At 41.2% G+C, this 143,575-nt stretch overlaps 2 protein-coding genes and 2 non-coding genes across 10 annotated transcripts; 2 read left to right on the forward strand and 2 right to left on the reverse strand.

The window, feature by feature from the left end:
- Window positions 1-16,893: 16,893 nt before the first annotated feature.
- Window positions 16,894-113,908, reverse strand: kcnc2 (potassium voltage-gated channel, Shaw-related subfamily, member 2). Of its 6 annotated transcripts, none has more exons than XM_073480827.1 (4): window positions 113,354-113,908; window positions 28,559-29,492; window positions 24,171-24,341; window positions 16,894-16,955 (listed from the first exon to the last, which is right to left on the reverse strand). In XM_073480827.1, exons 1-4 carry the CDS (start codon window positions 113,906-113,908, stop codon window positions 16,894-16,896), a joined length of 1,722 nt encoding a protein of 573 aa, XP_073336928.1. The 6 variants fall into 6 exon arrangements, with proteins under 6 accessions (XP_073336928.1, XP_073336927.1, XP_073336926.1 ...); XM_073480826.1 differs by lacking the exon at window positions 16,894-16,955 and adding an exon at window positions 18,002-18,138 and having other exon boundaries at window positions 24,171-24,293; XM_073480825.1 differs by lacking the exon at window positions 16,894-16,955 and adding an exon at window positions 18,002-18,138 and having other exon boundaries at window positions 24,213-24,341.
- Window positions 113,909-117,035: 3,127 nt separating this feature from the next.
- On the forward strand, window positions 117,036-117,107 carry trnae-uuc (transfer RNA glutamic acid (anticodon UUC)). Its single transcript has one exon. It is a non-coding gene; the product is annotated as a tRNA-Glu (tRNA).
- A 4,454-nt stretch (window positions 117,108-121,561) lies between these two features.
- On the forward strand, window positions 121,562-121,633 carry trnae-uuc (transfer RNA glutamic acid (anticodon UUC)). The gene has a single exon. It is a non-coding gene; the product is annotated as a tRNA-Glu (tRNA).
- A 2,684-nt stretch (window positions 121,634-124,317) lies between these two features.
- LOC141008651 (uncharacterized) lies at window positions 124,318-135,650 on the reverse strand. Of its 2 annotated transcripts, none has more exons than XM_073481098.1 (6): window positions 135,362-135,650; window positions 133,585-133,802; window positions 133,419-133,488; window positions 133,169-133,259; window positions 129,537-129,646; window positions 124,318-127,459 (listed from the first exon to the last, which is right to left on the reverse strand). In XM_073481098.1, the coding sequence occupies exons 1-6, from the start codon at window positions 135,501-135,503 to the stop codon at window positions 127,056-127,058; spliced, it is 1,035 nt and encodes a 344-aa protein (XP_073337199.1). In that variant the 5' UTR covers window positions 135,504-135,650; the 3' UTR covers window positions 124,318-127,055. The 2 variants fall into 2 exon arrangements, with proteins under 2 accessions (XP_073337199.1, XP_073337198.1); XM_073481097.1 differs by having other exon boundaries at window positions 133,585-133,805.
- Window positions 135,651-143,575: the final 7,925 nt, after the last annotated feature.

The raw sequence follows: 143,575 nt of genomic DNA on the forward strand, positions 1-143,575 counted from the left end.
TGCAGTGGATGTATGACTGATGCTATGCCAGCAAGCATGGCCATGTCAGATGTCAATCTGCTGCGCACTAGGATATCATGTCAAACATGATTGAGACACCGGAACAATTTGAAGAAGTGACACCAGAGATGACCCACTCAGAATCTCCCCCCTCATGCGTAATCCCCTGTTTATCTGTTCTTAAATTGATACCGCAAAAAGATGGTCCATCTCCAGCAAGCATCTAAACCTTGCAGAAGACCATCCTTGAAGCCTGACAAGGCGATTTTCTAAGGCAGAGGACACAAAGTGTTTGGTTTTGGCAACTGTCCTTGATCCCCATTACAAGGGAAAGGCCTTTACTTCAGCAGAGACACTAGAAAAAGCAAAATAATGGCTGAAAAAGGAGCTGCACATGACAGGGCAAAAAACAGTAGAAGAGATTGGTGAGTAGAGGATCCAGCAGGAAGTCCAGACCAATCCTCCTCCAATTCGTTTATACAGTCTGGATGCAAAACGTCTTGGAGCAGCTCACCGCACAGTTAAAGCTCTGAAACTAAGCTGGAGCATTACATGAAAAAGCCAGTGACTGAGAGGAGTACCCAGCCTGTCAAGTGGTGAAAGAATGAGGAGTGACATCAGTTACTTGCAGCACAGGCCAGAAAATCGCTGTCCACCACAAAGATTATGTTAAGATTACTGTAAAATTAAGATTTTGCTTCAAAAAGTTATTCATCTTCTCCCATGATCCTCTTGATGTAGCAAGAGGAGAAAGGTCCAGTGATGGTGAATGAAGCGTAACATTAGACCAGCATTGCCGGGCTAAAAGACAATGTATTCGGGCAAAAAATGACCAGCGTCAGCTAGCAGCATTAAAGTTTGCATGGGCAGCAATGACAACATGAACAAACAAGATGACACCAGAAGAGGAAGTCGGAGGAAAAGGATGGAAGAGGCCAAAAAATTAGACTTGGACAGTGGAGCAGAAATTGACGGTAAACAATGAAAAAGTAGTGTAGTGTGTTTTGCCCTTTGTAATGAGGTATACGGAAATGGTTTGAAAAATCCAGTGGCAACACATGGAAAAACCTCTTACAAAGTGTGTAAGTTTATAAAAAGCTCCAGGTACAGGATAGGTTCCTTTTAAAGGGCTGTAAGGAATTGAACAAGTAACCACTAAATCCCATTCACATTGTCCTTGTTCAGACACTGGTTCCCCTTCACCCTACGTGTTGTGTTGGGGATAGTGCAAAGAAAATTCTATACTTCATAAATCTTCCTGAAAAGACACCAAACTTAAATGACCCAGGATTAAATAAATGCCATCACGCCTGCAGAGTCAATGAACACAAGCCACATATTAGTGATTTCTCTAAATTTCATCACACACTCAATTACAATTGTTGACTTTGAGGGGGAACGCCTATGCTGGGTTGCATTAACATTCATATGTGGTCCATTACAGGAGCCTCTGTGACAGCTGACAGCTTAATTGCCTGTCACGGCTGAAACGGCAAGGGGAGACGAAAACCAACATGAAATGAATGAACCTGATAATTCAAAAATAATTCAATCCCTTCAGTATTCATGCACGGTGAAATAAGTGCCATAAATCAATTTATTTACGATTGTTATATAGGCAACCACCCATAGCTTTGTCTCGGCCACTCTGCTCCCTCCTCTCCATACAGATGAAGACTCAAGCAGCAATTGTATTTATTTATAATGAAGAACAGGCCATTCTAGGTATTGCCTCCTCATTTATTTTGAGTGTGGTGGATTTTAAATGTCTTCTGTTAATTAGACGTCAGCTGAGAGTCAGTGACTGCAAGGAGACATGCTGAGAATAGACGCTATCAGACACTTTCAGTGTTCTCTCAGTAATTTGGCGCCTGAATGCACCGCAGCACAAATAAACAACAAGAACCGGAGAGTCTCGCGGTGTTTAATGTTTTAGGCCAAATCCATTAAGGGGATGTGTGGCTACATTAGGACATTACTTAAGCTGCAGCACAACAGTATTGAAACGCACAGTGGCTGTTAAATTGCCACATCTGTATGATGCTGAGGATTTCTTGTTTTAGAAGATAAATAAACGTTTGTTGGTTTTGAACCCTTGGTGACAGTTTTTAATGTCAGATTTACTAATTTTACTACATTTTTTAATGCAAACAAACATTCGAAGGGAAGTCTATACAACACCACATACAAAACTTTAATAATTAAAATTCCTAATGAAATCATTTATGTTTGAGTACCAATGATGGTCAGAGGTTAGATGGAACAATGTGTGATTCTCGTGAAAATGTTGGGTCATTGAAAGATAAAGTAGCAAAAATAAATACTCAAATCATTAGGATTGGGTACCGAACTTGGTATTTTCAAGGGTACAGGGCGGCATTCCGAAGGGCCGACATTCCGAACGTTCACTTTCATGTTTCGGAATGCCGGCCCTTAATTATTTTTGAAAAAAGGTCGCCATTCCGAACCTGAAGCCCTAACCTTAACCATAACCCGGTCGGAATGGCGGTCCTTCGGAACGGGTGTCGCCCCCCACCTGAGAGTAACGTCACAGACAGAGAGAGAGACATCACCTTGCAACAATTCACAGTGAGTGGCAACACTGCTGCAATATTTGTAATATTTGTAACACGTCTAACCTGAGGAAACACCTGGTCGGACATAAAATATATCCAAAAGCCAAAGAGTGTACCATGTTAGCCTGGAGGCCAGGTCCCCTGCAGCAGCAGCAGCTGATGTCAGCACGCCTGAAGCCAGCGCTGCACTCGCTCACAAAGAGTTCAACCTTCGCATATGTTTTACAAGAGGCATCGACATCTCTGCGTAATTAACTAGCTAGTTGGAGAAGTTGTTTTTGGAGATAACTTTGCATTGACGTTCACTTTGTATTTTTGCTAGCGTTAGCCAAAACTCAGCCACTGGCTGTTTAGCCACGTGTTGTTTAGTACGCTGAAACAGTATATGAGGTTTTTTGGTATGTCTGAAACTTGAGTATGAATTGCCTACTATTTGCAAGAAAATTCCACAAAATGGAAGCATAGGTGTAGTAACAACAATACAGACCATGCTGGCGTTTCTTCTTCTTCCCTGGATCAGGCAGACTAGCCACTGCAATGGCGTATTGTTGCCCCGTGCTGCTGCCCCTGCTAGTTTCTACATTTTACTCCTGTTATTCAGGTGTCCTTTGAAGATTTCCTTATCGTTACTGAAAGAGTAAAGTACCGAAGAAAGGTACTGTTGGCTACTGGAACTAAATTCCAGGTACCCAACCCAAGTATCAGTTGAATTGAGGAATGGAAGATGTTCAGTGTTAGATGCAAACATGTATCGTAAATGATTCAGATAGGGATTAAATGTGCTTCCAAGCACAGTCATGTGAATTTCTAACTAACCACATTATCATGCAATAGACCTGTTTCACAGCAACATTTTGACATGTCAAAGCAGGAAAAACACAAGTTTAATTGACAACGTTAAGGATGGCTCAGTCTCAGCAAGTGTCCCAGTAATTTCAATGAGCAAGCACGCACAGTGTCCACAAATGACACTCTTCACACATGTTCATACCACACCTCCTATTTCTCACAATGTCAAAGAGAAAAATGACATATCCTTTGACCTAGCAACATAGTTTCAAATACGTTATTGGTTTTCTTGCTTTAACTTTTTGTGTTGCCTCCGGTTATGTGTAATGGCTTTGAGCCGGTCCTGACAACAGGAAAACTGAGGTGTGATAGACAACACTAATAACGATGGTATCCAATTTAGTTTAGACTATTCCTGGTGCTGTGCATTATAGCTCACTGGTTGGGTTTCTGGAAAACTTATATAGGACTTCCACCTGGGCTTTCCTGCTATGAAAAGTCAGTTGTCTACCTTGTAAAATGTCTGTGATGGGCAATATGTAGGCTGCATGAAGATGGAACCAAGCCATTTTTAATGTAATCACTTACACCTGGGCTGTTCCACCTCTGGCTAAATGTCTGTTGAGAAAAAAGGCCCATAGTATCTAAAATGTACATAATAATCAGATATACAGTGATGAAGTGATTATTTACAAGTCAGAAACTGCATCAAAGTGAAGCAGCTCTATTCAGTTCTTATGAGAAGGTCAAGCATCACATTTACAAGTTAGTGCAATCCAATTAACAACAATGGACCTGCATCTGTTGCTGCCAGATGTTGAATGATGTCACCCTGATTCTATTAAAGAGGGCCGAGTCGTTTTGCTGACAGTTTGTCCCAGTGACTAACCACAGTACTTCATGCAGCCTGAAAAGCACTCACCATAGACAGCCAGTAGACAAGAGACATCAGTCAAACTAACTTTCTCTTCTGCTGTTTATTTTTTTTAATCATTTTTGGAAGCCAAGGAACAGGTTTCCAGTTTTTCACATGAAACAAACAAAGATAAAGGAATAGTCATACATTACTTTGTGTAGCAGAAGTAGGTCTTATGTTCTTTCCTATAATATTCCTATGATCTTTAACATAACTACCCCCAGGCTTGAAAGCAGTGGAGAGACACAAATGTGCAGGAGCAGTTCATCCACAACACAGAAACAAAGCAGAAAGACAGCAATAACTTTATTCGAGTTTAGTACGTGCTGGACAAGCAGCTTCAATTGGAATAAGCGGGGGCCATCTTGAACAGCAGTATCCAGTTCTTGTAATAACTGATAATATCAGATTCATGATTGTGACCTGAAAGCTCTCTACAGATTTACATGCTCAACTTTCCCTGTCAAAATGTGAAGTGAGCATAAATGCCTTTTTTGGCTCAAATTTTCAAGACCTGCAACCGTTTTTGAACAACATTAAAATATGAGAGGGTGAGGAGCTTCAGAGAGGTCACAGGTTTGCCGGCTGCCGTGCGGGAGCTTCACTGTAACAACGAGGGAAGAGCTCGTCAACCCGAGATCACAAATCCACTGTGCTAAATTTAGTTTGCTGATACAAGTGTTGCCCGCAACTCCTGATGCAACGGTGTGCACAGGCTTACCTTAGCTCCACTGGCTCATTAACACGCTGCTGGGTGCATGCAGCCTATGATCTCTCTCTGTGTAATGACATGAAGGCAGCTGAGCTGGATAAGAGGCTTCAGCTGATCAATGGGAATGTCTGATGTGAAATATTTAATACCCCCCCTTTCCCCGCTTATCATCCGGACTTTATGGCTCAGCACGCAAGGTGTTTCACTTCTTCAGTACATTGGATAACTCTGGGTACCTGATGTTGGAAATCGTCCAGTCTTTGTCCTCAATAAGCTGTAAATCTTTTACCCTTTGGCCAGTCAGTGACATCACTTGCTGTTTAGTTGAGGCATTGAAAGTGATTTTGGCAGCGGTACAGTATGCAAGTACACTGAAAGTGAGAGGAGGGTCACATTTGAATTACAGAGAGAGGTAATCATCTGACAGCTGACACGCCCATCTTCATTGAACAGACATTTCCCTGATCATTATGGTCTCATTCTGTCTCCGTCTATTTATTTCTCCTCTGTGTTCATAGTCACAGTGACACTTTGACTCCTGGAAGGTTCCGCACATTTATTTTATAGAATATAAAATGTGTTTACTCCTTGGGAAACATGCACGTGTCAGAAATATTTTTAGGTGTTGTACAGTAACATGAAAAGGTCGTTCAACAGATGTTTGAAATAGCACATTTTCCCATTGGAGACAGTTGCTATGGCGCGTAATGGCAGTGGCTTCATTGAGGACTCAAAAATGTCCTACTCCATTAGAAAAAATGCCAACTTCTCTCCTGAAATACAAAGTCAGAGCAATTTTTCCAAGAGACAATAAGGTCAGCGGATGTTCCCGCTCATTTAAACCTCACATTGGGGGCCAGCTGTTCGTTTGGAGGGGACAATTAAATGGACTAAGCAAAGTCAGACAGGTCATTAAAAAAATCTGAGATTAATGAAGGACACTGTGGTATTTGTGGGATTAAACAATTAACCACATGGCAAACACAGGGCGACATTAAAGCAACAGATTTGCATTGACATCAGAAAGAAACATGTGAGCACCAACTGGGATTTCAACTTTGATTTCTAGTTGAAAATTGGTGATATTCTAATGGTGCAAAGAGAATATTCTCCTTGTGTTAAACACTCAACTTTGATTGCCGGATATTAATATTAATTTGCGTTACTCATGTGGCTCCCAGCTTGGTGAATTTCAATGTCTGCCTGACTGTAGCTTCCAGCACTACCTGAGGCAGACCAGTGTCCAGTTCTCAGCTGTGGAGCACCTGTCCATCAGTCTCCAGTGAGTAGCAGTTTCTTAATAGGTGTGTTAAGTTCAATAAATAGTATTGTGACCAGCAAGCAGATGTAAACTGAATTAATCTGTTTTACCACATCAACACATTGTAAAAAGCCTGAATTTATGCTTCGTCAGGTCTGTTGGCATAATGACAAGCAAACAACTTTTAAAATGCTTGTTCCCTGAATGGAGTTCGGATCGATCAGGTCTATGCTGTGCTGAGACATATTTCCAGGACTTACCAGGTAGCCTGACTTCCTCGCTCACTTTCCTCCAGACGAGCTCCTTTTATGTCCTGTCTCGGTACGAGCATATGTGTCATCATACAGCTCTGGTTGTCTGCAAATGGCCACGATTAGTGATTATTATCCTCTCCTCCTGCGACGTTAACGTCATCACGTCAGTGTGAATGTCAATGCCGATAGGCTTTCGTGACACAGCGTCACTCGAAATCTTCGCTTGAGATCAATATTTTCAACTCACATGAATGCGCAAATGACATGAATTTGTGTGTGTTAGCGCCATTCGCATAAAGTCATTTGCCTCAATCGGTGCAAATAAACGTAAATTTCCGTCTATGTGCGTCTTTTCATTGACTTTATATGTAATCTAGATTAGATAAACTAATTAACTAACTAACTTACTAGATTTAGTTTGGTCTGAATGCCCCATAAGACATCTTTTTGCTCTCTTTGCATCCAGCTAAGATGCGGTTGGTTTGATCCCTGACCCTGACTTTACTAATGCAGGACTTGTTATAAATACACCTTTTATCTTCTACAATGTTCAAATAAGAGCCTTCATCATTTTGGAGCCTGACTAAGAGACCACATTAAAATGAATCAGTTTTCATCAGCGTTAATGTCATTATTGCAAATCCCAGTGAAATACGGTCTAAATGTGTACTTGTAATCAACGTCTGCAGATAATCAGTTCTGACAGTTTTGAATGTCTTTTCATGAGTACCCATAGATGTTTTTTAAATGTCTTCTCAGCAGAAAAAGCTCACTGGGAGTACTCATGAGCCACACAAATGTACACTATAACACAGCTTTTTACTGTATTTGGAATAGAAAACTTCTAAGCAAAGCATATACCGTAGTATTAAATGTACTTATTTAAACTAAGTATAGCACAGACTAAACATAAGGGAAATGATGGTTTTTCATCATTGCCCTCATGTTTAGTCTGTGCTATAATTAGTCAAATTCTCCTGCACCAGACCTTTGACACCAGACACCAAACATTCACAAATAAAGTAACATTAGCAACACTGGAAAACAAGCTACCAATTTTTATATCATGTTCTATGTGAGGCCAGGTCTCATATTATGCTCATTTTCAGGTTAATATTTTTTTATTTTATACATCTACTAGAAAATGTTTACATGATTTAAAAATGCACAGCAAATTTCCGTTATACAACTGTGTACAGTGACAATAAAGGCATTCTATTCCATACTGTCCATGCTACTGCTGCAGCACCTCTATTCGCCCTCTGTGTGAACGCTCTGTTTTAGTGCCTGTCTCTTTAAGGCCCTCCCACCAAAAAGCTCAGTCTGCTCTGATTGGTCAGCTCTCATAGGCGTGATCAGCTCTGCCCGTGTTTTACTGCAGCTGTGCTGGAGGCGTGGCTGAGGTTGGGGACCGTATAGTTGTGACATCACAATCTCACAGTATTTACAGTATATATCACCTAGATGTGCGTCACAATAATAATAAAAAAAAAATCTAATATGGGACCTTTAACAGTTTCCACAGTATTGTCCATTCATTCACCAGTTTCACAATGAGTTGTAGTGACTGCGTGTGATACTGTAGTATGCCAACTGTCTTCCTTTAGGTTGACTCACAACCTAGAGGGTTGCTGTTTCACTTATATTATGAAATCTGAGTTGCCCAACTGGCTCAGTTGGTAGAGTGTGCACCCCCATGTACAGAGACTGTATCCTCGCTGCAGCGGCCCAGGGTTTGAGTCTGACCTGTGGCCCTTTGCTGCATGTCACCCCACCCCCCCAATCCCATTTTCCTGTCATCTCTCTAAGCTCTCCTGTCAAATAAAGCCAAAAAGGGCCAACAAATAATGAAAAAAAAGAAAAGAAAAATGTGTTCTTGACAAAGAAAATTCATTAATATTTATTTTAAGGTGACACTGATAGCTAGTATGAATACTAAAGGAGTCTCAAATGCTATTTTTAATTACTGCTAATTTGACTGTCAAATTTAAAACATAGTTTGAGGCCATGTTTGCTTTAAGCCTCTCACAGTTTGTTGCAGTTGGAACCCGCCTGCTGTCTGATGCGACCTTGAGTAATTGCAGCTCTGCTCTGTAGCTGACCTCTGACCCCCCTGTGTGGGCTGATAAAAAGAGCCTGTCCTTTTTCTTTTGGAGATCAATAATGCATTTGTCTTGATACGAAACTAGTAGACCGGGCAAGCAATTCCCATGTCATTACCAGAGCTGCTGTGAAAAACACAAACACCCAAAGTAATGTTATTTTCTTTTCATTTTTTGAGCTGCTCTTAGATTTTTTTTGACAAGTCATCATAGGTCACTGAAATCTTACAAACCTCCAGGAACCAGTAAACAAATATTATGAAACATCTTAAATGCAGTTGAAGAGAACATTTGCATAGCAGTGCCTGCCTCCATCCCTCTTCCTGGAGCTAAAAAAAGACTGAAAACTCAAAACTATGGAGGAGTACACATCAGTATCCCACATACTTACAGTAGTGAAGTGGTGGACAGGATGGCTGAAGGGCCAGTTTCCTGTGCTGCCGATGTGTGGACTCACTTCCTGCCGCAGTTGGAGTGTCTTCACAGAACAATCCTCGTCTCATATCTGCTGTTTTGTTTTTTAATGATGGTGTTTTTGTTGTCTCCCGGAGGTGATGCTTGTATTTACACCCCCTTGTGTGTCCTAGCACTTAGCACACGCTACTACAAGCTGCCCTTGTGGTTGTCAATAAGGGGCTCCATGTCAGCGTGTGAGTAATTTAGAGCGTTCTCGTGGCTTTTTGAGTGCGCACCTGGAACAAAGCCTGTAAACGGAGCCCCCACTCCAGCGCCTGACTCACTCTGCCCTCGTCAACGACGCCAGTCTCATTACATGGCACTTATCAGGATTTAAATGCCACACCGCAGTATGACAGCTTCATAGCTCAGCATCTTGCTTACACTTATACAGTGTGTAAAAATATACAAAGGCTGGTTATCATCAGTGTCAGGTGTGATTTTATCAAAACATCTAGAGGGGGCATCACTGTGCAAGTATAGATTATCACCTCCACCAAGGAGGTTATGTTTTCTGTTGTCTGTTTGTTGGTTTGTAGGCAGGATTACACAAAAACTGCTTAACGGATTTCCACTGAACTTGGTTAAAGGATGGGTCTTGGCCCAGAATAGACCCCATTAACATTTTTCAGGAATTTGCTCTCACTTTCTTTAATATTGTCATGTTATAGTGTCTCATATTAATAATCGCTGTAATTTTTTGTAAAATGTTCAGTGCCATGGATTTTTTTGAGTATTTATGTTTTTGGTAGCACTGGTATTTCGTAAAGCTATAAAAAAAAGTACAAGTGCAGTACCAGCAGGGAGTGATAGTGAGGAGAGCAAAGGAGCAACATAGTAAAGAGAGCCAGAAAGTCTATGTCAGTTTTGGTGCCTTTAATTTGACAGAGTAACGAACATTACATGTTTGTTAGTGCTAACTTGAACACGGAAATAGGCCATATTGCTTTCACTGGAAGGTGAGGCCAAACGTGACAGTGACACTGGACCTGCAGGTCTGTTACACAGTTTGGCGTGATACCAGGTTATCGGATGATGTGGCCATTTAATTTGTTCTGACTACAGAGAGCCAAAGTCACGCCCCTTCCGGTGGACCTCATGCGACTGTATTTCAGAAAAAAATTGGACAGAAGTCACTGTGGAGAGACAAATACATTTTTATCCTGTATGAGTTGTGCCATAAATCACACATATGATGTTTGTCAATTCAAAAATTAATTTTTTCAAGCCAAGAAAGTCGTAGTTACATATTTTACATAATACATTGTTACATATTTTTTCCCAAATAAGGTCCCACGGGGTCCATCAGAAGGGGCAGGACTTCAGCTCTCTATAACAGTCATTGGCCATTCGTATTTATGCAGCCACAACAGCTAACTAATGAGGTGTTTGTTGATTTTGAACATTTTCTAGTACATTTTTTTTTCTGTGACTGAAACTACATCTGTCCACTCCAGTGGATGTTAAGCACCAGAGGGTATATTCTGCATATTTAGAGTTTGTTTATTTTGAAACGTGTGTGTTGTTTATCAAAAATATATTTAAAAATTATTATATCGATCAATTTATTGACTGATATATATAGTTTTATGAAACAGCAGTGTACAGATGGAGTGGACAGATGTATTTTCAGTCACAGAAAAAAGATGTATGAGAAAAATGTTGTTAAAATTGCTTTAAAAGTATTTCAAACATCTCTTATTTGGTTGAAAAATATTGTTTTTCTGAGAATAAAAGGATTAAACAGTTATTTCTGAATCACTTTTGTTACCGTGATGCATGGTCTCCACTACAGTGGACTGACACATAAAAAACATTGGTGACCTCCTGAACTTTTCACAGCGAATCACTGGGCACTTTCTTGCTCTTGCTAGGATGAAACTTAATCATTTTAATGACCCCATGAGTTTTTCTCGACCATCAACCTGAATAGCAGACTCAGCCATCACTGTGTTCTTTGATGCACCTGATATTCTTGAAATTGGGGAGAGCAGTTTTTACTACACAGCAGTGAATCTACAATATGTGGATAAAGCTGTCTTTCTTTTAAAAGCACCGATATAGATAAAAAAATGAAATGAATTAAAACATAAAAATATTGGAGCTACTTTATACCCACACCTGTTATCTTGGTGAAATATGTGTTTCAAGGAGTAAGAAGTTTCAAACAGCCTCTGATGCAATATTCATATCACGAATTTGATATTTTGGATCTTCAGCAGCTGGTACCGTATTACCCGCCCCCTCCCCAAGCAGGGAGGTGGAAGGTTTGGTGGGTGGAGGAGAGGAAGAAAAGGAGAGGAGGGGTGGGTGGGGGGTCCTGTCCTGAAAAACACACTCCCAGCTCTGGCTGTTTACATCTCTTTGGCACGTCTGTGGCTGTTTCCATGGCGACGGGAGTAAAGATAGTTGGGATGTGTCAGAGATACAGTGCGCCGAGTGGTGCTGATTGCTGGACGTGAGTTGAAGAATGAACAGGGTACACAGGAAGTGGGAGAGGATGGCGCCGGCTCTCCATTATCTCAGCCTGAGCCGGTGGGAGAAATCAACACCGGTCGTCAGACAAATCTTCTGTTTTTAGGCACCGGCTGCTTTGTTTGCCTTTTACTCTCTCTGGGAAATGACATCTACAGCTGCACCAGGCATGACGCTCAGGTTAAAGCACACCTGTGTTATCGAAGGAAACGATAAAGTGCTGAGACTGAGGTGATGAACATTTTACTGAATGACATTCTGGTGTTAGTCATAGCAGAGGTCACATACATATGTATGCGTATGGTCTTATACTTGGATATATACATTTTAACATTTGAATTTCTCATCCTGATCTATAAACAATGAGACAATCTCTGATGGTCTGAGGCCTGATGTTGCAGCATCTGGTTAGTATGCTACGGGTTACAACACCAACCACGACTGTATAACACATCCAGTACTGGAATTTGCACTTTCTCTAAATAAATTATAATAATGAAAAAACAATAATGGCTCCATGTGTCTTGTTTCCCCTGCAGGATGAGCAGGCATGATTTTCAAAAGAACACAGAGAGTGATGAGAATCAGAAGAGGAGCAGGTAATGGTCAGAAATCCTGCAGGAGGCTGGTGGGGAGCTGCAGGATTGAACAAAGAAGCCCCACAGACCTGCTCATGTCTCATTACAGGAAGTAATGACTAATCCAAATTTTGCCCGGATAGTGATGAATCAACCAAAGATACGACTTCTCTGCTTTCAAGCCTTTTGGTTTCATTTGGAAGAAAACATAACAAATGGCGTGGTTTCATTACCTTGATTATAGGACAGTTCCAGGGAAAATAGCAGCTGTGCCCAACTAGACCGGACTGATGGACACTTATTTCTATTAATTGCTAGCATAACATTTGTTTCCCTATATTTGATCATTCAGTTTCCAATAAGAAATGGGTACATTTTATTTGAAGGGGTGTGTACAACACCACTGACATGACACATGTCATGACCATGGAGAAGTCTTTATTAATGTCCTGCTGTCATTAAGTGTCATTCAGTCAATTATGTCACTTTGGTTGTTTGATTTTGTGTCATCAAAATTCAGTCATTATTTACTCACCCTCATGCGAATGGAAAGTCAGGTGAAGTTTCATAGTCCACTATATATTTCTGGAGCTTCACAGCAAAAGAGGCTTGTGGTATTATCCTAAACAACTGAAGTACTTGTTTTAAAAAGTAAGAAACTGAAAAAACTGCAACTGAAAAATAAAAAATAAAATGGCCCCTTGCGGCTCATCAAAGTCTAAACCAAGTCTCGAAAGCCCAAATATCCTAATTGATTTGAAAAGAAGTTATTTACAACCTTTTTTAAGCTTTTCTAAGCTAAAAGTGTTAGCGCACACCCGTCTGATGTAGACCGTGAGTCGGGGTGTACCTAACATCTCTTCAAATATTTTTGGGATCTCAGGGCTTCAGGAGACTTGGATTACACCAGACACGTTGTAGAGAGCCATTTTATACACACATATATATTTTCAAGTTTCAAACAAGTCCCCATCTACTTCAATGCTGCAACGCTGTTTTGCTGTGAAGCTCCAGAAATGTTTTGTTGACTACAAAACTTAATCCAACTTTCCAACAGCATAGGGGTGAGTAGATAACAACTGAATTTTCCTTTTTCGGTGAACTTGTCCTTTAACCTATGAAGTGAGACTAGAGGTTATGTGTGACAGTTCACTCTGTAATAGTAGACACTTATTCAAGAGCTTTCAGCCACATCTCCTGGCCCTCATCAGCAAATGGAGTTTGGTCAGTGGTCATTGGGTGGTTGAACTTCAGTCACATAATTATATCATATTCCGTCCACTGTGAGACTGAGATAGAGTTAAGTAAGTGAGCCTTGTGTGAAGATATTTTCTGTGAAGCTGGGCATGATTTACTACAGTCTGGTATTTGTATTTGGTAAAACAGAAGTGCAAATAGCTCATCAGTGAACGACAGCTAGATATGTTGGAATAAATGATCACTTTGAAGATGAACCCGTATCTTGTCTGTGAGTCATCAAGTGTTTTTCAGTAAACCTCACATCACTGTCAGGAAGAAAAGAGATCAGACGAAGCAAAGAAAAGAAGCCATCAGTTAAAAGATAAATAGTTTATGTGAATCTCTCACATAGCATTTACCTTTACTCTATACACATTGTTTTGAACGTGATATACAGTATGTCATCTTCTTCATCTTCTTCTTCTTCTTCTTTTTTTTTTTTTTTTACAATTTGACATAATGGTTTTTTTTTTTCAGCATGCACTTTAGAATGCCAACAAAAGGCTCCACAAATACAGACTTCAAACTAGAATTTTTCCTCACAGTAAAACATACAAAACATGAACTTCGGATCAAAAGCCTGACAGTTTGAGGACAACGATGGAGAAGCACAGCATCAGACTACCATGACTTTTACAGGTAAAGAGCAATGTACTCAACAGTAAGACACAAAAATACATGTTCTGGATTCAAAAAAATAAACACCTTTTTTTTTTTTTTCAAGTTACAACGTCATCCTAAAAATACACAAAGAACGGTACCCCTTTGTCAATTCAAAGAGTAAAGCAGCGTGTGTACTACACGAGGAGGATTGTGGGTACAGGGTGACACTTGACAGCTAGCCAACGACTGTGCAGGTCGCAACCAACATGTCACAGACGTTGTGCCACCTGCCAGTCCTTACTAACAGCTTTTAAGAGCTGCATTTTTCCATCTCTTTTCCTTGTCTTGTTTTAACGGGCTGCTGAAATCACAGTGTGGATCGGCGCTTTTTGTTTTCGGGTGCTTATTGCAAATCCGATCTGATTGTTTGGGTACATGGGGTTGCTACTGTGCAGACGTAGCCATTCTAGAAGTCCCGCTTTATAACTTGGTAAACTTCTGCTACACTTTTGCTCCACCCCCCACAAGGGGAAAAGTTTGGAAGAATCAAGTTATGCAGTTTTTTTTTCTTCTTTTTAGCCACCAGGAGTTATGAGGATTAGTGTGGTAAGAATAATTTTGGTTTGTGAAGAGACACACATCTGCAGCATTGATGCAGGGTAGTTGCATGTTACAATGTGCGGCGGGCAGGGGGACTTCTACAACGGCGGCTGCATCATGGGGGGAGCTCTGTCTCCTTCATGTTTGTGCTAAAACTAACTGGAAGAGTGACAGCATGAAGTCCACTCATTGGTATCCGCTGACCGGGCCTTTCAAACTGCACATCTTACCCTGGAGTTTTAAGATACACACACACACACACACACACGCACACACACACACACATTAACACACACAGCAGAGCAATTAACCTACTGAAAATTACCAAGGGAAACAAAAGCAGAGATGACCATAATGTCACATTTATTCAACTTAGCACGTTTGTCTCTCTATACTGTATACTGCTTATACTGTATGTAGAATTTCATATAGGAATACACTCCATTTTTAGAACAAAAAGTGCCTCAACTGATACATCTTAATACACTTATTGCGAGGAGGGATACCACAGCAAGAAAAGTGATTGATGTTGAGTGTCACGGCACAACTTAGCGACCAACCACCGTGTTACCTGACTCGCCATCAAAAGACAGATGTGTGGATGGAGCCGCTTGGCCCAGATGTGCTGTGTTGTTTTATTTACAGGAGCAATATCTATACAAGATAGTCTCTTTTACGGACATGTCCAGTTTTCTCTGCTCTCCTTTTTTTTTTTCTCCACAGTTCCAAAGCAAAAAGAGAAATCAGGGAAAGATAAATGCTTATCAAAGTCCTCCAAGGATTTCCTTTTGATCGTTGAGTTCCTGTCCTGCTCACTGAGCCACTGGCTGGGCAGCTGACAGTCAATGGTTTTTGCGTGCCTCCTTGTCCATATTGTCCTGCAGGAGTGGCCTTATGGCTCCAAATGGGGTCCTCCCACTGCAATAGGTCCTCATACTGATGACTTTTCCCACCGTCATTCAAATAGGAAATGACTTGTCTAAATAAAATATAAACACATCTCTAAATATCAGAAATGCATAATCTGTCTCAGTTGAGCATCATTTCAGAAGAACTTGCCAAGCACAGACTGGCTATTTTCAATATATGCACAGAAAATGACAACATAGTACAAATCTATGGTGCTCTTTCAGCATATATCCAGAATTCAGAAAGAAAGCTCTACTGTATATTGCAGTGCTTTAAGTGGGGGGTGATTCAATAATTTGGTGCACAGACAACAGAAATGTTTGCAAGAGCTCTTCTTTTTAATTGTTTGACTTTTTGCCGAGCTATGTGCAAGATGCATCTAGCTGCGAGCCAGTTGCTAAGCAACCATCTGCTACTGGTATAGACATACTGGGTGAGGTACATCGCTGCATGGTAATGTCTGCTGTCCCACACCTGTTGGTGCACGGAGGCAAGTTATGTCTGTCATAAAAAAAAGGGAATGAATAAATGACAAAGAAACGACTTGTTCCGTTTAAAGGTGCAATATGTAAGAATATGATTCACTCGTGACGGCATATCACTAGATTAACCACTAACTGCTGCTAACTGTAGCTGCCGTTAGCTTATTAGCTCGGTTAGCCATGCAGCTAGTGCTCCAGACTGGGAGCTCAGGGCACCAGGGGAGTGTTGTCATTACATCACTAGCAAAGGAGCTTTGGATTGACATGGACTGGAGCTAGCTGGTTAGCATGCTAACTTCAGTAGATCTCTGGCACACAATACATAGACGTCATTCATTCAAAATTGTAATTTCCACATTCTGTGGATCATTTAAGTTTATTTTAAATTTAAAATTCTTACATATTGCACCTTTAATATGAGACTTGATATGAGAACTGTTCTAAGGGGATTCAGGTTAGTCTGTCTGGTTTGGGGATTTGGGAGCAGTTAGTAGCCCTTGGTGGTGGCTCATATCAAGTGTGAACTGTGCAGTTAAGCAGAGCAGAAGTGGAGAAAGTTATGTATCAGTTGCAAACAAACAAACAGATCTGCTCTTGGGGTGTGAATCATGCTAATTTCAAACCAAACCTGGTGGCACATGATGCAAAATACAGACAGTGTCATTTGCTTACATTAATTATACTTAAGTCTCACCATTAACGTGGTAATTATCCACTGATTAAAATGCTACAAGCAGCGTCTTTAATGGTGCCATCAAGAGTGCATGCTTGTCTGCGCTTGTCTCAGCAGGTATCTCTTCTTAGGATTATTGGATAACCCCCGTTTGAGTACACACACACGATGAATACATTCATGACCAAAAGGTGAGAGGGTTATGCACTGCAACGTGTCCTCAGAAGGTTACCTTTTCCGCCATGGCGGTGCTTTTCCCCTCAAGCCATTAAGATAGAACACTGCTCTCTGCTTGTGTGAAACCAGTAAAGACAACCTCTTTGCAGTTATCTGTGAGTAAACAACCAGAGACACAACAGCACTTTGGTGGCACTCCATCAAAGGAAGAAAAAACATAAAGGAAGTGGGGGAGAAAGTTAATCGGAAATAGCAGCATACATGCAGAGAGAAATGAACACCCAGATGGCATTCTGTGTTTCGAGTCTCCTATAGGTGGATTGTTGGTGAAGCCAATGGCAAAATGAGACACAATACATGTCGAGTGTAGCCCCCTAAACCCCAACATAATAACATTAAATAAAAAAAAAATACTCTTTCACATATATATTTAGATATATATGCATATATCTCTATATATATTTCCTCAAGTTCTCCTCACTGTCTGCCTCGTCCCTTCTCCCCTCTCCACATTGCTTGCAGACGATGGTTACAAGATGATCCATGCAAGAAAATGAGCAGGCCCAGCAGCAGGTGAAGAGTGACTGACTGTACGTGTGTGCTTGTGTGAGTCGGAAAAAAAAAAAAAAAACAGTCCTGAAAGACAGATCCTCCGTCCCAACGCCCATCCCTTCCATCTCCATCCCAAAAATAAAGTAGCAAAACAAAGACAAAGTCACAGTCGTATGAGGTTAAAATGAAGTGACATCTCTCTTTCTTTTTTTCTTTTTTTTCTTTTTTGTTGGAAGCACGTCTTTTTTTTAAGGTATCTAAATATAGCAACATCTAATATCCCTGATTAATTATTTGTCCTTTATTAAATGTTATGGCTGCTACTTCTGAAGCCATTGGTCAAGAGTTCTTTTATTGCAAGTCTCAAAGAATGATAATATCCAACTGAAGGAAAGTGACACAGGAGAACTGACTAGTTACTTAAGGATGTAAGCTAAGCACATGTACCTTCAAGGAAAAGGGGGAAGCGAGGAGTTGCTTAGGTTGCCCAAGCCACTAACATTAGTCTTAGCTACAAAGTTAAGTACTTATCCACTAGTCACAATATCTAGAACAAAGTTCAGATATAATACCAAAGGGAGGTGGTTTGTTTGGGGGGGTAGGATGTGGGGTGGTTTGGGCCAAAAGTGGCCCGGGGGCTGGACATCTCACAGGATGGAGGGGATAGGGGAGCGAGAGCGCCGCAGCGGGCAGGGCGATCCGTAGGGCGAGGTCACAGGAGACAACCTCAGGGCATTACCAGCCAAGCCCGCTATGTTGTTTAAGCTCCGGGATTTCTCATAGCCTTCAGATGAGGGGGCGACAGAGAGGTGGTGGTGGAGGTGGTGGTGGTTGTGGTTGTGCAGGAACAGGACATGAACACACACAGGCAGGCAGGCAGGCAGGCAGGCAGGCAGGCAACGATCCGAGTCCGAGCCAGCCGAGTGAACCGAGACAAGACAGGAGACAGGAGTGAGACAGAGCAACAGTAACATACTGTATGGTGAGTGCATGCACAGCACATTTCCTGACAATGACAGTAAGGCAGACTAGAATCTTTATAGGCAAACGTAATGAGCTTCTCCAGAAGGAGAAATAACCTCATTGGCTGAGTTAATCCTCAGTGGGTAGAGCCAAAGATCCACATTTTTTCTGGTGTAAGAAGCTTTCCATCTACATTGGAAACCCTATCTGACCAGAAAAGATGCACCATCCCATTAATACTTATATTTAAGTATTTATGTTACAAGACACAACTTGTTTAAAATAGCAAAAATAGTATAAAAAGGTATCTGTTTTATTCTTTGTTCTCGAAGTCCTCTTTTTAATCTGCAAACAAGATATTCACATCACATCAGTCAGACTGTGATTATGAGCAGTCGTGTCGGAAAAATGGTCTGAATCAGCCTTCTAGTTGTAAGTGTGAGTCAAGATATGACTCACACATCATTCAGCAAAAATGTCAAATCCAATATCAATTCTAATTCACTTAATAAAAAAGGAGGTAATTACCAATAACTTGTATCTGGCTTCACCCATTAACAAATAATGTGCTCACCAACGCACCTGAAGAGTTTCCCTACGGGGATGATAAAGTACCTAACCTAACTTAACCTGTTGCTATCATATGGGTAGTAGGCTAACATTTCCCACTGTTATTTTAACATCAGAACGAGTGGCTACTGGCTTTATGCTCTTTGCATGCTATGTGGCAGACTAGGGAAAAAAACTTTCATTAAAAAATGTTATTCCATTTTGAGCTTATGTAATTCAAAGATAGCGCCATTGCTAGTAACAGCAGAAATGGGGGACTATTCTTGCTGTGTTACATAGGCCTATAGCTCATTTAGAATAACCAGATACAAACAAACACATTAGCTTCTTTTAGCTGATTTTATTGTTTATTTTATAGTTTGCCAATACATAACTCCACAATGCAAATCAACTGCCAAGTGTCAACCTGGAAGAGACCGTTGTTGTTGTTAGCAAGACATCCCATAGACCCATAGGTCTACAGCTCTTTTCATTAAGTGACTTAGAATCTAAACTAGGAGGCTGACATGTACGTTCTTCTGACTCGACTCGATCTTGCAATAACGATATGATATTGGCCACAATATATTATATTTCCAAAGCTAGACTTCAAGATAGCTACGGTAGCCTAAAGCTATCTCGGTAAGCCAGTTAGCCAACGTGCTAATGTTAGGACAATGAATGGTTATGAGTGAAGGAAATAATGAAACAATTCAATTACTGTTTTTGATCAATTCTACTATTTTAAGTCGCCATTTTGCAGAAAATGGTTCTTTGGCTCCACCCATTCACGCAACCCATCAGATTACTTTACCCTCCTCCGCCTTTGAGAAATGCCTGTATGTTTAAAATTCCAGTCTGCCTGAGTTAAGTGTGCAAAACTACTTGTCAAATGAGAGATACTGTTATTCTTAAAGTAGTATGGTTGAAAAATAGAATCATACATTTGCAGCCATTCATCTCATGCCATCATCATTAGTATTTTCTCTCACAAAGAAAAGTTTAGAGACTATACATAGAGTCTTACTAATGTCTAATGAATGGTAATAAATTGAGGAATACTTGTGTAAACTAGTTATTCACGTTGTGGCACAAATTTCAAATATATATATGCATAACAGTAAGCCTACCAACATGTACATTGTGTTATATATCCCAGTGTTTAAGTGTGCATAAATCCAAGTTGTTGCCTTATACACATACTGATGATGATGAGGATGATTAAAAAGACCCTAATTATTAATACTTTTAATATTTGGACGGATTCACACTTCACAACAGCTCAAACTTGTAAAAATGCAGCATGTGATGCACGCTGGCAAATTTGCGTTCTGTCACCTGACGCAAAAAAAACAAGCAAGCCAAAGCAGCCGGATCATCAATGGAGCATGCCGATCAGCTGGCGTAAACACTGATGAAGAGCAGCTAATGGAAACGTGGCCTCATTACCATACTGCATACAGCACTGTTTGTTTCACTGAGGAGAAGGGTGTAAATTAAACCAGGGCTGTTTCAGAACCAGCAGAACAAAGGGCAGCCTGGGTCTACGCCAACAGGTAGAAGGGACTAGAAAGGACTCGATGTTTTATGCATTGGCGTCAGCGTGGCGGCAAATGCAACCGCTGAGGCAGCAGAGACGAAGGCACAGCTGGCCGGCCGCCTACGTCGAAAAAACATGACTGCTGAGGTGCCCTGCTGTGAGAGAGACCACAGTGATGGGCTCCCTCGAGGATCTGGACCACATGAACAGTGGTTGAACCTGCTAGTCTATCTCATTACCCATCAACAAATGGTCTATTTGTGAATAACAAATAAACCTGAATGATGTTTTATCTCATTAGAATTCTTACGAAATAGGAGCTAAAATTCAATTGGACAAAATCTTGAGTTTACAGAGTGGCACTGTAATGGTATGATAGCATTGATTTGCCTGCTATGGAGTGAGTACAGTAGAGCTATGAGGCTATAGAGCAATAACACTGAGAGCAGGACATTTGGATAGCCTCCTCGGGAGGCAGTTAACTTCGGATAGAAGGCAATTAGCCAAGGCTTAACGCTTCCACATTACAGTGCAGATTAGCACAACGTTAATGCCTCCAGATGCTTGAGATAAAATGGAGGAATTAGTCTAACAAACATGCTTTAGGCCTCACTTGGAGGAATATTATTTTAGCGTGGACAGAAAGGGGCTGTAACAGAAAGTAATTTACGGAAATGTTTTCTTTTAGGACTTTGCTGCAGGGAACACCTAAGAAATCAGCTGCACTGTGACCTCATTTCCACTGTGTGAACTGCTCACTTTATACATTTTGGTTCATGACCTTTTCTGCCTTTGAAATCTCACGAAACAGCAACAGGGCTCTCTGGAATTCAGCAGATGTGAACTTCATGATAACCTTTAGCTTGGGTCAAAGTGTTTGGAAGGTTAAGCCCTATGTGAGTCTGACCTTTCCGACGATGCACTGCTACAAGACTGAGGGTGATGACTGATGAATTATCTGGAAAATCTGACAGCATGATGATGTTTCTCATTGGAAAACAATGTATATTGTTTCAATATCTAGTCAAGCTTTATGGTCAGTAAACTTCGCTGACAAAGTTTCAACATTGTCCAATCAGAAACAAGACTCAGGCCATTCTGGTAGCACTACCAGAGCCATGGTCAAATCATAATGTTCGACTCGGGAAAATTGACTTCTTCATTCATGATTTAGCTTCACAGTAACAATATAAAGGGCCTGGAATTGACTGCAATTGGTAAATTATAGTTTAGCAACTGTAGTCATGGCTGACCCGTCAAGCTTTGCATTTCTCTGCCTGCTGAAGTGGTGTGATAGTGATACTCAGTATCTAAGTAGCAGTATCTAAAGCGGTTAGTGTAAGGAAGTGTAAGGAATGAATTAACCTACATTTGTCTGCTCTAATGTAATCTGTTAACGTTAGCATGCCTGGCTAACTAGTTACCTACAGAAGTCTACAGAGGGTTACTTCCAAGGCCAGGACTTTTTTACTAGCCAACAAATGTACAATGTTAGAAAAACTCACTGCTTGGGAGCTGATGTAACAAAGATATGGAGACGTTTACCTGAGATGACTTGGCCAAATTTAGCTGTAAGTCTTCAAAACCTTTCCTTATGTAAAAGTGAAACACATCTTACCTAACTTATTGTGTATTTCTTTAGTAGGCATCTGAAAACTGCACTACCAAGGTTAAATTCTATCTTGCAATAGAGAGCCGCAGAGTCCTACAATCCGGAAATAATTTTTGCACTTCAGATTCACTCGTCCTGAAGTCAATGGGTTTTTTGATTGGGTTTTTGGTAAAATACCTGTAATAGGGTCTGTGGCACACTTTTTGTTTTACTACCTAAAATTATAAAGAATTTACATCTAGAAAAACATGGTTGCTAACAAGTGTCTAAATGAGACTACAGAGGTTGCCCGGGACATTAAACTCATCACACCAAACACGGAGACTAGTCCGTCTTTACAGGCCGACTTTAGTTGCAAACTTTTCTTACTTTAACTTTACAACTTGTAGATTAATTGGTTTATAGTAAAGCATGTATAGTACAGTGTAGGAAGACGCTTAGCGGTGGTGATGCTGAAGTCATCTGACCATGATGTAGTTCGTTTCTACGCTAACGTTAGCTTTTTACTTCTCGCTTTTTTATTTGTGCTTGAAAAACCATAAATGTGGTGTTCATATGTGAAGATTATCTTGCTGAACAAAATATGTTAAGTATCACAAATTTATGTTCATCACAGAGCTGATTTTCTGCAATAATCCAAAATCCCATTGGCTTTTTGTCAAGGGAACCAGGGTGATGCTAACTTCCAGGTTAGCCTACATAAATAGGTCATCCCTGCAGCACTCTATAGGGCAAGCGGACAATGCTACTCTTTTAATTCCATTTGCTTTACATATTTTAAGGCTAGCATCATATCATCATCATATTTAAGCCTTTTGTCTCTAGCTTATATGCGAGTCAACTGGAAACATTAAAAAGTTAACCAGAAAAGGAGTTTTCAATCAATTCATGATTTAATGTGAGTTAGCTAGCTACAGGTAAGAAACTCTGCCAGTTATATTGATCTCTTCAGTCAACAAATTCTATTCATTTCTCGCTTTTGTGTGGAATAAGACACTGTTTGAAAAATTGTTAATGGAAAATTTGCCATCATTATCATTTTAAAGTATGTGCCATACGAGACTGGAAAGATTGACAGGTAGCAACAGCGGGGCTCAGCAAAGGGTCAGTTAAAGCTTTGAATTTTGTTCTGAGGAAAACCCAATGTTTCCACTTACGCATGATTTTGCGTGTTTTGTGTTGTTATGAAACTACTAGAGTTAAATACTGTAAAAGATAGTATAGACATATAATGGTCAGTGTGTTATAATTATTTTCATTTGAATGTAATGCATATTAACTGGTGATTTGCTCAGCTAGTTTTTATTCCAAGTATCCAGTTGCAATTTTACAAATGAAGAAGTCAAAATGTTATGAGTGGATGGGATTCATATCTATTACTTGAACCACTTCAATTCCTCTATTTGGAACATCTTTTAAATATTTGCTGGTGTATCGTGACCTTAGGGGCAGATGATACACTGGGCAATTTATTTGGGAGCTGTAGATGGGCAATGAACCTGTCAACAGCCAAAAAAGTGAGACACGGGGTCAGAAATTTATTCAAGTGTTTCCAGGCAACAAGAAAACATGAATAAATTGTGAAGAAGCAACAGTTCTGAGTCAGCTGCATGGACACTGTCGATCCTCAGAATTGCCAAAAAAGTAGTGCTGCGTGTCACTGCTGAGAGCCACAACAGCAGATCCACAGGTTTACGTTACCTGAGCTGACTAGGGCTGAACAAACAGCCTTCCCCCCTCCAGGGATGTTGGTGTCCCAGTAACTAGGGATACGGATCAGCTGATGAGGATTTTGGCTGATGTCTGTGTTTTTAAGACCTTTTTTAAAGACATGTCGTGCTATGACATCTCTGTTTTTATGGTATAATATATCTGAAATATGAACTGCTATGTATGTTACTGCTATATCTTACACATTTTGAAAAATATAACTAGTGGTCACAGGAAATCCCTCTGAGATGAAACCCAACCCAGACTTATAGGTGATGACTAATGAATCAGTACTGATGCACAATAGCAAGCATGGAAAATAGAAAATACTGTATAGTTTTTAAGAGACTCTAACATAATGAATTCACCTATACTTTAAAATAGTTCTGTAAAGTTCAATTAAATCATATAGAAAAGCAAATGAGTTTCCACATGCAGTTACCTGTTTTTCTTAGCCCACCATCTGTAGGGCAGCTGTAGTCACTAGCAGCGAGCAGGAAGCACGTCCCCCCGCTCCGGCGGTCCTGTTCCCGGGTGCTGGACCTTCGCATGGGGACCCTCTCCTCTGGAGACATGGTCAGGTCACTGCCCCCGCTGCAGTCTGCTGACAGCACTGTGAGCAGAAAAACAGGCCAGGTTAGAGGTCTGATATATTTTTTACTGCTTTTCTTCAATTTATATAGCTGATAATAAGCTTTGAAACGGTAGATTCAGTAATACAAAGACAGTCTGAAGTAGTTAACTTACCAAACCATTGAAGCTTCAGACATGGCATTCAATAATTCCCTGATTTTCACCAGAGATACTAAATAATAAGATAATATGATAGTTATAAATTGTTTTAATCATATCCCTCCCTTCTCAGATACAAGTTGCTGGGCAACTAAAAGTACTTCTCTCCGTCTGGCTTTTAACCTTGTGAAACTTTAATGTCAGTAACATTTCTCTGCAGCAACCTTTCTCTGGTGGGAGTTTGCTTAAGCTTAATATTTCCACAGTGAATTCTTGATTTCTTCAGTTCAAGTCAGACGGATGGCTCTAACTGTGCTATAAAAACTGAGCTGACATGGTTGTTATTACAGTGGTAGTTACAAACTCTAAGTTAAAGGGGCTTTGTGGGATTTCTTCTGTAAGCTGATCATTAGTTTATGCTAGCAGACTCATTTCAAACTCACTCAAGACTGTCTTTGAAAATCTGACCCCAGTCCTTCACAAAGAAATCCACAGTCTTGCAGCATTAAACAACTTAAACAAAGTAACATCCACATGATTGTACAGGCATCTGAGAGAGACTCATTTTTCCTGTTACAATCTGCTCACATATGGCCATTGAAGAAGTGATTAAAACATGTAAATTGCTACAATTTGTTACATAGAGCCCCTTTAAAACAACTCTTTAAAATGAAATGTCTTTCTTATTGTGAAGAAATCATCAAATACAGAATTTAAATATTAAATCTACTAAATTGAAAAGACAGATTCTGATTTAAAATGAAAAGTAATTTAAAAAAGACGGCTAATAAACAGTGTTATTATCAAGGAGGAACTGATTAAACTGATAATTAACTGTAATTTTAACACCATCATTAGCATTAGCTAAAAATAAAAGTAGAAGTAAATAAATTCAAAATGTATTCAGTAATTTGTTTTTTACGTAAAATAAGAATACCATAAATGATTTATTATCACAAAATTTGAACACAAAAAGTATTTCTTCACAATATCTTCTTCTAACAGCCTGACAGTTTATGTTAAATCTGTTACAGCTGAAGTGTTAAATATACTGCGGTTGTATTGACTCTTGGGAACAATAGATGGGAAATGTACTTCCCAGTGGTATATTCTCAGTGGTATACAGAGTAAGCAGAGAAAGGGGGTTTGTGCGTCTGGGAATACGGAGTTTTAAGGCTGGGGGGATGGGGGTGACAGGGGAATAACAGTGACCGCAAACATCAAACAGCTGCCAACATAAAAAGCCTGCGCCAAATGTCACGAGCACCACCGTGCAGGTCAAAGGTCAGACAGTGTGTGGAGCTCCGGTGGACAGAAAAGACAGATTGTTTTCTTATGAGCCGATGAGAGATTTTGTGACAGTAAAAATCTATCTCTACCTGCCTGCCTGTTGCATTTGGAAGACATATTCAGTCATGCAATGAAGGAGGCCAGTGTAATATATTCTGCTCAGAGCGTAAATGTGGATCTGCATCCCCAAGCATTCCCCACAACGTCTCCCAGACAGGAAGTTACTCTCCAGAGATAGAAAATGCAGTGGCAGTTAACAACTGGCAATGTCCATTGTAATGATGGAATATGTCATGAATCACATCAGTGTGTCTCCTTTATGTGTTTTTAATAGTTTTTGGATGACAGTGGACGTCTATGGCACAGAGGGATAATGGCAGGCTTTGGCTGCAGAGACAAAACTGGTTAGTACTGTAGGATTAATTATTTTTTCTTTTTTATTAACAATCAAAAGCCTAAAATTAATTCATTTATGCAACAGTATATATATATATATATATATATATATATATATATATATATATATATAGATATATATATATATATATTTTCATTCATATATTTAACATTCTAGATTTTTTCTACTTTTTGTGTCAATTAAACAGTTATGACAATATTTTCATCTTGGAATGACATATTACACTAATATAAAGAGATGACACAGGCTTACGTGGGAAACGAGTGTAATCTTCATACACTGCGTATTGAAATATATATTTAATAATGTACTAGCAGTGCATTATTGAATATATCAAATGATATATTCTCTGTATATCAACAAATATACCAGTTATTGCTATTAGCATTAATTGTAAAAATAATGACATATTTTTCAAAATATACAAAATTTGTTTAAAGTAATGGATTTTCAAACACATATCAGTATCTATTACAAATGTATTGTCAAAATGAACATTTATTATAATTTGTAATATATTCTTGAGGCAATATTTTGGCTATTTTGGTATTTGGACTATTTCCATACATTCAAATGTATTTTTAATATAGTAACTTACATTTTTCAGTATGTGTCAATATGTGCTTCTTGCGTAACCTTTATATAAAGACGTTTTGAATTAAAGCTTTCATGTTAGTCTTATTTATTATTTAATTCCGGAGTAAATCCACATATACCTGAAGCTGGAATGCCCTCTTATATGTGACATACAGTAACAAAAATTAAAATTAAATGGGACCTTACACAGTGAAACATAAAGCAAGATGCAATCTAAAGAACATTGAAAAGGAATGTGACCTTGCAGACTGTATATTTTAAATAACCTCATAGGAAATCACACAGGCGACTAAACCAGATTGATTCTGTTTGCGCATCCAGTTGAGGCATGAATTATTCTATACTTATTAAATATAAGATTCTGAGACCTAATAAACAAATACACTGTGTAAAGCCCAGAGCATGCACCTGCCCTCAGGAACGCCTGCTCTAGAATTCAAAGAAAGTCAGTATACGGGGGTCGAGACTAATTTCCATCAATATCAGATGTAAGAGTAAATTACTGACACGCGCCCAGAGGGAAAAACAGCCACCTATGGTCTTAACAACAAATGAACAGTCTCTACTGGAAGAAAGACTTGGGCACGAGTACTCTGAATTCTTATCAGCATGGGTTATTTCACACAACCGTCTCCTACTCTCAATACCTTTTGCATTGCCTTCCTCATCACTGTGGCAACCAGAGATGGAGACTGCAGGACAAAAGAGTTCAGTCTTCTGCGAGGGAGCTGCTGTGGTGCTCCTGAGTCTCCAGGGGAAAAACATTTGTGGTCTCAGGGGGGAATCTGTCAAATGGCCGCTGCTTTCTACCTGGGATGAAGTCCCTCGCGAATTGTTGCTGTCACTTCATTCATAACACCATTTGGTGCAACCAGAACTTTACTACGGAAGCCCTAAAGGGCCATGCATTCATACATTTTATTTCCTCCGTTTTCCCGTGATAACGAGTTAATTTCATTTGTTTTCTGGAGATCTCGAGTTATTATCTCGAAATAACAACTTTCCAGAGATAACGGGATAATTTTCTCGAGATCTCGAGATAACGAAACTTTGTTTTCCCGAGATAACGATATAATTAAATCGAGATCTTGAGATAATGACTCTGGTATGATAGGCCTGAGATTATGGAGACGCCCGGGACCTTGTAGCTGGTCGGCTATGTAGTTAACGACGACATCAGGCTCACTTAGATTGCGCCGTCGATATAGCTGAAGCCTTGCTAACCGTCTTTTTAGATTACGCACACTAATGTGTATATTATCTGTAATAGCAAGGCATAATGCTATTTCAGCCTGTGTCAGGCCTTGATTGAAAAGATATGTGACGTGGGGATCGATATGATCCTGCTCCTCTGACATTGCTACACTGAATGATGTTTCTTGCAATGATTTAATATACTACACTATCATTTTGTTTTCTCAAGATCTCGAATTAATTATATCGTAACAAATGAAATTAACTCGTTATCACGGGAAAATGGAGGAAATAAAATGTATGAATGCATGGCCCTTTAGCCCTTCCGTACTTTACTACTGAGGTGTGGTTGCTGTGGTTGCAGAAGGTGACACTGTTGGGAATTAAAGCAAGCTGTTGTGGCTGAATTGGTTGAGAATAGGACTCTTAACTGGAGGACTGGAGTGGAACATATTATTACAGTATACATATGTTACTTATATTTAACTTCACTTCTTATTTTGCGTTTTTTTTTTTTTTCTGTTTTCTGTTTTCTGTTTGGTGAGGTTCAGGCATCAAAAATACTTGCACATAACCTTGGTGTGAACATATGATCTTACCTGAGCGGTTGCGTTCTAGTACCCTGCTCCCTTTGTGGTGGCACAGGTCACCTTGAGTGCTGTTGCAGGTAGTGTTGAGATCAGCTTTGCAGTAGGTGGGGGACCCTCCCTGCACCATCTGAGGGATGTGTTTCTTCCTCTTCTTGGGCAGCTTCTGCTTGGCCATGGCCAGGGAGTAGTACATCCCAAAGTTATTGACAATAACAGGCACAGGCATGGCTATCGTCAGCACACCAGCCAAGGCGCACAATGCGCCCACGACCATGCCTGACCAGGTCTCTGGATACATGTCGCCATAGCCCAATGTTGTCATGGTTACCACAGCCCACCAGAAGCCAATGGGGATGTTCTTGAACTTGGTGTGGACACTAGCAGTGGGGTCATTGGGCCTAGCGCCGATTCGTTCGGCGTAGTAGATCATGGTTGCAAAAATTAACACTCCCAATGCCAGGAAGATGATGAGCAGCAGGAATTCATTGGTGCTAGCCCGTAATGTGTGGCCCAGCACCCTTAGCCCCACAAAATGACGTGTTAGCTTGAAGATACGCAGGATACGAACAAAGCGCACCACCCTGAGGAAACCCAACACATCCTTGGCAGCCTTTGAAGAAAGGCCACTGAGCCCTACCTCCAAGTAGAAAGGCAGGATAGCCACGAAGTCGATGATGTTGAGAACACTCTTAACAAACTCCAACTTGACCGGGCAGAAGGTCACACGCACCAGGAACTCGATGGTGAACCAGAAGACACAAACGCCCTCCACGTAGGTGAGCGCAGGGTCAGTTTCAATCTCATACTGTGGGCCTGAGTCCGGCACGCTGCTATTCCGCACGAGCTCAGTCTTGTTGATGATGGTGTTGAAAGCCTCATGAGTCTCCAAGCAGAAGGTGGTGATGGAGACAAGGATGAAGAACAATGACGCAAAGGCAATAAACTACAAGAGAGGAAAAGAGAAAAACAGAAAAACATATGTTACATTTCTTATTGTTTGAACCTTGACGTTCTATACACTGGCTCAGGATACATCCACCGAGATCAATCCCTTCATTTACTCTTGTGGAAGAGAGTGAACTCAGACAAGTTTAATTAACTTGCATCAATTTGAATGGACTCCAGAGAGAGGAGCAATCTATTAGCAAGAGCAACAAATAAACACACACTCCCCCCTTGCTCCTGGTGGGAATGTAGCATGGGAAAGCAGCTGCAGTCAGATTTAATTTAATGCTGCTGGTATGTTGGGCAGTTGGCAGTAAAGCAAGTAGGAAAATGGTCAATCCAACCAAGCGAACATAAGACATCAGTGGGGAATTGGGAGAATTATTTTTGTGCTTTAGCATTTTGTGCATTTGTGTAAATCTCTTATGACATATCAAGTTATGTCAATATTTATTATTTTTACCTTCAATCTTAAATATTCTATGTATACATATTTCCCATATTTATTACTTTGTTACCTTCAAAGTTGCTGAATCAGACAGTGTCAAGTGTCAATGGAGGAATGAATGAGGCTGACGTTTGCCTTAATGTTTATCTGGCTAATAGTGCAACCCTTTGCTTTCCAATGTTGGCTAAACAGCTAGCTTGCTGTGCCTATGGCGTGGCATGTCATTATGAACTTAAAATGTAATATCATCTAATGTTAGCTAACACTGGCATTTTGACACCAATGTGGAGTTTATTATTGAACTTTAATAATTGAATAGTCTTTTGCGTGGCTGTGGTGGTTTACCATATTTTCTCAAATAGTGGCAGAGGCAAACAGGCTTTAACATCTTCCTTCCTCTTTGGCACATTGATCCTGTCTTTCTTGTATTCTGTTACAGTATTGTGTGGGTCTGTGGTAGAGAGGAAATGATGGTCTGCTGTTGTTGTTGAGTGTGTGTGGGTCTGACTTGCTGGCTGTTTCTTCTGTAGAATGTTTTTGTCAATCTATAATGGTTTCTTAACCATTCCTCACAAATGATAAAGTTCTTATAAAGGATATTGTGAGAAGTGATAACCCACTCTCAGTAAACTCTTCACTCATTATTCCCTTACTAGCTTTTTCTTATGTGGGAGGAGATGGTAAGCCCTGTCGCTCTGTCTATCAAGGATAGTCTTTGGCAGCAGATGTAAATGGCCTTTTTTATTTTTTTTATCTGTGACTACTCCCTCCATTAATGAATCTCATGAAAAAATGTGATTCCCAAGGTCAAGAATGGACTCTCTCTACTCTACTTCTTAGGTATTTGGCAATAAGGAGAATTGTGTTTGACCAAAATTTGATTATTGACAGTATTGTTTCGTTATTGACTACAACTCTCCCGTTATTGAGATGACCCCTGGCACATTTGGTAGTTAATTTCTGGCAAAGCCTACTAAACCTTTTTAACTACTGTGCTGATCCTCTTCTGCGGGACACAGATAGCTTTCACCACTACTAGCAACATTCTGTCATCTCCAACACTGCCTGTGATCATTTTTTTTCTGTGTCTCAATATAGAACACAACACAGGTGCTACACTGGTGGATTGGCTCCAAATGAAAGCTGTCTTTTCTCACTCGTTCCCCTTGTGTCTGGGCAGCAGTGTCCAAAGGCAAAGTCAGACGGAGATAGGGACATCTAAATAGCCCTCTTGAGTGCTGTTTGGTAACCCCTTCATTCATATTTACTGCCAACATGAAGGGATGGGTGGAAATAAGGACTTTTTATTAGGGCCCAGTATTCTCACCAGCTTCAGGCGAGGTGATAGGGAAGAGACAAGGTGAGGTCATGAAATAATCAATCCCATTTTCAGTTTTTACCCCATCACTCATTATCAGGTTCCTCCTTGCACCTCAGAACAGAGTTGCAAGGAGTAAAGGTTAAAATCTCCCTTATGAAATGGGACGATCCTTCAAGATCCTTCTTTGATGCCGTTTACAGAAACAGACATGAATGGACGTTTGCTATATGCCATCTTTTGCTGCGGTGATTTCTCTTTCATTACTGTGGCAATCCTTGCGTCACAATGTCATTTGCAATGATCTGATGGAGATAAAAAAAAAGGATGGATGCCCACAATTTGTTCACAGCTTCACACCATCAATCAAATGAAAAAGAACACTGCTTCATTACTTGGTCTAGCAGTGGCCAACATTAGCAACCCGTGCTCCTACCCTGCCAGTCTGCACTGATATTAGAGGTGCAGTACCAACTGCAGCAACTTTGCAGCTGGACTTTTGTTAAAATTTCGGGCAACACTGAAATCTGTCAAAATAAGAGACTGTCATGCACAAATCAGCAGAAACTATGTTACGTTAGCAAGTTAGCTACACAGACATTAGCAAAGCAAAAGCGTTTTTTATGCTTGTTATAAACAAAAGCACCATAATACATTGATATGACAAAAGAGTTGTCATCACCCGGAGTTTGAAGTGTGCCTTTGATAAACCTTCATGTAGACCTCCGATTCGCTCTACCTCTCTCTCCCAACAAGAATCGGGACTAGCTCTTAGCCTGAATGTGCAAAATGGAGGGATACAGCTAACCAAGTACCAACTGGATGTTACTGGTCACACTGTTTTGGAGCAATCTCTGGCACAATAAATCCCTTTGAGATTAATAAAGTTCTATCTTAAGCGGTGTACTGGGATTGGCCCAAAGTGTTATTGGCAACAAGGAATGTGGACATGAGAAGGGCAGTGAGCTGAGAGAAAACAATTTCCAATTTTATCACTATGACACTGATAATACGACATGAAGTACAGAATGCAGTACTATGAAGCACTATCACGCAAGTATGTTCTTAATTAAAAGGTCTGTAAAGAAAATCCCCATAATTATAAGTAACTTTGATCTTTGGTTGGTTAAATGATAGTGTGTTGATGCACTGCAGCTGAATCTGTATTCTAACAGTATTAGCTGATGAGTCATAAACAGATCTTGTTTTGTTTTGGTCTCGGTTTGCAGAGTGTTTATGGAACCACCTGTCAGATGCGGAGCTCACATCCAGCTTTTCCGCTGCCCTGGAAGAGGCACACGCTCAATCTGCAAACATCCACGTCTTTTTTCCGAGAGCTAGACGGAGCAGATTTCCACACATGCAGCCTACTATGCTCCTTCTTCCACCTTCCTCCCACAATCTCTCCTCTGGTGCGCTCTGCCTACTGAGCTCTGAAGAAGTCGTTTCACACCCTGCCTTGTTTTCGGATTGCATGACTCACACACTCTCAAAATATCATTGCCACTATTTGGGTCGCCCTGCTCCTGAACTGTGTGCGTGCGTTCACTCGACTGCTTTTAGCATGCGCTCTCTTCATGTATTATAAATATAAATGCATTTATCATTTTATAAGTGTGTGTGTTTGTCCTGCTCATTCACTGGCATGGTTTCAAGCCACAGCATGTTGCAATATGACAGTTGATATGGTTACTCAGCATCATTCAGCAGTTAATATACAATACAAGATACCACTGAATCTCTCTTCATAACTATGAGCCATTTTCATATTCACAAAATGTTCACACTTCAACACCTCTACTTTCGGCAAACGTTTTGTATTACTGTACTTTGCAGGTCTTTTATAAACACTGAACTTATTATTGCTGATAATATAGAAATTAGACTCTCTGTTTTTCCTTTTCTATGGATGATATTTTGTAGGCGGCAGCAAACAGGACACTATTTGTTGATCTCACTTGTAAATCTGTGCAGTAACACTATGCAGTGCAGTGTACTCTATGTAAAGGATTTCACTTTTTTTGACCACTTGAGAATCTGAACCTTTTACATAATGAAAATAATTATAGTCCCACTGAAATACAGGCCTTTTCACCTGCACGTCACCAAAACCACAGGCTGCTCTGTGCTGTTATCTTCTTGCTAAATGTAAAGTCTACGGGGCTATCGGACTTTATAAGTAGAAAGTTGTAGCTTGTTAGCATGCTAACTTCAGTAGATACTCTACTACATCTACATATAACCTAAATACTGTTGTTTCTTCACACTCAGTTGATGAAGTTCAGTCCATTTTTTGAATAGTTTTAAGTACAATTATTTTACATATTGTACCTTTTTATTTTCTACTTTAGAAGTTCCTTGTGTTTCAGAAGAAGTCATGGATGGTAAATTTCCAGATTTATAATCATAAAAAAATAAATTATTAACTCTGTAGCACTTTCACACCCAAACTGTGGAGGTAAGTAAAAAGTTTTATTTCTTCACAAACCATAACACTTTATCTCACCTTCGAAGGGGTGCCAAGCAGAATCAGCCAAAACATCTCTACTCTCACAAACAGTAAAAAATACGCTCACTTGAACTGTGCCACTGCAGTAATAGTGACATCGCTTGAGAACACAACTCATCTGTGTCGGTTGTTGGTGCTTACTATTATAAGACTGCCTCAAAAGTTAAACAAATATAGATGCCTCAGATTTAATCTATGGAGTGCTGTATTTTGAATGCAAATTTCTTAACACTCACACAGCCAGCTCTGTAAAACCATCCTGAATTGTCAGATGATGTGAATGCTCAGAAGCTGTTAACATGGGGCTGTTTCCTGTCTCTACTATCCATTCCAAAAAATGTTCATGCAGCATAAAAATAAAATTTGGCACTAGTTTGTCTCGTTATTGGTTAGAAATAGAAAAACCTTGCAACACATAACAACAAAACAATCCAAGAAATCGAGGTATAAGGTTGAGAGTTGTGATTAAAGTATTAGAGATGTTTTTGGGTGGATTTTGCGATTACTGCTCCTACTGCTCAACTCAACTTTCTGTCTATCTCAGCCCTCTCAGTGTCCTTATCTCTGCCTCCTTCACATCATGACACTGGCTGAAACTAACAGCTGGACTGCCTGAGCCTTTGGATGCTCGGATGCTGCGCCGACTAATGACAACTGCTGCCTCGTGCTGGGCTGTAATTTTGTCGCGTTCATGTCTGCAGAGTGAGGATATATCATGTTCCCTGTGCACGCCGGCCTGTAACAGCTGAATCATGTCACATTAAGCGGCAAATGCACATGCATGCAGGTGCACACACTGATACTCCTGTTTATACGCACACACACACACACACACACACACACACACACACGGCCTCACAAGGTTATTTATGACAGACATTAAAAATGCAAAGGTGCTACTCTACCATGTGATTGCAACAGGCACATGCTTCTCCACATCCTGATTTCCAGCACACACACCCCGCATGCTAAATACGTACTGGTCTTCTATAAATCGCTCTTTGAAGGCGGCGCGGGGCGGATGTAGCACAGACGGTCCATCTCTGAACAATGCAGATCTAATTTAGCCCGAGGACTCGTCTAACTGCTCAGCCATCCTTTTCATTACATTTAAGGCTTTTAGCTTCAGAGTTTCTCGCTCATTGCCGCAGCTGATAATGGCCAAGGTGGCTGTTGCAGAGGTCAAACCTGTGACCTTCATATCCGGCTCTCTCTCTCTCTATAGATATACATATATTGGATTGAGCATTCGCATCCATATGACTTCAATGACACCATCACCTTTGCTAAGGGCAAAGTGGATTTGTAGCACATTGCTGATAAGATAGGAGCAGGTTTGTTCTGTCCAATTAAGGGTGGGTGGTTTCCATCACTGGTGTCACATTCTGCCATGACACAGTCATAGCATATTAGAAGAAGAAACATTTTTATTTATGTCACATATCATACAATTACGACTTGTACTCTGCATTTCACCCATCCCGAAGGAGCAGGACCAATTCCAGATCTTAGCCAGTGCCTCGGTCAAGGGCACTGACTGGAGGATCAACCTAATTTACATGTTTTGATGGTGGAGGAAACCGGAGTGGCCAGATGAAACCCACGCAAACTCCACAAAGAAAGGCAAGGCCCTTACAGGATTCGAACCCAGGACCTTCTTGCTACTGTGGGGCCAACCAGTGCGCCACCATGCTGTACAAAATAAAATAGTGTGCTCTGCTGTGGCTGCGATAACATTAAATTGGCTAAAAAGATACTCATAGAACTAAAAATACATCCAGTAACTACTGTTTCCCTTGCTAACTCCAGCTTTGGTGACACAGACATTTTTTTGTGAGGGAAATGTCCCCACAACAACTGGAAATCTCTAATAGGCTGTGTGCACGCTAAACATTTGACGTTGGAGTGCTGAACGTGGGCCAGCAACGTAAAAATCAGGATTCGCTTCAAAACCTAAGCTCATGGATGGATTGTTGTAAGTTTTGCCATTTTCCATCCATTAGTAATAAGTATTAAATATTAATGGACAGTAAAGAGGAATTGTGTGAACGTTAAGCCGAGTTTGAAGCCAATTAAATAACCAGAGTAGTAGGTTAGATGTGGGAAACTGTTGTGTCACGTTGCTCTTTGTGTGAATCTACTTAACACTGCATTGCAAGCTCAGCTGGCTCTGTTGTTAAAGGGGTGCTATGCAACAGTTTGTAGCAATGTGCAATTACATGTATTAATCAGTTTTTTATTGGCCATATGTGAGCAGGTTGCTACATGACATGACATAAGACCTTCCTTGTCTCTAGTTGCCTATACAAGCTGGTGGACGATTTCTTTTAAGTCATTTAATGCAGCTGGACTCGAGTCAGATCTTACCCGACAGTCAAAAGGATGTGACCTAATGCACTGCTTCATCTCAGTGCCTCTCTCTGCTCCGCTAAGAGAGCAACACTAGCTAACATTAGTTTAGAAAAGGAGTCCGCTAACATAAATTAATAACCAGCTTCCAGCACAACACAGAAGTTTCACAGAGCCCCTTAAACGTAACACAAAAGCTCTCTTTGCTTCGTGTTCCTCCTTCAATATGTTTGTCTGTTGGTGCTGTGTGTAACTGATAGACAAGCCCTGTGGTACACTGACTTTGCACTTACTTAAATATACTTTGGGTTTTCTACGAATAAATGCTGCTGAGGCCTATACCTTATCTTGTATTGCTATTTGAAGTTAAAGGGGCACTAAGTGGTTTTGTAGAAGAAATTCAAACTCAGTATTTACCTCATTCATATTTACAATATTAATGAGGTAATGATACAAACTCAGAAATATTTATTTTTTCAATTAAATAAGCTGTTCTCGGAGGGAAATAAGGTCCACAGAACACTGTTTGAAGCTGGAAAGGTGGCAGGGTCCGCCTAATATAAACTTGTGTTTATTTACTTTATTCCATCCTGAAAACAAGGAGATTTTGTTTATTTAGTTTGTTTAGGCATAAGTCAATCAATATAGATCTTTCTCTTCTGATTAAAATTGGTTTCCAAAAACTACATATTTCTACATTTTCTTTCTTAAGATTACATTGAAAAAAGGTAGAATCATGTTTAAGTGGAGTGTCCCTTTAATTTTTCTATTACTGCGACATAACACCGTCATCATAAAAACAAACAAACAATAGTGTGACATAAAGTTTAGGTCATATCTCCCATCCTTATGTCCAACACGTTTGTATTACAGATTGTCATGAACAGTCAGTCTCCATGGGCAACTAGCAAGGCATTATATTTTGTATTGCTCTCAGTGTGACTGAGATACCGAGGCTCTTTTTTTCTCCCTTTACAAGATTTGCCGTTCATTCTTATTCACTATCCACGACAATAGGCTAGATGATTCACAGTAAACACAGCTAACATAAAACCTTCATTTTGTTTCTCCAGTTTTCTCTCTCAGCATTATTCCATTGTGCTCCAGTTGAATGTTTTCATATCAGTGCTGCATCACATTAAGCTCAGTTTCCTATCAGTCACTCGACACCCACAGGAAGAGCAGGAAGTCTCCTCGAGGAAAGAATCAATCATAAACATGTTTCTTTACACACGCTGTTATCACATCCCCGCTGCGTTAGTCCTCGTTAGCGAGGGAGAGCTGGGCGGGATGATAGCACATGGCACGCATTTCAAAATAACCGGGGCTGTAAAGTAGATGTAGACAGCTATAAAGAAGACATACTGTTACTCTGACTGACAGCCATATTCTTTAGATGCTTCTTTTCGTAACTTTTTTTTGGACGTACTATACACACAGAGCAAGTACTTAACAGAGTCAGTCAGCAGCCCTATCACCACCCCGAACACTGATGGGATATGATCGCTGTCACAGTCCTGAAGCAGGGAGGCCTTCCTCATAATCACATCATTTTTCACAAGACACGTCTGCCACTCCCTGGAACTCTGCCTGTCGCTGGCTGAGGGAAGAGACATGAGGAAAATGCCAGATCAAACAGCTTCGATCGCACGATCCCCCGGCGGATTACATCTGCCACTCGGCCCCGGAGCGAACCAGAGCTGACGGGCCAGGACGCTGACACTGGAGCTGTGCAGCCTCAGGTTGGAGACAGTAAGTGATACACCGGTATGGAATAGCTTGGTGGTCTGCAGGTTACAGTGGATGAATGGGCCTGTCAATTTATACTGATAATGTGACTAAACTGCAGCCTCTGGTCAGTTTATATATGTTATGCCATATATTTCTAGAACCTACAACAGATTTTAGATGGATTAAACTGGAGTAGATCAATTGAGCCATTAAAATAGGTGAAGACCGAGATTTGGACCTTGTGAAGCTCTGCTCTAAAATGCTCTAGCACTACTTTTGATAATCCAAAAAGTCTACTGGCTGTTTTTTTCGTATAAAAACGCCAAAACACACGAACGCTTTGTGATTTTGATCAATCGATTCAAAGATAAGTGATAAGAGGGAGGTGATTCATTAGCCTCAAAGCTTAACACGTCCGAACTGGACAAAAAGGATGGATCCAGCTGTCAGAACCAAACCCTACTAGAGCCACAAGTCCAATTGGTTAAAAATGTATCTAACCTTGAGCCAACTTTACCTTGAGAGGCTGTTGGGTAAATCGTGTGTCCAGCTAGTGATAATCAAACTAACTAAAACTTGGTGTTTTACCAGCAGCGTTCACTTCTGTCACATCCCCACCTGACTGTGACTGACGGAGCTGTTTGTGCCTCTTTTTCCCACTTGTGTTCTTTAATCCCTTACACTGCGATGTGCTGCTCTAAATAATTATTGCAAATCGAATGTACAATGTGATCCAATCAGTGTCACCTGCTGAGCTAAATCAGGCACATCTTGAAGCACCTTGTCTCATTATCAATTTACTTACAAGATGATGGTCTAAAGAGCCCACTCACTCCTTAAATATGTGTTCTTGTGTAAATTAGTGCATCTGCTTCTTTAAATTCTTAAAAGTTGAATGAATTATTTCGCTAGCAAAGGTTTGTTTGTTTCAGGAGAGATGGGTCGCCTTAATTTTCATGCGCTCATCACAAAAACAACCATATACAGTAGTTTGACTGTGAAAGAGGCTTATCACAACCAACAGTTACGTTAATTGTCAGGCAGCGACCTCTAGTGGCCATTGTAATTGTTAAGGCAGCAAAGGAGGAAGTCAGGTGTCATGGTGTAAAGAGTGACCATTCTGCTTGAGAATGAGGTCCTGACTTTCATTCAGGAGGCGGCTGTTTGTGTGCCATGTGAAGCCAAAAGTACATCTCGTACGTGACGTCACCCCCTAATATCATGTAATTTATGCATGTAGCATACTTAAGTTCAGAACTGAAGTAACATGGCTATTTTAGCCCAAACCACAATGTTTTCCTAAACCTAACCAAGTAGCTTTCGATGAAGGTCCATTTGCACACAAGTCAACCCCAGTCCTACTACATCTAGCTAGCTAGCATACAAACACAATCAAATGGATGACTCACATTGATGGACTATTAGCGAGACAAAGCCTCTATCCCTGTAGAATCTACTTGCAGGCCACTTACAGCAGTAGTTGCACTTAGACGGAATCAATATTGCATATTAATTATACGTGCCTCTTGTGGAGATAAATGCATCTTCAAACATGTGGCTAGAAGGTGCCTCCTGAGGTGTTTTCTCTGGTGCATTCAGCAGATTTTGCAGAATTCGTCTTTAAAGTGTCATTTCGCTCAAACCCACAAGAAGCACTGTTACCGGAGGACCTGACCGTTCAGCCACCTATTGCATCTTTCTGACACGTAGCGTTCATTTCTGAGAATGTGCACAAATTGACAGAGGATACGCGAGTCAGCCATCATTCATATGTGAATGCGTTGTTAAAAGCAAGTATATGCTTCCCCAATACAATGTAGGTCAATGGAATTTTAATTGCTGAAAATGTTATTCAAACAGTGTAATAACAAAACGTCTTTCTAGACACAGTTTATTTACTTTTGGTATTTTAAACCAGTAATTGAGAATAGAAATATTGAGTTTGCAAATTGTTTGGCGGCGTATATTACAGTAAGAGAAATTTGCTGCCAAGCTTGAATCTGATTGTTCATGTTTTCATGCTGCAATGAATCTTAAATGAACCCTTCCAGTATCTGAAATATTCTGTGGTGAATCCTGGTAGCTCCAGCACTCGCTCAGAAAGCTAAAAATAAGAATGACTCTCATGGGTCTCACATTTTTTCCGTGCATCCCTTCATCTGTTGGCACAGCAACACGTTGGATGGGCAAACCTTGGCATCCTCCCACTGAAAGATCCCCCCCCACACACAACCAGGCAGCCCATCACTCTGCTCAGGCTCTGTTTCAGAAACCGCCCTGCTGGCTTGGCCAATCAGAACACTCGCTGCCCCCACCTCCTTGGGACTGCCACCATCTGTTTGACACCATGATTTGAGGCTGTGTGCTCCGATCCTGGCCTGAGACCACCATCCACCACCATGCTGCCTCACTCCTCTGCAAGTCGCCGTGACATCATCAAGCTAAGGGGACCCCGGAGGTGCTAACAGAGTCCAAGAGGATCTCAAACACACACACACACACACACACTTTCTCTCTCACACACGTCTACACACTGACATAATTAAACCTGTGGGGTTTGGGGGTTTGAGCTCGTATGTGGTTTGCCTTCTGTTTCCGCATGATTGCCCAGTTATAATTTCAATCTGGATTTAGGGCTTTTCCACAGTGTACACACATGAAGTCTGCAGACGTGTTAAACTGCACGTCCACATGGATGCATCCATCAATATTCAGGAGGGCAGCACACATGTAATACTGCGGAGGGTAAACCCACCTTGAGCCTGTTCACTCACATTTCTAGCTCATGAAGATAGCAGGGTGCCACTTTCAAATACGGTTTATAGTCGTAACTAATTACAACTAATTAATGGTTATTAAATCATTTACTCAGGCTTTATGGACCAGTTAAAAGACAGCAGCACGTCAGGTGCTTTGTCTTTTTACGTGCTCTTTAATTCATCATCAAATGCAGGGGTCTTCAATGTGTTTCAGGCCATGGACCCCTTAGCTGATAGAGAGATGGAGCAGTTGTTGCATATTAGTTAGCGACTAGCTGGTGAAGCTAGAGGAGAATTAAGCTGCTAATGGGACAGATTTTTGTCTTCGGAAATCTGAGCAAAATGTAGAGCAAATATTGGACTTGTGGACATTTGTTGGTTGGTGGTTGCTAAACATGACTCGAACATTACTGAACGGTAATGTTGCTCTGTGTCTTCTGGATGTGAAACACTGACATAAATAAAGATGGACAACATGAACGCTCCCCTAAAGTGTGGCCAGAACATTTCAATCGCCCCCTGGTGGCTGGTTGCAAAATAGGTCATAAATCCCGTCGCCTCCATGTAAGCAGGTAGAACACGGGCCAAACTTAAAACTCAAAGTAAACTTTAAATATGTTTTATGTAAAAATGGTTTCTGTGAAGTGTTCATGCTATAAAAAGGGGGTAAAACGTTGTGATTGACAGCTGAGCTCTGCTCATGATTGAGTGGACAGGTGTTTGCTCGTATTCGGTATTACTCGATATTACGGCTTCATTTGTGTGTCGTCCATTTTCATATGTCAATGCAAATAATCTTAGTAATATGAGGGAACAGCTTGTTGTGCAGCGCTACACATATTCCTAATCTCAATCTTTGTCAGTTTCATATTTATGTAAATATGAAGATAAAACCTTTTTTAAGGGGAATGAGACACAAACAAAATCACTGTTTACTATAAAGATGAATTTCTTCATCTTATTTTACAGCAAATGACCACAGCATCACTGGATATATGTGCTGAAATGAGGATGCACACAGCCAGAGCCGTCCTCTCCACCTCTGTCTGTGTCCCTCTCTCCCACAGACACGGCGCTGAGCTCCAGCTGGAAGCAGAGACCCCCGGCTAGAGACATCCCTCCGTCTGTTGCTCTGTGTCTGTCACTCAGTGGTGTTGTGTCTCTTCAAAGCGACCCCCCCCCCCCCCCACACACACACACACACACACACACACACACCGACCTCCTCATCACCAGCAACCCACGTTACTGACAACACACCGGGGGCTGCACTGATAACCTACAGTACCTAATGACGGGACCACTCTCTCTCTCTCTCTCTCTCTCTCTCTCTCTCTCTCTCTCTCTCTCTCTCTCTTCAAAAATCCACCCCTCCTCTCCCTTCCTCCCTCTCTTCATCTTGCCTAGTAACCAGTGGACCACGGCTTGTAAACAAAAGTCAAATAGAGCCCAGCTGATTGTTTGGTAGTTTTGGCAACCTGTGATCCCAACAGGTCAGAGGTTCTGGCAGCTTGGTGGAGTCGGGACAGATGGACTCCAGCCAGCTTCGCTAACTTTAGCTGAGTATTTTACCGTGAACTTATGCTGTTACGCTCAGCTTCTCAAGCTGCTGGATCAACAGCCTTCTCCATATCAATAGAACCTTCAAAGCAACATAGTGGTATATGAATGTAAGTTTTAATAAACTGCTTCAGAGTTGAACGCACCCCCCCTCCTACTCACCAACACAGAGAAAACAAGCTGATATCTGTGGTCACATGAATACACGCAGCTCCGTCTGTTGTCTTTGTCACCTGCACGCCTCGTAGACTCAGGAGGAGAGGTGATGGAGGCCGCACACACACACGCACACACATTCTATTAATAGGTTTAAATCCCCGGGGAGACCGCTACATACAGTATTTACGCACCACTGTCAGTCACTCACACTCACTCAACAGTCTCCCAGGAAAACAACATTTTCTCCGCAGACAGTGGCATCAATGTACCAGAATGCAACGCAGCACGACGTGTGAATCTGGAGATCACGACTGTAAATGTCGCTCTCTTCAGCTGCTACTGCTGAAATGTAAATGATTATAGCACAATGAAGGAGTCAATAGCAGCTTCTTTTTTTCTGTTTCACTTCTTTGACCTTTAGAGTGTGAATGGAGGGGAAAGTGGCCAACAGGTTCTCATGTTTATTTATGCTGTTTTCTCCCACCGCACTCATTGCAATTCACTCTGGACAGGACAGTCTGCTAAATATAGACAATACAAATGAAGGTAAATGAGGAGGCAAGTATAGAAAATTCTCTTAGAGCATAATCAAATCATGAAAGCTAACATACAGCATGCGGTGTCTTGATCAATCCAGACTCCACAATTCAAGTTTTACTTTGAGAAATCTCGTCTGCCGAGCGCATGTTGGAAACGATGGACCCCCTAACAGGTCCTGTGGGGTTACACAACCTTCTGATGACTGTCTTCTGAAGAGTCCGGGTCATTAGCTCCACACACATCCAGTGTTTCTGCTCAGACATGCTGTGTGATAAGTGAGCCAGCCTGTAGGAGGAGAACAGTGAAGGCTGGGAAACAGACATGATGTCTGTATTTGCAAGTTCTGTCACATCCAGCTCCCCATTCTAAAATTAAACAGTGGTTAAATCAACATTATGCAGTGTAGTTAGCTGAATGGCTCATTTAAAGACCATCGTAGCGCATGCATAATTAAACTGCCAAGTAATTGATTTCCATCTCGGCCTTATTCTATAGAGACAAGGCTGAATGATATTTCTTTTATTAAATAAAGTGGGATAAAAATAAAGCGAGTGCCTGGGAGGACAGTGATGAGTCCCAGGGAATATCAGAGACAGCGAAGAAGAGGAGGCTAGTAATGAAATGCCCCACATTACAATGAAGTCCCCAAACAAAAGCATGTTTTTGTCATACACGGGGCTGCACTTTTTCCCTTGATCAGCTGCCGCCATGGTAACGGCACCTTTTTCCTTTCCCTTTTTTTTTGACAGCTCAAGATGGTGAATCGCAAAAGGGGAAGAAAAATGGGAGGCGGAGGAGGCAGCGGAGGAGAAAATGAACGGTTGTGCTCTCTGGCAGGGAAAAGGGTTTCCCCTCTCTCTCACTCCCCGAATCCCTCTCCCTGAACACGATATAAGAAGTTATTTGTTGTTTTTTTAGTACAGACACATGACAAAACAAGAGAGGAGTACTGCTGTCACTCACTCAGCTCAAAGGATGGGTTTCAATAAATTGTTTTCGCTGCTAATTTAGAATCAACAAGCTGACAAGAGGACTGAGGAGCGGGCACCGCCGAAAACAGATGCCCGACTCCCAACCAAAGACAGAACAAAAACACAGAAGCGTTTCCACATGACAGGAGGATTTGCTGTTCCCCGCGTTCTCTCCGTCACCGTCTCCCCCGCTCACGCAGAAACACACACACACACACACACACACACACACACACACACACACACACACACACACACACACACTTCCTCCCTGTCCTCATTATACAGCTTGCTGTGACATGACAGCCAGCTCACTCGGGGAAACCTTCTAAACCCATAGCTTTTGGCAACCAACCAGATTTCCGGGGCTAAAAATAGCCTATCAAAAATTTCCAGGCGTCCTAATTTGAATAATTCATCGTCACTTTAAGTCGGTGAAGTCAGCGTCGGAGGGGAGGGCGGGGGAGCGGAGGTACAGACAAATGAATCCCTGCTAGCCGCCTTCATTTACACAGAGGCTCAAAGGGTCAAGAGAAAGCCAGATTTTAAAATCACAGCGGAGATGTGACTGATATGAAACAATGTGGTAACCTTTGGCATTTTAAACAACCTAGTTGAATTTTTACCAAAGCAACTGCATAAGTAGTCATTGAGTACTCATACACTGTGCATGTGAAACACACAAATATCCTACAAACAATGAGTATGTAATACGTATTATGGAGGATACAAAATAAATGGCGATGAAGCATAAAATAGGGTTGTTCTGATACTGATACCATATATCGTATCATAATTGCCTTAGATACAGCCTAAAATGTTGGAAAGGGTTTCAGCGAGTAATAAAAATTCTATGCACTGATCCATTTCCACACAATTTAATTATTAGAAATGCTACTTCCCAGCAGTCCAGTTCACTTGCATGCAACGTTATAGATTTTTTACTGCAAAAGTAGCCAATATTCCGGTTCATCCTCATTAAAAAAATAACAACGATCGTACAGGCTGACTGTGAAAGCAGCTTATTACGACATAGGGAAGGACAAAATGGTACATCTTAGGATATGATCATTTGCTGAAGCAATGCATACCATTCTTTGCTTTATCAAGCTAATAACTTGTTGCTATTTGTTAGGTTGTTGGTACTGTAGGTTTGGCAAACAAGATCTATCTAATCTGAGTGGCTAGTAAAACATGAACATTTTGCCAGTAAATCTCAAAAATGTCTGGTATGGTAAGGTACAGGCTTGTCTTATTGTCTTTGGTGGACATTTTTTTGGCAGTAAGCGACCTGAGAGGAGACCCCCAGACATAACTCAGGGCTGATTGAACAGCTCAGTTGCCAGGATAAAATGTTGGCAGTTAACATTTCTGTAAACCCCTGATTCGCTCACATTTGTACGTGTCATAGGCGAAGTACCATACTGACATTTCTACAAAACAATTTCCAGCCAAAAGTGTTTTTTGTGCCTAACCTCACATAAGAACAGCATTGCAACAAAATAAAATTGAAAATTGAACCACAAGAAACGTAAAGTGCAACATAAAGACAAGTAAAGTTTCAACATATCCGAGGTTTTGTGTAAATGAACTCTACATTGCCAACATTTATTCTGGCAATTGCATTTCCTAGCGCCACCATTGCCCTGTACGCCTTCATTAAATTCAAAGTATTCCTCTGCTGCTGTTGCCTGTCAAAGTTGCCCCCAAAACATGCCTGATGGAAAACAAAGAATTTAAGACAAAGATTAAAGTGAGCAGCGGGCAGACAGCATGTGAGTGCTTATCGTAACATCACTCAAAATAAAACAAAGGCTGTATTCAAGCTCTCCAGTCAGACAAAAATACACCCGCTTGAAGATCCCGGGGAGACTGTGATACTAAATATAACCAATACGCCTCTGTCTCTCCCACCGCCTCTCTCTTTCATCTGTTCGTCTGCCCATCAATATTTCAGTACTTTGCCTATAGCTCAAGCGTGCCGTTGACTCATGAAAGCTGATGTTTATGTGGGAGCATCTACAGTATAGCAGCATAAACATTAGCGACGACTGCGCTGACGTGTTCACTGAGTCTCCGTCATAAACACTGAATGACCAGGACGTGACAGGACTGAGTGCAGGGCTGGTGATGATCTGAGAGGGGGTTATGATTAGCAGGCATTTAGTGTGGAGCTCTGACACTGACCAAATGTAGTGAACGTTTATGGACCATGAAAAAATATAACTGACAACATCAATAATTTAAATGGGGTTCAAAAAGAAATAAAAAGCTTTACACTCTTCTTTTGAATGTTCAATCAATGGCAAAAATAAATAAATAATAATAATAATGAGGCTTTTAATATACAGTATATATTCATTAAATGCTTAAGCTACTATTACATGAGTTCACAGTATTGATGCTACAGCAGCAGCCTATACAGTGCACATACATACTGTACTAGGTCAGTGGCCATGAGCCTCAAACTATGATGCTAGCGAGCAGTTTTGCAATGGAACAAGTTACCATTAATGTCTAATATGCAACGTCTGGTTGGACTGAAAAATAAAGCTTCCTGTCGAACATAAAGAAATACTTGGTTACCTTAGGAACCTTGGGTTAAAATAGCTACATTCAGTGTTGTAACTTACATAACGCAGTCTAAGTGATGTAAGTATGTCACTTAAGTAATGCAATGCAGGTCAAAAACAGGATGCAAACCTCAGTCTCAGGGTAAAGTCCAGTGTATGACCCATCCAACCAACCCAACCAGCCCCTGACTCGGACATGTCTCACTCTTTATACAACTGCATTAGAGGGGCGCTTGAAGAAGTCTTGCTCCAGGGGTTCCTACAGCTTCAAACTTAGAAGCACCGGGGCACTGACCATGCTGCTGTATTTGACAAGTTGGGAGCGAGTAGAGGTTTCTGGCACAACTTCACCTACCTCCAAGGTGCATGGAGAAGAGAGAAAGTGTAATATACCTGTGGCCACAAGCTGAAATAATGAATCTAATAAAGCTGTTCTATATTCTACAAGTGCTGCTGGAGCTTCTTTCCCTTTCCTGTTTTTCTGCTTGATTACCTGAATGCACACATGGCATTAACATTGTAAAACACTGCTAGATTTAATTTGTTATTAGCTCTATGGGGAAGCCCACAGCTTCATATTGTGGAAGGATAATAAAAGGATATATTTAGACGTCTGGACCATTGTTTACTGAAGCAATACAACGCTCAAACTTCCTGGCACCAACACACACAAACACACACACAGACCCTAGACTAATCACTGCTCTGGACATACATGCACATCTCATTATTTATGCATGAGGGAAATTGTAAATGAGGAGAGGAAAATGGGAAATGTTGCACAGGAAAACTGGGGAACTAATAAATCATGATTACATGAAGGAAGGGAAATGAAGATTGAATGAGCAGTTCAGAGATAAACAGAGGAGTGAAATTAATTAAGTTTTAATTTATTTTATCAAAGCCTTAGATTTTAATTATTTATTGACTTACTTTTTGAATAACTGATAACTGTTGTTCAATTTTGCTTAGTTTTGAAGCTTAGTGGTTGATTTATTTGAGAGGTTTCACACCTCATTTAGGAAGAAAAACTCTTGTAGAAAAGAATTAAATGCTGTAAATGTTTATTTACATATAAATAAACATTTATATATTTTCTGTTGGAAACAGTTGAAACTTTGACACCAGCAGACAGACAGCTTTTATCTCTTCCTTTTCTAAACGTTACCGTAGGATTGTAGGATCCCTTCCTTACCCCAGAGCCACCCCAGCCTCTAAAGAACTTGCCACTATTCAATCCGACGCTAATCTTAATAGCCCAAAAGATGCCATTACTTACACCCATATCCCACTGGGGACACACACTGCCCATATTACTGATAAAAGACGCCGTGCCTTTGATTCGCCATTCAAATCCCGCTCCCAAATCCGCAGAGACTAAATGTGACATTAATCACATTTCAAGGCTCGGACACATCTGAGAGTCCAACATGATAATCTGAACCAAAGGGAGGATCAGAAAGACAAAGCTCCGACGGAAGACGAGTTGCCTCATTTGACTTAACAGCCTTGATTTTCAGTGGCCCGTGACGTGTTTGATTCGGCGTGGCACAAAGCGCTCAGGGCACGGCTGTCTCTTAAGCTGAGGAAGCACGGGTCTGACAACAGGATCAGGAGCTGTTGTGTCGGTGGAGGTGGAGGAAGGCGGACATGCAAGATGGTTTTGGCTGGAAGCGTGCGAAGCAGAATGGTTTCATATTTGTGTGAAGTGTGTTATTCTAGGTTGATTCAACATGGACTGCTTCTGACAGGAAAATATTGACAAGTTGAACATCCAGGTGGCTCAGACACACACTGCGAAAATCAGACATCCAAGGGGAATGCTTCTGGCATGAAGTCTCATCTCTTACTACTTTGGCTGCCGCATAAAAGCAAAACAAACAGAAATAGCACTGACGGATCACAGCAAGTGTCTCAGTAAATTATGTGAAACGTGTAGTATGTCTTAAAATGCAGAAAACTAAAATAGAGTTTGATTTTTAATGTGTGTGAAGCTAACCTGTAACACTTAACTGATCAACTGATTCATAGATAAAGTGGCTTGGTCAGTGACCACTGCATTCATGAAGTTGGTCATGAGACTTGACTTGAGAGAAGTTTCATACCTATTCTAGTGAGATGCTGACTGACAGGTAGATGTATAACCTTAGTGCTATCTTTTTCTAAAGTCTTTTCAGCATATCTTGCCTTCTTTAGGATCATAAACCAACATATGGAACAAAATAAGACAGGCAAACTTATTTTATATTCTGTTCTTAGGCTTATCCCTTCAAACTTCTTGCTCTCAGATATGTAAAAAAGTATCAGTATTAGAAGAGTTTTTATATTTTACTGTCACTTTAATGGTTAGTTTGTAGCATATTAAAAGACTTGCAATGTTGTTATAAAGACCTGAGTGTGACTTAAGTCTTCTTTAGAGTAGAGAACAGTCTCTCTTTCTCCCTCTGCCATCTGCATCCATACGTGGCCAGTGAAAACGAGGTATTGCAGGATAACATGATGCACACAATAATTACAAATGGTACGGTAATGCAATGAATTCATTTAAATGACTCTTTGTAAGATTAGAATTTAAAGCAATGCAACCTCACTTCTAGATGCCATTAACACATCCACACACTGGACTTTTCATCCATATCCATAATTATTACATGACAGTGATTTGTGTGGGGAGACAGCAGGAAGTCACTTGGCTCAGCCAGAATAAGTCTCTAACCTCTATCTGGTTGCCCTGAAGCCCACCGACAACTGAAAAACCGACATACGTATCTATTAAAGCAACATAATGTACGGAATTGGCATTTTGTGAGATTGTGAGATGCCTCCATTAATTTTTGAGTGCAGCACCACTGTTATAAATACAAACCCCTGCATGGGTCGCCATCTCAGACATTGTATTCAGTGCTCTTAATACATCAATGAATGTAGCCAATGCCTTGCATTAGTTTAGGGAACTGGGGGGTCGGGATCAGGAATAACATCTGGCAGTACCAATGCAGCTCAGTCAGGTCAGGTCTTAAAGACACAGGTATGAACTGGGTTGGGCTGGAATGAGGGCCTGCATAGAAGACTTGCTTAACGGCCAAAATACATGGGGCACGGATACCTTGCAACACATTTGCCACAGCACACGCACACCAGAGTGCGTCCATTATACTTTAGAAGAGGACGAAGACGACGTACTTATTTATCACCTTTGAAAAATTCCAACGAAGTTTAACTGAATCAACTGAAGCTGCTCCACTGATCTCGGAAGCTGTGAACACCCATGCAGGGATCAAGTTACTCATCTCTTTTTTCATGTGGCTGGTCTCTTCATTTATTTATTTATTTTTTTCACGAAACGCCAACAAGTAAAAACAACCGAGAACTAGAACAAGTACCCAATCGTACCAGAAGCAATGCTGCGCAACAGAGCAATCTTGCAGGCATACATTATAGCTGGGCAAAAGCTCCGCTCTGCCCTGCCTATTGGTGCCATGTCGCCTCCGTGCCCCATGTATTTCATCCAAGGATTTTGACATTTTAAGTCAAGGCTTGACTTTGACTTGTCTTCACTTTGTTGAGACAAGACTGGAATTGGTCAACTGAGCGTTCACAGACTAAAACATGTAAAAACACCAGTAAATCTCTTCACGTGCCAACATTTGCACAAACATGGATGATTACCACTTTTGCCATGTGTTGGGCGTTTGGAAAAGAACACACAAAGCAAAGTAGCACATCCAGCTTGGTAAAACACAGACCAGAGTGTTCCTTCCTCCTGTCATCAATTTGCAGTTAAGAGGAGAGAAACATATGATTTGTGTGCGTGAATGTGTGTGTGTGTGTGTGTGTGTGTGTCAGCCTCTGTGCTACAGTGTAGAAACTGATGTCAGTATCCGGCCTTTTTTTCTGTTGTGATTAAAAGCCTAGTTGGCAGGCATTTGCTCAGCCCTCCCAAGCTTTCCTGAATACATGAATACATTATTGTCATTTAAAAGAAACAAACATGCAATTATATGGAGAGTAGGAATAAAAGAGAGAAACAAGCCTAGTCAAACCGCTATACATATCCCCTTTGTGTGTGACCGAGTCCACACGCGAACGCTCTGAACACACACACACCACCTCCCGCTGACTTCCGCAGCCATTCCCCTCAATCACAACCAGCTAGAAACAACATGTGCTGTCTGCGATTAATGAGCCTGTTATCTGTCACTTTGCTATTATTTGTGTTCTGACGAGCTTCCTGCTCCAGATTTCATCGGCTTAATTTAGCCAAAAGCCAAAAGCAAAGTGGGTCACACACAAATAGCTGGGCTGGCAGGGTCCGAGGCGGAGCAGTCTGGGTAAAACGTTCTCCTCCCCCTCGTCGCGGCACAGGTGTGCCCATGTGATGATGTGAATGATATGAATTATACCAGTTTGCCGTTTATCAGGTCAACAGGGGAGAAGGTACCTCCAGGCTCTGATTAATAAACTATGCGGTGACATCTCACACGTTGGTTCAAGGTCAAAGCTGATAGCTCTGGAATGGGGCTACAGTTTTATGCAATTTTGCACTGGACTCATGAATTTTTGTGAAATACAGCAGAGTTAGATAGCCTTCACTGTGCAGGGAATGTGAGACAGGTGCATTAACCCTAAGTGAGGATTTACCTTAAGCGGTGGGCGGAGGAAGCATTTAAAATGCAGCTAGGACAATTTTAACGGTGGGTTGGGTTCTCCCCTAGAAAATGTTTGAATAGAATAGATGTCGTTTAATGTACTCTGGTGCCTTTTAACAGGTAGTTTGATACTTTATCTGGCTATAGTAGCATAAGAAAAAATATTGGTAGGCCTACATGACTAACCTTAAGGGGATCATCCCTATGTTCCCCGGGTCCTATGTTCCCCGCTTTGTATGTGACCGGGGAACATAAGACCCTTTTTTAGAAAAAGGGTCCTATGTTCCCCGCTTTCCCCCAAAAGGGTTAGGGTTAGGGTTAGTTACTTAGGACCCTTTCTTAGAAAAAAAGGTCCTATGTTCCCCGGCAACAGTGGGGAACATAGGACCTTTTTTTTCAAAAAGAGTCCTATGTTCCCCGCTGTTGCCGGTTGATGAACAAACCGGGGAACATAGGACCTTTTTTGGGAAAAACGGGGAAATTGGGGAACATAGGACCCGGGGAACATAGGTACGCCCCAGCCTGTCCAGGTCCAAAGCTTCTGTGCTCGTGGCATATACACTTTCCTGGTGCTCAGAGCTGGACTACTAGCTGCACGGCTAACTGAACTAACTAGCTTACGCATAGTGGTTAGCCTGCTCTAGTGATACACTGCCCCTATTTGGGCCAACTCTTACATATTGCATCTCTAAACTGGCAATAGACAACTTTTGCTTCAACTTATCATTCTGATGTAAATAGTGATTGCACGGTGTAACGACTGTAGAAAAATGACACCATTCGCTTATAAATTGATTCTGTATAAGACTCGCTTTCACTATGGTATTCGGTCTGCCCGCAGAGGCATTGTTTTCCCTGGTCACTATCCCCAGATAACGATGGAACAACTGGACTAATTGTGGAAACTACACTGCAAAAAACAAACGACCCCACTGATGCAGGAGGCAAAGAAGATGGAGAGGGAGAGTGATAGAAGCCGAGGTAAAACAAGAGTGAACGGACGGCATTCAATTCAATTCATTCAAAGTCTGTTCCCTCACTGATAGGCTATGTGTTTCCCCTTATCACCGGGCGGTTCAAAACCAGCATTCTTTAAAAGAAAGAATGCTGGTTTTGAACCGCCCTAGATCAGGATTTAACCTGCCTACTTATTAACATAACCAGGTGTTTTACTCTGCCTTTTCATTGCACTGAGATCAAGGTTTCTGGGTCAAATTGGAATTCTTATGATTTTTTCAGCCATGTTGCTAACGTTGCCTTTGCAACAGCAGCGCTAACAGCAAAACCACAGGGGAACACTACGTGGGGGAAGGGTTGAAAAGTTGTCATATATCCATTTTAAAATGATCTGTTAGTTAAAGTTTTTGAATTAAGTATTCGTTTTCTGATAATGTGTTCTTCAAGCTGTCCAGGAATCCTGTGGCTGTATGGATACTCTGTGGTCTCTATAAGACATACAAAACAAACCCTGTCAGATTAACACTGACCCCTAAATGAACCGACTTACAGGAAACTGTTACTTTTAACACAAGTAAGCAAATCCATAAATATATGCCAGCACATGTTTATATAACACTATAACTGCTTTTATTGTCGAAGAATGTACACACACAGTAGGCGACACATGCTTTTGTTTCCTGTGGAGGATAGTAATCCAGGTTATTGTCTGTGACAATTCAAAATGTGAACTGAATGGTTTTGCAGCCTAAAAATCCCAGGGATCTAATCTGTGGATTTGTTATCATTTTCACAGCCAAGGGCTCGAATCACTCGCCATGTCTGCGTCTGATGAATTGAATCATGTTGAACGGCAGATCTCTCATTTTTCCATGACAAACTCATCACACTGTGTCTGCTCCATTCACCGAATCCCACAGCAGATCAGCATTATTCAACATCTTCAGGGCCGTGGCTCTCGCTGAGAGACGAGGTAGGGAAAACCACTGTTGCTATGGCGATGAGGAACGTGTAAGTGGCGGCTGAGGCGCACCGCGACAAAAGACAAGGCCAGATCCGACAACGCCTGCACCCATCGGCCCTGAGCTGAATGCTGATGTGTTTTGACAACACGACGTTCTCGAAACAACACTGAACCGAACCAGAGACTCGTACCTGAAACTCTTTACCCTCATTTTGTCTGGCAGCGCTCAGTGTCCGTTACACCAACTGGAAGCAGCGAGGGTTTACACATTTAGACATTCAGACGCAGGGTACAGGTGCAGGGTGATATGACAGCCTGCAACAAAGTTAAAGTGAAGACAGCTTCTGCAGATCTTCCGTACTGCCATCAGTTTTGTTTGAAACTAAGGTTTGGGGATGATCACTGATAAAATAAACCCAAACTGACTGTTTGTGAGAGAGAATGTGAACGGCTGAACCTCCCGCTGTTTGGTGGCAGCTTAACAAGATCACGCTACATCCGCCTTTGCATCTGAGAGATAACAGTCACTACTCACACGACAGCAGGAGGTCGCTTGTCAGGAATATGTAAACATTCACCATTTTCAGCTCTTGAGCAGTCAGCTGTCGTTTATATCAAAATAACTTCCCTAAAGTTCAGGTCTGGGGCGTCGCAGTAGCTCAGCTGGTAAAGCCTGTGCCCCATGTACAGTGGCCGTGCGCTCTTCTGTAGTTTTCTCACGGAGTCTAGTGAAAAAAGCAAGAAAATGGTGTCCTTTACCAATCAGTCTGATGAAACCTCTCCCAGCAGGACTCCTGTTATTACCTCGTCCCCAGCTGGACAGCAGGGAGGCCCCTGCTCAAGTCTGATTGCAGGGCAGAGCTGGCTCCTGCACAGCCCTCTCTCCCCCCTCAGGCCTCTTGAAATTGCAGGTCCCACTTTGCTATTATGCTCAGCAAGATGGACGCCCACGGGCACACTGTGAGTGAGTATAGCAGCATGCCATATAGAGAAGTCCGGCCAGTGATATAATCCCCCGTGGGACTTAGTGTTGACCCACTAAAGGTCACTGAGAATGTAATACAGGCAGGCTATAGAGTGTCATGATCAACTCATGGCTTGAGTTTCAATATTGATGCCTAGGTGAAAACTTCCAACATTTGTGTGTGTGTGTGTTGTTTGATATGCCTGACTCCTCAAGCCACACACAGTAACGTGATGGAATGAGGACATCAGTCACAAGCCAAATTAACAAATAGACACATCTCAGTCAGAAAATAAGGAAATAGATTTGAGATCTGTCTTTATCCATCAAGCAAGTTTTAAGATTTGTTTTAATTTCTTTTTTTTTAGCTCATTTAAACTTTTACACCATACTCCAATTTGACGACTCTTCTGTCTTGTATGTTAACTGAGCTGTTTGAGTATTTTTGTTATGTCCCTGAAGTTACTAAAACAGGAGAGCTCAGCACACTGCAACTGAAGCAGATACTTGCAAATAGACAAAACACGGAAAACCCTGGAAGTAGCCGATGGAAACTGTTCCCAGGCGACGCTAATATTGACTTTCATGTCTGTCATGTGCTACTCATGGCATTGCCATATTTGCAGCTTTTCTCTACGTGTCTTCTTGAATTGGTGAGTATGATTTTCTTTATTTGCTTGTGTTTTGTCTGCCTGTATTTTCTTGAGTTGCAGTGCATTGAGCTCTCAGAGTTAGGCATAGGATGACGGGAACCTTTCAGATTGCAAATATCCTGGACAAAATAATTGCAATTCACTGTATTATCCCAATAATCATCAAAATATGTGGAAAACTCTTACCATTACATAAAAACATAGTGGAAGTGCTTTACCTTACATTTTGTCAAGAATTTTTTTTTTTTTCCATCACAGATGGGACACATCTTTTCTCCTTTTGTGTGAAAAACAATCAAAGACTGGATGGCAGTCATGAAGATGGGAGAGCAAATTGGAGGTGTTGGTCCGTGGGGCCGACACCTTCCTCTGGCAGATCCTGCAGGTGGGCACCTCGTTACCCTGTTGTTCTTTTCAATTTGGAATCCAGAACAATTTCATACAAGCAATATAACGTCTTTGGGTTGGACCAATTTCACAATACAATGGGCTGGGACAATATAACTCTTAAATGGCGATGCCTTGGACAAGCCAGGCCTCAAGCCATGGTGACAGACTTACACTCGGAAAGATGTGGTCTCCCACTTGCAATCCAAAATAAATCAGGAAATTGTAGGACTGTGCATTACCAGACTAGAGAGCTTTTTCAGGTCACTCGTGAGGATATTCATGATTATCCTGATTTACTATTATCCTGATCATGGAAACTTAAGATAATTAATGATTTTTTCTTTTATATGCGATCTGTAATAAAATCTTACATCGTCCCATCCCGACTCAGGGCCATCGTTTTTTCCTCTTCTTTTGGTGAAGACTACCTGAATCCCCCTGCTCTCAGTCCCTCTATCTCCAACAAACTCCTGGTAAGACAGCAAACAAGCTGACCACCCAAAATATTGAAGTGAGTCATCCGATTCAGTAACTCCCAAATTGTAAACCCTACTGGTTATTGAAAAAAAGTAATCTGATTACTTTAACTTCACTCAGTAATGGTTCACTGTCCAACACCGGAAAGGTCACCTCAAAAACATCACCTGCAGTGATTTGAAGGTAAGATAATCATTCGTCTGATGTGAGTTTCGACTGTCGACCACCATCACTCACATTTCCTCTAAATTGGAATTTGATGTCCCTGCCGAATGGAGAAGACCTGGGCTCGTTCCACAAGTCTCCCGGGCTCGACAACCTTAACAATGAATAAATTCATGTGCGATGTAGTCGTAGTCACACTCCCCTCTCACCTCTACCGGCTCCAGGGACACACACACACACACACACACACACACACACACACACACACACACACACACACACACACACACAGGCAGACAGGAAGCCTAGAAACCTGAATGTTAATGCAAATGAAGGTCAAGGCAGAGGGTTTTTTTTTATCAGGCCTGTGCTGGTCTGGGATCTGAGCCTTGTGACTGATGAGTGTCCCACGGCTAAATGTGAAACACCACCTTTTCAATCTGACACAGCTCGTTTCCTGTGTCACAGGGAAATATAGCGTTCAGTTTGTCTCCACCCATGGGAGCTATGTGCAAAATAATTGGCCGAGAGATGAATTATTTATCTGTTGCGGTGTCCTAAAGCCTTGTACTTACGCTACATATAATCATTTAAAGGTATGACAGAAATAGCTTTCCACTGGTATTTACCAGTTCATCACTGCAGAAGGTTCACCGCCTTGTGTCCGTTCAAGTGCAACAAAACTTCTGACTTTAAATGTGAAATTAAATCAGTACTGATGATTCTCAGCCAGCATTAACCTGAATATATTACTGTGAGTGTTTGGAGGCAAAGCGTTGACAGCACTTAAGAGAAATCAAGAGTCACAAATCAAAACCAGCTTATTCTGGCGGGATGACCTCCACTCGACAGCGTGCCGCTAATCTGTAACACCGTTGGATGTCTGATGCAACAACCGGGAGGTTTTCACAGCCACTTATTCTTCAAAAAGGATCAAAGCCCTCACGTCTGTTGCCACTACAGTAAATCTATTTATGGCTTGCCTGCTGAATTATTCATATCAGATGTGTATTCTGGTCCTGACTGATCACTCAGGTAACAGTGTCATGTGAAGCTTTCACTCAATATTAGAGGTGCAGAGGTGAATCTCAGACCTGCAGTCAAATATATTAGAACTCCACGTCTTGTGAAATATACCGTATGTCACAATTCTGCGCCTTTAATAAACAGCTTTAACTTTCAAATGACAATTTTTAAAATTATTTTCACATTTTATACATCTTCTTCTAATAATTCACGTGGTATCTCTTTGGAATTGAGTGGAATTATTTAGGTACATTTACTCTAATGTTTTTCCCATTACTGTTAATGAAGTTTGGCTTCAAAACCAACCATATTAAACTTAAATGTTGCTCCAGGACCATCATTTCTATGTACCAAACCCAAACCTGGAGTAAGCTGTTGTGGCTGAGTGGGTTATGTACAGGACTCTCACTCAGAAGACTGTAGTTTGTATCCTTTTTGGAACACATTATTGTACTGTTCACATTATTTTTACACTAATTCACTTATTATTTTCCATTTCGTTTCAGGTTTCCGTCTCTTTTTGGTTAGGTTTAGGAAACTAAAATACTTGGTTTGGTTTAGGCAACAGAAAAAGATGGTTTGCATCGAAATAAACACTTTCACAATGTCAAACACCTGTTTGAAAGGACACCTTCTCCTATGTGCATATTTTCCCAACATATGTCACTCAGCTATGACTTTACAAAAAAAACGTGATTGGTCAGTTTCAATGATGGCCCTGGAGCAACATTAATTATTACACCAACATGGCAATATAAGATCATGCAGAGATCTCAAACAAATCTGGTGAGAGTGTTTTGCTCCAGGGTGAAGGACAAGGTGATTAGTTTTTGTTGCAGATCTACATAATGCAAGTATTAAGTAACTTATTATTATAACTATTGTGGCAATTGCTAATTTTCGGGGGTTCCTAGTAATTTAGACTGAGCCAGGCTCTGAGAAAATTATACTCAGTTGTTATCCAGCAGATCTGTGTGTCAGTATACCCTCAGTGCAAAGTAAGCATAGCCACAGGGGTTGGCGTGTAAATGTCATCATCTGCTCATGTCCGCCAGGATCTGTGTAGATCGCATGCTGTGGACTGTACATGTAAGCCATACGCGTTGACACGAGTGTGAACACATACACCCAGGCACACATCAGAGAGTCCAGAGTTGACTCTATATGAGCTTTTCGTGGCCTGTCATCATCATCACAGGAAAAAAGAAGGGTTTTATGACCTGAGAAAGAGTGTGTTCAGGTTCAAGTTCAGGAGACAACAGCTACTGATAGGAGCTCATGAAGAACTTTACGTTATTTAATTTTATTTATTCTGGGTTCAAAACACATCTGTCACACACACTTCTATCGGTTGAAATTTTTGGAAGTTGTTTTAAACGTTCCTCCAACAAATGTAATCCAGTCTTCACTAAACTTAGTACATTTTCATAGTCCTGGCCAATCATTCTGCCTAACAGGAAATTATCGACTATCCTTTGAAAAAGATTTACTTGGTCATCACAACAATATCTGTTTCGTTGTTTCTGCCCTTCTCGCAGGGGAAGAAATGGTAATTTGCATCATTCTGTTGGTCTGTCCACAGCAAAAAACTCAGTCCTCAGTTCATGATTACTAATAACCTGACCTTATTCTCTAGTCCCATCATATGTTTCCCTTGAACAAACATTACAGCTGTAATGGGACATCTCCACATGATCTGCTGACAGATTTCCATCCTATCTGTTGATATTCATGGTAGCCAGAGGAAGAATCTGAATGATTTGAGAGATCCTCTGACCTTCTCATAATGCCCACTCAGGCCAAATTTCCACATGTATAAACCATCTATGGGGAAGATTACCATATAAGCATACTCATGCTCCCAGAGGACGAACCCTTTCCATTTTAATCCCTCAATTGTCTTTCTACAGAACCATCCTCTGGACAAGACGTACAATATTCAAGCCAAATACTTGTAGGGCCCTATTTTTGTAACAGCACAACACCCAGCACAAGCAGCAGGGTCTGACAGTTTGGTATTTCCCTGACCTTGAAATTCATCTGTGTGTATTTTGGTGCCAAAACACAGCGTACACACTGCACAGGTAGGAGGAGAGGAACAAACAGGTGGGAGGTTCATTCCAATGAGGCAGCGCAAAGTGAGTTGGTGGTATTTTTCACCGAAAATATGGCTTAGATGTTGAGCTGAGAATAGATAGTCTCAGAATCTGATGATTTTGTCAACGAGAGCAAAGTAAATACCTGCACAGGAACAACAGAATAATGCTTAAAATGTAAAGTGATGTGATTGGCTGAGTGTATTCATTAATCATCACACCCTCCAATCTTTATTCCACTTCACCCGGCTCTTTTGCACTTTGCGCTGCTGAACCAAAATAGTAGGTGGAGACGCCCACACAGCCCGTGCGCCCAAGAACCACCGCTTTGCACTTGTCGTTGTACTGTACTAACACGGTTAAAACACGGCCCTTACTTTATTGTACAGTGGATCTGAAGTTGGAATAACACTCCGTGGTTACAATTTATTTATGCTTAGCTGTCATGGCAGTGTGCCATGAAGCTCTCTGGAATAAAATATACCATTAGTACAATAATTACATTTCTGTCAGAAGGCTGATTAGATACAAATCCTCAGGGAGAGAGAGACAGAGATAAAGAGGCAGCGAGTGCAGGAAGGAATAACTGGTGATGCTAAAAGGGAGGCATAAAGAATGGAGGAGCGAAGGAAAAACAAGATAAAAGAAATTATGAAAGAGGAGAGAGACGGAGACGGACGGGGAGTGATGAGAATGAATGTGGCTACTCGCTGTGGCTCGCACGCCGCGATCCCGGCCATCCATCCTCCAACCATTCCTCGTTAAATAATACAGATAAGATGGAAAAGCTCTCATCCACATCCATTTAGCCAAATCGCACTCTATTGTAGAAAAATGTGCTTAATGATTCATGAAGCAGCTCCCATTACTATCACACCAACTTCCAGAGAAACTGTGAACAATGCATGGAAGGGACACAGAGGAGGAGCTGAAGCGTAGCAGCTCCGACGTTCATTAGAGGGAGAAAAACAGAAAAAGGAACAGGGCTGCGGTTCTGGTGGACAGGTGGACAAAAGCACACACCTCGTACTTGCCGGGTCACGGACTTGAATCACATCTCTGACCTTCAGTCCCCTTCTCTGTTGTGTTGTCCGACAAAGACACAGCAGCGACCACCATTGGTGTGTTCGAAAGGTCAGAGGTCAGTACTGCGCTTCACATGTAATGTCCTTCAAATTCCTGTGCAGTGTGGTTTCAGCTGTTCAGCTGTAGCATATGACCAGGAGGGTGCTTCAAACCATCATACAGCATCTGGTGACTTCTAATTGGTGGACATGTTGGGGGGTAAAACAGCAGTAAAATCCCAATAAAGCAGAATAATCTAGTTTCGGTGTTCTGAACCTTTACTGATTTTTGCACCACATGAACTCTTCACTTTCCATGTTCTCAGAGATTCACTTGATGGGGACAGCCAAGATAGCAAAATTGTTGTGGCCCAGATCTGGCCAACACCAGACACGTTCATCTGGCCCACATCCCGCCCAAATCTGGGCCAGATCCAGCCCACCAGAATAGAATGATCTATGGCCCAGACTTGGACCACTTCTGGTTTATTCCATTGGCTCTTGGCTGACATCTGGCCGTGGTATGGCCTGCTCGTGGCTCAGATCTGGCAGACAGGAGCGGACTGTCCAAGTGCCATCATTCCACGTGGTATGTGGGCCGGATGAGGGTGTCGGTACAATTTTGCTATCAGGGAGATAATTCAGTTTGGTTGTTGCAGTTTGTACCAACCGCCTCTGTTTAAAACAAATTTTTTGAAGATTGGATTTATGTATAGTTTTTAAAGTTATTCTTAATGTCCGTCACCAGGTCAGATTCCAACTTATGCAGGTTGGATAAATCATAAAATTAAAACTATTGTTTCTGTCAGAGTGCTGAGGATAAATTGAGGTGTCTCACAGCCTGAGGAAAGAAGCTGCTCTGTAGTCTGGTGGTGCGGCACTAGAACAATGTTTTACTTTGTTTCACCATCATCATCTGTTATCAACAGGGCCGCCAGACTTGACAAAAAATGAGAGTTACTGTACTTGTAGTAGCTTTGAATAAAAACAGCCGAAGCAACTTCCAAAAGGGTGAAGCTGAAATTTCACACGCTTTCAGTAACAACACTACTACTAATACTGATACTTCAACTGACACCACAGCTCCTTTTAATGCATAAACTAAGCTATGACAAAAGATAGTGATTAACTTGACCATTCAAGCTATTTCAGTGCAACAACTTACCCTCCCATGCAATATTTGACATGGACTGACAATAAGCATTTTAAAGTGGAAACAGACAACTTCCGCCTCCTCCCAGTGCTTCCAAATGGTATTAATGATGGTGCTACAGTCAAAAAGAGAACTGGATCTTTTCCTACCATCAACACAGTGAGCTTACGCATTCATTTAGTCTGTAATGGACATGTGAATGTAGATAGAAATGGTACCAGGCTGACTAACTGGATCATGGCAGAAAGAGTAGTAAAAGCGCAACTTAGAGGGAAGCAGTCTTAATGTACTGTTCCATCAACATTTACTTTATAATGGCAGGTTTAATCAAATAACTTGTCTATTTAGCCAGTTGAAGTCAATTGTTTACCATGTTTGCACTTGTCATTTTCAGGATAAGCAATCAGACTTAAAGGAATAGTTCACTCTAGAACAAAATTCAGTCATTATCGACTCACCCTCATGCTGATGAGAAGTCCGGTGTAGTTTCTTATTCCTCAAAGTGCAGCTGGAGACCCGTGGGGGTACCCTCCTGCAGCAAAAATCCATGTAACGGGCGTCAATGGTGCCCGAGAGGAAAAGGTCCATAAAACTACACAAAAACTTTGTAATATTCCTCCATACTGCTCGTCCGCTGCAATCCAAGTGTCCTGAAGTGGCGACATCCAGAGTTTACTCAAAACAACGTAATTTAGTACATTACACACCAGACAAGATCAACAGAACTCGCGATAGATACACATCGGTATTTACATCCTGCTGTGAGTTTCAAAGTTTCAAATCACTAGTGCAGGCAGATCCCTCTTGTGTTTGTGTGTTGCTCGGTCGCTCAGAGCAGGATGTAAATACCGGTGTGTATCTATTGCGAGTCTCGTTGATCTTGTCTGGCGCGGCTTCCATAGTGCAAGTGGCTGTGAGGGAGACTTGCGTGCACGCGGGAGCGTGCCTCCAGGCAAATATAGTATAGTGACTGTTTAGGCTAGAAAAATGTATTAAATTACGTCGTTTTGAGTAAACTCTGGATGTCGCCACTTCAGGACACTTGGATTGCAGCAGACGAGCAGTATGGAGGAATATTACAAAGTTTTTTTGTAGTTTTATGGACCTCTTTGTCTCGGACGCAATTGACGCTCGTTATATATATTTTTGCTGCAGGAGGGTACCCCCGCGGGTCTCCAGCTGCACTTTGAGGAATAAGAAACTACACCGGACTTCTCATCAGCATGAGGGTGAGTCGATAATGACTGAATTGCGTTCTAAAGTGAACTATTCCTTTAAATTTAAAACATCTATTGTGCAATATCAGCCTTGATCAATAAAAAACAAGTCCAATTTTCAAATTTGAAAGTATATGCTCAGACAGCACCATGAACACCTTTATTTCTAGATGGTGGTCTGGCTGTTTCACCCCTCAGGTTTCTGTCAGCAGCCGGAGGTAAATATTCATTTATCTGAACACTGATGGTTCTTTGTCGAGACAGATAAAGTTCTGTTGTGCTTCATGGTATCACCAGCTGAGACGACTGGTAGAAAGCCAACCCACGCAGCTCATTATTTTTAACTACCCAAACTTTACACACACCACCATACTGACTGGTGTTTCAGCCAGAAAATACTGCCAGCTCATATCGCCACGACAGTAGTGGTCAGCGACTCCTACGGAGCCAGTCTGGAGCTGAACATGACCTCCCTATGGAGGGCAAGGCACAGAATAAGAGACCTTTCCTCACAGGCATCAGTACAATGGGATTAACTGTCATTTATATACAGAGTTTACTACAAATCACAGTGTTAATGTAATGCATTGCATGATACACACTGGTATATTTGCACCTCCTTTACATACCTTACATTGTACTACTGTACATTGCAATATAATCCAATGCATCAACAAAGATGGCTGTAGAAATAGCAGTAGGTATGTGACACTAAACGTAATATTGTACTTTACAAAGGCAGGATTTGTAGCAGAACAATAATTTTAGAATATTTTTGTCTCATGCCAATGCAATTACTGTTTTATAGAATCATTTGCCACAGTCTGGAGTCTAGTAAAACACGTCAATGCCCACAAAATCTTTAAAAAGCTATAAAAGCCAGTGTCTGTTCCTCACAGACTGACATTTACCTTTTCGTGGTGATGTTGTGCCACACAGCTGACAGAGACACCTCCCAGACTACAGCAATTACACTAATGGGATTTGTTATTTCCAATATTAATCTTACATAATAAGGTCTGAAATTATGATAATCTGGATAAAGAGTGAGCAAATCTGCATCAATTTCACTTCAGCGTGGCTTCTCATCAAATTAGCGTGTTCGCTCAACCTCGACATGCTGCCAGGCAACCTGCACAGCACAGAGTGACATTTGGGAACAGCCAGCGCTCAGTGTGTTTGCACTGTACCATGCAGACAGTCTGGCACGCACTTGTAGACAGACACACGCCATCACAACCACCTATATGCACACACACACACACACACACACACACACACACACACACACACACACACACACACTCAGACTGGTGCACAAGCAGACATGCAGTCACTGCTACCCCCACTCATCCCCTCACTACATGAAAACACACTCTGTCTTGTTCTCTCTCTCTCTCTCACACACACACACACACACACATAGTCAGTGAGCTGCTTTTGCTGAAACACAGAGGAGCAGCCCCCAGCGGATAGATATCAACGCTAGGCATTATGGGTGAACCTATCTGCCGTTTCAGATCGAGTTAGGGCCAATTAGCCTGTAGGGAGTGAGAGGAGCCATCGCATAAGAAGCTGTTGAGAAGAACAGCACACAGAGGACCAGAGAGGCCCCTCCAGCAGTGATTAGAACAGAGACTACTTCACCACACCAACAACCCAACACCAACTCAAATCCCTATTTTATAACCTGAAAGACCGGAACTAGAAATAAAAGTAAGACACTGCAGAACTCTCATATAATGTTGATTTTGCTTGCTGACTCTTACGCCTAACACAATAATTACTCAACCTACATGTAGATCTCATCAAGGTTTTGCTTGATTTGAGGACCTAGAACACTTCAGAACATGTTTTCATAGAAGTTTTTTCCATTAGACTCCCTAGAATCCCTGCAGCTGCCTACTTTTGAGAAACTTTCCGAAACCAACAATCCGACCAGCGTGCACAATCATGAAGTGCTGAGAAAGTGTACAGACTTTGAACTTCTCTGTTAAGATCTCTTTTATCGCACAACTACTTCTGTCACTTTACCCGTGAATGACTGGGTGCAACGCTATAAATACCTCCGTGGAGAGACTGTTCACTGTCATCCATGTTTGAAAGATTCTCGCGTCTTGTCCCTTGCTGTTAGCGTAAATCCATTTTTTTTTTAACAGACACACTTTTGCCTCCAGAATCTGTTGGATGACACTTTTTAAAGACTGTTTTTTTCATGCATAGTAGTAGGTCACTAATTTCTTTGCCTTTGCTCTGATTTCAGGAGCAAATTGAGGAAAATTCTTCAAATTTGGCAAGAACGTCCACTTGGACGCAAGGATAGGGATCAACAGATATAGTTTTGCCAGGAGGTTGTTTGCGTGGCAAATTTTAGAATAAACAGTGATGGAATATAAACTATAAACCATAACTCAGGACCAGAAAGGGAGATTGAGATCATATTTCATACTGACTTGTCGACACTAATGCTGGGTGCCCACTGTGAAACTGTGCTGATTATAGAGATCTTCTGTACTGCTGGGTTGAAGCATCCATGGTTAAGAATGTGTAGCTTCTGTGTGTTTTATCAAAATCTGCTTTATAGGTCCAGCATGTGAATACACACAAGGAATCTGCCTGTTGACCACAAGCTCACCCGTTTCACTGATATTGATATTCAGGTGATTGTTGTTGCGCCATGTGATGAAGCTCTATATGAGTCCTCTGTACTCCTCTGTAAACCTATCAAGGCTTTAACATTTACATGGAACATGAGAAACCTGATTATCAGTATCTGTATTTGCATGAGTTTAATATGGTCCATTATCCATAATTTGCCTTCATCAGCAGATGCAGATCAGTCACATGTCATGGGGACAGTTCAGTTGTTACCACTTGGCCCAAGTATGTAACTTTGCTCATGTCATAACAGCTGGTTGCGTAAGGGGGGCAAGATCCAAACCACTGTCTCTGTTGTAGGATGGTGCAAGGATGATAACTGAACCAATGAAGGTTCAAAGATGAAGCTGAAAATTCTGGGAAATTAAAGCTGATTGGTAAGTATATGGTAAATGCTAAAACATGTTGTGATAATCTATTTTAATGTCTAAAGGGTTAGAGTTAGAATTATCAAGTTCTAGGCAGATGTCCGCCCACCGTTGAGTCCGGTTCTGTTCCGAGGTTTCTGCCTGTTAAATGGCAGTTTTTTCTTGTCACCAAGTGCTTGCTCATGGGGGAAATGTTGGGTCTCTGTAAATAAATCAATTAAAGAGTATGGTCCAGACCTGCTCAATTTGGAAAGTGTCATGAGATGACTTGTTGTGAATGTCGCTATACAAATAAAGACTGATTGATTGGTTGATATTGATACTTCTGTGCATGTTAACACACTCACATGCACATTTGGAGGCTTCTAAATATTCTAAATAAACAACAAATAGTCTTCTTTGCACCACATTTACATCTCAGAATACACATGTGACTATTCTCTGCAGTTAAAAAACCAACTTTAAAAAATATATCTATCTGGCCTCTTCAGAGCTCAGGAAGAGGGAAGTGTGTCGCCCAGGAACACTCCTGCAGGACAGATACTGTACTTGTCTACACATACTGTACTATGATCTAACCAGCGTCGGCACAGTGTGTAGGGATCCGCAAACACAGTGAGGTGGAGGTGATCTGAGCGGCGATGCAGGATGGATATAAACATCATTTGTTTTCCCTGAAGGTGACTGAGATAAGCAGCCCAGCGATGGATGGATGTGTGGAGTGAGAGGGCAGCCCTGCAGATTGATGTTGTGTTAACATGAAATGAATTGCCAGAGGGAGGGAAACTGTGCGGTGTTCTGGGATATGATAAGAGATCAAGCAGAGATGGAGGTTGAGGGCGTGTGTGTCAGCCTTTGTACGTGTGTGTGTGTGGGTACATTTATTGTTTGTGAATGAGCGGCCTGGAGAGTGAGTGGCATGCTGTCACGTAGCAGTTTAATGGTTGTATCTGAATGTATCCCTGCTGCGTATACGTGGAACTTGAAGAAGTAGCGACAGAGAGGAGGAGGTTATAAAAAGAAAAAGTGAAGGAGATTCAGAAAGAGGATTCTCACATTACCCAGCCTCCATTTGGGATCTTGTAGCCTTTTTTTCTGCATTTGACTCTTTCTCCGTCTAATCTTTCTCCCTCTGTTTGCCTGCCTGTCTGTCTGGGTATCACCTTCTGTAATGAAAGCACACACTTCCCAAACTTCTAAAAGAGAACCGGGATCTGCCAAGAAAACCATCGACATCCATCCCTCCCTCGACTCTCCAATGGGTTTGTGATTTCCAAATTCTCTGATGTCTGAAGGTCACTGCCATCCACAAGAGACAGAGCGGTGTGTGTGTGTGTGTGTGTGTGTGTGTGTGTGTATGTGCAATGCAAGACTAAGCAAGATGGACAGAACTTAATTGGTTTTTACTCATCTATTCTCCTTTAGATCCATCCAGATCAGGGTAAAACCTTTGTCTTCAATGGAAGTAGGGTTAAGAATCCAGATAGCAGTACATACACATTTTAGTCTGCTTTATTTTATCAAACCCTTTTTATACCAAATGTCTAAAAGACAAAGACCACTTTAGTGTGAAGACTTACAGCTGCAGTAAGAGCCTATAGCAATGCTAACACCTGAGGCTGTTAAAGGCAAAGCTTTGCTTTGAGCCAAGTGCTAATGTGGTAACATGCTGATGCTTAGAAGGTATAGTGTTTACCATGTTCAACAACTTCATTTAGCATGTTAGCATGCTAACATATGCTAAACACAAAGTAAAATTGAGGCTATTGGGAATGTCATCAGAAATTAAAAAAAAAAAAGTAGTGATCACCACCATGGACATATAATGCAAACTGGATACAGATCCGTTCATTCCTATGAAAGCTTCTCAGTGGCACATGAAGCCAAAAAGTTTGACATCCAGGTATAAAATTACAGCCGAGTGGCCTTCTGCTAACTTGAATGGGAATTTAAGGATTCAATTGAGTAAATGAGACTACAGAAGATGTCAGGGACATTAACTCATCTACCCACCTGTCCATCTATATAGGTGGACTTTAGTGGTTGAGTATTCTCAATCTGACTTTACAACTTCTAAATTGATCAATTTATAAAGTGTGTCTTGTACAAAGTAGTAGAGAAGTGTAGTGGTGGTGATGTTGAAGTCATGCGACCATGATGTAGTTTGTTTATAGCTGAATGTTAGCTTTATTACTTCTGACGATTTCATTTCCGTGTTTGCCACAGAGCTTATTTTCTGCAATAATCAAAAGTCAATGGAAAAATCCCATTGACTTTGAAGCAGGGAGATGCTAACTTATGGGTTACTCTACAAATGCATCATCCCTGCATAGCGAAACAGGTCATTTTGCGGGGATAGTGATGTTCAAAAAGATGTATAAACTGTTTTATATTTCCTTCTTTCACAAGGTAGGCTTATGGGAAAAAGTGCATCACATGACGTAATTACAGGGTTTGACCACTGTGTTAATTTAGATTCAAAGCCTGGCACTGTTCCTGAGGGCTTGATCACCATACTTGTTACAATTAATCCTAAGGAGGACATGAACATACCAAATTTCATGAGTCACTTCAAGGTGTCGCATGAGGAAAAGTCAGAGCATCACCTATGTTACATGAATGTCTTTAAAAATTTCACAGCAATCCATCCAATAGTTTTCGAGAGATACTGAGATATTCCAGGGCAAAGCAGCAACCGTAGCAGTAGTAGTATGTGTAGCAGTAACTGGAGCTATCAGAGGACTTTTTGTTATAGAAACTGATTTTGCTGCAGGTTCTATATCAGTTCATAACATGATAAACGACCGGTGGCCAATGGACTTTTTCATGTGTAAATGGTGACCAATGAGGCTGTCTGTCGGTGTGGAGTGGACGCTACGCTTCACTGCACTTGGAGAGAAAAACACCTCACACATCATCCACCTCCACCTCCACCTCCACCTCCCCTTGGTTTTTCTTCAATCACAGTCACTTCTTTAAAGCTAAACCTAAGGGAGACTGAGGATTTGTTATCCCAGTGGCAGGTTAACAAAAGAGAAAGGCTTTTCGATTGACTTGAAGACTCCTGTGTTGTTTTAAATGAGGAGCATTATAGTTCTGCCCTTTAACGTTTGACCCACAGGAGGCCTGAATCTCTTGAGGCTGGAAATTGGTCTGTGACTATAGAGCTACCCATAGCAACCAGGAGCTATGTTAGCAGGCCCAGTTTAATTTACATTTTTAATTAATGATGCACTTCTGTTCATCCCTGTAAGTTCCAGATGCAGATATTTGCATCCTAGTACATCACATGATGCTGGTTAAGATGGTTATGATTGGTTAAGAACATTTAAAGCAATTCTTTGTGTGTATTAGCTAACCATTGCTGGCCATTTAGTTACAATAAAATTAGATTTTCTAAATCACTAAAATATAAATATCATATTTTGACATCAGCCTCTCTGAGTCATCTTTCCATTCACACCAATGTGTTGATATTAGTGAACAGCAGCATATGCTTTGGAAGCATATTCCCTTGTATACTTGAGCTTGGTGAAAAAAGAAACAATGAACAGTCAGTAAGCCTACTGGTGTGAGTCGGGTGTAGTGAGGTCAAAATCAGTAAGTGGCATTTAGTGAGGAAGGTTAAGGTCATGGTCTGCCCTCCATTAATGTTCACTGCAATCATATTTGCAAAAAATATGTATTGTGTATTTAATTTTTTTTTTTTTACTTTATTTGATTATGTTTGGAAAGTTTTAAAGTTGTTTTTTTCATCTGTAATCATAAGAGTAACTGCATCTTCAAGGAATAGTTTCACATTTTGGGAACTATTTTTACTTATTTTCTTGCCAAGAGTATAACACAGCAGTGAAAAAAAAATACAAATTGAGGTTTTACGTGGTTTATGTGCTGTACAGGTACAGGGATGATGTATTTTGTAGTTCCATCCATGTGAACTCCATGTAGTTCCATCAACAAAAAGCCAATTGAATTTTTGAATTGTATTTGGACTATTGCAGAAAATCTGTGGCAAACAGAAGCTAGTCTAAGCTAATCTTTACAGATAAACACCACTTTTGTGATTTTCGAAGCGTAAATGAAATCCCTAGAAGTTAAAAGCTAATGTTAGGCCATAAACAGACTACACAGCGGTTGCATGACTCAAACGTCACCACCACTAAGCGTCCTACTACACAATTACTATACATGTTTTCTATAAACTGATCAATCTACAAGTAGTAAAGTTAAAGTTAGAATAGTTTGTAACTGAAGTCTGCCTTAAACGGTCTTGTGAGTAGATGAGTCTCCATGTTCGGCATGATGACGTTTAACGTCCCTGACAACCTCTGTAGTGTCATTTAGCCACATGTTAGCAACCACTGTTTTGAAGACTTGTAAGCACTTTAAATTTCAATTGTGGGACATCTAGTGATGCATTTTAGGGCGTAGGACAAAACGTGTAAATTGACATTCAACTGAAAACCAATTCATAGACTTTCAGACAAATTTCCAGTGGCTTCCTTGAGTCTTCATGCTATGTTGATACACTATGCTAAGCTAGCTAACAGTGTCCTGGCTCTAGATTCAGAAGGAGAATAAGTAAAATCATAAAAGTGTCTACCTGTTCCTATAAGGTAAATCCATAGTGGCCTAAATATTCAACTTTAATAGCTGTTGTCACTTAAAGGGAGCACTTTCCATTGAGAAAGTAGATCAATGAGAACTTAGCATAGCACACTAGCATAGATGCTGCTATGGCATCAGTTATATTAAAACTGGTTTTCACTCATCTCTCAACTGGCTTCAGTCAGTTTGATTTACAAATGGGCTCCACTGGTGGTGCTGATCTGATTGGTTGATCTTAGCATGTGGTGATTGTCCAATCACCTTCCAAGTATTTTTCCAAACAGTTTCTAACAGCACCTTTCTAGATGTTTCTGTGTAACAAACCATCTGGCACATCAGGTTAAATGTTGTGATCTCCACAAACAAAATTCCACTGACTGATTCCAAAAGTGTTCGCCCCAGAAAAGAAAATATGTCTAATTTGGTAAACTGGATTAACATGCCCTTTAATGCAACTTTATATAAATGTGAAGCTTTTCTGTGGGGTTGGAATACATTTACAGACAGGAAACAGAGCTGGGGGAATACCTGCAAATTGCAGGTGAAAAAGGAGAACATTTTATGCCGGAGGCTCCTCATACACCGTGGGGACCGAAGGCACTTTATATACACTACTGTGCAATGCTCACAGGCACTATCAGACAGTTGGGAGAGACATGTTCTTATGGTGGAGGATATTTATGTCTTTGTGTTTGGCGACCAATGCCTTAGGGCCATGTGTGGCAGGAAAAGATGAAGGAGACCCTGGAAGAAATGGAGAGCCTGGCTCCCCAATCTGGCCTGCTAAATAGTGGGCCCTCTGGTTCCAGTAGATTGGCTTGAGATGACTTGGCACTCCAAACAAAGCTATTTCCGTGTTTCAAGCTCGCTTACTTCATCCCGATGACAAATGACCAGCGCCTGACCTCCCGTGGCAGCCATTTTACACCGTAACTCAATTCATTAGTGTTCTAAAAATACCCACATTCAAACAACAGCACTCCTCCAGGGGTGTGAAGGTGGGAAAACAGAGAGGCCACGTGAGCCGCACAACAAACACCTGAAACAAAAAAGGATTTCTGGATACACATCCAGAACCCGTGCTGTGTGTAGCAGCCAAACAGGCGCTCTCACTGGGAGCTTTGGTGTTTTATGCACCGGTGTGGCCGGGGAAGCAGAGCCACACTGTCTCGTTAAAAAGTGTGCAAAAGCCTTTCCCTGAAAGGAGACTAAAGAGCAGGCTCTGCCAGGAGGATCAATGCCAGGCAGACTTGGAGCAACATGGCCACACATTTCGTCTTACCCTGCTTAGTGAGGGGATATGTACCATTTCAGTGGGGATTATATGGGCGACAAAGAACACAGGGAAAGAATAATGAGGAAAGAAGGAAGTACAGAGGAGAGAGCACAAACAAAGTGAATTTACTCGTCTGCCAGAAGAACTGTTCAGCAGAAGTTTGTGGGGTAAGATGGGTTTTGAACAATATGGTACAAACAAAGCTAATGATGTGATTACAGATGCTCGCCGAAGAGAGAATTGTCTAAATGGCCTTAATCCTCTGAGCACGGACAGATTTCACATGTATCATTACACAGAATGACTGTGGTGATTTGTCAAGTGTTCAACCCAGTCGCCAGATGAATGTCGGCAATGTACATTTCTGCAAACCAAAGATGTGTTAAAAAACGTTCTTTATGCTGCCACTTTTAGGTTCAATTTTCCATTTTATGTTGTGACAATGTTGTGCTTATGCTCTGGTTAGGTTTAGGCAGAAAAAAAACTTGGTTAGGGTTAGGAGAAGATCTTGTTTTGGTTCAAAATAATTTTTGGGGGGGAAATGCCCAAACATCTCATTAAAAACACATGATTTTGTCACGGCAAACACGGCTGGAAATTGTTGAAGCCCTGTCCTGAACTGTGGTCACTGGCTTGGCAACCTTCTTGCCTAACTATAATTCCAACACTTTCCACTCCACCTCCCATTATGAAAGTATGTTCTTATACATGTAATGTGAATGTGATATGATACCAATTGTAGAAATAAGTTGCCAAATGTTATGACATATACAAATTTGAACTTGCCCTGGTTAACATCCAACGTTTTATTCTGGAGACTGGGCTGCAAGAGGCCAGTTTTCAGGCATTCAGAGGTCACTTTAAACAAACAAGCCCCAGGACAAATCCAAACAGGGCAGGATGATTGGGGAGAGGGTTTGACCAAGTTCATAAGTTGAAACTGTAATTATACCAGTGGGAAAATTAAGCCCATTGTACACCACAGAGGCACCACAATCACCCCCAAGAACGAGGTTCTGAGGATCGCCCTGCTGATAAAATATCCTGCTCATGGAAAAAGGTTGTGAATGTGGGCCAAAGTCAGTGAGACACAGAGAGCAGAGAGAACACCAGGAGACATGCCTGGGCTTGAGCTGCTCCCCAGTGTGCCTGTGTTTTCCGCCCCGGTGTTCTTCCTGTTCCTGACTGATCACCCCTGCTTCCTCTACAGGTGAGACTGCCTGCTCCGCTGCTCTCGCCGGTACCTGAGCTGGGAATACGTGCTGACTGCAGAGCTGGGGAGTGTGCAGCCAGTTCTGAGAACTCAGACAACATGTGGCTACAGCAGCGTATTAGAGAGCAATTCTGCACACAGTCATGGGGGAAACTAGTGGAACTAAATGAAATGGGACACTTCCAGAGCGAGAGAGGTTTACTCTGCAGCCAGTTTCCTCCTGAACTTTCACTTCCCATCTCATTATCCTGACAGTTCTAAAGAATCACTCTGCTGTTGAGCTACTAATGTCTTGCTTGCTAATCATTAAATATTTACATCGTGCTTTAACTTCCTCCTTTTAATGTTCATATCAATTAAAATACCATGTTGGCAGTCTATCATGTTTTAATTCATTAACTTTAAATCAGGGTTTACTTCCATTACTGCACTCCATTTTACAAATGCTTCTTAAGTTTTTAGAGCTTCTCTGCCTTCCAGGAAAAGTAAAATACAGCAACTTAAGAGACTTTAGATAGTTAGCACAAATTGAATTTGTTGTTTAACATGTTGATTTTCATACTTCACTGTTACTGACTGACACCAAATGACTGTTTGAATCCTTAACTTGCTGAAAAGATGCACACGGGGTGGCAGTAAGACTGATACTCCATACTGAAAACCAAAAACACCAGAGCAAAAATGAAAGGAACAGATGTTAGCATGCCTGAATAACTTATTAGTTGCAGTAGTAATCCAGACATTACTGTCAAAACCAAGATATAGCAGATTATTAGCTAGCTACCAAATTGTATGGGTTACAGGTTATCATGTATGAGGCCATCAAAAGCTATTTAGATTTGGAGTCAGTGTGCAGGCGTTGATCTGTGCATTAATGCTGGTTACCAATCGGTTTGCACCTATAGGCAATGAGCATATAACTATGCTCCTTCTAATGTTTGCTAGCTTGCTACAGCTAATAAAATCTTCCAGCAACAGTTGTCATTTCGGTGGGAAAATCAACAGTCTGGAACGACAATGATGAGTCTACATTTGGCCATTTCTGTCTTTAGTCAAGGACCGATTGTTCCAAATTTCAAGTGGTAAATCAGCCACCACTGTCATTGTGAACTGTATACATAAAATGATACAAAGAAAAGCTTCAAAGGCAAACAAAGGATCACATGCTCCCGCTGATTACAGAAAAAACTCTCTCAAGTCAGTGTTAGGTTTGTCCATTCTGGGCAGAAATATGGTGGTGCAACATGGTGGACTCCGTGGAAGAGGACCTGCTCCCTCTGTAGATATACAGGGCTCCTGCTAACCCTTACTTTCAGGTGATTCTACACTAATGAAAACATAATAAGGAATATGACATTTCTATAGATCTGTCTAAGTCCTGTCGACCTTAAATTGGCAAAAATACATAAACATGAGACCCAGTTTTTGAGTTCTTTTCTAGTATAGATTCCTTCTTACTCGTGACAAACTGCACTACAGTCTGATTGGAATAGGGTCAATATTTAGTTTGTAATGCTTCTTAGTGATAGTTCATTTTGGCACCAAGTTTAATTGAGATAATTATCATCTGCCAACAACCTAAGTGAAAGTCGCAAACTTCCATACACTGAATAATCTGCTCTGAACACGCTGGATGCCAATACCTGACAGACATGACTCCACTAGATGAGCTTTCAGTTGCATCAAGGTTGGGACCCAGTATGTTGTCCAGTGACATCAGAATTCCCTCGTGGCATCCCCACACAGTTATTAATGCTTACACACAAACACAAGAAGAGGACATCCCAGAATGCTTGGAATGCTTCCAGCTTCCCTCAATCCCAGACGAATTCATCCGTCTTGCCACAGCAGCATGCATTATTCTACCATTACGTGGCGACGGGTGCCTGTCCCAAATAAAAATTGATCCCACTGACGAGTAATCATCTTAGGCCCACGGCTTTCTCTTTTTTGGACGTCAGTCCTTCCCTCATCTCCAGAAACTGCAGAGAGGTAATAATAGACACCATCTTCCTTTTGTTCTTTCCCAGCTTCAGGCCTGTAGCTGGATACACAGAAAGGTGCCGCCCCTTCAAGTGGAGTACTATAGGTTCTGTTGCCATTGAAAGCACTTTAACATTATACTTCCCCTGTAACGGATATTGATTCAAGCCTCTTTTATTATTAAAGCTTTGGAAGTTGCAGAAGTTCTACTCTTTACTTTGTTTGTTGGATCTTAGGGGTTAGGAAACATTTAATTTAGTGCAAAAATTCTGTTGGATCTTTGTTCCACAATCACAAGACTTTTTGTCACTTACGGCCACCATATCTCTTGTTGTCATCATGTTTTTTCAGTTCTCACTGGTCGCCAACAAAGGTCAGTTACCAAACGCCACTTACATTCTATTGTTTCACCTATAGCAAATCATTGTCCGCAGTCCTAACATAGGCTAAATGCTGCCAATGTGGGATCAAACATTAAACAACCCTGAATTCAATTGAAAGGCCAGAGGCGAGTTTAGAAGCTGCTGACATTTGCTGCTGAAGATTCCAGGAACGAGCTCAAGGTGAGGACAGAAGTGTTACTGTAGTAGCACTTTGCACTTGGCACAAGAACACAAGTGGCTCAGATGTGGTTCAGATCCGAGCCGCTGTGGCTATCGGTCTCTGTCCCAGTGACAAGAACTCCACGTACCCAATCCCTTCTCATGCTTTAACTCAAAACCTATCCTTCCCACTGTACCCTCCTTTAAATAGAAAATCGAACTGAATTGACCTCTGCTCAGTTATGGCAGAGTTTGGTTTCAAAGTGAACTACTTGAGACAATGATTATACAGTGGATATTCTTTTACAGAAAGTGAATGATGACTATAAAAAAATGATCATATTTTGCTCCCAACTCCCAAGAGTTGACTTCAAATATCAAGTACATTCCAGAAATACAAATCGACACAACAAAAACTGGGATTTTGATCCCTCGACATGATATGAGCCCCGATTATTGAAAATCTCCAGCTTTGAGTACAAATGTCTTCCAGTTACAGATATTAACTCTAAACTTGGGGAAAGGAGAAGAAAACACTGGTTTAAATTTCCTGTCGAGATCTGAAACATAATCTCTGCTTGCCGTCCAACATGCCAGACGGGCTAATTACAATGCATCTCAAGCACTGACACACTCATATCAACTCCTGCTTCCAGCCATATCTGATAACAAAACAAAACAAGTTGTCCAGAACAGGTGCGTCACTCGTCTTATCGCCAAACGCTGTTTAGACATTTGAAGACTGAGGGCAATGGATGCTGTTATACATCGAGGAGCCATGACTGTCATGACTACAAGGCAGTGTGACTGATATTATGAGAACATCAGATTGAGGGGGAACACAAGCCACTGCTGAAAGACAGTGGGTCTCTGGATTTGCGCCCTCCTTCGTAATCACCTCTATTTGGAGGGGTTAAATGAAGGGCTCATAAAACAAGACCTTTTCTAAGGGCTCTAATCACTCTCCTTGTGGGCCAGGCACCTTCCATTCCCAACATGACAGTTTTACAAGTCCCTTCTGACACCATCGGCTGTGTTCAGGGACGCCAACACGCATAAGTGCAGACCAGCAAGTCAAGGGAAAGAAAGGAGGGGCAAGGATGAAGGGCGAGAGGAGGATGTCCTGGCACATGCTCAAAGTCAGTATCAGGAAGAAGATCAAGGACGGAGAGAACAAGACGTCGATGATAATCAACTGTGTGCTTTAGTTAGCTTTGATCTCATCTTTAAATAAACCAGTGAGGAGGTAGAGTAGATGTTGAAAGAGACACCTGCACCAACACCAAAAACAGACTTTATATAGTCATTCATGGCTGTTTCCATGCTATGCATGCAATATTGTTTCCATGCTATGCATGCAATATTGTTTCAAATTTTCAGTTTAACCTGTAGTATATAGGCATGCCATCACCTTGCATGTCGGTGGTATTGTACATGTTCCGGGACATTTTTGATGACATTTTTTTAAATATAATTTTAAATTCTTTTCAACACATGGCTAATATCATATGTCATATGTGAATGGATAAACATGTTCTAACTTCCAACTGGTCAAATATGGCAGCTCGGTCAGTGGCCTTAAGTTTCAAACTATGACACTCTACCTACTCCTAGTGTCAGTTTTGCAGGCGCAAGGCTCTGTGGTCAGGGTCGCAATAATGAATATGCAACATCTGGTCAGATTTTCAAAATAAAGCTTGCTGACAAAAATGGACATATTATGACGTATAACAACTTTTGGACATTTGGATTAACATCAGACACTTGGGGTTTGGTTAGGGTTAGACACAAAAAATAAACGCTGGATAAAGCGTCAGAGTGTTGGGTTGAGCTTGAAGGTTTTATTCTCGACCTTGACAGTACTGGGACCTTTGGTTTGATCATCTGTCTTCCTTATGAGAGACAGAGACAGATTACGTGGGTGATTAAAATCCCAATTCAGAGAAAAATGGGTTAAAGGGCCCCAAAAATTGCACTTGAGAGAAAATGATGAGGTAAATGTCACAGAGTGAGCGAAAGATTGAGGTTGAAAAGGAAAGCGTGTTGCCTTGAGTCCTAGTTCTGCTCAGGCCTAACTGGATCTGCGGGTCCTCTTTTCTTACATAACAGAGATGTTCCGATTCATCCCCGCCACGTTCTCCCTATCCTCTTGTACTACTTTACCATAACCTTTTAGACCTACTCCCAGAATAGGTTCGCTATAAATAGTTACACACATACACACACCTGTAACCAGACACATATTATATTTATCTATCTATCATACTCTCTGAAGGACATTCTGCCCCGAGGAAGAAAACTTCCACCTCACACTTTACCTGCATATGCAACTGCTATGACCTGTAATGTTTTGTGTTAAACAAGAAGGCAGCATGAGACGCCTGCAGACATCAACACAATGAAATGGTCAGCGTGACACTGAAGAGCACATTTCCTCTGAGGAAAACCAGTAATATTCATGCAAATGTAGTGGCACATGAATCATCATATTAACACACTTCAGCTCAAAGCAAGAATTGAACCTACATTCAAACATAAACAAGACGTTTTTAACTGCTTATGAAACAGTCTCAATTTAATACTGATGCCTCCATATGGCCTATGGAAGCAAACAAGACCATCAGCGAGAAGACTGACTATTATAGTTACTCTTAATGCCTGTCAGCGGGTCAGATTCCAACTTCTCCAGGTTGGATAGGTCATAAAATTAAAACATTCTTTTAAGTAGGAGTGCTGAGGGTGAATTGAGGGGTATCATGCCATGCACCCTGCAAGCTAAAGTGACAATAAGCCTTCTTGTCACCTGCTTCCATGGCAAATGTACAGGCTAGCCAGATCAAAGTCTGTAATACAGGAGGTGATGGTCCTATACCGGTTTTGTCCACAGGAGGCACCAGAGTCAACACAAATTAAAGTTCCTTGTAGCCGCTTTAAAATGTACACACTTCCAAGAAAGCAGTTGGCATTGTTTTGCATAAGCAGGATTGGAAACTGGTCAACATCAGTGTGACAAAGACACCATTAGCCATTAGTTTATCAAGAAATATGTGTAAGGTTTCCAGGTTGCACTGCCAACTGAGCTCTCAGATGAAAACCATATATTTACCTCAGTTTTTCTAAAACTCGACACAACTCGTTTTTTGCAACTTTTTAGCAAGTTCTAAATAACTAGAGCCATAGACATGTGCAGTGGTTTGGTGAACAGATGGCAACAGTAAATAATAAAATGTGGGAGAAAAACACTGGTATTGGATCAGTACTCTGTGCACACCAACTGATGTGATTGTGCAATAACTGTAGCAAAGGACAATGAGTTTCAACACTGGCCAGACATTGCTGCTTGTCCAACATCTTGTTGGCAGAGCTCAGGGGCTTAACCGTGTCGGAACTGTGGGGGATTAAAACAGTTGCTGGGCGAACGTCCTGCCTTTTTGGCCCTTGGCCTCTGCCATCTGACTGTTTGGTGTTAAGGGTGCTCACGGCACTTCCCTTCTCCCACTTTCTCCTGAGTAGTTTCACATGTCACAACCCATAAACAAACTCCATAAAGCATAAATGTCAAAAAGCTTTGGGACTTTTGCCCCAAGAAACCTTTGGGACTGAGTGGCTTACATAAGCAAATGAGCTACAAGGGTTTTTGAATTGATTTCAAAAGGGTCAACTGGGCAACAACGCAGTGACTTGACTTCTGATGTGTCTACTTTCAGTTGATCTCCTCAAATAATGTCTACGAGATGCTTGAAAGTCCAAGTCGCAGTCATTAACTAGAACTTTGGTCCTCTTTATTAGCAGCGCCACAACCAGAAATAACTACAGAAACGCCTCCAAAATGTCAGGGTTTATGGGTTCAGGGAGACAGATGTTTACATGTGACAGCCTGCAGTTTCTCACAGTTGGAAAGCTGAGCATTACAAAATGGGTCGAGGTCAAATTGCAGATTGGGATGATACTCATACTCAGAGCAAAACGGTTCCATGAGTCATAATAGATTGAAAGGTCTCTCTAACTTAACCAAGGTACTTAGAGGTTCATGTAAGAGCTCTTGCTGGGATGTAATTGGAAAGTGTGATAATAAACCAGATACAAAACATTCAACTTATATCCTTGTGATACTTGCCCTCATGTCTTCGCATTTAGTGGAAGAAGATTTAGTTATTTCTCTTTTTGTCTTAAAAGAATAATAATGTACGACTTCATTTGAAGGCTAATTTTGATATTTGGATATTTAGATTGCTGACAGTCGTTCTGAAGCAGTCTGTGTTTCCTGCAGAATTTTATTCCTGTCAAGGTGGAAACACCTCCAAGACAACCTTTTGACTATAATGGGAAACTAAGACTGAGTCATACTTTGAGAGTTGGTAAAGCACAGATGACTCATCCCTCATACTCACTGGCAGGGAAACTCTGGGATGGATTTCACCTTTCAATGAAGAAGTATTGGAGACGCTTGCAGAAAAAAGGAAAGCAAAAACTTTCAGTACATGTTTTGTTCTTGTTTTTTGGATTGCTGTCATATCAACAGTGGACAGCAGTGAATGGCCTTAAGCAAGGGGTCATTTACAAAGGGGCATAATTACTGAGATATGGAACAGTAAGTAAAAGCTAAATATCCACTGATCGAAGAAATGTAATCCATTAATGGTTAATGAGTATCATAACTGCATGACTGTGTTAGGATTATCTTATTTAAGGTCTCAGTATATTTCAAGCAAACTATGTCTGTGATGTGTCGTCCAACCACTTCTAAAACCAAAAGTGTTTCAGACAGTCACTCCTTGAAGGCATTCATAGTGTTGCAAGTGGCTATACACATGAAAAGTGTCAGAAGTAGTTGTGTGAAGAATAAAAAAGAAGAGCCTGAAAGGCAGCATCTTTGTAGCACACTGTCATCAGAAACTGGGTTTCAGATGCAGTTAAACATGTTTAAAGCCTTTGATCAAAATAAGAATCAGTATTATTTTGATGTATTTTGGGGTCATTTCTTTAATTTCTTTAAATAGAACCATCGGGAGGATACTGAGGACTGAGCTAAGAATTCTGATATGACTTAAATGTCAGAGCCGTGGGGTAGTCTGATCTAAAGTCACATCTCTTTTCCACAGAGATTTCTCAGTCAGAATTGAGGATTCTCTGTGGCCGTAGTGTGAAATTAAAAAAAATCCTAATGGTGCAGTGTTTGTCAGTCTCATTTAGATATCCTTTTCATTCCATGAATTCTTCTTCCTTGTCGAAACCTGGCCTTACATCACCCAGAAATTACCCAGAATTTCAACTCCAGCATAGACTGGGCAGAGATTTAAGTTTGATATGCTAGGAGTTGCTGATTTAGTCTCAATCCGAGATGAGACTCAGGCTGCTCAATCATGGCAATTTTCTTGGTCAATATAATCATTAATACGATTGCTCATTGACTTTGGAAACATCATGTAACATCCATGTAAAGGAAAGGGTTGCATGGGATTTGTAATGCAAGACGACACAAGAGCATCATTGCAAAAAGAAGACCGCACAATGATCATTTTATCTTGTTTTCACAATCATTGGAAGCCAAAATCGTAGTTGAAAAGGAAATTTAATTAATCGCGCAGCCTGGTGGGCTATCATGTCCAAATCCACAATTTTTTCACATTTTCAAACTTGTAGTCTTTAGACCCAGCTGATGCAGACTCAAATGACATCACTTGAGGACATTTATCAGACTTTGCGCAGCTTCCTCTGGAGACACTAAAGGCTTTATACAACTTTTTTTTTTTCATGTGTAAATTCAGTGCAACTATCCTTTAATACCCACCTCTGCAAAGAGTTTTGACCTGAAACACACGTGAGAAAAACATAAAAGGGATCCAAGGAAAGTCATACCCAATCCAAATAGTATAATTAGGACTGATCTAAAGTGAGACCGACCAACCGCAAACAAACCACCAACACTGGCAGACCTTCTCTGTATTGTGGCACCTTACACCTACAGTCCAATGTCTACAGTATCTTTACGTGAGTGTTGCTTGAATCATTGATGCTAAGTCACTCAGGAAGTTTTTATAAGAGCATCTGCCAAGTGCTGTTAATGTTAATGTAGTTTATATACCCTATTAACGTGTGTTTGAAGTGTACATGCATGTCTGCACGCCTGTCTGTTGCTGCGGGCGGTGCACTGACGTTAGTGCCATCATGTGATGGTGAGCGTGGAGAGCCAGAGCTGCACAGATGGTGTCAAGGCAGGGCTCCTCCAGTGTCATGGCCCCCTTACCGTCTGGACTCACAGACAGGGAGCAAGAGATCAAAAGGGAGAGCAGCGACACTGTGCATGATGGAGACAATGAGCGGACCTACAATCACATCTTCACAAAACAAGGGCAGTGATGTAGAACCAGACGTAGTAAACATACCATCCTCTGATTTTTGTAGCAAATCCAAATCGCTAATGAAGGCTTGTGCATTTTTCCTGACACAAAGCTGTCGACAGAAGGCGCTTAAAGATGAAAAAGAAATGAAGATGTTGACAAAATGTGCAAAGGATTGAGGATCCTTCCATAGGAGCTTATTGCAACTGACATCACTTCTTTCCAGTGATATGGAGAAATCATAGACAGCTATCAATCACTCAATCACATCATTTTTAGTTTAGTAAAATACTGGCCCAGGTTTCTTCCAGACATGAAATACCAATCGTCACTTCCCCTGCCACCTGTTTGTGCCAGAGCTTTAGCAGACCTTCTTGACTTAAAAACACCCACTCAGGACAGGCGTCATCAGTTCTGGCTCTCTCCAGTCTGTCATAGAAGACATGAGCCATCACCTGGTCATCTGGTCTGTACTTCAAAAACTGCTTATGGAATACTTAATCCATAGTGTAGCCTCTTTTATCTTACCTGTTAATGAGATGTCACCAACTTTGATATTTGACATTAGGGTTGGGCCGATAACTGACAACCATTTACCACAGAGTCCTCTACCGCTGTAGCATTGTGATTTAAAAGGCGTGATGTACTCGCGCGACTTAGGTTAAGTGAGTGACTTGCTGACGTTACGTGACTTTAGTTATGTCACTAACGTAACTTCCATTATAACTAACAAGACTGAACTTAGTGTTTTTGACCCAAGGTATGATCTTACCTAGCCAAGTGGTTTTGGTACCTAAACTTAACAAGTGGTTTTGTTGCCTAAACCTAACCAAGTGGTTTTGATGCCTGAACCTAACATGTAGTTTTGCATATTACATATTATTGCTTACTTGACCTCAAAGGCCTTCACATGCAAAACTGATTCCAGAGGTATAGGTATACTGTCATAGTTTGACAAGTTGAGAGCGAGAGCGAGAACGAGAACGTGCTGCAGCACCACACACAGGGTCTGAAATTTTCTGCAATTGAAATAGTAATTAATATCCCCCAGACAGAACAATTTCATCACCAATTGCGATGTTTCACCGTAGACATTGTCATATGCCAGTTTGCTAGACATTGCCTAACCCTATTTGACATGGCATCCAATAAAACATAATGTATTTAAAACATAGTTAGGAGAAAGCTAATAGCTTGCAGAGCTATAAGAAGCCTCACTGTCCTTGTCACGCAAACTATGATATACTGTAGGAATCACCAAAAAAAGTAAGTGGACACTGAGTTAATCCTCTAAATTAAACTTTATAAAAGATTCTTCCATTAATATACACAAACTCTTACCAGTGAAGAGTATCAGTATCAGTGCAGGCATCTGCAATACACTGTTACTGTATTGGATTTAAACCAAAATGTGTATCACCCACCACTAACCAGCACAGGTCTGAGTCATCAGAGATGTGTCAATGCTGAGACTGGAGTCTGCAAGACTGTGTCAAAGAAGATGCATTCGCTCATTCAGGGTACAATCATTTTTATTTTTACATTTTTTTTTAAACTATTTTCATCGACACCTTGTTTTCTTTGTAAAATCTCATTAACTGTCTGTCTCTGTTTTACATTAAATTGAATTTTACCGTCAGAGGAGATTGACAGCCGAAGGAAGCAGACAGGTCTGAAAATATCCTGTGTGCAATCTAAGCAGGTGGTGAAAGCTGGAGAGGGGGATGTAAATGATAGAGGATGAAGATGGAGCTTCTTTTCCTCTTACTCACGTTAAGATTTTGCAGTGTGTAGAAAGCCACTTATACACACTAATTTAAGTGTCTGTGTGTGTTTGTGTGCGTGTCTGTATGAGTGTGTGCTTGCTAGTGAAAAAGAGACCCTCTCTACAACTCCACTAGCCTCCTCCAGCACGCTGCTTAAGTGACTTCTAATAGAAAGAGAGTCATGGTTCGAGGCAGAGCTTGGCAGAGAGTGAATAGCATAATTGCCTGTGTCTGAGGAGGGCGGGAATACGAGGGTGCTACAGAGGAGAAGGTTATATTTACATGCTGAGTTGTGAGCGCTTGAGGACACACCATGGCATTTAAATCTGACACTGAAGCCGGCGGTAAACCTGCAGATCTCACGCAGCGCCTGATTGTTTTTACTCTGATACACGCTTGTTGCATAAATGGTTGATGGAACATACCGTGCCAGCACATTAGAATGAAGCAGAGCGTGCAGAGTCTCATATCACGTAATGATGGCGTGAGTCAGCAGGTAAAGGTTTAGCCACACTTATTGTACTTTGTATATTGCTTTTGAGTCACAGAGCCAACTTTGAAAAACACAGAAAGCCATTTAACAACACTTACTGCTGTGAGGGTATCCAGAATACTGAAAGACCCCTTAAATATCTGTTTTTGAAAATATAGAATATTGAATTGTAACATCAAAGTACACCCTGGTTCTTTAGCAGAGGGTTCGTGACCCCTAGGGGGTCCTCGAGTTATTGCGGGGGGGGGGGGGGGGGGGGGGGGGGGGGGGGGGCTGCCAAATTATTGTTTATTAATATTCTAAGTTTTTCAACATTTTTAATTGATCTACACATTTAAGGTGCAATATCTGAAAATTCCCCACCTGTCAGATTTATACTCCAAACAAATAGGGGGCAGCACATCACCAGAGTAACTGCAAACTGCTGCTTATTGTAGTAGCCATTAGCTAGTTAGCTCAGTTAGCTGTGCAGTGCAATCAGGACTTGGAGCTCAGGGATCAAGCAAGTGATTATGTTCAAATCCCTAGCACAGGAGCAATGGATCGTTTTGTAACTTATCAAGTAAGAGACTCGGACATACCCTTCACCTGGGAAACCACCAAAGAAATACATAGGGGTGAAGCTAACCTGCCTAACATTAGCCATGCTACAACAGCTTTGTTTGGGCCGCAGGGGACACTACGAGTGGCCATAGTGCAAATTGGAAGCAAAGCTGAGTGGAGCCCTCAAATCTAGGTCTACATGTACGGTGAAGGCGAGGTAGCCTAGCTTGCTTCCTTGTAATATAAACTTAACAGCACAATGGACCCTTTCAAAAGTTGAATGTTCAAAATGACTATGCGCCTAAACGTCCTACTACTGCGTGGACTTGAAAAAATGAGAGTAAGGTCTTGTTATAACGTTTGTAGGCTACACAGTATGACAATCTTCAGTCAGTAGCTGGCACATCACAGAATTGGACGTGTCTCCAAGCAAAACCAGCTCCCAGATTTTGGCGGTGTCAACCACTGCCATGGGAAAACACCCACGCAGAAGCTTGTAGCTTAGTTAACACAAATATGTCCCAAATGCTTTATCCTCTGCTGAAAAAAATGCTAATTTCAGTTTGACTTTGAGGACGTTTAGCAGGGTGTCTCTGATACTTTGAGCCAGATCGTGTCAGTATTCGTCAATGTTGAACAGCTATAAGCGTTAGTTCTTAAGAGCTCTGATGCTGTAAACTGTTTGACCCTTAACTTTGATTTCCGAGCAGTAGCTGTCTAAATATCCTAACGTCCTTGGGCTGTAGTCTCAATGACTGACACTTGAGTACGGTTTAGTCTGGCAAGAGTTCTGTCTTTTTGCTACCGCAAGCTCAAAGTGTAATCCTCCCAAAGTCAAGCTGTTTACCTCAAAATCAGACCCAGTTCAGCATCTGGGAGAACATGATATCTGAGGTCATTGAGATAAAAGTCAAGACACACAGTGACTTTGCTCTTTTTCCTTTTACATCAACTCCCTGTCCGGCTATCTCTCTTTCATCCTCCCTCCTTCTCCTCCTCTCTTTCAGTGCACATAAAATAAGCGAGAGGCTGCAGGTATTTTAGGATGGAGCTTTAGGAAACTAACCCCGCTCTCAGTTGACTTTGTTCATGAAATATGTTCCAAATAAAGGCGGCACCTCTGGCTGATGGATCACCGTGGTAACAAGAGAGGGGATCGTCTGAGAGAACACAGATTTCTACGTCAAAGTCGAAACTTTGTATCAGCCCGTCTCAGACAGACCTCAGCTGTGTCATTTATCATATTAATCATGTTAATTATGTAAATATTCAGGTTATTGCTGTTAATGCTGCTAGAATTAATATAATCATTTATACGATGATCAAATCAACTATGATTGAATGATGAATATTTAGTATCTATTTCCTTCAAAGGAGACTATATGCTAAAGGACTTCTAACCTCTAACCAATCTCAGTCTGTTTTCTGAATGGTTCTTGATGGTACTGACATTAAAAATTAAGATGTAACTTCACATAGTCTAACAGATAATAACGGATGGATACAGTTCCTTTAAATGAGCTTTAACTCTGTGGCTGCCCACTGATTTAAGTCATCAGATCAGATTAGATAAAATAAGACTTTATCAATCCCTCACCAGGGAAATTCACTTGTGTCCGTGCCCCTGAATCCAACCTCATCTTGTCAGTCAATTTCTTTTTGCTGCGTCATTGTACACAGAGTAACGCAGGATAACAGAGTAACGCAGGATCACAGTTACCTACTTATTGCTCAACTAACTGTGATAGAGACAGAGAGGAGTGATGGAAACAGCACTTTGCGACACAGAGCAGTGGGACCGACAAATTTGGACTATAGCCTACAGGTTGTCGTGCTTTTGTTAGTGGCATTAGAAGTACATCCTCACATCCATTTTCCTATGAACTATGGGTAATCTTCCTAACAAAGCCTGGTAAGCAAAGTTGACTCTCTGGAAGTTAATAGAAAGTGCACTTGATGTCTAGACATTTGGATTCAGCTAAAGGCTCATTTATGCGTATATGGACGGAGCACTATGTCCGTACTTTTTGTTCATTTTGTCCCTATTATTGCATGTTTTCTAAGAGGCTATGGAAGCAGACGAAATTGAGCAGCACCACCAAAAATGGTGGAGGGCAACAACTATGGGCGTCACAGACCACCATTGTCTACAACACTGCCTCCGCGTTTGCCTCTCTCAACATGCACATTGCTGCACACCCATGCCAACATGAAGGACGCATGGAAGTATGTGGGTAGTGACGGTTGCATCATTTGAAATGGACGTATCTATTTTCGTATGTAAAGGCAGCTACATGAGCCTTAGGGGTTCTGAGGATGAAAAACATTGAAATGTGAAATTCTGATAACTAAATGTTAAAATATCTCTGCTATATATATTTATAAATTTGAACCATTTTTATAAATCCTATTTTTTTAAATCATACTCTTGCAAGCCCCCTGACTCTATACGACTTGCCCTTGCCAAATATACCAGAGTTTTAAAATCAGGAGACTGTGGCGACTTTCCTCCATTGGTGCACCGGTGCACTGGACTTCAACCAGCAAAAGATTGGTTTTGCATAGTTTTGTGTAGAGTGTAGCCATACCTATCGTCATAGGCACATCGTCAGTTGTTGTGTAATAACTCTCACTGCCAGAAGTGGGAGACAAAAGGTCCGTTCTGCAGGTTTAAGACGTAACAGTACATGTCATGACATACAATTCAACTGGTTTCCATGGAGTCAGGTACTAGACTTTCTATTCCAACAGTTGTTGCAGTGTCATTTTGATTCATCTCCACTTACTCTCATCTGAATTGCGCTTTCACCACCAGAAACCATTCTCCACAGCTGTGCGAGGTGCAACACCAGTCAAGCTGTACTGAGCTGAGCTGTGAATCTTGGTGGCGGATTAAACAACCATTTAGTTAAGACACGTGGTTACTTAAAAACACTCCTCCTCTCTTCTGACAGCAAGCAGCAGTGGTAATTTAAGATATATCACATGCCAAGAGGCATTAGCGGCTGGCACACAGTGGCATGCATCTGCTCAGACTCTCACCCTCGCGGGAGAGTATCCTCCCTCGGCACGGCAGAGCCTGAGAGAGACACAGTTGTCCTTGGATAGCAGCAGGCGCACTGCTGAGAGGCTGCATTTCTCGCGCTCGATCAGCGCTGAAGTCAAGCTCTTAAAATGGCTCCTCGGCCTGCGGGAGCAGATGCTTGGTTACCCTCTGCGCCGCGCTGATCTGATTCCCACAGAATTCAGGTTAACTGTCACAGAGTAGCATTCAAGGAAACAGGTGGGAGAGCTCAGACTGGAAGTCAGCTTCACAGAAACGATATGTTTGTGTTCATTCAGCTTTTTATGCATTTAGTTAACCTTCTCATGCAGAGTAACTCATAACTGCAGCTTCAAAAAGCTTCAGTGCCTGAATCATTATAATTAACAGTGACCTGCTGTGTGGAGGCTGATGGGTGGGGATAACACTGTCACAGCAATCCTATGCAGGGAAAACTAAATAAGAAATGTTGCAAAAGTAGGAAAAGAAATATGATATATTTTAATTTTCATCTTTGGGATTGATGATTGTATCGACCAATGATGATTGAAGAGACAGTCATCAATTACTGATGCCCCTGCTAGTATCAAGATGATTTATTCTGTATGTTTTAGGCAGTGGGGCAAAGTGTTTTTATGATATGTTTAGGTATCTTAATTCTCCAGCAGTACCTTTCTAAATGTATTTTAAATTTAGACTAGAATTAAGGGTGCTTTCATAATTCAAAAAAAGCGTGGCTGTTCAAAGTCGTAGAGTGTGTGCTTTCTGTATGAATTAGCTAAAGGGTCAACTGTCAAAAAATGGGAGAAAGATTTCCTTTCTATATAATACAAAATGTAGTGCCTCTTGTGCCGGTGCAGAGATAACAATGTGAGAGATGATGAGACACATACTGTAACAATATGCTTAAGAACATTTTAGAAACGCACAAACAAACAGCTCATTCTTCTCTGCTCGTGTGTGTTGAATTATTTTGGCTAATTCACCCATCGGTCCAGAGTTGCTGCATTTAGGAGGACTGCCATTTTCACTGTTCATGAAACACTGGCTGAAGGTACATAGCCAATATTTCTTCAATCCGACTGAATGCAAAATGGTTAGAGATTTCAACCGAACTGTTTAAATGGATGCTTAATAAACTAATAATAACCAATCAGATGTGTGTTTTCATGCCCCATAGCATTTAATGAGAATGTAACTTTTTTTAAAATGCACAAAGTGGTTTCACCTGCTGTGAAGCACCTGATCTGTTGGAAATATAACAGAAGAAGAAGATTGCTAACTTTAACACTCTTTAAGCCTTATCCGGTTTTCTGATTTGGTTTGTTTGTTCATCTTTTCAAACACTTGTTTGAACAGCTTGTTGTTTTCAAGCATTTTAAACATCGGGGCAACAATCATTAAATCTCTAGATCTCCACCAAAGGTTGTATCAGCCACAGTTCTGTTCCCTAATGTTCCCCCCAGGTGAGCTAAACATGTTTATTCAAAGCAGAGAGAAACAATCAGATTAAGTTCTTACACGGTTATAAGCACTGATATTTTCCTAGAGAACTGATTTTCACTCAGATTGATCTGATAGAAAATTCATTCAGATGGAGCCAGATGGGATCACTCTCTTCCATCGAGGTGATTATTAGTAGAACACGAGGGTCTATGTACTTCTGCTGCACTGCTACATCTCCTCAGACAGTGTCCAGATTGCACTCTGTCGTATGAATCGTCCAGTTTGTGCCAGAGCGAACACAACTGTAATGTAATAGCCAATAATGCAATATGAAATTAAACAAATCGAAGCTCTGCCTCCCATAAAAATCATAAATTAGCAAACAAAAACATCTGTCTATTTTCTGTGTAGGAAGCTGAGTCACTGATTATAAAACCTTCAGCCAGGTGGGACCAATCAGTGAAATGACCTGCAGCAGCTTGGATCTCTCAGTGGCACACAGTTAGACGTCAGCGGGTTTAAATGAAGACATTTGTACCGTAAATGACTTTTAGAGTATTATCAGATTAAATTCATTTTGGAGTCATTTATGGAAAGGGCCCGGGGTAATGTTCTCACCCCAGCTAGATTCCACTGAAGATGTGTGAGTCAATGACAAAATTGCTCATGTGGGAGTGAATCAGCATTGTACTTTGACACACATACAAAAACAACCCCTCTCCTCTACTTCCCATCAATTTGGGTCGAAAAATATTTACGCTAAGATTAAGGTACATTAAAGAGAGCAGTTTTCATAAACTGAAGTAATTCAGCGTTTCTCCCACTCATGTTTTGAAATGAATGATTGTACTCGACACCCACAGAGGGTTTTCACCAGCAGAGGCTGATATTAAGGATGATATTCATTTTACGGACTAATATGAATCATATCTGCACATAAACAGGACAGATATAAGAGCTAATAAAGAACAGAATCACTATTTGGACAGTTTAATATTGATACGATAGGATTTGTGAGTGGTTCATTTGCCTTCTCGCTGCTTTTCCACACACTAACCCTGACTCAACATTACACAAAGATAATAGTGACATTTTTACACACTGCTTTTGTCAATATTGTGAGTAAATGTATATCAGTGCCAATTTCTAATCACTTATATTCGGTGACTTGCTCTAGTAACACCGGTCTTGGAAGAAGCAGGTCACTTTTTATCACATTTAAACTAATAGGCTACTGACCCAGAAATTTGAGCTATTTCAGTCACAGGGTGGTGCAGTCCTGGCTCACAAAATGTGGACATTAACTCACAGATTCATGGACTGTTAACACTTGAGCAAAAGGATCACTTTAATGTATCATAAAATCATCTGTAAATTTGTCACAGGTCAATTTAAAAATGTGTAATATGTAAGAATTGGCCACTTCATTCATACTCCAAATAAATGTGGGGCTGCATATCACCAGAGTAGCTGCTAGTTACTCGTGAAGCTGTCATTAGCTGGTTAGCTCAATTAGCTGTGCAGTTAGCAGTCCGGACTGGGAGAACGGAGTGTTTTTGTAAGACGAGATATGTCGGAGCTAGCAGGTCAACATGCCTCGTAGGAATTCTAGTCAAGTTAGCAGCGTGCATCCGTCCCCATCTGATCCCCTGACTTTACGCACCATTAGCAGGTCAAAATGATAATTTGTCCAATACTTTAGTTTATGACCAAATACCTGTAAAAATGACAACTTCGCAACCAGTGATGTACTTCATCTTTAGTGCTGATTAAAAATGTTTGCATGCTACCATGCTAAAGTAAGTTGGTGACCATTGAAAATCATTCCTGCTAAACATCAGCTTGTTAGCTTGCTGACGTTAGCATTTAGCTCAAATCAACACTGTGCCTCAGTCCAGCCGGACAGAGTTCCTAACGTAAAAGCAGATTCTTAACCTTGTTACTTGTAGTAAAATGCTAATTAGCTAATATTTGCACTAGCTTTTCAGAACCATTTTGTCATACGTGTTTCCAAAACAACAAGATGAACTTGCATGATCAAAATTACTATTACAGTTTTCTTTCAGACATCTTATCCAAAATGAAAAATTAACTGCATTGGCATAAACTTCCACATATAAGTTTGATCCTTTCTGTCCCTGTACCATTTCACATGCAGTATGAGTTCAAATGAAGGAGCACAACATGATAGGAATACAATCGGTACTGCTTGGACTTTAAAATATTACGTCTCTTTATTCATTTACGATAAAACTTTTCAAGTGGCCCTTAATTTCAAGAACATTTCTGAATTATTCATTGATGAAGTCAAGGTTACAAGACCTTACAGAAATGTTCCCAAAAAAGTCCCACTTGATTTGCTGCTGTTTGCTTACTTTACTTACAAACTAAGATTCAGTATTACTTTTAAAAAAGCACACTGCTCACAAAAACCAAGTCAACAAGTTGTGCTGGTATTCATAAAACTCATGGTTTGACACTGCTGAATAATGGATAACTGAGGAATAAAAGATTTAGAGAGACGCAGAGATACATCCACAGAGTAGTCTGAGAAAAAACATTCAGTTATTTCTCTGGCTATAAAGGTCGGCTGACATTGTACCCTGGATTCACCAGTGTTGGTAAGTTTGGATTTTTTTGTTACTTGTGAGCTGATCTAGCGCTGGGCACCGTTTCACAAATGACCGAAGGAGTTAAAATAACTAGGTACAAACTTGCAAATACAAGCATAGTGATGTTTATTTTAACAGGATCTCTTAAGGTTAACTTAGCTTTAAATAATTAATGAATCTTTTTTCCGATAAGAGTCGGAATACTTGACTCTTCACCTCACTTCAAAAATCTTTTTCCCCAGTTCACACTAATGCAAATCTGCCCATCTAAGGCACAATTCAAGTGTTCAATTGTAGCCTGTGGGTACGGAGTCTTAATGGGAGACAAACCACCGTACAGTCATTCTCTCCTGAGGTGGTTCATTAATGCCAAAGCTATAGTGAAGAATTGATCCATTTAAGGGAATGGGGTTTCTTTGAAAAAACAAAAAACTTCCCTGACTTTCAAGGGCAGTTGAATAATGATATATCTTGCCAGCACCAACTCGTCCTGTGGGAACATCAAGGATTTTTCCATCCCAGTTAAAGACACACACGATCCAGGATCATTTACATTACTAGGTACAGACGGTTGCTGGAACAATTCTGAGACTGTTCTTAAAACAGATGACAGTGTTGGTCATTTGGTCAGAAGTTTAAAACAACATCTTCTTACACTTTTCTAAAAATCGCCTTGAACTCGTGTGACGAATCACTGTCCTTTGCCAGTAGAAAAAGCAGAGGGAGGACCATAGAGACCAGAGTTTGCTTCCCATCTCTTACCAAGAGTAAACAATGGTTTCTTTCAACCATGATTAAGATCCTTTAAAAGCCTTAATTCACGGCCAGAGTACGCTTGGAGCAAACTTCTTCGTACAGTGTGTGTTTCTTAGCTGTTCAGAGGGGTTACACTTAAATACTTGGTTAAAAGTCTGTTGTGAGAGAGGCTGGGATATATAACCTGATGCACCACATGATTTGTTACATGGAACCATCTGGAGAGTCGCCCTTAGGAACTGTTTGGGAAAGGGCAGGCCCTTTCAAAAAAACACTTTGCAGGTGACCGGACGAACCATCTGTCTATCACTGTCTACCATCAGATCGACAAACAATATAACGTAGTAGGAGGGTGCAACCAGCATTGCCAGTTGGTATATCAATTTCTTGCTGAGGCCAGTCGAGAGAAGAGCGGAAACATCTTTTCCATTGAGAAAAGTCTTTGATCGGAGTAAATTTTTTGCTCTGTTGTTTCCAAACAAACTTTTCTCGCTGGTCATCATATCTAAACCGTGCTGGTAACTGAGCAGTTCCACAAAGGATGCTGATCGGTCCGAACAAGTGTGGTTCATACGCAAGTGGATAGCTTGAAGCCTGGTAAGATGGACTGGCATGATCACGTGATCTCACAAATCTAGTTGCCTCGCAAGGCAAGGAGATGATGCTGCACACTTTAGGCCAGTTTCTCTCAAGGCATTCAAGGTGTTGCAGTCGAACGCAAAGCAACAGAAGTTACAGCAACAGGAGCTTGAGAGAGAAGCTGGAGTCCTGTCTGCTTTTTCACCTGCTCACATTTCTAAAAGTTTTAAAAAACTGTTGCATGTCCCATGTCCAATGTCTGAAAGGTGTTGGGAGAGGGTGTTTGCATGATGTTTAAGGATCCAACATTGACAAGACAAATGATTTACTGTTTAGCCTATATTTTAAGTTGTGTGAAACAAAACTAAACAAAGTGGCTTTTTTAAACTCGCAATCAAAAGACCAACAGGATCTTGGAGGCCTTGTTTTCACGATTTCTTGATGTGACATCTGTGACTTTAATGAGATAGAGTTCTCACTGTTCAAGCTAACTTGAGGCCAAGAGGCACCGTCTGTCTTTCCTCCAGGCATCATTTCTCCCATCAGAGTCTTGATAGATGGAGAGTGGAGCCAATTTATTCTTTGGATATCATGACATTAATTTGTCCCGAGAAGACACATGGAGAGATGGCGTGTTTCTCTGTAATTAGAAAAGGTGTGAGAGCCTCCTTGGCCGAATGGATTAGTTCCTGTGTGGCAAACATGGGACACCTTGCACTAAGTTCAGTGGATTAAACTTTTGCCCTCCACGTTTTCCTACTCTAGGTGTTTGATTCGCACTACAGGCAACCCTATGTGCGATGAAGCACATTTCTCACTTCTACAGTAATATGAAAAGCATGCAGGAGGAATTGGAAACATGGCAAATCGTGTTTAGTGGGGTTTCTCCATCAGCCGCTGTAGAAAAGAATGTGAGGTAAATGTCTAATGTCTGTCTCCCTTAAACAGCTTTGAGGGTTGTTGCAAACACACAGGGAGAAAAGAGAGAGATCTCCTTAAGCGTGGGCCCTTTAACCTCCTCCTTCAGAGACAGGACTCTATCTTTGTACCAGCAAACCCCTCGCGGTTCTTACTGAAGAGCAAATGCACCCAGGCGTGAATATCCCGCTCTGTCTGGAAGCCTGGTAACAAGAAGGGGGGACTGCATGAGCTGAGGGCTCCTCCGGGTCCCCAGGAGCCTGAATCCAGTAGAGAATTACTAATGGGATTGGTTCTGCCAGGTCAGTATCAGTGAACCATAGAAGAAGACTCAGACAGACAAAGACTCCTGCGCTGCACTGCGGGGTTGAGGTCAGCTCGCTTTCCCTTCAGTCAGACCACGAAGCCGATTCACCAGAACATGAAATGAATGTTTTTTCCTCTTAACCGTTTAAAAATGTGAATCATAGTGCTCTAATATGAACGCTGGCTCGAAGCAAAAGTTGTCACCTGTGTTCACATTAACTGAATATTTGTACAGTTTAAACATTTAGCTCAGATCACTATCTAAAGATTTAAAATTTGCTGAAGGGGTAAGGTTATTGTATCTTTTCAAAATGGTTGTCTACCATTGAAACATTCTCACTTCCAGAGTTGTACAGCGGCACCACACCACAGCTCGGTTTCTGAGTCTCACAGGGACAGAGAACCGTGTCATGTTTGTATTAAAAATAAATCTGAGGTCTGTTCTTTATTCAATGTGTTCAGCACACACTGTCCTCTGTGCAGGCCCTGATCCCCGCAGGAGGAATTCAACTTCTTCACGCATGTACTTAGAGTTACTTTTTAATATGAGGACTTCAGGCCAGAATGAGATATCCACCATTTACAAAACACCTTCTTAAATTGTTGCTGGTTAAAAAATTACCTATACTGCACTATAATACAGCTAAACTACACTTTCTGGATTGAGACATGTCCAGGTTTTTCACTGACTGAATTACTAATCAATTGATTAGTTGATTATATGACAATTGTGGACAATTATGGACGCTATGTTTTATTTGTTTTCCTTTTTTACAACGAAAGAGAAAGAATCTTGTATAACTTGTATAATGTATAACATTTACAATAAGACCCAAATAATTAAGAATTTGTCATAGATGGGATTTCACAAAGTTCATAAAGTTTCTCTTAACTCATCAATTTACAAAATTGGGTGATTTTTTAAAGGAGTCTGGGAACTTTAACGCTACTGCTTACGGCATTTGTAAAATTTTCCGTAGCCGTTTTACAAAGTTTTAAAGTTTCCTCTCACTCAACAACTCAAAATTGTGCAATTTGTTAAGGGGGTCTGGGGATATTGTGGTTACTAGTTCAATGCTTGGATCAGTTGAACGGATCGTGTGTTCACAAATATCTGCTGCTGACACTGGCAGGTTAAGAGAGCCCAAACATGTCATTTACATCACAATGAACCACATGAAAATCAGACAGTGTGTAAATTATGCCTCTTGCTGTTGTTTCATGGAGGACATTGGTTTAGTAACTCGCTTGAACGGCTAAATGCTCCACAATGTTCACCAGCTAGTCGCTAACTTTTTCTGTCTTTCATTTAGTGTACAGTGGGCTTGTAAGAACTTTTCCACTGAAGACAGCTGCCTGCTGTAACAGTTAAGTTGATGAAACTGCTGAGACTGAAGCAAAACAATGATCTGAAAGACACAAAAATGCTCCATAGCTAAAAGGAACTGCAGGGTTGGTGATAATTTTCTGTCATTCGTCACAACAAATGACCCCTTTCACATTAGGCATAGTCATTTGACCCTTTATTGATCTAGAAATTAATCAATATTGATAAGTGCAGCTTTAAAAATGTACAAACCCCCCCCCCGCGCATATTTCTGGAGTTGAAGCAGGCAGTGTTCATTCTGATGAATAACTTAACAGATATTTGGAGATTGGGAATAATTGCATAAAATTTACTGTGCTCCAAAAGTGTCTATCTATTGATGCATGCTTGCTTAGTGCTCGCAAAAAGCATTTAGTTGCATCTAACTGTGATGTTGCAACCAGCTGAACACCCCTCTTTCCCACAAGGAGTTACAAGGGAGAGTGGTTAAAATCTCCCCAAATGAAATGGGAGAGCCCTTCAAGACCCTCACACCTCATCAGCTGACATTGACCGGACATTTCTAACACGACGTCTTTCGCTGTGGTGATTTCTCTTGTGTTACTGTTGCAATCCTAGAATTATCACAATGCCATCCGCAGTTAACCTGATGGAGATGGAAAAGCATGGATACTCGCTATTTGTTCACAATTTCAAGCAAGGCATGAAATAAAAAGGAAGACTGCTTTTTTACTGACTGTGAATGTTAGCAGTGCTTTATAGGCTAACATTAGCAACCCATGCTCTTACCCTGCCAATCTGCACTGATATTAAAGGAGGGGTACCAAGTGCAACAACTTCACTGATGGACTCTAGTTACATTTCAGGTATCATATGCCATCACGGGGGGACTGCAGTTCTCATAACCCTCTGAAAAAGCTCCGTTTGGAGGGCCCTGTAGCCATAACACTTAACCCTACCCCTCTATCCCAACAAGAATCGGGACACCCAATCCCTAGATGTGAACATGCAAAACAGAAGGGTAGGTGCTAAGTGGTAGGGTCAAGAGGTGTACCGGGATTGGGCCTGAAATTGTGAAAAATGGCAAAAGGCCTTTTCTAGAGTGAGTTTGTCTGACTGACTATTGTTTGTCTGTTCTGGGCTACTGGAGAAACATGGCGGTACAGTATTGCAGACCCCGTGAAGGAGGATCATCTCCCTCTATACATATAAAAAGCTCATTCTAAAATACATATTTAAACACAACTACTCTTGGTTTGAAGAAGAAGAAGAAGGCATACTTTATTAATATCCACGGGGAAATTCAATGTTTTCACTCTGTTGCCATTTCTTTTTTTCTTTTTTTTTTGGCCCAGGACTGTAAAACACACACATGCACAGACAGGACCTATACACATGAATCAGCTTCAGGTAATTATACACTAATGAAAACATAATAAGGAATACGATATTCTTATTTGTCAATAGATCCCCTTAAATTCCACACACTGGACCTTTAAGTTAGTCTTTATAATACTACTGTAGGTTTTCATGGCCGTACAGTAATACCTCATTAACAACTGCCCTTGTTCAAAAGGTGACAGCAAAGTGGATCATCTGCATCATTTGAAAATTAAAAACCATTCAGTGCAATGTTTTCCAAAATGAACACACACAGCAGTAATTATAAAACAACCTCTGGATACAGTGTGCTGTATACCACAACCGACCGCACGTCATCGCATGAAGGGAGTTTGAAGGGATTGTTCAGCAGAGCATGAAGTCTACCCAACAATATTCTCCGCTTCGAATCAAACAAGCTGTAAGTCCCACGAGGAAAACTGTGAAGCAGGCTTGACTGGAAGAAGTTCACAGCTTGTTAAAGGTTCATCAGCAGAGGCAAGTGATGTTTACAGCATCTGAAAGTGGAGAAAGTCTCCTTTCCCCTATGATTCATGCACAGAATCAGGTCTTAGCTCTACATCAGAGTCTTTATTAACACTTTTTGCGATGTTGATTTTAATCAAATACCCCTTTATCCTTCACACTATCAGCTCAATAAAATCTAGTCTACATCTTGTGCAAATGTTCGCCTTGAGGAAATTTTCACGGTTACAAAAACAAATATTTTCCAGAGCTCCACTTCATGTGAGCTGGTCTTCTGTGCCAGAGGGTGGAGGCAGCGCGACGACCCTTTGTACAGTTAACTTTTCTCTCCACAATACAACCTCCTGGGAGGTGTCTGTTACTGACTGCAGTCGATATCAGGCTGGCAGAGCCTGCATTACCATATGTCATCATCATGAGCCACAGAGACCCCTGACAGTCCTGAAAGAAGTTACATTAACAGTATTTACGATTATGGTTCCATGGGAAAGAGGTTGTTGTACTTGAGTCAGGTCTCCAAGGTATCTTAGAGAGCTTTGAATTTTTTATGTTGTTTCATTCTGAGCCACACTGTTGTTCAGTTGACAGCACATCAATGATGAAAACACTTCAGAGAAAGGACAAATAACTAAAGCGATGGTATAACTTGTTACTGGAGGATTTGAAAGATACCTTGATACTTTAGAGTGGGTTTTGCTTATAATGGTGTTTCACGTTTATTCAGGCCGGGCAATGCAAATGATGTGACTTTTGCCAAGTGCTGTCTCGGGAGTGCTCAACACCCAGAGTCACACCATATTCTGCTCTGATCTGGAGCTGTTGACCAATAGGAGGAGATCTCAGAGATTACTTTTTAACATTTGGGATTAAAAGTGGAATTATCTTCACTCCCATTTATCAACCTGACTGCAGCAGCGATCCACAGAGGTGACCTCCATTCTCGGGTGTTTATGTTAACTGCCAACGGGAGCTGGAGGGGTAAAACGTCATGAGCGTAACGTAACAGAGAGGAGAGGGAAAAAAGTGTGTGTCGTTGCTGGCTACCTTATGGCTAACACAAAGTAAACTGCATTTTTAGGATGAATAAACACAAATGATCCCACGACCATGATACTACTGTTGTTGTGGAGTTGCTAACTTTGCTGTTGATTTCAAATTAAATTCGACAACATTTTCCATTGAGGTCGACGTCTGAGCCCAGAGTCATGATACAGTGAGTTGCTGGGTTCTTTCAGACAGTAAGATGTATGATCCCACAGTAATGTTGATATATTGTATTTTGATCTTGGTCTGCCGGAGGCCTTTAACGTATGCTACAAGTTGCTGCTATCCACCTACTCAAATCTCATCATGTAGTGTGAAGGATAAGGCTGGCAATATTCTATATTGCTGCTCTTAGAAAAAACAACTCACAATGTACACGCTAATTTTTTTCTTTTTTAAAGGCTCAATCATTTCCGCAAATCATTTCCGCAAATCTTAATCAAACAGAAGGAAAAAGTCATTTGTTGGGGACTATTTTCAGCAGTGGATTTATCCTCTGGTGAGTATTTTTAGAAGAGGGACATTGCCTGTGGGATTGAGTCCTAGACCTAGTATTTCCTAGACAACAATGGAGGTGTGAGGCATATAGGAATAAACTATATCTGCATTTGGATAGACACACACACAGTACTTGTTAGTAGGACACATTCACTGTTGGTTTTGGACTTGTAATTGGATTTGTTGATTTATAAGAAAAATATAAAGCATCACCAGGAACCCGTGAGGAGTAGGGCATGGTTAATGGACCAAATATCATTAACATCTAAATCTAAGCAGAACATTTATCAATACCTGTGGTGAGTTTGGCGCAGATTAGGATTATACACTGTAAAAAAAAGTGTCCACGCATTTTAACTTGACCGAATTTGTGAAGAGAAGTCGAGGTAATTTTGTAATGATGCAAAAAAATTACCTTTTCTAGTCGTATAAATCTTTCCTCATCCTACTGCAGCCATGTAGCTCCTGTGTGACGCACTGGTCAAACTTTTCCCACAGTAGCATCATGGGACTCCACATGACTTTGTTTGTCTTCTGACTTGAATTGCATAACTCAGCCTTTCACTCTGTGTGTCCTTCTTGCTTGTGTTGATTTGGCACCATATATCCTCTAATTGAGCCCTGCTGGCTCTGATGCGGCTGCATTAAACAGTGGATCCCTTTTAAAGCCTCTGTCTTTGAACCGGCGTAAATGATCTGTGGGCAGAGCTGAAAGCCAGGGGTTGATCCAGCAGGGTTACCAGGCGCGTAATTAGCATCAGACAAAGTTATGAAGAAAACGGAGGCATGCAGCTCGTTACCGGGCCTTGTTTTGTGGGGACAGAAAAATTGACACATTTTACAGCTTCAGTCACAACCAAAAGCTGTCAAACAGGGTCAGTCCGCAACTTGTCAGCGTTATCACCGGATGACAACTCTCTCTGTGCATATTACGCACCTGTCGTCTCCTAGCTGGTGTGACATTTTCAGCCTCACCCTCATCTGAGCCTCGGGGTGCTATAAATGTAGCTGTTAAATAAGACGATGTTGAGGATACAGTAAACAACTCTTTGAAAATGCGGCCTGATCTCTGCCTGTGAAGTCTGAAAGGCTCTGCGTTCCTACCAAATGTGAGTTAATCTAGGCAGTGGGAAAGAGTTTCTTCAATACTCACTCTCTGACTTAGAGGAGAAAAGGTTTGAAGGCTGTGCAGCTTATTAGATTACATCAGCCTTTAGTTGCTAAGTGACGGGATATCAAACCCTAGACAGAGGAGGGAGACGGGGATGTTTTTTTAATCTAAGAGTATATCACTTCTGCATCCCCAGAATGTTGGCTTTTTATGAACAAAGGGAAACATGTGGGTTTAGATTGAGGATAAAACATTTTTTGTATCCAAGCAGTTATTTTTGTAAATCAGCTTAATGAAGATTTTCATAATTATGATGACTGAATAAGATCGATGTAGCACGTTAATCCAAATGAATCTGTGTAATCTCAATGATACATCAGAGATTGGATCATTATGACCGCATGTTCCCATGTGTAGCTCAAACCCTTAGAACCTCATTTCTACCCTTTAAGCATTCATTTGGTGATTTGCAGGTGAAAAGACTTACGTAAGTTAAATACTGGTTAAATCTGGTTTAAAAGTGACACATCTCGTCTCAGTACATGTTTCTATACTAGAATCAAGAAGTACAATATAAACATGTTTTTCTACAAAACCCGTTCATTATTAAAGATAAAATATGTAATATTTCTGTATAAAACTGACTAGACCTTTTAGTAATGTAGTTCATTGAGGTGTGTACTTACATTATCCCAAATGTTTCCAACAAAATTCAAACCCAGAGAAGTTGCTCATTTTATTCGAGGTGTTTCATTTTTGTCACTTTTTGGATAAAACATCAGATGGTGCGTCAGACAGTGAGGAACATGACTAAACACAACATAAACTTTAAAACAATACCTCATCTGTGAACCTAGTTTCTGTCTGAGTCACATTAGATAGATCTTCATCAGCAACAGTGGTAGTTTGATTTGACTGAGAGACCCCTAGTGACAGAAGTTGCATATTGTGCATTTAAAGCTGCACGAATGAACATTTTTATCATTTATTACCAGTGGAATGAAAGACTACAGTAAATGTAAGCAAGGTGTTGCTTGTTGGGGGGAAAAAAAACAGAATTTCCACACAACTGACTCTGCAGTTCCTCTCAGCTCTTAGTATTGTTGCCTTTGTTTATTACTACTGTACCAGTAACTGTTTTGGTTCAGTCTCAGACCTCGTACCATCCCCATTTCCTTCCATCTTGCCCTTCAAATCCACTGTATACTACCTGTACAGCATCAAACTGCAGACAGATAGAGTTAGTGACTAGCTGGTGAACATAGCGGAGCATTTAGCAGCTAAAGAACCAGATATTTTTCTTATGAGTGGTGGAGACCAAAACAGAGCTAAAAGGAGAACCAGAAATGGCCAGAAACACAACTCCAAATCAATGCTAATGTTGTGAAGTATTTGCTGGGTGTGTAAATGGGCAATTTGCTAACAAATTAGGTATATTAAGTATAGTATATATTATAGTATTAGTATAGTCAGTTCTGTGTTTCCAACTTGTTTTGTTACCCAAGCTTAACAAAAGAATCCAAGTCCTCAAGTAAAAGGTTATCTTAACACTCAAGCATGCACACAAGAAGTTTGTCCAAACATAATTGTCTAAAACTGAAAAAAATGTTGTTAAAATCAGGAAATATGTGATCAAATAATGAGTAAACAAGATGGTAGATCTCACCAGACATTTGATACGAATACTGGCTGGTTGACAATGGTTGAAATAAAGTTTTGACCCTGTTTAGGTGTTGGACAGTTTATTCTTGACCTGGGAAACAGCAGGTGACAAAACAAATTCAATTTAAAATCAACTTGCATCAAAAGTTGAAACACCTTCATCTACATTTCCACTACAAGGGACTTCTGAGCAAAACTCAATCTGCTGCTACATGGTCAACAGCTCCACAACAAGCGGGTAAGTGGACCTAAGTGGAAAATTGTTCTGTCAATTGTTGACTGAAAAATCAGGGCTTACTAGTGAAATCTTGTCAAACACATACAGTGTGCCTTTGTTCATAGAATCAAAACACATCATTTTCTCACTTCTAATTAAATTCTGAATCACATTAAGCAACGTGGGGGGGAAAAAAACAAAGAGATTGAAGGAAAATAATGTGGTTCTATTGGTTAAACCCATACTTAACCTGCTCCCATTGAATTCACACTGCTCTGTGTGTGACAGCCACTCAGCCCCAGTCAGCTAACACACAGTCAAGACACACAAATCAGCCTGAAAGTCTGATTTATTAATTACCTTTTAATGTGTGAGCATCAGGGCTGTGCAAACGGTGCCAGACAAAAGAACTTTGAGTGAATCCATTGTCCTTGGGAAGCGCTCGATCTTTCAGAGTGATTGGATGAGCATTAATTATTCAGCATTAAGCCCAAACAAACGTCTTGTTAAATATCACGTAGCTTTCGTCTGGGCCCCTCCTGGCAGTTGACGGGCAGTGCACAGAAGGCAGATGGAGCCCAACCTTTAGCATGCGCGCCATCACATTCATGAATGCATGATATGTGAATCTTACCTAACCCATTCCTAAGTGCACTCCTGACTCTGAAGCCAATCTATCCCCTGTATAATCCAGTATCTGGCAGGGGGGTTCTCCTGCTGAGATGGACATCAAAGAACAAGACCTGTCTCCTCCTCTTTGATCCGTTCCAGTTTCGGCAGCACTCCTTGTGGTCGTCGCTCACGGTGACATCAATTTTCATCAGTTCACAAATTGAGCAATGAAGCTCATCCAATTTGGCCAACACTGAGTCACATGCATTTTGTGAACACCGCCACCATGTCGGTGACTGTCACACTGAGATACTTCTCACATATCTCCACTACATACATTTTAACACTTACTAACCCATGTGCCGTGTTTGTTTTTTCCCAAGCGTGCACCTGTGGAAGGCCGGGTAAATGCAGGAAGGAGGTGGGTGTGAGCGAGTTAACAAACGCACCGCTCGTGTCAGATGTCGTGTTGGATTTACACCTGTAGAAACCTGTAAAAACGAGACAAGGCGGAGCGCTGCCAGCATCGGGAAGTCATACATGCACTCATGCTTCAAAATGCTTCATTCAGAATCAAATGTGCATCATGCCGACTGCTGTCTAAAGTCGTCACAGATTTGCAAAAAAATGAGCTTTCTGAAAGCAGAGAAAGGCTTTTATTCTGCCTATTCCATCAAGGACGAAGAGATCTCCATAGCAATGCTTACCCACAATCCATTTCTCTTTTATCCATAAAGGTGTCAGTACGTCACGCCTGCTGCCTCTCTCCATTTTATACACTTGAACTGAATAAAAAACACAATGATTTATGTATTTATAACCAAAAGATTTAGGTTGTAGGATGGACGTCAAAGATTTTGAGCTAGTTATTGAAAGCAAATGTGATAAAACCCCTTCAACGAACATTATTCTTTCTTTAAACAGATTTCTAATTGCCCTATGAATATTCTACAGCTACTTGAAAGATTCTAAAGGGCCTCACAAAAGGAAGGAATCAGTCATAGAGACACAGTTTAAGATCTCAGAGTAACACCATCATCATGTACGCCAAATCTGGCACTTTAATCTAATGTGTAATAATTTAAAAGTCCCTTTGCAAGAGAGAGAGAGAGCGAGAGAGAGAGAGAGCGTGTTCTTCTTTTTAAGTTTTTGTGTGTGTGAGAGAGAGAGAGAGAGTGAGAAAGGGTGAGACTGACAGATAGGGAGAGCAAGGCCTGATGGGATGCCGTATATAGCCAACTGTGAGGCAAGGGGTCCAATCATGCATACTGAACGAGTCTCCTTCATTAACTATCCAACAGTCTTTCTCCTATGTATGCACACAAAGACTCCTGCACTTCATATGAATACATATCCGCTACAGTTTATTTTCATGTTCACAAAAGTTTGAATGAACATCAATTTCTGCGATGGCTCAACCCGAGAAGCAGCAACCACTCCAGCTGAGACCGTGTGTGAGTTGGAGGATTAAGTCAGAACATGGCGACGTCAAAATCTGACAGGACAGATCATTTTCTTTTTCTAGAAAGGCGAAGGAATGATCAGCCCTACTCTGCCTACGATTGGCTGGTACTTGCCACCTTTGTTCGTTCGGTTGGTTAGGATGAGTATGTGGAGAGATTTTTGGTTCACGTAAGAATTTCGGGGTAAGCCAATCAGAAGTCGAGTGGGGTGGGTCATTCCTTCGCAATCCTAGGACAAGACATCTTAACAGGGAAAGATAATCAGACAGACTGCAAACGAGCTATCAGCTAACTTTCTTTAAAAGCTAAAATTGAAGGTGACTGTCAATGCTAAACCAAGTCTTGAAGGAAAGACTTGAATCAGAAAGTTGGTCTGTAAACTGAAACTTGTTACGACAGTTTGGGTTATAATTTAACCATTTGGCCTCATTGGTTTAGCCAAACTTTGACTAACCTTGGGATTTGATGACAGTCTGATTGTCTGACTTTATCAGTGTCACTGAATTCCCCAATCTTAGCAACAAACATGACCAAAACTGTGAAAACAAGATTCACTTTGTGATCAACTGGAATTATCTTTAAAGGTGCAATATGTAAGAATTGGCCACCTGTCCATTACATACTCAAAACAAATAAGGGGCTTCCTTTGGACCGGGATTGGCCGGGACTAGCTGTATGCTAACTTCAGCAGATATCTCTACAACACTATCTATATATATATATATATATATACATATATATATATATATATATATATATATATATATATATATATATATATATATATATATATATTATATAGATGCCATAACGTCAAAACTGTTATTTCTACATTCTGTTGAAAATTATACATTTTTCTCTTTCAGTCTGCACCTTTAAGTTGTTGTTAAGTTCCTTTAAAGCAGGGCTAAGTAATTTCAGACTGCATTCTGTAATGACCACAAGGGGCAATTTCAAAATAATGGCACATTGGGTTTTCCTTCGGTTTACTAAACTCTCTTGAATCAGGCTGACTGAGGTCAAACAGATCTGGACCACAAGCAGCAATAAACAAAAGTCTCCTGGTGAGCGACGATTGTGTTGACTGCTCGTTTTACTTACGATAAAATCATCTAAATGTTTATCTGTGACATAAAAAATGGAATATAATGGGAACACAAGTAGAAAAGACTCAAAGTTAGTGAACAGGCATCTAAAGTTTGATAATATAAGTCAATATTGCCCACCATTAGCTAGGTTAGCCATTAGCTTGGGATGTAACGTCAAACCTCTGAATGTCTTAAAACTAGGCAAGGGTGCTTTTCATTGTTAATCAATTGACATAGTCTTGCTTGTATAGCCACTGACTGCAAAACTGTGTAATTATGATCTCAATGGAAACCGTTCATTTGGATAATCACAGTTTAATTAAGGCTCAAACAAAGGTATGTTTTGGCAGATGTTTGCATGATTGACAGCTGTTTCAGCCTCTTACAGTCAGGCATGGTGGTTGCTGCTTTCTTGTAGGTCCTCGCAGGCTTCCTCCGCTCAGACAGCAATTGGATTTTATAATAACTTTGTTATCAAATATGTTCCGTGTACCTTTTTTTTCAGTTAGTATGCATAAGAAAACAAACTCAAGAGACCTCAGTGCACTACCAGACGTCACAGACACCACGTTACACAACTGACAGGTGATAAACAAACTGCAGTGCCTGAACGCCACCGCGACGAGCGCTTAGCAACAAATACATCACCAAATGTTGAAAAAAGGAGCATCTCGTCATCTCACACCTTTAACAGAACCCAAGCTGTTGAAAGTCTTCCTCATATAACCTCTCTCTCTCTCCTAATTACCATAGCTGCAGCCCTGCACACTACTCCCGTACTCTGAGCTATTATAGTCAACCAAAGCAGCACAGGATGATGATTGGCGGGGCAGATTAACGTGACTGGCAGCGGCTACAAACATGCCCAGCGGCGTGCCGTCACCGCCCACACTTGGGCAGCCATTTGCCTTGCTCTCCTACCCAGCGTCAGGTCTGCTGCTGTTTACACGTCAGACTCTATTTACTCAGCGAGGCCTCGGCGTCTGTTTGCAGCGGATCAGCCGCATTTCCTGGCCTCCTGCAACCTCTGCACGATACGATGCAGCGGCGCTTTCAGATGAGGCGTGCAGGCCCTTGTACACCTGTAGCTCCGGTTAGACAGGAACTAAAAGTAAAGATGCTGAAGTACGTCACCTCTGACGGCAATAAGATAGCAGTTACAGAGACATGCACACATGGATCAGTTGTTTCGTTCCGACACCCTTGTTTTGCATCGTTGCCTCAAAACTAACAAGCTAGCACGCAAGGGGTTACCGAGCAATAAGGGTTCATGGTCGAGCAGGTTTCTGAAATCAATCAGTTTCACAGACCGGACGGATCTGAATGAAAACAGGCCGTGGTGATGAGCGATGATGTTGCCATGACAACAGGCAGGCTGAGCGTGCAGCCTGGCTTTGGTATCTTCAGGCGTGCGGCAGGCGGCACCCAGACGGTTTGGGTTTTAACCTCTTAAGTGGAAGAAAAGCAAGCTGCAGTCTGAGATGGGATCATGGGAGGATGGGGGGGATGCGTGGGTGAGGGTGAAGTGTGTGTGTGTGTGTGTGTGGTGGTTGGGGAGGGGGGACTACAAAGTCAGGCATCAGCTAAACCTCTGCCTCAGAGCGCAGACATGGGAAATGAAAAAGGTGGTGGGTGTTATTTCTTTTCTTTTTTTGTTACCATCCCAATCCAGCAATGGCCAACTACAGAGATATGAGAGGGACAAACAAACAGATTAACACATAGGAGAACACATACACCTACACACACATACTGTACACAGAAATATATTCTCAACACAATCATGAACGTACAGGAAATCAATCACTCTTTATATCTCACACAGACAAGTGAGCACACCGACGGCCGCTGTTAAAACACACTGCATGCAGATTAAAGTGGCAGCATTGAGAGTGAAGAGAGAACAGGATGGCTACAACAATAGAAACAGCGTGGGGAGCCCAGAGAAACACGCCTGCTACCGCTGACTGCTGGCACATGAACACTCAGAGACGAGCGTGTTAAAGGGACAGATGAGACTTTTTGGGTTTGTCAGTAAACCTGCGGAAACAAACTGATGAAAGGCTTCCTGACAGCCACAGACGGCCGATCTCACGTCAGTTATTAAATGGAGCTGCTGTTTACACAGAATTGTCAGATTAGGTGGGATATACTGTAATTACCGAAACAAATGAGACCATGATGAAGAGGACGGCTGCTCTGTCGTGCTATTAATGCTACTGCCTCTCAACATTATGACAACATTTCCCATAAACCCTGTCACTCCTGTTGCAGAGGGAGTGTTTTTGCTTGCCCTTCCTCCCTGAGCAATACACTTTTACTGATATAATATATAATATGCTTCAGCTAGCAGTAGAAACTTACAATTACAATTAGGTAGTCTTTTTTCATTCATTTTAAAGGGTAACTCCAACAATTTTACATATTAAGGTGTGTATACAGGTCTTGTGGTGAACCTAGCATATGTTAAAAAAAAAAGTAAATAAAGAAAAAAGTAGTGTAAAGCCTTTTGTGGCTCCAGAGGAAGCTGCATGTAATCTGATACATTCCCTCCCAGCCAAGTTGCGCTGTGGGTAATGTAGGCACCAGGTTTTGAAAAGGAAGAAGAAAGTTCGGAATAAGAAAGGTGATGTCTGTGGTTCAGCTGTATTTTGTTTTTAAACTGTCCATCCTGAGTCCAACAGTGTAAAAGTACGATGCTAGATCAATGCACTGCTTTTTGAAACCTGGCACCTACATTACCCACAATGCAACTTAGCCACTGAGTGACGTCACTGGAGGCAGTCAATCAGCTTCCTCTGGAGCCACAAAAGACTTTATACTACTTTTTTCCCATATGAAGTAGTACTCCCCAAGACCAGTAAACACACTTGAATGTATGAAACTGTTGGAGTTACCCTTTAAGATAAAATAACTTGCATGAACGCACTGCAGGTTGGCTTCTTCTTGAGGGACAGTTGCCTGTGTCGTCTAAGGATGCTTGTGCACATGGGTGACACGATACACAGTCCAGCCAGTGGTTTCTTGCTTTTCCACTGATCAACAGGTGGCAGTGATGCTCAGTGGAGCACGGAAATGTGCCAGCAAAGGCAAAGAAGAAGAAGAAGAGTGCTTGCTCGTAAACCAAGGAACCTAAAAAAGAAGGAAGGGTATGTTGAATGACTTCTGATGAAGAAATGCCTCAAAAAAATGAAAGAACACACTTCAGAGAGTGGATTTTATCAACAGGTTGTTCGATCCTCGACTCTGTGTAGGAGAGGCTCCTGCAGTCTCATCAATGAAAATCAGTACGACCTGCCGCATCAGCCAATCATGTCAATCATTTGTTAGGAAAACAATCAGTGGTTAACCTCCTCTCTGAAGTGTGTTCTTCATTTTTTGGAGTCATTTCTTCATCAGAAGTCATATGACGTAAATATGTTGGGTTTTAGTGTGTTTCATGGATCTCCCACTGACTTCAATACAACCGGCACACCAGTCCAGCCCCAAATCAAGATTCAGTGACATGATGACCCTCCCTTCTTTTTTAAGTAAACAAGGTAAGATTCAGACTTTGTAGAAAAATCAGTTTCGCAAATGTTTTAGTGTACAGTTTCTACATACTGTCCATGTAAATATATGTACAACTTATTTGTACATGTATCTTTGATACTTAAGTGTATTTATTGCAAGATAATTATTTTTGATACCTTATATATCAGTTTCTTTAAGACTTCTGTTCAAGTACTATTCATATGAGTGATATCACTTTAGGTGACTTTTGGACTGACTGTATTCAACTGAATGTAGGTTAAGAAAGATTTGCAAATCATCTCATCCTGTTTTAACTCAGGTTTTACAGTGTCCTAACTTTTTTGTAAACAGGATTTCACATCAAATTTTATATTGTAAGTGCAACAAATCATTAAGTGACAAACTGTTTCCTAATGAAGTACTGTATACAATAGAGAATACTTTAGATGATAGCCTATAGACTAACAAACCTTTTCAATGTGTTCAGCACAGTCACAGTCAGGATGACACAATGATTCAGAGTCTTTCTGCAAGTGATGATTACAGTAATTGCCATGTGATGATTAGTGTTCAGATGTACATGATCCATCCATTCATCTTTTTACTCACCACACACCGCTACGTTTAATGCCACGTCTGCCGTTAAAGAGCACTTTACGGTGAACACCGGCCCCTCTGTGGTGTCAGGGTCAAAGGTGAACTGTGTAAGAGGACTGAGCTTTGCAGTGGCACGAGTTACCGAGCTGAGATCACACCTTTCATTTCCATGGAGGATAATTCCACATTACTCTCTCCTAACGCCTTGTCAGGGGGAGGATTAGTGCCCCCGAGGGCCTTCTTTTAGACACACACACACACACACACACACACTCACTTTCACACTATGCATAACCTCTCTTCCTCTCACACACACACAGAGCCTTTCTCTGTGTATGGGAGTTGTTTGAAAGGTTAACCAAAAGCCAGCTGGCCTTTAATAACAGAGGAAACGTTAAGGCATCACGGAGGAGCACATCTCTCTGCATGCTGCCGCCGTGACACCAAACCCAGTCTTAACATGGCTGCAGGTGGAGCGTCGTCGCCATCTGTGAACGCGGCTCACATGCAGGCGACAGAGGTTTGAGGCCACTTATAGAAACAGATGCTTCTGCGCGGCGTCGGCGGCAGGGAAATGTGGCGTGACTTCATTTCTGTGTGTGCAGACTGGGTGAGTGTTGGCGCAGGGAGACAGATGCATGCGTGTTGTAAACACAAGCATTCAGCTCCATCAACTCCCTTCTGCCAGCGAAGCATCGCTGAAACTAACTCAATATTTACCTCTGATGCGTCCCTGCTAGTTCCTCTGTCGGCAGAGTAATGGCCAAAAAAACATTTCCAAGAAATTGCCAATGAAATTTGGTGGAGGAGTACAAGGAACAGCAGATGGGCAGAACTCTGCGGTCGTCTCTAGTTTCCCTTTAGAAAAGAACGATGTAGAGGCTGTGGCTGTAAAGTAGCTGTAATGTAATGGTAACATGACCTCAGATTTAGCGTCCATGTCATGAGGAGTTGTAAAATTACACTCTGGAAGTATCTTCTAATTCAGGATCAGTATTTCTTTCACTCATAAAGCCTTCATCCTTGCTGGAAGTTTGCTCAGGGATTGTGAGAGGAGGACGAGTGATATGGGGCAAGGGCAGTGCCAATACACACACACACACACACACACACACACACACACACCTCGAGCCCAACCACTCACCTCTAGATGGGAGACGGACTCTGTGAGTTTGCGATGGAGGAAACAATTAAATATTGATTGGATCAAGAGGCTAAAGTGATCACTGATGCCACACACTGACTCATCATAAGACTTCTCGTAAAACTGTGACTCCAGAATGAATACACATTCAGTATGTATCAGCTTCATGTCATGAGATTTCATTTTTCTGGGAAAGTCCTAAATCTGGATGGTATCTTGAACAAAGGGGAAGCTAAAAGGTCAAACATGTCAGAGTTATACTTGTCTTGATTCCCAGCATTCCCACTAGAACATGTACTGTATGACGGAGAGTCTTCTTCTCTCTGACACTGCTTGCTTTCCTCAAACATCCAAATCTCATAAAAGTCCATGTAGTGCAGTTCAAACAGCTACGTCAGTGTTGTTAGTAAAGACAAGGACTGATGTAACCACAGCAGTGATGAAACAATGCTGTTTCTGTTAAGCTCCAGCCCAGTCACCAGAATAAAAGGTTGGCAGTTAAAGTTTCTGCGAGATCACAGTTCAAGACTGCGTCTCAACACGTGAAAGTGTGAAAACGATGTTTTAAACGAGACCTCAGGACAATCTCCAGCCGTGTTTGTGTCCACAAAAGCAGGTATTCCAAAACAAAAGCTCAAGCTTAAAATGGTTTCCTAACTGTAACCAAGTGGTTTTTGTGCCTAAACCTGACCAGAGCAGATGCAGCAAGTTGCAGCATAAATAAATGTCAAGTTTCAACATATCCATAGTTTACAGAAACATTGCCAACATTTATTTTGGCGATCGGGTTGTCAGTATGCTCTCTTTTAGCTGGTATGAAGAAGGTAAACTGGTATTTAACAGCTGAGAACGGAGTTTGATCTGAAGTATTAGTCTGACTCTGACTAATAATGTTTAAGAAAAATGCAGAATAAATGCCTAAAGTCTAAAAGAGTATTTCATGGTAGCAGCTAATGGTTAGACAAATAGAGAATCAACAGTCTCTGACAGTTTGTCCGACAGGTCAGTAACCAAATATGACCATGTGGTTGTATACACAAATAGCATTCAGACCATGGCAACACATAGTTCAATCACCTATTTCACAATGTCGTTAAGGGCAAGATACTTTCAAATGAAATGCTGAAGAGAAGCCTCTCATGAACTTTAGCCTTGACTAATACAATAAACTGATATCAGCTTCTGTAAAGAATTCAGAAATCAGCTAATCAGAAATAATTTTATATTCCTGAGACTGAACTTGTCCAAGGTCCTGTGAGATTTAGCAAAACAGTAACACTCTATGATAATCATCATTAATAAATGAATAGTTAGTTAAACATTAGTTAATAGTTAGTTGACTGTTAACAAACAATGAAATGCTCTATACAGGTATGGGTTGTCAAACATTAATGATCATCAAACAGCAATCATTTTTAAATAGTATATCAGCACAGGGCTGATTAACACACTCCAATAACTGCTATGTGCACGTATTTAACTCGGCGTGTTGTAAGCTGTGGTTTTACGGAGTCGTAAACTTGCAGTTGCCGGGCAGCGCACTCTCCCTGTTTCCTCCTGTTAAATGTCTCCTGGGTGTATATTCACATTTATATGACAGACGTGAGAGACATCTATCTCTCAGCAAGAAAGAGAATAAGTGTATTTTTTCCAATATGTGGAACTATTCCTTTACATGCTGTTTTGGAGGCTGCAAATAACAAGAACATAGCTGGGCCACCAGTGAGAATGTCAAACTTGAATTTATGAAGAATATATGTGCAAAACATCAGCTACAGGAAAGTCAAATTCCAAACTCTGCTTTTTGCCCTCAGAGGGGAAATGTTTCAATCACACGAACTGTGATGATTCATTCTATTTTCCAATAACCTGTCGATTCCTTGTTTGGTCTATAAAATGTCAGAAAATGGTGAAAAAATGTCGATCAGTGTTCCCAAAGCCCAAGATGACATCCTCAAATGTCTTGTTTTGTCCACAACTCAAAGATATTGAGTTTACTGTCACAGAGGAGGAGAGAAACCAGAAAATATTCACGTCTAGGAAGCTGGAATCTGAGACTTTTTTTCTTAAAACGTCGCTCAAACTGATTTATCCATTATCAAAATAGTTGGCAATTCATACACTAGTTGACAGCTAATCAATGAATGGGATAAATGCCGCAGCTCTGATAAACTGTCCAGCAGAGAGCTGCTGCAGCTCTGCTCTCTCTCAGGCAGCGTCACCTCTGGCCACACCCAAATCAGTGATGTCACAGCAGGTACTCTGCCCCAGACGCCGGACGTAAAACATCAGCAAGAGTTTTCTTCCTTTTCTCACTTATCCTTTAATTATTTGAAAGAAAACCCTCATCAGACAAACCTGAACTACTTCAACAGTGCAGCAACAGTTGTGTGTCGGCATCATGACACGCTGCCTGTGACATCTGGAAGACATTTGTGCGGCTGCAACATGACATCACAGCCGGCACTAACACGTCCGCCCGCCAATGAGGGTTTGATTTGCCTTCCCGTTACCCAGAATTCACCTGCAGCCTAAGGTGATCTTAGCAGAGCCCCCTGCCCTTCACTGATCTGACCTGTAAGGTCATTTAGAGACAGCTGTTGCAGACGTGGGCGACATTTGATAAACTGATCTGAACTCAACTCAGCACGCCGGATTCAAACTAATCCAAAACTTCTGATGAAAAATCTGAGCGTTCTGTGTTGTCAGCTAAGATTTCTAATCCCAGCATGCATCCTGATGAAACTTAAAACATGTTTCAAACTCGTTACAGTCGCACACTTCCACTGTGTCTGAGTGTATAAAAGCCTAATGATGATCAAAAAACAGGAACAACAAAGATGCCACATGTGGCCTGTAAGTCGACATCTACTCCCAGCATGAGGCGCTGCACTAATTGTGGAGCAGATAAAAGCCCCACACAGTTTCTGTTGTGTTGATCAGAAGTCGGTGCAGAAAGAAGCTCTGACTGAGATCTTTAACGGGCAGCTCGCACGCTGGGAGCGTTGGAGGGACATTTCTGGAAGCTGCAACCCGATAAACAACACAACAAGAGCACAGAGCAGCACGGATATAGGACAACCAGCATCAGAGTGCAACAAATGTAGGCTATAGCCTCTGTTTGGCAGAGGCCTACACACCTACAATACACTGCTGCTAAGAATATCCACCCTGACAGAGAGTTAACACCTTGTTTGCTCATGAGGAGAGGAGAAATCTGCTGACTTTGACGTGATAATTGCACCTGTTACCAAATCAGTGCCACCACCTTGAAATGAGGCAGATCAGAGTCAGTGGAGAAATGAAACATGTCAGGTTCATTCACACACAATGAGGTTGGAAAGGAAAATGATCTAACGCCACTTTTTAGAGACAAAAGGGGAAGTTTGTGAGACTTTATCCCAACTTCTAAATGACTTTCTTTAATCTTTCAGGGCGGTGTTGTGGTTGAGATCACTTGTTTAAATGGAGTGTGTTTCTGTGAGGGTAAAGAAGGGTGTGAAGAGGGAGGTCAGTGTGCGTGTGTGTGTGTGTGTGTGTTTGGAGAGCTCCAGACGCAGCGGTGCGCCCTTACCCTCGCCGCCCGAGAGGAGTAGGGATCCTCGAATAGATTCCAGATCACCGGCTGCCACTTCCTCCACAGGCTGACATTCCCGTCGGCGGCCACGTCCTCAATCCCGAGCCTCTTCCCTATCTCGTCGTCCTCGTCCCCGTTGTCCACGTTGAGCTCGAACACGTCCAGAGCCTCCTCCGCGTCCCGGTGCTGCCGGTATGTCATCCAGCAGCAGGGCTCCACGTCCGTCTCATCGATGCCCCAGAAGGAGAGCTCCTCCTCGAACAGCGGTCCGCACACATCCGCCGGGCAGTGGAGTTTCCCGGTGCGGTAGTAGTTGAGCACGTAGGCGAAGACGCCCGGGTGGCGGTCGAAAAAGTACTCGTTGGTCCGCGCGTTGTACTCGATGAAGCCGGGGACTTGTTGCAGCTGATCCAGCACGGAGTCGATGTCCGAGTCGGAGGCGAGCAGGGCCAGTCGCGTCCCCGGCAGGGTCTTCAGGGTGGTCTTGTAGGTTTCGTGCCTGGTGCCCCCGACGTTGAGGATTATCCTCTCGTTGTCGTCAAACTTGCCCATCGCTCTGTATCAGACATGACTTGATGGAAAGCGGGGGAAGTTGGCGAGTGCAGTCCGGAGGTAACGGCGAGCCCCGACGCGCACACACCCACAGCCCTGTTCAGAGGAGCTCCGGGATTTTGGTGCGCAGCATCTCCGATTTCACTCATCCGACGCTTTCGTGGCTATTTAAGGGGGCGATGAGGATGTCCATCGTTTGCTTAGGGGGGGGATTGGGTTGAGGCGGAGATCGTCGATTTGTATCCCACAGTCCGCTCAGACAGTCGGCGCTCGGAGTGTTGACTGATCTCAACCGGTGGCTCCAAACAGACTGCGCTGATGCTGATGCCGTTTGCGCGTCTCCGGCGTCCCTGCCCTCTCCAAGACGCACAGCCCGCTCGTCAGCGTCGGGCTCGTTACTCCGAAATATGTAACGTTCCTTTCAAAGAAAAAGTACTGTCGGTTGTTAACACGTCTTTACACGAGGGAAGTAACAGATTACACGTCTTTTTAGTTACACTCCTTTGCTTTGCTTCAGAAAATGAGGAGAAGTTGGACTGAGGGGATGAATCAGCGCTCATCTCCTGTCACGGTTTCAGCTCGACAAAAGGAGAGCGATTCTGAGAGCTGAGAAATAATAGGACTGGAAACAATGTTCATTTTAACAACAAACCCAACTGACATAGAGATATTTGAAAGCTGGAACACCAAGAATGAATCATTTTTGTTGTGATTTAAGCTTTTCATCCATCAAGAGGTCATGTTGACACAAGCAGCTTCCAGCCTCAGATCCTTTGTCTGTTCCCATCATTGAATTGTTCCAGTGGGTTATGATTATTACCTGGTGTTACAGGTTTAATTGGATTAATTTATTCTTATCAGCTATGGGATTTCACACTAAGATGAGAGTTTTCCTCTGAGCACCACAGAATGAGAGAACAGCACCGCATGTGTGTATAACTGCAGATTAATGTGTGTTTTAACTGTGCTGAACAAATCCCTTTTTATTCCTGACTCCAGGTTCATGTGTCATATGACCCCCTGACTTTATTGGGCAACAGTGGTGGTGGCATAGAGCTGAAACTGGTCGGTGTAGTGACTTATCAGTACATTGACAGAAAATTAACCACTTATTCCAACAATCAATTCATTTTTAGGTACAAATCTGACTGGATCGAGCTTCTCAAATGTGAATATTTGCCTTTATCCTTGCAGTTTGGACGATGAAGACAAAACAAGGCAAACTCAGGCGGATTTGAAAATTGTGATGGGCATTTCTTCCTGGTTACTGACATTAATAAAAAAAAAAAGTTATTAGTTTCAGTCCGTGTGTAAAGCTGTGAGCATACAAGTAGTATAAATTGGCGGAGGTACAAAAAATAGAAGCAGAAGTAACAAGACTATTAATGTTGATATTAATACTCATTACTAGTAGATGTAGTGGGAAAGGCAGTCATGGTTTGAGAAGGTCTCTCAAAAAGGACCAATGCATACAATTGTTGTTGAAAAAGAAAAGAAAAGAAAAACAAAGAAAAAAAATATAAAGTTTCTTCATACATTCTCTGGAAGCCCAGAGGTGTGCACTTTCACTTTACGGGAAGATTTGAGCTTTAAAAAGGGTGAAAATAACTTTTCAAGTCAATCTGGATTCTCTGGGCTTCATGGAGACTTATTATATTATCATTATATTATCATACTGGACGAGCTGTATGGAGCCATTTTATGCTTTATGTCTTTAGGTTGTTTATTTATGTTTTAAAGGTGCAGTATGTAGGATTTAGGGGCATTTAAGGAGATCTGTAGGAAGAAATGGAATATAAGTTAAAAAACAAGTCCCCATCTACTTCAGTTATTTAGTAGAATGCTGCAACGCAGTTTGGCTGTGAAGCTCCAGAAATGTTTTGTTGAGTACGAAACTTCACCTGACTTTCCATCAGCATGGAGGTGAGTAGATAGTGACTGAATTTAAATTTTTGGCTGAACTTTTCCTTTAATCACATAACATACAGTATGAGGCGAACCTCCTGTCAAATTGTGTTTGCGTGAAGGTATCAGCAGAGTAAAAGTGAAAAGTGTTATGAAGGCCATGTTGTGTACCTGATCTAATAACACAAGTCACGTGGTAGCTGAGCAGGTGAAGAATGAGTCACTATGGCGAAGTCTAAAGGAAGCAGCTGTTGCAAGTGAGGTCTCTGTGTTTTGGAGTTTGGGTTTTTCAGGTGGAAAAACATTTTCAACAATATGCACAATGTAGGCATAATATTTACTGAAATGATAGTATGAAATTACAAGCCTCGATACAAGGTCGGAGAGAGATGCACTGCCAAACCTCTGCACTCTGCAAACTGAAAGGCTCTGTGTATAAGAGCAGACGCACAGATGTCTGCCATAAGGCCCGCCATGTGACCGTCTCCACTCCGCACAGCGTACGAGGAGGAAAGAGTGACATCTTCGGGGAATCTAAGCACAGCTCAATCAACAAGGAGACGCGGCAGGAAGCTCGCCTATAATTACATGCATCATTATTCCCTGATGTAAGGCTGCTTTGTAGAACTGCAACCTCTGAGTAACCTAATTACTCATTACTTGTGTTGATCAGATCTGCTGAGGAAGAGACATCTGTCTGGTTTTCAAATCTGCCTTGAAAAATGGAAATAAACATTGAATAAAGTTTGTTTTATATGTTATTTTTCATATTTTTTTCTAAATAATGATTTTATTTCAGTGTGAGCTACACTGACATCTTTTGGTGAAAATTGAAATGGCTCTTTAGGATTATACACTGAATGAACTGGGCCTAAACTGGCAGAAGGAACTGGTCTACAATCACAACTGGAATTAAGGTAATTCATTTCCTCACAGTCTGGTAACAGATACAGAGGAGATTTCATTTAGAGACAGAGAATTTTATCAACGATGTTAATGCTCTGAGTCCTTGTGATTAGTGATGACACACAACACACATTTTTTGACAAGAAAACAGACTGATCACTTACAGTACGACCGCTTTCTCATCACATAAAGCTACAAATTTGTTTAAAGGGGGAATCCTGTGTTTTAGTATTGCACCACCATGAAGTTGTGAGACTCACAAGAAAGGTAAACCAAAGAACGGTCAAGATTTAAAGCAGCAGAGATTGAGATGAATTCCCATATGGTCTAGCGGTTAGGATTCCTGGTTTTCACCCAGGTGGCCCGGGTTCAACTCCCGGTATGGGAACAATGTCATTACTTTGACTCAACATCTGACACTGTGCTGCCTTACAATCGTGGGCGGTAGAGCCAGCTCCTTGTTATCGGAAGGTCACTGGTTTGATTCCCCTGGTCTGCATGTCGAATTGTCCTTGGGCAAGATACTGAACCCCAAACTGCTCCTGATGTGCTGATCGGCACCTTGCATGGCAGTCGCCACCATCAGTCTGCTAAATAAGTTAGTTTTGGTCTGTATGGTACAAGGTCCAAAAATTGCTCTATCCTACATTTCCCACAATGCTCCTCAGTGGCACCTTTTCTTTACACTTTCCTTTGCATGTTAAAGTCCACATCTTTCAAACACTTGCCACCTTTTTATAACGCAGGCTGTCCGTCTGTAGAAAATCTGTAGAAACTCGACTATTAAAACGAGACCACCACAACTGACGACATTAACCAGGGTAAAATCAGAGAACTGTCCCATAATGCTCATTTTCAATATTCATACTTTTATTTAAGGTTTCTACTAGAAAATGTAAAAAAAAAAATGTAAAAAAAAAAACTGCATCATTTTTCTCCATTGCTGACGCACCTCTGTGTGAATGCTCTTTTTTTATGCCTGTGTCTTTAATGCCCCCACCCAAACAGCCCAGTCTGCTCTGATTGGTCAGCTCTCACAGGCCTGAAAACATGTTTCCACCTCAGCTTTTAATACTTTAACAGTATTTCTATAGAACCTAGACCTGCTTTATAATAAATACATTTAAAAAAAACATGGGAATCCCACTTTCTACAATATGGGACCATTAATATGTCCCTTAATCCGGGAGATTGTTTTCTACATATCAACAGCAGCCAATAGCTCCTTTTCTTGTTACTTATATTTCATGGCAACATTCAACAGGAAACATAAGATACAAAGAACAGAAGGAGCACTACGATTTAGTCAGATTTATTAGACTTTTCTGTGTATGTAATATTAGCTGCAGTTTTTCTCCTCTGTTGTGAAAATGTGTCAAGCTACTGTCATTAACAATGAGGGCAGGGGAGTGGTAAGAAGGTAAGTTGCTGTTGAATCAAATGTTAGTTTTGAAACAGAGTGGACAGCTAGAGAGCAAGAGTGACAGATGGTTTCAGTAAGGGTTAGGATGTATTCACTCAGCTTCCATTGAACGGCAGTGAAATGGAAACAAGCAAACTGCTGCAGCTCCATCGACCAAATATATGTTTGTTCATATGATCAGCGTCGGTCTTGAGTCGAGCTTTAAGGCGTTGACGTAGCAGCTGACTCCAGTCCAGTGCATACAGTCTAATAAGCTTTATTTCTGCTGGCACAGAGAAGTTATCACTCACAGGATAAGAGACTTACACTGTGCCCACTCTCACATGTCCATACACTTTATATGACTGACCTTACTGTACATATCTTACTGGTAGTTAATTCATATTTATACCACTGTCACACTGTACACATCTGATCTATATGCTGAAGTGGCATATACATGTATACACCATATATCACACCTCCAGCTGTTATACTATAAGCATTACTTGTACTTACACAGGCACTATACATCAATTTGCTACCTTAAATTTTAACTAACTGACCTTAAAGAACAACACAATTTCATGTGTTAATTTCATATTTGGCGGACCCTGCCACCTTTCTAGCTTCAAACAAGGTTCTGGGGACCTTATCTTCCTCTGAGAACAGCTTCTTTATTCACTTATGGAAAAAATAAACATTTCTGAGTTTGTATTATCACCTCATTAATATTGTAAATATTAAAAATGGAGTTTGGATTTCTTCTCCCGAAATACACAGTGTCCCTTTAAAACCACTAGCAGGTGAACAAACAGCTGAGGAACAGCTCAAGATGTCCACGTGGCCTCCAAGTTACCCTGAGCCCAGTTCAATCAGGCGTCAGTGAAACGTGCCGGGACGAGTCAGATCCATGGAGGCCCCGAATGGATCGGAATTGGCTTTGACCAGTCGTAGCAAGGACGCAGGACCTCTGGGGGTTTCCTGTGGTGCCTGGCACCAGGGTGTTGGTGGTGAATCCATTGAGTCCTGTGTGTTTCAATGAGGGGCGTCATGGATCGAACTTGTTCTGGCAGGTATATTACTGTACACTACACTGTATATTTATACTTATACCTATACTGCCTACTTTAATTGCTGCAAGTTCATGCTGTGTATATCCTAGAGTATTCATTTACATTTACACACATACTGTTACTGCTTTTTGTACCTCTGGTAAGATCAAGCGTAAACTTAATGTAACGTCACCCACTGGTTTGTGGACTATCATTTTGAAGCCTCAAGTTTGGCCTAGGAACCTGAGGAGGCATTGTGGTAGTGACTTGGTTGCCATGCCCTAGAGCACACCCTGCCTTATGGTCAATTTTACTCTAAATGGGACCATAATTTACTAAATCAACATCAAGCTGTATTGAAGAAAACCTGAAACTAGCAACTGAGATCATAAACTCTTTAGGATACTGTTTACTGAAGTATTAAATCAAGTGTGAAGTAGGGTCATTTTCTCATAAGCTCACATACAATCAGACTTCTTTTTGCAACCAGAGTTCCCCCCTGCTGGCCATTAAAAAGAATGCAGGTTTAAGGCACTTCCAAGTTGTCTATTTTTGTACAGTCAGTGGGTTCGATGCTGAAATGCTTTATGTAGCCTCAGTATTTGTTGTCTGTGCGATGACAATGAAGTCTCATCTAATCGAATCTATGCCACCAGTATTTATGATATACAATACTGAAAGTTGCTGTACTGTGTGTATAATTCTGACCCATTTTGTCAAATTAAGACCCACAAAAAATGTATGAAATACAATAAACTAATTTGGTTTAATATGTAAGAAGTACATTCCTCAATCAATCTGTCCCAAGTAACAAACAGTTTCAGGAATCATTGAAATGTCCTTTATAAGTGTATGTAAACAATTGACCTCAACTGGGATCCCTTCAGCAGCTACCCTGGTGTTCCACATCAGAATAACAATCTGTTCAGCACTCTATTAAACCTGCAGTTATTGTAAAATGGATTTGGCTTTAGCTGGAGTGCACCGAGGAGTGAAGTAGTGTGGTTTCCAATGCACCTGGTGGTCCTGCTGTAGAGTCCCTAAAAGAAAATAAACCATTTTTACATCAGTTACGTTTAGTATATAGTGTAACACAGGGTCAGCCTCTCTGGAGTTTCTACTGATCACCGACAGAGGTCAATTTAGGTCACACGGTACATGAACACTTTGAAAAACCTCTACTGTGGTCACATTACTCATTTTCCACGACCTGCTGCTTCCCATTTCAATTTAAAATGAACCAGCTGGTGAGTTTTGAAATTGGGGTGTTGAGGCCTTTTAATGTTTCACTAATGAGGCCATTCATCACAGAAGATGAAGTATTTGGGACTGTAGTGGGTCAAGACGGTCCTTGCCTATAAACAGCCATCCTTGCAACTGACCGATACAGGAAGCAAATAGCATTCGGAGTCTCTTTGCTCCCCCTTCTCCCTCCCTGTAATATCTTCACTAAAAATAGAGCAGCCAGATTGCTGATCTTTATCGGGAACTGGAGAGTAAAAAAAAAGAGAAGAGTCTATTGGAAAGCCAAGGTCCTTGGCCAGTCCATTTTCCCCAAGTAGAGCCACGGGATGAGTCCCCGAGGGGGCTGAAGGCTAGACAGGCAGCCTTGGCTGGTTTCAATTCAGGTTCACAGTAACATCAATCAGAAATGCAAGCATAGGGTAAGATGTAATTATGTTCAGTGTTTTCTAAGTAGAGGATTTTGTGAAAAGAAAAGCAAGTTCTGATGTTTTGTTTCAACCAGTGTTACATGTGAGAAATGATGCTTAGTAAAAGAAAAACATGATCCAGGCCACAGCAGAGGACAGAATCCTCCACAAAAAGCTGGATTCAATATAGAAAATGCTAAGGCAACGGGACAAAAGACATTTCGGTCAATAGAATAAAGACAACGAGTAAATGATTGTATCGTAGTTTGAGCTTCAGAGAAATTAATTGGATGATGATACTATTGAAATGTATTCCTTTCACTGAGCTACGGAGCAGCGACCTTGTCAGACGGAGGCGGGGAGAGTTTTCTGCCCTTTCGGTCTGAACTTTCTGTTACCAGCCTGAGCAGACTGTCTCCTGGCTTCATATCTGATGAAGCAACAATACCTCTGCCTCCCTCCCAGAGGTCTGACAACACAATCCTGCTGACTTTGAAGACATCCAGGGGCCGAAAGGACAGGTCTTTGTCTGAAACCTAAAATAAAAACGCTGCTATTTTCAAATGTCTCTTCCAACAATGACACAAAATGAAATGCTCACATTTTATTTTCATCACAGAAAGAGGGCAACAAGGAACCACACGATGGCCTCTGTACAGTCTAAATTCCTTATGAGACGATCTGGTAAACCAAAGAACGGTCAAGATTTAAAGCAGCAGAGCTTGGAATGAATTCCCATATGGTCTAACGGTTAGGATTCCTGGTTTTCACCCAGGTGGCCCGGGTTCAACTCCCGGTATGGGAACAATGTCATTACTTTGACTCAACATCTGACACTGTGCTGCCTTACAATCGTGGGCGGTAGAGCCAGCTCCTTGTTATCGAAAGGTCACTGGTTTGATTCCCCTGGTCTGCATGTCAAATTGTCCTTGGGCAAGATACTGAACCCCAAACTGCTCCTGATGTGCTGATCGGCACCTTGCATGGCAGTCGCCACCATCAGTCTGCTAAATAAATAAGTTAGTTTTGGTCTGTATGGTACAAGGTCCAAAAATTGCTCTATCCTACATTTCCCACAATGCTCCTCAGTGGCACCTTTTCTTTACAGTTTCCTTTGCATGTAAAAGTCCACATCTTTCAAACACTTGCCACCTTTTTATAACACAGGCTGTCCGTCCGTAGAAAATCTGTAGAAACTCGACTATTAAAATGAGCCACCTTTCTAGCTTGTTCTGGGGACTACTCTAACAGTGTCCTGGGGACCAGATTTTCCTCTGAGAACAGCTTGTTTATACAGTTATACCCCTTTAAATGGCTACTGCTGAGGAAATGTCCAAACACCATCAGACAGGGTTTGATCTCATGAAAATCTTTAGAAATATAATTTTAATATCTCTTATGTTAGTTAGCGGTCTTTTTCTATGTCTTTGTGTGGGCATTTTGACATTTCTTGGCATGCATTACTGCCATTGAGTGGAATAGTGTGAGATCAGTGACTGGAGTACTAATGCATGTACCAGAGATACAAGGAAAATGGGGACTAAATTATAGCGCTACTAGTGGTCAAAAAACCTACAGATTAATCAGATTAGAGTACTACAAAGAACCACCGTGGTTTTTGACGTAATTAACATTTTATCTGTCAAAATTAAACAATCTGAACAACTTTCCTCCAGTTCACCCTGCTTTATCCCGCCAACGCTTACATTCACACTGCCCTGATTAAGGCAAGATAACTGAGAGTGTTCGGGGAATAAAGCATGGTCTAAGTCAGGGGTCTGCAACCTGCAGCTCTGGAGCTGCATGAGGCTCTTTTGCCTGTCTGCAGTGGCTCCCTGTAGCTTTGACATTTAACATGGAAATGAATAATATATTTTTTTATCATCATCTCTGTTTTAGGTCTACAGTGATTCTTACATTCTCCGACAGTAAAAATGTGCAGCCTACACACAGAATTGTATCTGCTCTATCAAGTTGTGATTAATTGAATGATCCTGAGTTAATATCATGAGGATAAAAAAGAAGGATTAACTCACGCTGAAATGGACTCAAATAAAATCTAAACTGTCCTGTGTTTTTAAATCTAGCCTGCTGCTATATGTTTTATTTATTATCAAATGAGGCTACTTTTTATTTTGTGCATTTTCACAAAGGAAGACTTAAGTAGGTCTGCATATATAGTTCTGTATTGCTCTTCTATTTCTATTTATTGTAGGCTACTTCTTTTGTTTCATAAATGCACCAAAACATGGCGTCATTAAAATGGAAATGGAAAGTTCAAGTACCTTACACTGTAGGCACACGTAGCCCACTGCAGAGCTGCCACATGATGTGAAAATATAAATGAATGCTCATTTAGGCCTATTAATAATCTTGATAGGCTGATTTAGACTTTCGAGGCTTCATTATAAGACACAAATATGTTCTGCGGCTCCCCGACAGATTTCTTTGGTGAGGGACGGGGCAAAACTGGCTCTTTTGATAGTACAGGTTGCTTTGGTCCATCACAGAGGCAATCGCTGTAGTTAACAGTTACAGTCTCGTCACCAAGAGCATGTAAACTGCGTCAATGAGCATGTAAAGTAATCCTGAGCACCCTAAACATTTCAGCTCGTCCACATAAAAACACTTGAACGCCCCTCAGAATGTTTTTTGGAGGTTAGAAGTCCAGTGCAGCCCTGAAGGGAGTGGTGGAGGGAATTTTTTTTTTTTTCAGCCAATGCAGACTCTGCTTCAGCTCCATTCACACCCATGGAGTACAATGAAAAACACATTATCCTGCTAACCATGGGCCCTTGGATGGAATTAGGCAGAAATCCCAGTGGAGGAAAAAATTGAGCTGATTAAATGTTGCTTTCCTAATTGAGGGAGCCAAACTAATTTGCGATGAATCCCAGATCTTTTTCCTCCACTGCATGAGAGGAGGCCATTAATAAACTCTGTGTGTCTAATTATAAGTTATGACAAGAGGGGGTGGGTTTATTTCACCAGGATACTTTGGAGAAGTTCTTGAAAGTACTTAAATGTTGCTGGAATTAATGAGAGGAGCTTTTACTTCAATATGATGTTAATTGTGCACCATTTAATGATCAGACAATCCTTCAATTAATCTATTCTGATCTTTTTTATGTCTGAAATACATGAAAACTAGTATTTAATTAATAAGTTGATACAGTCTAACAATATCCTCTAGCCTCCCAGTGCAGACCTGTTTTACCTGATGTCTCTGAGGTAACTGTGTTCCTGTGGCACCATCTGCAGGATACAAAGGGAGCATCAACACTTTCCTCAGTATTAGTATCCAAAAAGTGAGCTTGATATTCAAAATATATCAGCTAGAAAGCTGTAATTGATTTGAAATTTGAAGTCTGAATTGTATTGCCCTATAGCTGCTCTCTTTACTTCTAATACTGCATGTTGCCATATCATATCACCCTGACGCTTAAAAAAATCGTCAACTCTTCAAAAGTCATACAGACCAACAGCATCCCTTTGTTTTAGTCATTTTATTTCCGTTTCCTCACTCAACCCCCTCCCCACATAAAACACACAACATTCAACACAGAAATGAAACTATTCAGAAAGATTCAGGAAGAAGAACTGATACAAAACAATTTTAATAAATAAATTAAGGCAAGGATCTGTGGTTTTCAAGACGTGGCAATAAATTCCATGTTATAAACTTTGTGTCACAACTCAGGAAAACAGTGGAAACATGAAAACGACCCAAACGTACTGCAGTGTCTACGGACCAAATATTTAAGGCAATGGCTGGTGGGCTTCGTGATAATAAGAATTGACACAATGAATGCTTCACTACTGGGGCATGTCATTTAGGAAAAAGTTATAAATTACTACTGTTTAATGTCTTATTGATCAAACCTTTAGCACATTTTATTACAGCAACATTTGGGCTACTTTTATACACAGCAAAGGAAATGACTGTGACCTCAACTGTGCGATGCTAATCTGTATGTGAAATGATGTAAAAATGATCATACACACTAAGATTAAAGACTCATGTAACTCTGGTGCTGTTGCAGCCTTAAGAGCACGGATACACTGTTGGCTATTAATCAACATCAGCACAAATTAAAAGCAATTTTTTTTTTACATTTTTAAAAAATCAGGACCTTAATCCTCTATATTTGGAAATTTTGAGTTCTAGCACCCCGATTAGTGGCCTGATGTGTGTTACCCAACAACAGACATCATGGAAACAACCTGAAAACCAGCGCACAGTGACCTCTCAATCACACAAATCAGTATTTCAAAATGAAAAAAAGATTGAAATATAAAGGCAAAGTTGTCACTGATTCCTTTTCTACAATATTGGCATCCGACAAACATAAAAACATGCAAAATAATGCAGTAATCTCGGAAAGTAAAGGTACAAAAGTTGAATGGGAGTTAATGTGTTTCTGTCTGATCGTATGATTGTCATTTTCCTACTGAATAAATAAATGAAAACATCATGCAGTCACACTGTGCAGAAGAACGTGAAAAACATGCAGAGTTATGTTTTGATGTACAAACACCATGCCGTAAGTGCCCGAGTTCACATGTACAGTGTACATACAGTATTAATATTCTGCAGTCTGAGTAGGCTCATCACGTCCAGCAGCGTTAGTGTCAATTCCTTTATGATAAAAAAAAATTAGTATATATTAATAAAATAGGAAAAAAACATTGCTTATGGTAAGACTTGGATTTTTATCACAAGATCGTCCGTCTCACGGTTTTCTCATGCCGACCAGTGGAAGAGGGTGGCAGTACAGGACGGTGCAGGGTGAAGATGCAACAATGAACGCACTTTTTTCTAGACTAACAGACGGAGAGGCTGAATCATCAGAAACATCCGATGTCCTGTGACATTTATCAAAGTGGAAAATTGACATCAAAAGACCTTTTTCATTGCAGACGTTGTTACACCGGTGGAACTGATCATCTTAACTTACTTAATTAAACGGTTTTGTTCCATTTAAGTGTCCCAGGAAGTCGTGTCAGTGAGCAAGCATGCACAATACCAAGAGCCATGAGCTGCAACACTTGGAATACAGTTCTGACTATCAGTTCCAGTTGTGTTTAACAAGTTGTCCACCGTGAGAAAGGAACGATAAAGCCACAGGTGATGACGACAGCCGCCTCCTCTAATGTAGATCAGACTCTGTTCAGGCAGGTGCAAACCTCAACTGATGACGAACTAGTAAAAAAAAAAATATGTATATCAATTTCATTTCAATGGTGTTTTTTTAATAGTGTTAAAAAAATGATGGCAACAGGAAAGTAAAGGACATTAGGGCTCTATTTTCAAGTCAGCTCAAAGACTAAAACACGTAGCTCTATGGTAGGACTACTACCCTGACTACTCTGTGTGTTTTTGTGCACAACAGTGAAAGGAGCAACAACATGAGTCCCACGCAGATGAGGTATTCCAGGGCAAAGCCTGCATTCCAAATCAAATATGTTTGAATTCGTTTTACTTTAGGGAGGTACTGCAGCTGTCCTTCCTGCTGATAACATCCTCCTCAGTGCTTAGAACTAATTTTGAAGTTAAAAAGAAAGTATGTGATTTGGAACACAGCCAGTGAGCTGTTATTTGTCTGTGCTCTCTGAAGCTCAGTTAATGAGATGGATCTTTCGCTGCGCAGAGGATTGTGGGTCAGAATAACCAGAAAAGCATGCTGGCTTGCATACTGCATAATGCGATCGCATACAGTAGGACATGCTGCTATATCTGACATACTATGTATTAGTGTTTTTCTAGCATACTAAATAGTTTGGTAGTACAGCTACTGGAATGCAGCAAAAGTGTTGTTTTCTGGGTGAGGTTGGGGGGAAGACGGCACTGAAAGTTGATGTCTATGGAACTGGGTTCGCACAAAAACATTTCCAACGCATAAAAACACAATGTGTGGTAAGAACGCAAAATCCTGCATCCTCCAGATTTTGTGCTCATGATTCTGTGGGTATACATAAACATGTGGAGACACCCTCGCTGACCTCGAGCACTGACGAACAGTTTGTCTTGTCTTTGAGAGAGCAACAGGAAAATAGAGCCCCATGTGTTCACTGTCTCTTTCCTTATGTGGTTATAGGTTCTTATGAATGCAATATATGTATTTGATAAATATGTAGACAGCCTTTTGGAATGAAAGCCTTTCACACAATAAATATTCAGAGTAATCTGTCACATTTCTGTACAGTACAGAAGTCCTGCAGAGAGTTTATTCAGGCCTGTTGCGTCGTCTGAGGCCTGGAGCAGGCTGCTCCGCTCCAACCTCCTCAATGTTTGTCTCATATGACTCCTCTGACGAAGGCATGAGCTCAGAGTCCTCCAATCCTTCCTCCTCCTCCTCCTCCTCCTCTTTGTCATCGTCGTCATCCTCCTCCATGTTCTCTTCCTCCTCTGCTTCCCCATCAGATTCCTCTGGTTGTAGCTCCTTCATCTCTTCACCTTCTGTTGCAGCTTCATCTTTAGCTTCCGAACGCTTTTGATAGACTCTTTCAGAAGCCTCTGCCTCTGTTCCTGCTGAGCTCTGTTTTTCCAACAAAGCAGCTTCCAGTGCAGACGTGTCATTGGCTCCAAGTGACTCGATGAGGTCGTCCAGATTTCGCCCGCAGGATGCCTCTGAAAGTCACAAAACAAGTGATATTGATTGTTAATCAATAGTAAAACTATATGTTTAAATTCTCGACTTAAAGTCATATTTACATACAGTGACACGTCCCACGCTCAAAAAATAACTGGACACAAAGGCCAGTTGCTAAAATAACCAGATAAAAACTCTGAGTGAGTAATAAGTAATTACCTATGATTCAACAGCTCATATAATACATTCAGTATCACATACATTTCCACAACACTAATTCCATCAGCACAACAGTCAAAAGATATCATACTCATAAGCAACACCGTTCTTGTTTACAGTCACGTCTATTCTGCCTTTTTCTCAAGTTAAGTTACGTCAATGAAACTAAAAACTTCCTGCAGATTCCAGGAATTGAAGGAGTTTTACCCTTTGAACCGCTCGACAGCTTTTAATGTGATACATTAAATGTGCAGGAAGCGTTCAGTTCATTTGAGTGAACAGTTCACCCAAAAATGAAAATTCAGTCATTAAGTCGGGTGAGGTTTTTTTAGAGTCAAAACATTTCTGGAGCTTCACAGCAAAATAGCATTGCAGCATTCTCCAGAATAACTGAAGCAGATGGTGACTGACGGGAAACCAAACACTTATCACTGTTGTCACTGCCTGAGAAATTCAAATCATTTACTGATCCGGGACAATCTTATCAAATGTACAGATGCTTGTCTGGTGTATAACTTTCAGTCAGCTTTTTCACACACTGAACACCATACCAACACTTATTGAATCAGAAACTGTGAAACATATTGTTCATTTAAAATTGAATTATTAATTAAAATACAATCAAGTGTGTGACCAAACATTGTAACGTTCCAAATACCGTGGAGTGTCTTTTGTTTGACAGTATGTTTAATGCATTGTCCTCGTTTTTAAGTGTTTAACATGTGCTAAATGTGCAGTATTGTTGTTTTGTATTAATGTATGTTATGTGTTTATTGTAGCCGTTGTTACACCTGCTTAGCTGGCACATTTACAGAAATGTTATTAATGTGCAATATCCCAGTAATTCTAAACTGCATAAATAAAAAAAAAAAAAAGTTAAAACAAACATTAGGGCATAATGACTGAATTTTCCTTTTTGGGTGAACTTTTCCTTTAATAGCGGTCAAAAATAGCAAAAGTTAAGTCACAGGGAATGTATTTTTGTTAGATAGGAGAAATTCATGGGAGTATGACTGTACCGTTACTGTACTGATAAAATGAGTTCAGTGGAACACTGACTTCATCAAATCAACAGATAAACATGGGGGAAATGTGGAGTTTGGATAAAACAGAATCGACAGCGATATATACTTTGATATATTCTCATAAAATCAGGAAAATCAAGAGTAAAAGCTTGTCTCAAATACAACCATGTTTAAAACAAAGGTCTGCCCCTCTCCCACCTCAGATCAATAAAGGCCGCTATTTGAAAAAATGACAGCTGAACTGAACTGTCGCAAAAGGGACATTTGTATCCACCACGTGCATTTGGAGCTCAGGAGTCTGCAGGTTTTCATTGAGGCCAAACACTTCAGCGGCAATTTTGCTTGTCTTTGGTTGAAGGTGTGACAGTTAAAACCAGTAGCTGGGGTGTCACCTGGTAAGTAACAAGAAATAGCTGCACAGAAATGCAGTGTAGTGGTATTCATTTAGAAACAACAGGAACAAGTTACCATCACGCAGTTTTATATATCAATCAGAACTACATGCAGGAAAAAAAGCAAAGTTCATGGGACCTTGTGTGGGTTCAACCACATTCCTACATACAAATCAGATGCAAAACTCTCTTTTCTAGCGATGTGTCAGATATTTCAAACTGTGGTTTATCACAATACAAAACGCTACCACACGGCACGTAACACTGATTCCAACCGTGTGGGAATCAGTGGCTGAATGATTACTATCTGACTTGATACCGCCATTTTGTTTTGTTATTGGAAACATCTGTTAGCACATGCTCACACGGTTACTACAGATTTGTGATGCCTAAGCCGACTGAGTCCGACCAGATCACTGACAAGTAACAGTGTGAATAGTAATCCCTAAAATCAGATTTGAGAAAGTCGATCGGCCCACCGTTGATGTTGAGAGGCGGACAGTCCATCCCTCTTTTCTTCATCAGGTACCGGATGGTCTGGAGTTGAGACATGATCTCGTTCTTCTGCTCCTGGGCCACCGACTTTACACTGAAGAGGAATGAGAAGTAAAAACTACATGAGGATGAAAACAGATTCATCTCAGAGGAGGTACTCTGAGTATGTAGTAAGAACACTGCCTTTAGCTGGAGGAGAAAGAAACTGTAGTTCCTAGCTGGTAGCTGGGACAGCAGCCAGTTATCTTAGCACACCTTTGTTGCTCGTCAAGATGAGGTAGCTGAGGGGGATCATTCGGTTGTTGCTCGTTGGGTTAAGCAGCACGCTGGTGATATTGTAGGCTACTGAGAGGGTGCCCACCTGATGACCCTCTCAGGCCTAGTCCACATGTAGATGGGTATTTTTAAAATGGGATTTTAAAACATACAGTAAAACGATCTCCGTCCCGACAGGTGTTTTAATTCTGTTTCATAAATAATCTTGTTCATGCTAACACACCTGAAAATGCATTTTCCATGACAATTCACATGTACTGGGCAGAGGGGCTGATTGTTTGGTTGCTTATTTAGAGAAAATCTTATGAACTACTTATATTAACACATTTTCTAGAGAAGTTTTGTCCCCTTTTTTTCCATCATTTTATTTTCAATGTCCACTTGTGTTTATTGTCTAAATATAGACAATATGACATCTAGTCTGTCAATACACAAACTCAAATACTCAACAATATTAAAGTAATTAAGAGGTGAACGTGTCTGTCTGCATTATCGTAACCAGAAATCCAAGTTTCTGCCCATCCAGACAAAACGTTTCCTCACCTACTTCTACAAAATAGTCAATTTTCAGTCATCTAAAACACTGTTTACATGTGTGAAAAAGCTGCATTTTATAAGAAGAGAAAATAGAAATACGTGTGTCGGTGTAGACAGGTTCTTACACTCACACACAAATTCAGTTTGTAAAAATGTTCCTGTATTTAGTGAGACAAATCAAGGGGCTGAATTCATAACGTTTCTCATACTAGAGGGGATGTTAATTAGTGGCTATTGGTGAGATTACCATGATGGTTAAACTTTAAACATTATTTTATTAACTGGCAATTTAGAGATTAGACATGTTAGACATGTTTAGAGAAGACATGTCATAACTAATGTCTAAACCTTAACAATTACTCAGGAAAGGAAAGGGTTGACATTTGGAGAATGCACTTAATTGCTTTCTTGCTGAGAGTTATGAGTCAAAAAAACAAAAACTCTCTCATAAAAGTACACACTGAAATACAAACAGTCATTTTTTTAGTAACACTTTATAATCCGCGTCATTATAAATGGTACATTTAAAAGTGAATTCAACTTTAGTTAATAGTTTTATTTTTAACTGTTAACAAAATTAATATAAAACATTAATGAACCATTAACAAAGTGTTACAAACAGCAGTTGCAACTTTACAATAAACAACTGCTTAATAAATGGTTTAGAGACATTTCATTGTTTGTTAAAACTGAAATATCAACTAAAGTTTAATTAACTATACATCTTCATTTATTAATGATGGTTATAATAGTGGTACTGTTTGCCTTTTTGTAATATTGTCTTTATTCTTTAAATTAAAATTAAATGTCTGCCAGCTCTGAACAAAAACAAAATAAAGTCTTCAGTGTTTCTGTGCAATTCCCAAATAAATAGAAAGATTATCTGTTATCACGCTCACTCCATCTTCTACACTGACTCTCAATGAGTCTATGGTGGCCAGTGCTATACTCTATGCCAGGCCTGGCCAACCGACGGGTCCTGAGCCGCATGCGTCTCTTTGCCTAGTTTCATGCGGCTCTTACGTTCATATCGAATTTTGCGTCCAACACGCCACCCGGTGCGCGTCTAATTGCGTCTGTACATTCACTTTGTATGTAAAATGGACGCGCCAAACGCTTTTGGTGTGGACGCAACATAAAACTGGCGCTCAGCTTGGAGGGAGGGAAAACCTTATTGTTGAGTAAACAATTAGTGTCAAGTTCGCTCTGAAAATGGCAGGGAAAAGATGCACAGCAAAACGAAAATATGAAGATGAACACAGGATGTTTTTAACAGAGTGGGAGAGTTTATATTTTTTTGTTGAACGTAATGGCAAGCCATTCTGCCTTATATGCCAGGCGTCATTAGCGCATTTCAATGCTTCAAATCTTCAGCGCCACAGCTCACTCCATGATAACATCGACCAGGAATTTCCAAAAGGGACTGAACTTCGCAAGCACAAGTTAATCACTTTGAAAAGTCAGGCAGAAAAGCAGACACAGTTGTTCCAAAAATGTACGAAGCACTCAGAGACTGTAACGCTTGCATCGTATCAACTGGCTTGGAACACTGCACGAGCTAAAAAGCCATACAATGAACGGGAGTTTGTTAAAAAATGCCTCAGTGACATTGAAATCTTGTCTCCTGAAAACGACAAACTAAAACGAATGGTATCAGACGTCCAACTGTCCCGCCACACTGTTGAACACAGAATATCGGACATTAACACGGCTATTGAATCGCAGTTGCACTCTGATCTTCAAGCATGCGAGTATTTTAGTGTCGCATTGGATGAGTCTTGTGACATACAAGACAAGCCTCCGTTGGCAATATTTGCACGGTCTGTGTCAAACGATTGTGTGATCAAAGAAGAACTCCTTGATATTGTATACTGAAACCTGCTTTAAGGGAAGGGACCATTGAGTTCTGGAAAAGTGTGCCAATGGAAAAATACCCCAATGTCAAACGGGCTGCGCTCAAGATACTGCGTGTGCACGCACATGTGTGTGTGTGTGTGAGAGAGAGAGAGAGAGAGAGAGTGAGAGGAAGGGATGGGGGGATGTTCATGTGTGGCCGTGTGTATGATGTGGCTCTTTGCAGTAACACAGTAAAAAATTTGGCTCTTAGTCTCTGACTGGTTGGCCGCCCCTGCTCTATGCTGTTGTGTGCTGGGGCAGCAGGCTGAGGGTAGCGGACGCAAAAAGGTTGAACAGACTGATCCGCAAGGCCAGTGACGGTGTGGGAGTGGAGCTGGACTCTCTAACGGTGGTGTCAGAGAGGAGGATGCTGTCCAAGTTACACGTCATCTTGGACAATGGCTCTCATCCACTCCATGACGTGGTGGTCAACCACAGAAGTACATTCAGCACTAGACTGATCCCACCAAGATGCACCACAGAGCGCCACAGGAAATCATTCCTGCCTGTGGCTATCAAACTGTTTAATTCCTCGCTCTGAGTATGGCATTATTGCTCTGTATATATGTACATTTCTAGTATTTTTGTTTTGTTTTTGTTGATATTGATATCATTATTATTATTATTATTATTATTACTATTACTATTATTAATATTTCAGCATATTCTGAACTTTGAATATGCTGTAACACAAACAATTTCCCCTAGGGGATAATAAAGTATTTCTGATTCTGATTCTCTCTACTATCTACTTATTTATACTGCAGGCCTGCTAAAAGGAAAACAACAGAGACAGTAGGGAGTGGTGAAGTGAGGATCATGTTTCAGAACCACAGCTGTATGAACAAGGCGTGGTGCAATCGCCTGGAGACCAAAGTGCGTGTAAACTGCATCGATGATAACTCACCAGTTAGTGAGCGGGTCCAGCTGGGTGAGGATGGAATTGAGCATCCTCTCTGTCTGCGCGAGTCTTTGTTCCAGCTCGTTCAGCTGGTTCTCTGTGCAAATATGTACACACAAAAGGAATAAAAACACCACATGTGAATAACTCACGGTAACCAAATATATTTGGTCAGCGTGAGTATGTGTGGTACCATATGTTTGAACAAAGAAAACACACATATGCAAACAGGAACCCAATCACACGCAACACACACCTGCCTCCACTGATTTTTTGGCTCCTTTTGTAAATTTCTCCTTTTGTGCCTGATCATCTGCAGACTTGATCTGTGAGTCAAAAAGAACAAAATCCATTCAGATTGTGCACATACTGGTCAATTCAAAGTTTCAAATGTAATCTGGTATAGCAAATTTATTACTTACCTTCAGGAACTTATACGCTGCAAACACTCCGACCCCGATAGCGTAGAGAGGCATCAACGTGAACACGTAGCCCTTGTTGTTGTTGGATTTGTACTTGTCGCTCTTCAGCTCTTGCTCCATCAGCTTCTTCATCTGCTGCATGTTCTCGGGGGTCTGAGGTGCACCGGGGGAGTTCACGTTGATGGGCTGACCTCTCACTGCGCCCGGGCCGGTACCTGCTGCTACAAACACAACATCATGAGCACCACTGAGATCAGTTGGGTTTCTTTTACCATGTTTCCGCCTGGTTTCCACCTATAAATCTAAACATGTCTCAGCAAACTGTTTATAAGTGACAAAGATACGTTTTTGCTCTAAATTACATCACATAATCCCCATCAGTGATTGACCCTGTCTATTTTCCGGGAAGAAGTTCACCGAAGACTCCGTAGGGACAATCAGGCCGCGGTGACTTTTCCTAACTAATTTTGGTGATTTTATTTCATATATAAGTTGCCAGAGACAGCAACTACAACAACACAATAGTGGAAGGCATCAAATACATGCAAGTTTAAGTTTTTTGCTCGATATCACGTCACATAATCAACGCCAGTAAACAACGGGAGCTGCCTGGTTCTCGCTGCCAAGGTCAGAAGCTGTTTTCTGGGCAGAAGTGTGACAAAGAGTCAGTTGGACAGACAGTGTGACTTTTCAACATATAAATTTGGCATTCTTTTCCTTGGATAAGTTGCCAAAGACACTACCTGCGACCACACTACTGTTCTTTGGTCCTGCAACGTTTCTTTGTGGGACACTTCTCTTTGATTTGATGAGTGAGGGATCTGTTTAGTTGTCAGGCTGTGAACGGCATCAGACCGTCATACACCTGTCCCGCACTGCCAGCTTACCGGCTTACCTCTGTGGTACACACAGAGGTCGTCTCGCCTCTGTTGCAGCTCTGTTACCACCTCCGCTGGCGAATCAGAGTGTAGAGCATAATATTCCCACCTTGAAAAGGCAGTGTGAATGGGGCTATAAATACAAATCCAAGGTCTGTAACAATTTGTCAGATGTAATGTAGGTGCTAACTACAAACAAAACTCATCATAAGGTAAGCATGTATGTAACACTGTGACCGAACCCTCTCACTGAAGTTAAATAGAGCAGAAACAAGTGATGGGGGGTGGATGCCCCTTGTTGGAGGCTTTCTGGCCGATTCAACATGCAGAATCGGCGACAGTTTGCTGGTGAGAGATCGGCTGTTCAGGCTAAACTCACACCAAAACAATCTAGATGTATAAGCAGCACTACAGGCAGGAGAATTTTAGGGTGAGCTGTCCCTTTAAAAGTGAGCTAACCACAATGGTTTCCTGCTGACCCAAACAGCAGCAGCCCCTCTGACATGTATGTTTGACACCGGACAGCAGATGAGCCACAGCTGTTAGACAGCAGACCCATGTCCACACACTGTCTTCAGATGTGAATGCCTGTGTTTATTTACTGTCCACCATCATTTCGCTGCATGCAGTAGCTCGTGTTAAACAGCGGACTGCACCTTTAATAGATTGACTTTTTTTCGACTTCAATGGCGCTGAACATTAGTGCACAATCACACGTTGAGTTCCGGTTGCTGTGCCACAAAATCTTTTCTGTTCAGAACATAAAATGATTGTAGTCTTCTAGCAGTAAGAATCCTTGTTTACATGCTAGCTACATGTAGAGGTGTAATGAAGCGCGCAGTAGCCATATTAGCCTCCTGTGTGACATTTCCCCCCTGCGACAACAGTGAATGTCCTACCTTTCCTGGTGTAGCGAGAGTCAAATCTACTTTCCTTCGCTCCGGTGCCGCCGCCGACTCCGAACAACCTGGGCAGGACGACGAACGTGAAAAGCACGGCCGTGAAAGCCAGGGCGACCTGTTGGGATGTTGACAGAACCATCCTCGTCGTGGACACACAAGCGGCCCCGACACACCCGCTGAGAGGAGCAACGGCAGCCGCTGAGGGACGTGGCTGAAGAGACGGTCAGACAGCGAGGAGACGACACGCTGCCACACTCATTTACAGTGAAATACTGAGGTTTGAAACCCTAAACCAGGCCGGTACCCTCCGAACAGCTGTGCTCTGCTCCGCTGCAATAACATGACAGGACTTCCGGGAACGAGATTTTCAGAATAAAAGCATCGACTGAAAATCTCCAAGCGTTCAATTAAAATAAAAATGGAAACCCCCACTGGGTGTTTCTTTAGATTCTAAAGAAACATCCACTGGGGGTTTCCATTTTTATGATAATATGTATATGAAACTTAATGTTGATTAAAAGCTCAGATGTTCTAAAATTTTAAATAAAGAACATCAAATATAAAAACAAAGTTGAATGAATGTAAAAGCAAATCAAAGCAGAAATATCCATTTTAAATTAACATTAGTTAGAGATGCGCTAAATAAAGCAAACTCTCTTCATTTTCATGACTGAATAAACAGAGTAAACAACCTGACCTTAACCCTTGTATGGTGTTCGGGTCTGTGGGACCCCTTTTCATTTTTTATCAAAAGAAAAATGATACGATTAATTATTTTTTCAAACTCAGACTCATTGGCCTTGGCTCATTTTCTGTGAAGAACATATATAATATCAGAACACATTTTCAATGACCACACACTGTGCACCCCCCCCCCCCCCCCACCCCCCCCATTTGAATTAAATTAAATAATAGGTAACAATGGGTGTACAAAGAGCATGAGCAAGTGTCTTCAAGAGGGCAGAGGAACTTACAACTGTTGAGGCGTTAAAGCTCTAAATGTGTGCTCACCCTCCACATCCTGTGTGGTTGGGTGGTTCCCTGCTGCACGTGTGTTATCAGTATCATACTGTTTAGACATATTCGAGTATTTGAAGGCTGTTGGTGGAGCCATGCCTAATGTCTTTACTGCAAGAGATGGTGAGTTAATATCCCATGCGTTCCTGAATAGGCCTAGACCATGTTAAATTCAAACTAATAGGAACACTGAGGAACAGTATTTCTATGGATGGGAGAACATGGTGCTTGTGTGGTTTTGTGCATTAAGTCATTAAGGGGTCAGATTTTATGGTGTTGAGGTCAGTTTTCGAGCAGAGCACTTTGTTTCTGATCCATCTCTCTGTGGGCTGATTCACAGTCGATAGAAATCAACCCTATGCTGTTAATGTTATCTGCAATACACTTAATTGCTTTCTCGCTGAGAGATAGATGAGAAGATCTGCAGCACCCTCAAAATGATCTGTTAAATATGAAGCTGCAGTAGCCTACAGCCATTAGATGGTAGCATAACGTAAAGAATGGAGGCAGGGGGGAATCAGCTGGTCAGGCTGCAGTATGTCCAGGGGTAAAGAAAAAAACGGCTATCAGCTCAAATCTGGATAATTACATTTATACAAAATCCGGAGTGAGAGTGACTAGCCCCATTCACACTGCCCTTTGAGTGTGGGGATCATGCACCGATTATCTGCATCGTCCTCTGTGTGAACGTTTCAGATGCAGAGAGGGGGGACAGTTTCGCCTCCGGAGGTAGTATCAGAGCCGCAGCAGAGGCGAGCCGGCGCCTGTGAGGGTGTTCACAGTGTGATAACTAAACAGAAAAAGAGAAATGACTCACAAAGCAACGTTACAGGACCAAACAACAGTAATGTGGTAACTGGTAGTGTCTTTGGCAACTTACATGAGGAAAGAAAATCCGCAGTGTGGAGAAGTGTCTGTCGTCCTGTCTGTCATCCTGTCTGTCCTACCGACTCTTTGTCACATTTCTGCCCGAAAACAGCGTCTGTCCCAGGCAAAAAACTTTAACTCACCATGTGTTTGTCTCCTTCCACTATTGTGTTGTTGTAGTTACTGTCTTGAAAACAATCACCACAACGGTTAGCCCTCCCGACCGAGACTTCAGTGAACTTTCCCCCAGAAAACAGCCTCCCTCCCCGCCAGTGAGAGTCAGACAGCGTCCTGTTTACTGATGGTGATTATGTAATTATGTAATTTAGAGCAAAAAAACTTAACTTTGTCACTTTCCAGGATGTTTGGTGGGTCAGGATCTCAACCACAACACATTATAACAGCATCCATATGATAAACAGTCGGCCCATACGTGTTTAGATTAACAGGCGGATAAGGGGGAAACACGTTGAAAAAAACACACAGATCTTGTCAGTGAGTTGTGGTTGTGCTACTGCTTGGCCAGGAGCTGTGACTCCTGGGAGTCTTGTCGCACTGTGAGGTGGCTTGAGACTCCACATCTTCTTCGACTGGCTACAGGCATAATCCAGGTCTCCAGAGGCTGGATTAGGTGGGTTGAGCTGTATGGATTTTATGTTTTCTTTCAGTTTTTTTTTTTTTTTACGTCTTAAAACAAGTCCCCATCTACTTCAATGGTTTAGGAGAATGCTGCAACGCTGTTTTGCTGTGAAGCTCTAGAAATGTTTCACGGACCACAAAACCTCACTCAAATTACCATTGAGCAGATATTCACTGAATTTTCCTTTTTGGGTGAACTGTTCCATTAATGGCTGGGATAACATGTAAAATGCGAGTGTCCTACAAAAACAATCCAAAGCACACTGTAGAATATGTGCAAAACTAAAATCCCTTTATTTAAAATGGCAATATATATTAAAATGTGCCTTGGATTGCTCGCATTTAAAAAAAGTTCTCAAGACTATATGTCACCTGTGCAAAGAGCCCTTCACAAGATGGAATAAGCAGAGTACACCTGAGGTCTCCAAAGAACTTCCACTCCATTGTCTTCACACACATAACGGTATTCTTGATTTCACTGTACCATTGATTAATCTGTGCATTTGGCTGGCGTGATGATTACAATGAGAAAAAAAATGTATAACTTTATTTAGCAGAGAATATACAAAAAAACAAGATCGGGAGTAATTATACAAACATATACAAGTCAATCAACAGTGATGGAGATGATGTTACAGCTGAACACAAGCAGCGGACAATATAGATACAGTATCTTTCACCTGCAAATCAATACAAACACATTTCTAGAGATATAGAAGCAGGCTTTACAATTTTCGTAGCCTTCTCTTATTTTTCCATATATTTCAGTAGTTGGAAAATTATAAATGAACATGGTGAAGGATGGAGGACTGCCGTACACACAGTGTGTTAAAGGTCCTATTTGTAAGAAAAGAAACACAGCCAGGAAAAAAAGGTTGCCCTGCGTTGCCTGCTGTTTGGAGGTATACTCCTACTTGCTTCATTCTTGACCGTTTTTCTTGCCAAAGGGCAGGGGAAGCTCCACCCGGGATCAGCACATATTTCAAATGTGAGACCGTTAAAAGTGAAAGCAATCGCAGATAACTTTCTGCTGAAAACACAGAGGCTACAACAACTTCAATGCTCTGACAACTAGATGACAGAATGCAGAGTTTAAAAACAACTAAAAGGTTGGATGCTTTTGTAAAACACATTATTGGATTATTACACAGCAATTTTAAAACATTAAATAAATATCAAATCAAGTATTTGATTTGCTACAGACTGTCAGTGCAAAAGGAAGAGCTCTTCAGACGACTGCTGAGACACGGGACCAGTGCATAAACACAGGGTAAGTTTCTCTTTACATGCCATAACAATGTTTTACATGTGGCAGTTTGGCTCACCCGTGCTTTCTTTCCTCTGTCTAGCATGGCTCAGCAGTCTGTATGCCTGCGGCTCACATCCTGTAGCCTAGTCCGTATTTGTAAACAGTTCATAACCGACTGCGGTGCAATTATTACCGAGAAGTCTGTTGAAATTGTGACAACATGTTCTCCTGTGTTCTCCATCAACATAAATTCACCAGGAAAGACTTTCAGATAGTAATAACATGTTAATAGGACATGACAAACAGAATTAAAGAAATATATTATTTAGTCCCGTAAGAAATGCAGTAGTTTGAGCCATATTTCGCTTTCAAACCAAGTTCACCATGCTCACCAGTGTTGATTATGAAACAAAGTACATTTTGATTAACAAAAAAAGTGCATATTTTGGAATATTACACACACTTCAACTACAGCACCGCACTAACTTCTTTATCAGCCTACATCAGTATGTTTTACCCGTAGCCTCAGACTTCAGGTTTAACCGTTCCTCTTCAGTCAGTTATATGAAATCATCGGATTACCACACAGCCACAGAAAGTGTAAGTGTGCGTCCAGCTAACAGTTCAGTACTCTGCACAACAGTGTCTCCTGTGGGGCTACTGACAGGCTGTCAGAACAGGGCCGGTGCTACACATTTTGGGGCTCTGGGCCAGATTAGGATTTGGTGCCCCTAAATTGCAGTTTCTCTCATCTGTTAAACACCATTGTGTGGTCACCTGGATTTTTTTTTGTTGCTAATGCTGCAGCTAATATAAAAGTATATTTATGGTTCCCATTATGTATAATTCCTCATTGACATGTGCACTTTTTTAAGCCCCTATGTTTTATCCTGTTTTTGTAATGCACTCAGATATGGGATATATTTTATTTTTTTTATTTCATTTTTTTAAATTTCATTTTCAGATAAATTTTCATCAAGCATATAACCATGATTAAAACCATATAACAATATAACAACATCACTGCTTCCTCAAACTTTCTGATGACAGTTAGAGAAAGAAGAAAATGCTTTTGTCCATTGAACACAACAAAAGGCAATGGTTAAGCAAATAACTATGTACTAAGCTTTGAATTAAGTTTTATTCTGTCCAAAAAAAACATTCCTCTTCCTCTCTGTTGTTCAGGGACAAAATGTACCATGATACCATTGCAAGACGTTTCAAACTCAAGTGTGACGAAATAAGGCAACAGCTCATGTAAGATGAAAGTCCTCAAAACAGCCCAACTCAAGCCAAGCAGTTAAAAGGCATTGAAATAATAACTGCACATGACTTTATGTCAATAAAAAATCTATTAATTATTGATGGATCTCAAGGAAATTAAGAAAATACTCAGAGGGAGCATAGCCTCTCAAAGCCGGGCCGTGGGACATTTAAAGGTGCAATATGTAAGACTTGGCCACCTCTTGAATTCATACTTCCAAAAGATAGGGGGCAATATATCAACAGAGTAATATGCTGCTGACTGTAGCTGCCGTTAGCTAGTTAGCTCAGTTAGCCCTGCTGTAAGCAGTCTTGACTGGAGTCTTGGAGTGGTTATTCGAGAAAGGACAGGCCGGGGCTAGCTGGTTAGCATAATAACTTCAGTAGATATCCCTGCAACACAATACGTACGTCTTTGACATAATGTCAAAACTCTTATTTCTTAACATTCTGACGATACGTTTTTGTTAATTTCCAAATTTCTTGACCTAAAATTCTTACATATTGCACCTTTAATCAAATGATCCTCTTTGCATCTGTCATTGAAAGAAATGAATTCTTCACAGATGTTTTTACGATCCACATGGGTGAATATGGCCTCATGAACATGATATAAAGCCACATGCTTCAGCTGAACCTGGACCAAAGCCAGGTCTCGAGCTTCTCACTATCTTCAACTGGCACATGTTGTAGAATGTTGGTAGCTTCCTCACAGGACTTGTACTGTATGTATGTTTTGCCAGAAAATTTTGCAGCTATTCGGCTTTGGGTGATTGTCCAACGTGTTGGAGCACTCCACTCTGCAGTACGCAATTGTTGTGTAGATGTGCACTGTGTGCTTTGGTGTTTTATCTAGAAATTAGTTGTTGGAATTTCCTGGATAACAAGGGAAGTCCCCATTTCCTCTGCTTTTCCAAGGCAGCTTCTGTGACGCAGTCATTTGGAAAGCCAGTAACCCCACATGACTGTATGTGGCACAGAGCCCTGCGACCTCACTCAGTCACAGCAGAACCAGGGAGGGGAGGATAGAGTGAACAGCCAGGGACAGCTTTGAATGTGGACTATTTTGTTGTCGTAAGTTGATGATACTAAGTACTGTTATTGTACTGTTATATTATGCAAATGTTCAGGTTCATACTTTTATTTGGGGGTCCCAGTAGAATAGGTTTACATGCCTTAATTGTCAAAAAACACATTATTTTTCTCATATGATGTGTTGCTGCAGCACCCATTTTCCCGTTGTGTCTTTTAGCTACAGTGAGACATCTCACGTCTGTTCAATCTTTGGCGAGAGTTGCACATGCGCATTAATTAACGGGCAGGATGTAGCCAATCAGAGGCAGAGTAGGGCAGGTCATGCCAAGCAAGGTAGTGTGATCTAAAATAACGCCGTTACAGCAGTAGCAACTGTATTACTACTGACTGACTGGAGTGTATATATTTTATAATAAGTACATTAAGATATATTTCTATAACGCCTGGTACGTAATGATGCACATAAGTTACGGAATTAAAGGCTCGACTCTAAACCAGGTGTTTCAGGCAGTGTAGGAGCAGTGTTTTCTGTGGGAGAGAGTAACTCCTTTTGGTGTGGACGTTGGGCTTTGTCACTCTGCAGACCTTTGACATGCACAAAAATGCCACATAACACAATAAAGGAAAGGCAAAAATCCAAAAAGCATAATATGACCTCTTTGGACCTCTGTTGAAATCTTATGTTCATTGTTCATACTGTATTTTGTCGAGTTTCAGCCATATATGCTGTTTTGTTCTCCATTGAAGATTAGAAAAATAGTACTATAAATACGTTCTTTCCCACATCTTTCTTTCACCCACTTCCAGAAACACTCTTCAAAATGTCCTAAAACTTTACAGAATGTAAATTACAATTACAAAAAAATGCATCTTCATGGCTAATAAGTGCCAATCAGCAGCATTTTGAAAGAGGTCTAACCTGCAGCTGTATTAGCTGTTTAAAATATTATCTAGTTTCAGCAAAAACGGAAAAGTTAGAAATCTGTGTTTCAGTACCGGATATCAGATGACTTTCCACTACAACAGCAACACCAACCTCTGAGCTAACAATGGCAAGTGACCCTAACCAAATGGTACGAAATTTATCAAGCTAGCAACTGTTACCTTTTCTTGTGCGGGGATTTAGCCATGTTAATACCAGGGCTTGCCTCCCCACGTTTAAATGTGTAGCAGTCCCATTGTGTTAGACTTGCTGTTTTTTTGTTTTGGACTGAGTTTCAAAATCCCTCTGGACTGCTTGCAGTGGATTCAGCTCACCTGTGCAGGGTTGGGAGACTGACTCCTAATTTATGAGTGGAAGCAGCCTGGGGCATTCCCCTCCCAGCCAATCAGGGTGTGACGACCCCATTTTGTGAAGGCTTAAGAGAGGTGGGGAATGGCATCCAGGTTGGACTGACTCATTCTGAATCCGTCCCTGACACACTGCAGACCTCGTCCCTATAGATTGCCAGCCAGAAACTCTGGTCTGTTTGGGCCCCGTTGAGATTTCTTTGCTGCCCCATTTCGTTCTAGTCAAGGGAAATTGTGTTTATTCTTCAGCCAAGTTCAGTGACCGCAAAAGTCACCAGTCAACTAGGCTACCTGCATCAGGGTCGTCCTTATCTGTGCTTGCCTTACAAATAGCCGGACGCCTTCAGGTTTTCTTTTGTTTGTTTATCTTAACTGAAGCCTGTGAAACCCAAGCCCCTATACACCTTCTGTTTTTCACATTTTATTTCATCTGAGACCTGAGAGCTTGTAAAAATTATTTCAGATTTCAGTTTGATTATCCCCTGAAGAGGCATCTGTTTATTATCCAAGTTTGGCATCTAGGTTGGGACTGGTTTGTCAGCATTTTACAGCCAGTACCGCCACAAATGTTGGCACTGCTCAAGACGAATGTGCTTAGATTAAAGAAACAAAAACAAGCCGGGGCATTTTCTCACCTACAGTATAGCAGAATGATAATGGGTGCAGCCAGACCTTTCTACTAGCGCTGGTACACTACACAGCTACACTAGACCAGGCAAAAAGCTGACCCCATGACTCACTTTGAATGAAGAAGAAGAAACTATAGAAATAGATAACCTTGTGGAAATATATATGTAAATGGGAAATAACACAGAAATACATACAGAAAAAAATGAAATATTTGAAACTGA

This window comes from Pagrus major, chromosome 14 (assembly GCF_040436345.1).
Source record: "Pagrus major chromosome 14, Pma_NU_1.0".
NCBI lineage: Eukaryota > Metazoa > Chordata > Actinopteri > Spariformes > Sparidae > Pagrus > Pagrus major.

Excerpts from the sequence above, each read along its gene's own strand:
- kcnc2 (XM_073480823.1), bottom strand. The coding sequence starts at position 113,908 with ATGGGCAAGTTTGACGACAACGAGAGGATAATCCTCAACGTCGGGGGC. Across the intron at positions 29,493-113,353 it reads ACTCCTCTCGGGCGGCGAGG|TTTATTGCCTTTGCGTCATT; the intron begins GTAAGGGCGCAC and ends CCTCTCTTGTAG. Across the intron at positions 18,139-24,170 it reads TGGTGGGCTAAGAAAAACAG|GCTATGAGAAATCCCGGAGC; the intron begins GTAACTGCATGT and ends CCTCATCTGAAG.
- LOC141008651 (XM_073481097.1), bottom strand. The coding sequence starts at position 135,503 with ATGGTTCTGTCAACATCCCAACAGGTCGCCCTGGCTTTCACGGCCGTG. Across the intron at positions 133,489-133,584 it reads CAGCGTATAAGTTCCTGAAG|ATCAAGTCTGCAGATGATCA; the intron begins GTAAGTAATAAA and ends TTTGACTCACAG. Across the intron at positions 129,647-133,168 it reads CTGGACCCGCTCACTAACTG|TGTAAAGTCGGTGGCCCAGG; the intron begins GTGAGTTATCAT and ends ATTCCTCTTCAG.